General features: G+C 37.8%; 13 protein-coding genes and 1 long non-coding RNA gene across 20 annotated transcripts; 9 read left to right on the forward strand and 5 right to left on the reverse strand.

The window, feature by feature from the left end:
* The first annotated feature begins 1016 nt into the window (after nt 1-1016).
* Nucleotides 1017-5354, forward strand: ctsk (cathepsin K). Its single transcript, XM_079624875.1, has 8 exons — nt 1017-1249; nt 1654-1791; nt 2419-2541; nt 2888-3040; nt 3324-3542; nt 4268-4433; nt 4553-4661; nt 4860-5354. The coding sequence occupies exons 2-8, from the start codon at nt 1660-1662 to the stop codon at nt 4957-4959; spliced, it is 1002 nt and encodes a 333-aa protein (XP_079481001.1). The 5' UTR covers nt 1017-1249; nt 1654-1659; the 3' UTR covers nt 4960-5354.
* A 2241-nt stretch (nt 5355-7595) lies between these two features.
* ctss2.1 (cathepsin S, ortholog2, tandem duplicate 1) lies at nt 7596-12171 on the forward strand. Its single transcript, XM_079624608.1, has 8 exons — nt 7596-7751; nt 8498-8623; nt 8901-9023; nt 9310-9462; nt 10856-11080; nt 11363-11528; nt 11632-11734; nt 11894-12171. Exons 2-8 carry the CDS (start codon nt 8501-8503, stop codon nt 11991-11993), a joined length of 993 nt encoding a protein of 330 aa, XP_079480734.1. The 5' UTR covers nt 7596-7751; nt 8498-8500; the 3' UTR covers nt 11994-12171.
* A 1285-nt stretch (nt 12172-13456) lies between these two features.
* Nucleotides 13457-17713, forward strand: LOC307004952 (cathepsin S-like). Its single transcript, XM_079624609.1, has 8 exons — nt 13457-13693; nt 14679-14804; nt 15463-15585; nt 15930-16082; nt 16318-16542; nt 16748-16913; nt 17267-17369; nt 17448-17713. Exons 2-8 carry the CDS (start codon nt 14682-14684, stop codon nt 17545-17547), a joined length of 993 nt encoding a protein of 330 aa, XP_079480735.1. The 5' UTR covers nt 13457-13693; nt 14679-14681; the 3' UTR covers nt 17548-17713.
* Nucleotides 17714-17766: 53 nt separating this feature from the next.
* Nucleotides 17767-26344, reverse strand: onecutl (one cut domain, family member, like). Its single transcript, XM_079624607.1, has 3 exons — nt 25927-26344; nt 24364-25667; nt 17767-21133 (listed from the first exon to the last, which is right to left on the reverse strand). Exons 2-3 carry the CDS (start codon nt 25409-25411, stop codon nt 20823-20825), a joined length of 1359 nt encoding a protein of 452 aa, XP_079480733.1. The 5' UTR covers nt 25412-25667; nt 25927-26344; the 3' UTR covers nt 17767-20822.
* Nucleotides 26345-41692: 15348 nt separating this feature from the next.
* Nucleotides 41693-46923, reverse strand: hormad1 (HORMA domain containing 1). 4 transcript variants are annotated; one of them, XM_079625144.1, is made up of 15 exons: nt 46200-46375; nt 46004-46072; nt 45689-45833; nt 45544-45604; nt 45349-45385; nt 45208-45228; nt 45039-45065; nt 44820-44887; nt 44493-44644; nt 43137-43294; nt 42934-43026; nt 42777-42828; nt 42602-42666; nt 42438-42518; nt 41693-42134 (listed from the first exon to the last, which is right to left on the reverse strand). In XM_079625144.1, the coding sequence occupies exons 2-15, from the start codon at nt 46034-46036 to the stop codon at nt 42054-42056; spliced, it is 1074 nt and encodes a 357-aa protein (XP_079481270.1). In that variant the 5' UTR covers nt 46037-46072; nt 46200-46375; the 3' UTR covers nt 41693-42053. The 4 variants fall into 4 exon arrangements, with proteins under 4 accessions (XP_079481270.1, XP_079481271.1, XP_079481269.1 ...); XM_079625145.1 differs by lacking the exon at nt 46200-46375 and adding an exon at nt 46809-46887 and having other exon boundaries at nt 41694-42134; XM_079625143.1 differs by having other exon boundaries at nt 41694-42134; nt 46004-46353.
* Nucleotides 46924-47105: 182 nt separating this feature from the next.
* Nucleotides 47106-54006, forward strand: ensab (endosulfine alpha b). Of its 2 annotated transcripts, XR_013799242.1 has the most exons (4): nt 47106-47409; nt 49950-50072; nt 50270-52342; nt 53317-54006. XR_013799242.1 is itself a non-coding variant. In XM_079625160.1 (3 exons), the coding sequence occupies exons 1-3, from the start codon at nt 47356-47358 to the stop codon at nt 50441-50443; spliced, it is 351 nt and encodes a 116-aa protein (XP_079481286.1). In that variant the 5' UTR covers nt 47106-47355; the 3' UTR covers nt 50444-52473. The 2 variants fall into 2 exon arrangements, 1 of the variants encoding a protein (XP_079481286.1); XM_079625160.1 differs by lacking the exon at nt 53317-54006 and having other exon boundaries at nt 50270-52473.
* A 274-nt stretch (nt 54007-54280) lies between these two features.
* Nucleotides 54281-55910, forward strand: mcl1b (MCL1 apoptosis regulator, BCL2 family member b). The gene is made up of 3 exons (XM_079625159.1): nt 54281-55154; nt 55362-55612; nt 55719-55910. The coding sequence occupies exons 1-3, from the start codon at nt 54806-54808 to the stop codon at nt 55833-55835; spliced, it is 717 nt and encodes a 238-aa protein (XP_079481285.1). The 5' UTR covers nt 54281-54805; the 3' UTR covers nt 55836-55910.
* Nucleotides 55911-58826: 2916 nt separating this feature from the next.
* Nucleotides 58827-68765, forward strand: LOC307005237. Its single transcript, XR_013799243.1, has 3 exons — nt 58827-58959; nt 67797-68370; nt 68629-68765. It is a non-coding gene; the product is annotated as an uncharacterized lncRNA (long non-coding RNA).
* Nucleotides 68766-70862: 2097 nt separating this feature from the next.
* vps72b (vacuolar protein sorting 72 homolog b) lies at nt 70863-74366 on the forward strand (the record flags this gene model as incomplete). Its single annotated transcript, XM_079625142.1, has 6 exons — nt 70863-71237; nt 71830-71982; nt 72191-72314; nt 73004-73180; nt 73269-73413; nt 73943-74366. Exons 1-6 carry the CDS (start codon nt 71121-71123, stop codon nt 74364-74366), a joined length of 1140 nt encoding a protein of 379 aa, XP_079481268.1. The 5' UTR covers nt 70863-71120.
* A 45-nt stretch (nt 74367-74411) lies between these two features.
* On the forward strand, nt 74412-86024 carry tmod4 (tropomodulin 4 (muscle)). 3 transcript variants are annotated; one of them, XM_079625148.1, is made up of 12 exons: nt 74412-74517; nt 74781-74878; nt 75025-75111; nt 78672-78834; nt 80018-80174; nt 80434-80556; nt 83059-83151; nt 83307-83437; nt 83651-83758; nt 85149-85292; nt 85384-85528; nt 85655-86024. In XM_079625148.1, exons 4-12 carry the CDS (start codon nt 78727-78729, stop codon nt 85675-85677), a joined length of 1032 nt encoding a protein of 343 aa, XP_079481274.1. In that variant the 5' UTR covers nt 74412-74517; nt 74781-74878; nt 75025-75111; nt 78672-78726; the 3' UTR covers nt 85678-86024. The 3 variants fall into 3 exon arrangements, with proteins under 3 accessions (XP_079481274.1, XP_079481273.1, XP_079481275.1); XM_079625147.1 differs by lacking the exons at nt 74412-74517; nt 74781-74878 and having other exon boundaries at nt 75103-75264; XM_079625149.1 differs by lacking the exons at nt 74412-74517; nt 74781-74878; nt 75025-75111 and adding an exon at nt 75217-76396 and having other exon boundaries at nt 76499-78834.
* Nucleotides 86025-87416: 1392 nt separating this feature from the next.
* On the reverse strand, nt 87417-90561 carry scnm1 (sodium channel modifier 1). The gene is made up of 8 exons (XM_079625150.1): nt 89877-90561; nt 89705-89775; nt 89525-89613; nt 89351-89445; nt 88982-89082; nt 88391-88515; nt 88156-88294; nt 87417-87829 (listed from the first exon to the last, which is right to left on the reverse strand). The coding sequence occupies exons 1-8, from the start codon at nt 89925-89927 to the stop codon at nt 87718-87720; spliced, it is 783 nt and encodes a 260-aa protein (XP_079481276.1). The 5' UTR covers nt 89928-90561; the 3' UTR covers nt 87417-87717.
* A 652-nt stretch (nt 90562-91213) lies between these two features.
* Nucleotides 91214-92978, forward strand: lysmd1 (LysM, putative peptidoglycan-binding, domain containing 1; the record flags this gene model as incomplete). The annotated part of the gene is made up of 3 exons (XM_079625151.1): nt 91214-91393; nt 91506-91816; nt 92123-92978. The coding sequence occupies 3 exons, from the start codon at nt 91214-91216 to the stop codon at nt 92268-92270; spliced, it is 639 nt and encodes a 212-aa protein (XP_079481277.1). The 3' UTR covers nt 92271-92978.
* Nucleotides 92979-93125: 147 nt separating this feature from the next.
* Nucleotides 93126-100789, reverse strand: tnfaip8l2b (tumor necrosis factor, alpha-induced protein 8-like 2b). Its single transcript, XM_079625158.1, has 3 exons — nt 100490-100789; nt 96361-96680; nt 93126-94535 (listed from the first exon to the last, which is right to left on the reverse strand). The coding sequence occupies exons 2-3, from the start codon at nt 96676-96678 to the stop codon at nt 94293-94295; spliced, it is 561 nt and encodes a 186-aa protein (XP_079481284.1). The 5' UTR covers nt 96679-96680; nt 100490-100789; the 3' UTR covers nt 93126-94292.
* Nucleotides 100790-101936: 1147 nt separating this feature from the next.
* Nucleotides 101937-121149, reverse strand: LOC307005238 (soluble guanylate cyclase 88E-like). The gene is given in 20 exon segments (XM_079625161.1): nt 101937-103764; nt 104146-104264; nt 105125-105217; nt 105373-105482; nt 105648-105804; nt 106547-106693; nt 106899-107045; nt 107245-107374; nt 108134-108254; nt 108527-108566; nt 108569-108634; nt 108638-108654; nt 109498-109639; nt 109792-110049; nt 110156-110247; nt 111818-111941; nt 111944-111997; nt 118056-118188; nt 118283-118460; nt 120942-121149. Coding segments are annotated over 19 exon segments (2445 nt in total). The 5' UTR covers nt 118411-118460; nt 120942-121149; the 3' UTR covers nt 101937-103397.
* Between the last annotated feature and the right edge of the window lie 22260 nt (nt 121150-143409).

Here is a 143409-nt window from a genome sequence, read left to right on the forward strand (position 1 = left end):
GAAAAAGGTACAGGAAGAGAGTTGTTACATACAAAAAAGTGTTCAGTTCATAGAAGTGCTGTGCTTTACAGTGCTCAATAAATTTTAATTAGTAGCAACTACACAAACCATTTGTGCAAATTTAACTAATCCAGTCAGTGTTTAAAGTTGAATAAATCTGGCACATGTTTTTTGTTCCCCATATACAAAAGCTGAAATAGTTAGTCTGCTCAGTCTTGTCACCATGTCAGCAGGCTATGATGCTTTTGGCCTGTGATATTTATGGATTTGCTTGTATGTTTGTGAGTAATCTGCACATAGCATGAGCAACTAACACTAAGGGGACTTTCCTCGACATACATTTATATCTTAGTGCTGACCGCATGCCTATAGTACATCATGGGACAATTTTCATGTGGACCTCATACACTGACACAATGTGCAGGGAACTCAGGTTATTGACTAACAAGGGGAAGTGTTCATGAAAAGCAGACAGGGCCACAGGAGAATGATGCTCAGAAAGAGGTGCTATTGATACCATCAAATCAGTTGAGTTTGATGTCATATGTCTTCTTCCAGCTAAAAAACAACCTGACCTACTGGAAATGTGAGATGACTGAAGATGAACTTACTGAAGAAGGTTATGAACGAAGATGAGAAAATGTGCATTACTTCACCACATTTTTACAGGATCCCCAACAGAATAGCTGGATGTGATTGTTTCTTTTGTTAGTAGGCCTATGACTAGCCCGGCAGAACTATAGGCTAAATGCAAATGAAAATCAATGGCAAAAAGAAAAAACTGGCGTCAATATATAGCCTAAGCATTCCCAAAACTTTAGGAAACGCTGCACCAAATTTTATATGTAAAACTTCTTATCTGTGTAAAATTATGGATCTATCTATCTGGCAAATGTAAGGTTTAGTTAACAATTAAGGGATCTCTAAAATATGATCTTGTTGTTGTTAGTGGTGGTGGTGTTGTTAGAAATTAATTTAAATTTCATATAGAAATCTCTTTTTCACGACCTTGGTAGGAGGATACACTATTCCCAACTTCCCACTTTTCCAAAAACTGTAACTCGACACCTGACATCATCGTTCTTGGCTGCGTTTTAGCGATTCCAGATGCAGCGGGACTTCTCCCCTTCCCGGCAACAAGAGTAACTTCCTCAAAACTCCAGCATATAAAAAGGTAGTCGTCTCGTCGACTAACCAGTTTTAAACCAGCATCGTGGTCGTTTGTTCTGAACTTCTGGAAATCATCCAGGTAACCGTCCTCATCGTCACTCTGTAGTTTATATTTCTATCATCGTAAATAGAGTTAACATTGTTAATTTGTTTTAACATTCGTAAAATAGGCTATTAAAAATCGACACATTTGAAGTGTGCAGCTTTGTTGCTATACTTTCGCTTTCTTTTTGTTGTTCACGAAACTTTTAAAATTAAAACCTTTTAATGCAATTTTGGAATGTAGACAGTAATTTTCTTCTTCCTCGCTTTGGATATAGCCTAACCACTCAATCCTTACTTCTCTAAACTGACCAATAGGTTGCAGTGGGGGTTTCGTTTTTGCATGTTGTGGTTTACGGTTAACACGCACGTAAATTGCACGAGCATTTATAGTATAGGCTACAGTGGGTTCACACCTCTGGCTGTATGTCTGTTTTTCAGGGCATTATGTATACATTTGGTGGAATTCCTATTCTCGTGGTGGTGTGGTGTGGACTAGCTCACACTCTGGACAATCTCTCACTGGATGAAGCATGGGAGAGCTGGAAAATCACCCATAGGAGGGAGTACAATGGCCTGGTGAGTAGCATCCTAAAAAGACTAACAAAATAGTAAAATTCTGTTTCCTCGGGGTGATAAAATAGCTAAAGTCCCCCGTAGTCAATAATTGTATCCCTTAAAACTCATCTTTGATCACCAAAATTATATATTTAAATGTTTTTTCCTTAAAAAATATATATATTCATGCCTTAAAATAGCTTGAATGTAACTACACCCTTGCCTCATTTAGTATAAGAGGTTCTATGAATATGCAAATTAGTCCCGCCTCCACTCACTCACACCAGCTGTTTGTGACGTCAGAAACACCAACGATTTCAAAATGTGTTTTTGAGATTTTCTTTTGTTCAATGCAGTTTTAAGGAGAAAATACTCAGCAATTATTTTGACTTATTTTGACTGGCATTTGTACATGGTTTTCCTAAAGCATATTACTGTAAAAACACCACATAGTCATATAAACAACATAAAAAGCTTGATTTTCACCACAGGGGGACTTGAATTTGGTTGGTGAGCTAGTTTGTATCGTTTTTGTTTTAAGTCCCTTTCTAATGGGGCTTTGTTTTTACATGCTCTACAGCAATAATTTTATTCGGTATTACTCACTGTTTGTGTCAAGTATTTACATGTGTGTTTCATGGTGGGCAGGATGAAGAGTCTATTCGACGGACGATTTGGGAGAAGAACATGCTGCTTATTGAGTCCCATAACAAAGAGTATGAACTGGGGATTCATACCTATAATCTGGGCATGAACCATTTTGGAGATATGGTAAGTATACCGGTATACTATTTGACCGCTGCGAAACGCATATATATATGTGTGTTTGTGTGTGTGTATGTTTGTCTGTGTGTGTGTGTGTGTGTGTGTGTGTGTGTGTGTGTGTGTGTGTGTGTGTGTGTGTGAGAGAGAGAAACTGCCCAGTTTAAGGTATCAAAATTCTTACTTGCTAAACCTGTTTGCAGATAAGTAAGATTATGACAACATGAATGTTCCATCAACAAAATATGTATTTTAAAAGCCTGTTTACTGAAACTAGGTCTAACTTGTTAACGTTTTGGAGGATTGGTCAGCAATTAAGCGAGATCCTTTTTTTCCAATTCTTATCTGTCTGCAGACATTAGAAGAAGTGGCAGAGAATGTGATGGGACTTCAAATGCCCATGTACCGGGACTCAACTAACACATTCGTGCCTGGTGAAACAACGGAGAAGTTGCCCAAATCAATTGACTACCGTAAACTGGGATACGTCACTTCTGTCAAGAACCAAGTGAGGAAATAACAAAATATTCCAGGAATGTTTCTTCATTCTGAGAATCTCTCACATGATTAAACTTTTCAACATCCTCACATTAACTCCAGGTTGTAAGAAATGTGCTTTCAAACTATTTTCCACAGAATGAGGGTTATCATTATAACCATTTCAAGCCAACTACAGTTATCATTGTACTTGGGCGCCATCTAGTGGTTAAAACGATTAAGCTTATATTTTTAAATCAGTCGAGTTTAGTCTGCTTCTTAGTAAAGTGCTCTTTTTCTCTTGCTCTCCTCAGGGTTCGTGCGGCTCATGCTGGGCCTTTAGCTCTGTTGGGGCCTTGGAAGGTCAGCTGAAGAAGACCAAAGGTCAACTGGTAGACCTCAGTCCTCAGAACCTGGTGGACTGTGTGACTGACAATGACGGCTGTGGTGGAGGATACATGACAAAAGCTTTCAAATACGTCGCAGACAACCAAGGAATTGATTCAGAGGACAGCTACCCCTATGCTGGAACGGTATTAGTCAGCCTTAAAGACACCATGAAATCAAAATTGACAAATCGGATTTTTTTTTACGGTATATTGCAGTAGAAATAATTTATCTGTGCACATCATTATTTATTTAAATCCATTTGATAATTTTTTATCAAAATAACTTCCCCTCTTTATGTTTCACATTTAATGGATATGGATATTTAATGGATATTTTCAGTTTATGAGATTTTTAATTAATAAAATTTAATTAAAATTAAGAATTAAAATGAAATGAAATTATTACAACTAAATCCATAAAATGATCCAAAGATGGGAACCCCTGAAAAGTTCTATGAAGTGTCTAAAAGAACCCTTTAAGGTTCTGTAGAACCTTTTCTTCTAAAAATGTAGTGACACTGTTCACACACTTTAAACCAAGCAGCTTTCTGTTGGTCAGCACAGCAAATTCACGTAACCAACTTGAGCGTAATTTGCATAGGGAATTTTTTCGCTCTCATGCGGAACTTCCAATCGTGTTGATTCCTATTTTAATGACTGGATTTCTCCTGCAAAATTTCGCAGAGTCACGGTAAATGTGACCACATCTTTATGCTAACTGAGAAGACAAATAATTTTTTCGTGTCGCTAAGCAAATCAAATACTTTTTTTTAATGATTCATTTAAATTATTGGATTAAGGTCACAGCCAACAAATGATTTACCTGTTGACAGTCATCATTTTGTACATCTCACTACTGCCCCCTGCAGGATCAGCAATGTGCCTACAACAGTTCAGCGAGAGCAGCCAGCTGTAAAGGGTATAAAGAGATTCCTGAGGGTAATGAGAGGGCACTGACTGCTGCTGTGGCAATGGTGGGACCTGTGTCAGTGGGTATAGATGCCATGCAGTCCACCTTCCTGTACTACAAAAGCGGTACTTAACATCTACATCTATATTGTCTGATTTGTGTTGTTTTGCTGAAATCTTTCAAATAAAGGTTACTAATAAGACTAAAAGCTTGACATTTACTATGTCCCAAAACCCATTTCTAGGTGTGTACTATGATCGCAACTGCAACAAGGATGATGTCAACCATGCAGTGCTAGCTGTTGGTTACGGAGTCACACCGAAAGGCAAAAAGTACTGGATTGTGAAGAACAGGTGAGGAAAATCTGTTCTTCAAGAGAGCAGATTTGTTTAAAATAATAAATAAATAATTTAATTACAATTATTCCATTTAAAATAAAGAAAAGATGTAATTTATATTTAAATTAAGGAAGTTTTAAGTTAATATAAAAATAAATAAATGTGCATTTAGTGTCTTCTCCTAATCAATCTGTTGTTTTTCTGCTTCTGAAGTTGGGGTGAAGACTGGGGAAAGAAGGGGTACGTCCTGATGGCTCGTAACCGTAACAATGCATGTGGTATTGCCAGCCTGGCCAGTTATCCAGTCATGTGAGAGCTGGAAGCAGGGAGCTCACAAGGGACCAAACTTGTCTGCTACTGACCAATAACAAAAGGGACTCATTATCACTATCATTGTGCTCCAACATAAAATAATGATTGGGAAAACACTCTCTAAAAGAAGGAATTCATTTTAATACCACAATGTATTTTTTATTTTCTTGTGTCTTAGATGTCTTGTTTTTTAATCCTATGCAGTCAAAACTGTTTTGTGCAATATTTGAAATTCAAAAGGGAAGTTTTGATATTGTGTATATACAGTCTGCTAAGTTTTTTTTTTTCTTACTCCCCTGGTGGGATCTGAGATCTCAGTTTTATATTTTGATTATATAAATTACCAAGGGCTTTTTATTACCATATTAAATAAAACTGTTAATTTTGAGTACATCATACTTGGGTCAAGGTATCTTACTGTTTACCTCAAAATGATAACTTTCTAATGTAAAATTCTAATGTAAAAAAGGTCACACTATTAATGTTTTAATAAATACAAGTCAATACCACACCTCTGTACAGAAACATTATGTAAAATAAAATTCAGAGAATAAAACATCAGTGCCAACCCCTTTATTTTGAATTGTGAGAACGTTTCTATAAACCATGGTAACCGTAAGACGTTCCTGTGTTTATGAAGACTTAGTTTTAGTTTTGCTGAGGGAAGAGAAAGCATCAGATAATTTATTTGGGGAAGTCGAAGCAAGAGAAGCCAAGAAAAGAAATCAAAGACAGCACATATAGTAGAATTAAGAGCTAAACTATCCTATGCTGTTTAAACAAAAGCGATGACAGATATGTTCTGTAGTAAGAAATCATATGACCATAACCGAACCACTTCCTCATCAGATGAATGACCCAGCGTTCCCCTTTTGTGTTCACATTTAGTATTTTAACTTAAAATATTTGAACTTTGACTTTATTTAAAAACTCAAACTGAAAACAAAGAATACAACATCAGAACTTCAATACATTCATACATATACATAGTAATACATGCCACTATTAGTGCTAAAGAGGGATCAATAATATTTTAATTTTTTATTTTATTTCACATTTGCTAAAAGTGAATCAATGTTCAGTTTGTCTATAGATACAATTTTATGTGCAGTGCCATATTTTCAAGTGTCAGGCCTCTGTAGGATCCTTAGCCCGAGGTCTTTGTCTGTCAGAGGCAGTCATGGATATTTTTTTTCATTTAATAATTTATTTCAGGAAGTTTTGCATGGCATGAAATTAAAAAGGGTGAATGGATGCACTCCACAATGCTGCAAACTAAGCCTAGCCTACTTTTTGGATGACTGAAATCTTCAGTAATTATTGTTCAAAGAAAATTTCACGATGTTCAATAAAGCTTTTGTTCTAAAATATAACCACAGACCACATATAAATGTGACCTGAGCTGATATATTCTGAAAACACCATATAACAATATACTATTTTTTCTTTTCTGAGAGACAAATACTAATTATCTCTCAGCTTGGATTGTAAGTTCAATTAATATTAAAGAAGATGTACCCAGCAACACACATTTAATCATTTTAAATGTGATTATTTTCATTCCATTGAAATCAGCACCAGTTCAGCACAAATATTTGTCAAATCATGATGATGACTCATTTAGTAAGTGATCAGCAGATGCATCAAGAAAGGAAAAAAAAATAAGTCTCATTGTTCCTGTACCCAATAGTGGTTATGGGGCTTTTTGGCATTTGGGCAATGGTAATAAAATGTTCTTCTAGAACCTAATAGTCTGAAACAAGCCAGACAGGTGTTTATGTCATGCTTGTGTGCTCAAATGATGGCGTTTTTAACCACATGATTTCCTCTGGCTGTCTTCCTGTTTCCAGTGTACTTTCATATCATGTAATACATGATAATTATGGCTTTAGGCCTCAACTACCACGTTGACGTTGTTATCAAGTGTTCTATATCTTGTCTGAAACAAAAAATAGCTACTCTGCATCAAGTGTGAAGACACTCGAGTAGATCTTCTTCCGGTGTTTAATACTAATTTCGCTAGATGGCGACACAAACACGACATGAGAAAACAGAATAAAAAACTTCTTGTTTTCAAAGCGTGGGAAGCTAGAACCAAGTGAGCTGCCTACCTAGATAACATTTTGATACCTACGGCGGCGTGTATAGGCTATTTCAACTACTCAACGTAGTGGATTACACCTATCTTAGCAGCTCAGCTGTAAACTGCTGGTATTTCCTTAACAGTTTCAGAGTAAAAGGTGTTCGCTGTTGGAAAACCCCTATCAAACTATAATTAAACAAAGCACATCGGACACATTTTTAGGTTAGCCTTCTGCATAAGACACCTTTAATCTATATCTAATTAGTCTAATTGTATATAATTAGTTTAATATTTATTGAAAGTAGCCTGTTTAATTTTATTTTTTATATATTTCGCTTAAATAAGGATGAATAAATAGCCTAATTCATTTTTTTTATTTAAAAATAAATATTTTTTTCAAATAAGGTAGGCTATAGTTGTTTTAACTATAAGCGTTGTATTAATCCAACGTTTATAACCGATGTTTATTTATTAATAAAACAAATTCCATTAAATTATCATTTTTTTCTACATGTAACATCTAACATGTAACAGGGCGAAGCAAAAAGTAAACTAGACAACTGTGCCATATGACAATAAGCAAGCATAGATTAGCACGTGATGGAACTAAACAAAATAAAAGCAAAAGAACCAGGAAATTGATACAGACGCTCATCGCCTCCTCGACGACAAACGAGTAACGACAAGTGTAGCTTAACGAGAGTGCACAGGTGAGACGAGACACATCTGAGTTCATTTTTTTGTTCACTTTCACGTCTTATCTTTTTGATAAAAGTCGCTTTTGTCGGCGGTTTCTCTCAGAATGTTTCTCTTTCGGTTTTAATGAAGGTGGTGGTGACTGGTTTTATGATCCGCTTTTCCTCAAATATTTGAATTGTTGTCAGTGTTTTATTAGTCGTCTGTGATAACTGCGTTTAAAGTTAACACAAAAAAATGCCTATAAATTAGAGTTAAATATGTTGTTGAATGAAGGAGCAGAAGAAGTCGATCAAACCCCCATCTCAGTTTAATTTCCGTTTCTTCCTCATACACACACCGTGTTCACTTGTTCCTTTTATGTGGTTAACTTGTAAAATTTTATTTTTTACCTCCCTAATCTAACTGGTTAAAACGTCTTTTAGTATTATTATCCATTGATTTACTTAGATTTTTTATTTATTTCACTTTTTAAAGTGAAGTTAAATTTCACTTTAACTTCCTTTCTGGTCTACTTCTGCTACTTCATGTGTTTCCTTCCTTCCTAAAATCAGGATTACAGCATTTCTTTTAGATATGAACATTTGAAAACAAACAAGACTTTCAGAAGTCTGCTTCACTGAACTGATCACTTCTGACTGTGGTTGATGTAACATTTAGGCCATGTGTCAACATGATTCAATGAGAGTAACAGGAAAAATATAGATTTTTTTTTTTAATGCATGCCAGTAACTTTCATGGACCGTTTTGCTCTTGTCAGGCCATGATGTTCGGGAGCTTGCTGTTTGCCGTGTTTTGTAGTGCAGCACTGGCCCATTTCAACTCGAATCTAGACCAGCACTGGGAGTTGTGGAAGAAGACACATGACAAGTTTTACTCCACCGAGGTGAGAACATGAGTTTCATAAGCATCTATCTGATGACCCCTCAGCTGATATTTCATTTACAATACTTGCAGCTTCATTTTAATAATGGTGTTCTTGTGAGGCTCATCATTTCACGATTGGCTTAAAATGATGGAGATGGTATCCATATATTGATGTAAATGTATTGAAATATTGATGATTTTAAAATGGTATTAACAATAGATATCTGTAATAAATGCAGTGACGGTAGTCTCACACAAACGTATCACACGTGTGATCCCTGTAATATGTGTTGCAGGTCGAGGAACTGGGCAGGAGGGAGTTGTGGGAGAAAAACCTTGAAATTATCACCCTTCATAACCTGGAGGCCTCCATGGGCATGCATTCATATGACCTGGCCATGAACCACATGGGTGACATGGTGTGTGTGAGAGAGAGAGAGAGAGAGAGAGAGAGAGCACGTGTGCACACTTATGTCTTTTTTCATTTGTGATTTATCTACTTGCCGCCTTTCAGTTTTCACAAGAGAAAAAAAAAAATCCACTTGCATGTGATACTGCTTTATTTATCTAGCATGAAGCTAATGAGAGATTTAAGATTTGTTCACAATCAACTTTTTTCTTCTTCTGTTTTCCTTACTCGATTGTACAGCTATATTGTAACTACTTCCTGTTCAAATATTTCTATTTTGTGTCATTGATTCACAGACAACAGAGGAGATCCTCCAAACATTGGCCACGACTCGTGTCCCTCCTGGCTTTAAGAGGCAAACAGCGACATTCGTGGGTTCTTCTGGGGCTCCTGTCCCAGACTCTCTTGACTGGAGAGAGAAGGGATATGTCTCCAGTGTGAAAATGCAGGTATTAATGTACTAGATATTTGATTGTATGATCTCTGCTCAATTTGATTAGCTTTTGTTTTGCTATTCATCTATAGAAATTTATTATGTATAATGTAGACAAGTTTATATGCTGAACAATGCTGTCATGTTTACAACTGTGACAATGAGCTCAGTTGTCAGGCTCAACTGAATGCTGGATTTTCAAAAGTATGTGAAGTTCGTGGCCCTATTGTTGCAGTAAACTTGCACAACGTTTATGAATTATTAATTTATTAGATGTACGCCGGTCTGTTATTGTAGGGACATCGACTTCACATTTTAACACTAAACATGACGCTGAATAAAACTAACTGTGATTGGTTGCGTTACATGTCAGTCAGTCCTTGGCTGATATTGTTTTTATTCTTCAATGCATGTAAGTGAATTAATGTGTTTTGTCATTTAAGAAACCTTTTATAATGATCATGATTCATGTTAGTTAATCTGTAACGCACGATTGGCGCCATGTTAGTGGCAGTTCAAAGAATTGCATCTGTCAGATTTACAACACATCAATTCATCCACTTCTCCCGAAATGCATGAAAGTGGCCAGTGAAGTGTGAGAAGAATAGAGTAAATTTGAGTTACCTACACAATGTGTTTCTAAACGTGTCATCAATTTATAATGGAAAGGATTGTTTCATAGACTTCAGTGTGTAGTTTACAAACTATAAAATGTGTTTTGCTAGTACTTGTGTATTTAAATGTCTGAAACCTAAAATAAATCTTATGTGGTTGAAGACACTGAACAGTTGTGATTTATAGGACAGCGCTGAGTGCCAGCCAGTGTGTGAAAGCACATTTGAATTTAATAGTTGATGATCACGTGATCTGAACGTTCTAATCACAGCGGTGTGATCGATCGTACGCTCAAAGTATTAACTAGTGATCACATGCGGTGATGATGCTTCTTGCGTCCATTTCGGAGAACCAGAGGGCAAATATTTCAATCGACCGCTCAGATATTTAAGTGGCACCAACTATTTGTTTTTGGGTACCGGTTCCATATTGGCACCGGGTTTTGGTACACAACCCTGGGAAAATGGCTGAGACATAGATTGTGGTTTCGCTATTGCTCTCATGATGTCAAATGAATTGGCCCCATTCTCTGTCAGAAACTGTCACATACATAAAAAATAAAATAAAAAAAAGTTTCACTTCCTTTGTTTTTCTTATTTTCCTGTCAGTGTCTGAGGGAATTTATTTCCCCTTTTTTGTAACTTCCCCTATAATGAGTTGGAAATTCAAAAATCAGCAACTTAAAAACCGCATTGTCAGAACGATGTTTCTGCTGCCTCATAAGCCTTTGTAATCCAAAAGTTTGTGTGTTTCCGGTTTTAGTCGTTTTATCATGCTTTTCTCTCTGTTGTCAGGGTGCATGTGGCTCTTGTTGGGCGTTCAGCTCTGTTGGGGCTCTTGAAGGTCAGCTGATGAAGACCACAGGGAAGCTGGTCGACCTCAGTCCTCAGAACCTGGTGGACTGTTCCTCCAGATATGGAAACAAGGGCTGCGGTGGTGGTTTTATGAGTGCTGCTTTCCAGTACGTCATTGATAATGGCGGAATAGACTCAGATTCATCGTACCCTTATGAAGGAGTGGTAAGTTGTTTGTGTGGGTCCAAGTGAAGAAACATTTACATCTATTATTACATTAAAAGAAACGTTAACGTTAAGCACACAAATGTTTGGTTGCATTATTTGAATTGATCAGGCCTGTTACTGCAGATTCTGATCCATACATTTACAGACATTGCTGGACTTACATTTGTCAGAGTTTGGCGCATGATTTTAAATAAAACATTTATGAAAAAATCTGCAATATTGTAATCCATTGTCATTATAGGTCTAATGTGTAATGTAACAAATAAATGTGTCCTACAGCAAAGACAGTGCAGATACAATCCATCCCAGCATGCAGCAAACTGCACAAAGTACTATTTTGTGAGTCAGGGAGATGAAGAGGCCTTGAAGGAGACTTTGGCCAGTGTCGGACCTATTTCAGTGGCCATTGATGCCACCCGTCCTCAGTTTATACTGTACCGCAGTGGTAAGTACTACTTTCTCTTTTTTTTTTTTTTTTTTTTTTTTTTTTTTTTAAATCAGATCAAATTCTTGTTTTGGTTGTGACGTTATCTCACATCTGTCCACAGGAGTTTACAATGACCCAACCTGTACCAAAAAAGTAAACCATGCAGTGCTGGCTGTTGGATATGGTTCGATTGCTGGGAAAGACTATTGGCTGGTCAAAAACAGGTACAATAAGAATTTTTGTGAAGTTTTGTGATCATAAATGGTCTGGTTCTGGAAATGTACCCACTCATGAGAAAGACATTTTTGTTAAAGCAGACTGTCTCTGTCAAAACATTGAAATGAATAAATGCAGATGCTGATTGTTTTCTTTTGCTTTAACAGTTGGGGTACCACATTTGGAGATGGTGGCTACATCCGTATAGCCAGAAACCAGAACAATATGTGTGGCATCGCCTCATACGCCTGCTACCCGGTTATCTAACTGAAACCCTGTTGAAATGCGTGAACGTATTTTTAGTCTAATTTCTTTTATAGTCTAATTTCTTGAATGTAAATGTGTTCTGTTTTTTTGTTTGTTATTTTTAAATACTTTTCCATTTTTTTAAAGGTACAAATGTATTATATTTTATCAAAATAAAATTGAATTTTTAATGTGTAAAGCTTTATAAGGAAATGCTTTCACTCAATTCAGCATGTTTACAAATGTGTCAGTTGAATATCACAACAATTTTACATGAGGTATTAAAGGGTTTCTCTGAAGCTCCACGCCGTGATGTGGTTAGGACGACGCACGTCATGTGTCATTCTGCACTCGTGTGCAAAACGTTGACTACTACTTGGAGGATAATTTTTACTTCACAAATAAAGTGGCTTTGAGAAATTTGCTGTTTGTAGTGGAAAAAAGCTTAATGACAATATTTTATGTAAGATGGATATTATGCATTATTTAAGATAACAATCCACAGATAAACTTGTCTGTAAAAATGTCTGATTTGGGACAATTAATTTAATGGAAAACCATGTGACATGGAAGACGACCCCCTTATGTCATCCTATAAGTTGCTTCATGAGCAAGAAAAAATCTAGGGTGTGGCTTGAATTTATTCATTGGACTTGACTGTATTATTGTGGTTTGTTATTGCGGTGATCTCATGAGTGACAGGTTGTCACACTCTCGCACCAGTAAACGTGTCATTGCATTGGTGAAGAGATGTCGCTGCAAGAGGGAGGGAGGGGATGTTTTGATTAAAGTCTATGAGGGTCCACATGAATAATAAAAAAGACAAGCATAGATAAGTCATTGATAAATACTTAAATATTGCATAAACTAAAATTTTCCATTTTGATTTCATGGTGACTTTAAAGAGATGTGTAAGTAGTACACTTTGATCCAGACAGAGATTTTTTGCTGATAATTGTTTAAAACGTCTAAATCATAAGATTAAAATGTGCAACTTACCCATTAGCCTGTCTCATTAAAGTCACCATGAAATCAAAGTGTACAATTGTTTTACTGTAAAAGTATATGTTTGGAATATTTTGATTTGATTTGTTGATGCTAATACTGAGTTCACCGTTAGATGGGGGTATTTCACCTACATTTTGTGGCTGTTCAGACCGCTTCAAAAAGGATAAGAACTGTCGTGTCTATAGGCTGTATTGTTATATAAGTCGATTTTACTAGCGATGTTATTAGTTTACATCACTAATTGATGTGTAATTTCCGATGTTATTCAGAAACAAATATGCAAGACCATTTATCTATACATTTATAAAAATTAAATGGCCGAAGTCAAATCAAAGAAAAGCTCGAGTTTACCTGGCATCAGTTAATGAGATTTTAGATGAGTTAAAAAAACTATCTTTTCATTTGGCTAATCTGAACCATTAATAAGTGGATCTCAAGAAGCCGACAATATATGTAGCAGCCTGGTTTTCCAGGGAGAGAGAGCGAATTCTGCTAGCCTATGAGGTGATGCAACAATAATAATTTATTCCTTTTAATTAAATCGTTTTTTACTCATGTAACAGGGCTAAGCAAAAAGTAAGACTGTGCCATATGACAATGGGCAGAAATTAGCACGTGATGGAACAAAATAAAAGCAAAGTAACCAGGAACTCCGATTCATTATCACTTCCTCTACAGACGACGAAGAAGTGTAGCTTAACGAGAGTGCACAGGTGAGACGAGACAATTTCTGAGTTAATTTCTTATTCACTTTCATGTATCTTTTAAATATGTATGTTTCTTCTTTTTATCATGTATCTTTGATGATTTCCTCCCCCCTTAAAAGGTTTCTCTTTCAGTTTTAAGGTATTGACTGGTTTTATAAGAGAGTTAAAATGACGGTGTCTGGATTTGATTCCTTTGGAAAAATCAGGATTGCGGTGTGTTTCACTCCATAGATATGTGTATAGATATGTATATAACTATATACTACCGTTCAAAAGTTTGGGAACAATAAGTTTTGTTCATGTTTTAAAAGGAAACTGATATGATCACAAATACTGCATTTATGTGATAAAAAAAAGACTGATTTTTTTTTAATATTGGGAAATATTATTACAATTTAAGACTTTTCTATTGTACTATGTTTTAAAATGTAATTTATTCCTGTGATGCAAAGCTGAATTTTCAGCAGTCATTACTCACGTTACTTCAGTGTCACATGATCCTTTACAAATCATTCTAATATGCTGATTTGCTGCTCAATAAATATTTATTTTTATTCATATATTTATATATAGATAAGAGACTATTTCATGAAAGAGACTTCTCCAAATTTCTCCAAATAAATTAAATACACATATATGTAGGCTTAATATGTTTATGGATTCTGTCTCTTGTCAATATAATGGACCATGGACCAATTCAAATAGAGACAGAAGAAGTAAATAAATAATAAAAAGGAGATATACAATAATGTATCTGTCATATGATACAAATTACGAACAACATTCCACGTGAAATAAAAATAAAGGGGAGGAAAAAAATTAACTAATAGCAGAAGTATATATGTATAAACTAGATTATATCAGAAGTCTCCTTCATGAAATAATCTCTTCATACTATGGTTGATGTGTGAACATGTACAGTATTAACAGATCAAATATTGATGTTTTAATGCATGCCAGTAACTTTCATGGACCGTTTTGCTCTTGTCAGGCCATGATGTTCGGGAGCTTGCTGTTTGCCGTGTGTTGTTGTGCAGCACTGGCCCATTTCAACTCTAATTTCGACCAGCACTGGGAGTTGTGGAAGAAGACACATGACAAGTTTTACTCCACTGAGGTGACAATATTTTTCAGATGATCCCAAAGCTGATATTTGACCCACTGCTAGAATCATATTTTGTTTATCACGTTCTATGAGGAATACAAACTCTTCCTTGATACTCATCAAACTAGTAAAGCTTGTTTGATGGGCTTATTTGTGACCCTGAATCACAAAACCAGTCACAAGTAGCACGGGTATATTTGTGGCAATAGCCAACAATACATTGTATGGGTCCAAATTAGATTTTCCTTTTTATGCCAAAAATCATTAGGATATTAAGTAAAGATCATATTCCATGAAGATATTTTGTACATTTCCTACCGCAAATATATAAAACATTTATTTTTGTGAATGAATGCAACACAATCCGAACATTAATGGACAACTTTAAAGGCGATTTTCTCAATGTTTCGATTTTTTTGCAGCCTGAGAATCCAGATTTTTTAAATAGTTGTATTTCGGCCAAACATGGTCAAATCCTAACAATGAAAAACTTATTTATTCAGCTTTCATGTGATGTACAAATCTGATTTAAAAAAAAATTACCCATGTGACCAGGTTCACATTTGCTGAATAATTCATTTTTTATTCATGTGAGACTTAAATAGTTTGACCAGTGATGTTTCATGTCTTTCTTTACATTTTTTTACTTGCCTTTTGTTTATGGTGGCAGGTCGAGGAACTGGGCAGGAGGGAGTTGTGGGAGAAAAACCTTCAACTTATCACCCTTCATAACCTGGAGGCCTCCATGGGCATGCATTCATATGACCTGGCCATGAACCACATGGGTGACATGGTGAGAACACAAGTCCAATGTCCCTTTTTGCCTTTCCTCTGTGTTTATTTGTCCATGATTTTTGTCAGAAATAAAACTCCTAGATTATACAGACATAAAGTTAGGCAATATAACAAAAATAGTTTGTTACATTTATATGACGCTTTTCTGGATACCCAAAGTGGGGAATCTCCTCAACCACCACCAATGTGCACCTGGGTGATGCAATGGCAGCCATATTGCGCCAGAACGCCCACCAGGCTACAGGGTGATAGCTGCATAGGTTATATTAGATGCCCTGCAAAGCAAGCGACAATTTAATAATCTGAAACTCACATTTCTCTGTTTGTCATGTTGAATCACAGACAATGGAGGAAATCCTGCAAACGTTAGCCACGACTAGTGTCCCTCCTGGCTTTAAGAGGCAAATGGCAGAATCTGTGGGCTCTTCTGAGGCTCCTATCCCAGACTCTCTTGACTGGAGAGAGAAGGGATATGTCTCCAGTGTGAAGAACCAGGTATTATACCGTACATTTTGAGAGAATACTATCTGATATTTGGTCATTTAGATTTGTGTCTTTCTGCATAGCTTTTTATTTGGTTGGACAGCTATTTTTTTTGTCTCTTTTGAAGCTATTTAAAAAAATGTCTTCACATTATAGTATTTCCTAAAAATCCAACCTAGAATGGATTATATGTAGCATGGAAACAAACCATGCTGTAATTTTGTCATGCTTTTCTCTCTACTGTCAGGGTGGATGTGGTGCTTGTTGGGCATTCAACTCTGTTGGGGCTCTTGAAGGTCAGCTGATGAAGACCACAGGGAAGCTGGTCGACCTCAGTCCTCAGAACCTGGTGGACTGTTCCTCCAAATATGGCAACAAGGGCTGCGGTGGCGGTTTTATGGACCATGCCTTCCAGTACGTCATTGATAATGGCGGAATAGACTCAGAATCATCTTACCCTTATGAAGCAGTGGTAAGTTGTTTGTGTGGGTCCAAGTGAAGAAGAAACAAGTGATCATTTCAGAAACAAGGAAGAATCTTTCCATAGTAGAAGTGACAGGACCGTTACCACTATGTTTGGCCTCAATGGCTGGATTTGTCAGTGTTTGTCATATTTTTTAGAAGCTGCTATCCATTATCATTATGAGTATAATCTAATAAATGAATGTGTCCTACAGCAAGGGCAGTGCAGATACAATCCATCCCAGCGTGCAGCAAACTGCACCAAGTACTATTTTGTCAGTGAGGGAGATGAAGAGGCCTTGAAGGAGGCTGTTGCCAACATCGGGCCTATTTCAGTGGCCATTGATGCCACCCACCCTAAGTTTATACTGTACCGCAGTGGTGAGTACTTCTTCTCTACACATTTCAATCAGACCGATTGCCAGATTAAAGGACAATTCCGGCGCAAAATGAACCTAGGGTGTTAATAACACATGGGTACCGAGTCGACCTTTCTTATAACGCCCTACTGTATATTAGCGTTATAAGCTAATCAGTGGTTCGAGCTAAAACTGGGTACATTCGATTAGCATGAAAACACATCCCAGAGAACTAACAGTCGACTCTGTACCCGTGTTATTAACCCCTAGGTTCATTTTGCGCCGGAATTGTCCTTTAAGGTTTTCAGGTTGTAAACTGAAGGTCAAAATAACTGTTATTTTTCTTGGCAACTAGTATAATGTTATCTCACACAGGAGTTTACAATGATCCATCCTGCACCCAACATATAAACCATGGAGTGCTGGTTGTGGGATACGGTGTGGTTGCTGGACAAGACTATTGGCTGGTCAAAAACAGGTTACATCAAACATCTGTTTTAAACAAACCATGATATGAAAAAATGCAGATATTGATTGTTTTCTTTTGCTCTAACAGTTGGGGTACCACATTTGGAGATGGTGGCTACATCCGTATGGCCAGAAACCAGAACAACATGTGTGGCATCGCCTCATATCCTTGTTATCCAGTCATGTAACTAAAACGCTATTAAAATGTATGAAAATATCAAAATAAGAAATGTACTATTTTATAATCTAATTTCTCAACAGTAAATGTGTTATATATATGTAATTTTCTTTTAAACTCAATTTCAAATGTATCTTCTGAATATTTTACTAAATAAATATCGAATTTTAAATGTTTTCTTTGGCTATTTCTTAAGCTCTAAAGGAAATATGCTTTCACTCTATTCATTATGTTTACAAATGACTTGGTTTTATTCAGTGCAACATCACAACGAACAGTTTCACATGAGGTATTAAAGGATTTTTCAAGATCAGCACACAATGTCCAGTTATGATTGACATTTAGATTGCTGTGATTTTTACACCTTTGGTTGATTAGCCACATTCATAAGGTAACACAAGGGAGAGAATGGCATAAAATGACACAGATGTTCACACCAGCAGAAAGAGATTTCAGATGAGTGATAGGTAAATGAAAAAAGAAAACACTTGCTACCTTTTCAGTCTGCTTATCTGAACCGTCAATAAGTGGATCTCCAGATGCAAAAAAAGAAGAAGAAAAAGCATTGAGAGTGAATTCTGTCAGCCTATGTTGTGATCCAATCAGGTTTGCTAAAATTATATATTTTTTTTGGGTGATTCATATGATACAGCTAGAACATAATTGCATCATATTTGTAGAGACAAACATATTTAACATTTATTTTGGTCTCTATCCTCACTTTTACATGGTAACACTTTGGTTATCTTTTTTCTTTTTGGAGGGATAAGCAATCATAAGATCAGCAAGATCCCCTTTCTTGCTCCGATTGTCATTCCCATTTGGTCTTTAAATTGATAAATGTTCTTCAATCGCTCTCGCTCTCTCTCTCTCTCTCTCTCTCTCTCTCTCTCTCTCTCTCTCTCTCTCTCTCTCTCTCTCTCTCTCTCTCCTCTCTCTCTCACACACACACACACACACACACACACGCACGCGCGCGCTCAACACACAAACAAGGTTCTCTCTGCCTGCAGGTAGGGCTGTGATTTAGTTGTGTTCACGGATTGATTCCAGCACATTTGGCTATAAAAACTTAGTAACGCACAGACGCTCCCTGAATGGATGGGATCTTTGGTACAGTTACATCTCAGCTACACGACACATCATCACACACAGTTGAGGTAGATGAAATTAGAGCTGTCGGGTAGAACAAAAAGGGCCAAACGGGTTCCCCTCGGTGGGATAGCGGAATGGAACTATCACTTCAGATTTACACGCTGTAGTAACTCTTCCAAATATATCTGAAGAGGTTAAAAACTACGAGAATATGCTGCGATTTATGTGTGCCCCTCTTCATTGACAATAAGTCTGTGTGAACAATGTGTCCACCAGGAGGCGCCAAACACTCACGTACGTCAACCATCATCTGCTAAACGTGATCTTCGGGAGGCTACAGGTCATCGAGTGATCTCTAACCATCTACCGATGTAATTTTGCAAATTATAATAACCTAAATCCTTACATCTCTACGAAAAGATTAGCCCACCCAGTTAACTACTAGTGCTGCAACAGGGTGACCTGGAGAGTTGAGACACACAAGCTGACACCCTTTGCCCTGCGCGCAGCACGCTTACAATTGTCGCTCATTAAACTTTAATTCGCATCCCCAAACTCCCATTCACCACCCCTTCCCTTCCTCTGATCTGCCACCCCTCCTGGTGAACGCCCTAAGCCCATGGGCCTGGCCGAGCGCCGGCCCCAGCCACCGAGAGGACACAGATAAAAAGGGCCTCTTTGAAGTCGGCAAAAGTCGATGGCCTCTTTCATGGGCCCTCTTTCAAGTGCGTGCTGCGAAGGGGCCTCACTACATGCCCTGCAAAGGTTAAACACAGGGGAACGAGAAAGAGCATTGAAAAGGGGACGATCTCTCCCTCGACTGCCCACCCCGAGAGACTTCGGCGCAGCATGTATGATCGTCGTACAGTAAATGTGGACTGCAGTGAGGAGATCACAGTTCAACACAGCCTAAATATAGAAGCATCTCGACTTCATAGCCACTTGTGTGCCGCTGTACGATCACGCTGAGTCTCGATCTGTTCAGTCAGGCTGTGGCCTAAAGGGTCTAAACATGCAGCATGTGAATGAAGAACATGGATGGGTACGCTAGTCTGTCTATCGAGATACTAACACAGCGGTCAGGAGACGAGAAACGCTGGACATTCAGGGAGGACAAATATTCATCTTTGGTATTGGGACTCCTATCAGAGACAGGGTCGTTTTTCACATACAAACAACAAATAAATACTGACGGTAACTAGCAAATAAATAAAATAAATAGCTAGAAGATTAGAAATAAATACATAAATAATTATAAATACACAAAGTGGTTCTCATTTCATATTCAATTCAAGCTTTTTGTAAGTATTTTTCATCAGGATCATTGAGATTTTGAGCTTTTTCCGGTACGAACAGCCATCGGCCAGATTGTGTGCTTGAAATTTGTACAAAATACAAACAAAAACCAGATTTCTCCATCTCCATATCTAAGAAATCTTGTTTTGAAGATTTTGAAAGAGAAGAGAGCGTTCTGGATTCTTTTTGCAGCCATTCTGTCAGCAGAAACTCACCAACAAGTTGAAAGTCTGTTGCAAAAAGTGTCACGGCTGCACTTTCCCCACCACCTTGTTTTGAGTTCTTCCTAATGTTGTCTGGATGCGACACCATCCTGTGCATTTTGTAACGAAGGAGTATAAAAAGAAAACAAGCTCTCGAAAAATGTTCATATTTTGGTTTCAGCTTCTTTGTCCAGTAGTTTTCCCCTTTAAAGGAATCTCTGAAATATTCGCTTGCATCCTTCTTGGTTTCTTTGGTCATTAATTGTCCATTTGTTGCAAAATTATCTCACTCTCGAGAACCCTAAAAATATAATTTTGCCACTTTCCGTCTGTCACGATCAACAAAGAAAAACCAGAAACATTTGGACCTTGCACTGATTTTAGACGCTGTAACAAATTACAAAATAAACCGTTTCAATATCTATTCATAACCCTCAATATGTTGATTTGTGAATGATTTCATAAGCCCTAAAGTGTTGGGCTCGTCCTTCACGATTAAAGCTAAAATAACCAACGCTAAAACTACAATCAATGCCTGTCTCATCTAGACATTGCGGACATCACCCTCTTAAAGACTTCATCTTTGGTTTCATATGCTGTTGATTTGTATTCAAAAACACCCTTGATTAAAAACTCTAGGAGCTACAGGTAAACCTGTGCTGTGCAGAGCGGAAAACGGCTCGTTTTCCCATCATGCCGTGGAGCAGGTCACAGCTGGAGATGCAGTGCTGGACCCCGACGAGCCGGTGGAGGATGGACGGCCCTCTTCGGTCCAGCGGTTGACGTTTCTGCGGCGAGCGTTCATGAAGAAGTTGCTTACGGTGGAAAGCTCAAGGCCCAGCTGCTGAGAGATGGTGATCTGCAGGTCTTTGGTCGGTCGGTGGTTCTCTCTAAAAATGGCCAAGAGAGTGCGACGCTGCAGGTCTGTGAAGACTAGCCGGGTGCGTTTGGGCCCCTGGTTGCGCTCCAGCTTGGACTGCTCCTGCTCCTTGCGCTTACAAGCTGGAAAAAAAAGAGACAGAGAAAGAAAAACATTAGTCTACAAAAAAAAAAAGGACCTGGGAATATAAATAGGCTACGTCTTTTCATTGCGGCTTATCTTTGTTATCTAATCTCTAGACTTTCTTAATTGCAGAGAAAATAAAGCGCCTGTTTCAGTGTAGATTTTTTAACAAGTGGCTTTTGTCTTTAACAATAACAAATAATTTCAAACTGGGAAAAAAGATGAGCAAGTAATGGCTGACAGTTTCAGGAAGTGAAAATATAGTCAAAAGATGGAAAAAAAATCTCACATTTTAAAGATCTCAACTTTGGAAAATGTTAAACATTGCAACCAAATTGAGAGATGACGATTAAGTTCTAAAATATGCAAACAAAATCAGGGAATTACAGTCAAAGGCTAAAAAAGGTCTCAAAATCGTTAAAATAGAAAACATTGCATGTAAAATGAAACTGAATAGTCCTGCACACTCAAAAAAGATGCAAAAGATCAGTTAGAGCTAATGTTGTCAATACTCCGCATTTTTACGTTATATAATGATCATATACAGCTATTATTGTTATAAAATACACAGCTTAATTAAATACCGCACTGGGTGTTGACCAGACTATTGCCTGAAAACCAGAGAGAGTCTCTATCAGACAACTGCCAACTTGATAGATAGATAAATGTACTTTATTGATCCCTGAGTGGAAATTCAGGATAAGGGAGATTAAGTGATATGAAGAAAGACTGTAAACGTGCTGAACAATAACCATCTAAATCAAATAGATGGCGAACAAACCAGAAGAGAGTCTGTTGTTCTCAAAATGCACATTTTAATGTTTCAATTCAGCATTTTACCCCTCTCTCCCATTCAAGCGACTCCCGGTCCTCTCGATCGGCCCAACCTGCTTTCGGCAGTACAACGGCGACCATTAACTAAATGCTTCCTGATGTTGTAATCATGTGTAAAAGGTAGGAATTACCATGCTATAAATCCACCACACTCTGAGACATAAACCTCCCCCCATAGAGTTCTTATGATCGTGGGAGCAGGCCCTAATCATGATGTATACCACTTGTCTCATGTAGCTGAAACGTGATCGAAAGCCTTTTTCATAAACCACCCCCACCCCCCCCCCCCCCCCCAATTGCCTATCACCCCTCTCTCCCCCCGAAGCCGTACTCCCTGCCTACTCCACCCCCTGCTGATTTTTTTTCGGCCACAGGCTGATAGAAATTATTGATTAAATCTGTGCTGCTCAGACTCCCCGACCTATAGAGGAGCTTTAACCCCTTTAGTGCTGGATGAAAGGGGAGCTTCTGCGTGCCAAACAACATTTGTTGTCAATCTCAGCAGGACGGCAGAGATCTAAAAGTAACTATGCAATTTTATATACAAATAGTTTGGGGCTAAAAATGTAAAAGTAACGATATCAGTAAAAGAGCCTCTGCTATTTAAGCCGATTATTTCTCTGTGATTCCTTAAGACAAGAGCTTTAGGCTTCAGTGCTTGTGTTTGAAATCCCAATGCTGTCCGAACACCGAGCTTTAGAGTAATGATCTCTACCCTGCCCTGCGACTGAATTTCTCTCTGTTCATCTCTCTCCCAATCAAAGCTCAGCCAGTTTGCGAAAACACACAGGCACAACAAACAGAACACATCCACACAAAAGACCTGAGGAAAAACTGAGTGAGAGAAAGAGAAAATAGATTTGTGATATCTAGAAAAACCAAGATATATTGTAGGTCAATAAATCGTGCTTATAAAATATTGAAAGATGCATTTATTTTACAACAAATGCAGTGTGATCCCAGGCCTTGTTTGCAATATGCACGAAAGCTTGTAAAAAAAAAAAGTAATAATTTTAGCCTCCCAATAACAAGTATCTGAAAAGTGCTGATGGATTTGAAAAGGATGGGTATTTGTTGTGTAAATACTGGTTAAAAATCACTGCATTAAGCTGAATCATCATTAAATGTGTCGGTAAGTTGAACTCCTGCTGCCTCTGAGAGAGGAGGCGTGTAGCCGCATGCATTCTAATGTTTGCTCATGCCGTCTTATTCACAGGAGGTGTGTGCAGGAGCCTTCTGCGTTGCTTTCCCAAGGAAATCAATACCAGCTAGTAATTAAACAAAGGGCATGGTGAGAAAAGTCAACACTCATGGAAAGTGGGTTATATAGGGAAATACAGAGGTGTCCACTTATGCTTTTGTGCACAGAAGCTGTGAAAAAAGCCTCAAGAAAAAAATCCATCCAATAGTAATTGGCCAACAGAAAATTCAGAGTCAATATCAATTCACATTTAGGAAAAATGATCAACCCAAGCCTGAATTATGCATGAAAATAAAACCAAAAACTCAACTAAAAAAGAAAAGAACAAAACACCGTTTACATTCATCATCCTGCATGAACATCTATTGCCAATCACGAAGATTTCCACAATGGCATGTTTAGCGACTACCACAAAAAAAACAACAACAGCAGGACATGGTACCACTCAGGCCAACAGGGCATTGATTGATTCCATGTATTTCGTTGCATGGAACAACCCTACGACTGAGGACACAGTGGTCACCAATCAATATCTGTAGTGGTAATGCAAGCAGAATAATTCATTCTGAAGCGTATTTCATGCTTAGGTGATTGATCGCTTGGGATTCGGAAAGATTTCGGGAGAATCTGCGTGTCTGTGTTTGTCTCCCACCCCACAATCCTCAGTGGCTGCTGCAGCACGCCAGCCGACATTTTGAAAACCGCCCCATCCCTGCATCGCCAAACGCACCGCCTCCCCCCCCCCCCCCCCCCCACACACCATCGTCCATTCTCATGTTACTGTTTTTCTCTAGATCTCTTTGTGTGCTTTGGACAACAGTTAAAGTTTCAGCCTCTTCAATGTCAAAACATTGTAACACGGCAAGATGCACTGGGTTTGAGGTGAAATCTCTCAACAATGTCTCTCAAAAATGTTTATTTAGCCTTATTGCAACAAATTGATATGCTCATTTTAACTGTACTTTGATCAAATGTTGGTCAAAAATACTGTTGTGTCTGTGTACTTTTCATGTATTGTGACTGAATAATTGTAATGGAAAATTTTACTTTGTTTGTGGTTGATTATCATACATGTACCAATTGTCATTGTCTTAAACAATACTCGCCCTGATTTAATTGTTAATTTTGGCCATTTGTTCTGTTTCACAACAACAATACATTTAAACTACAATTCAACTGAACAAGCTCTTTTACCTTCCAGACGTAAGGAGGCCATCCTCTGAAACTCTGGCTCCTGTAGCCAGCGGGACATCCTCTTGAAGGTTTCGCGGCCAGACTTGAGTTTCCCCCAAGGTTTGGGGTTCCTGAGCAGGTCTGACAGAGTGCCCTGAGACCTGCACAGAACCCGCTCTGCAAAAATGGCCTGTGGGATGCTGTACCTCTTCAGTTCAGTGATGATTCTCTGAGCCACGTCTTTAGTGTTGATCTCCTCCCCTCCGCCGCCATTCTGTGAGCCAGCCAGCATGCCCTCTCTTCCCAGGCTGGAGCCGGAGGAGGAAGGGGAAGAAGAAGGGAGCTCCCCAAGCTTGGAGGCCTGTTGGCTGGAGAGGTGGTGCTGATAACTCTGGTTGTATAAATGGGGGTGGTAGGTGGGAGTGTGCTGATGGGCATCCATTTTGTTTAGCTGGTGGCTGACCCCATGCTCGCCCCCCAAAGAGGGTGGTGACATCTCCCTCACAAAGTCTGCCGCTGTTCGACAGATGTTCCCCCCGTTGCTGCCCATATGGACCTCATGGCCACCTGGAAGCATCTGGCTACTGTGTCCGTTCTGACTTCCCAGGCTACCATAGCCATGCATGGCGGTCTCCAGGCCCGCACTGCCCAGAGGCGGAGACAGACCTTGTCCCAAACCAAAGTCTTTTCCATACGACGTGTAGTAGTTTCCTCCTAGACCTCGATCTTCTCGCATGAGAGTGAAGCTGCCGATGACGTTGCTGACGGGCAGGCAGGGATGGTGGTGGTGATGATGGTGGAATTTGTCATCAAAGGGTTGTAGGGGTGTCAGTGTGGTGTAGGTGCTACCACAGCTGGTTGGTGCATCCCTACCATACCCCAGAGTTGCCATGCTGTGGTCGTACGCGGAGCTCTGGTGGTCAGACTCCAGGCCCATGGTGGGGCCTCCCAGAGAGGGACGAGGGAAAGCAGCCGCGAGATCGCGAGAGTGCAGCATGGCTCGGCTGTCCTGACTGTGCGCCAGTTCTACGTGGCTGTGCACGGACATCTCACCCATATTACCATCCATGTCGTATACCTTCCTCACTCCGCTTCTTCCTTAAATTCCAGCTGATGTGTTTTTCTAAAAGTCTAATGTGTGGTTACTGTAATATAATATAAAAGCAGTCCCTGATGCTGTTTATATCTCAAAATCTGATTTCAGTGTACTCTCAGAGACATTTCATCACAGTGGCACCATCTTGGGTCATGCAAGCAAATTCTGTGTTCCATAAATGCATCTGTATTTATCCATCTGAGTCTTGCTTTTGCCTTGGCGACCAATGCTGAAAAAGAGACAGGACCATGGTCACTGATTTGTTATTGATCATTTATTTAGCTGTATTGATTCGTCACAAATATTAAAATAGCTACTTGAACCACCCTGATGATTAATTCTGTTATTGTGTAATAACTTTTTTGTCTATTAATATCATATTTATTTATTATAGCTTATCTATTTAATAAAATTATTTCAGTTCAAAAGCAACTTCAACGATCATATCGATGTTTTAAAAAAAGGTGGAAAAGAATTAAGTTGCTTACCTCACAACGCTGCTTATCCGACCAGATGGAGAGAAGCGAATCAGCCTCTCCAAAACGCAACCAAAAGCCGATAATGGGATGGGATATTCTATACACCTGCAGAAATTCCGAATTTACAATCACACCGCAATCGGTTTTGTGTAACAGCGACTTTTGTGTGTCATCGGCACATTTCAGTGTTAAAAAAAGAAAAAAGAAGAAGAAGCAAAGGCTCGGTCCTGTCCGTCACCGTTATCCGCTAGATTCTCGCTGGACCACAACTGTCGAGGATGCAACACAAATGATGCGTAAGGCCGTAAGATTTCGTCGGATGTCCGGACTTCGCTATGCTGCAATCGTGTCAAAAATAAGCGCCGATCTATGTCTAAGCATCGCGCTCAGTCGCTGTCATTATCTCTGTGGTTTTGCCCTTCTGTATCCTCATCGATCTCGGCCCCAACTCTTTCTCTCCTCTCTCTCTCTTCCCCCAGCCCCCCTCCTCTGTACGTCACACTCTTAAAATCTGACAGATGTGGGGTGAATTTACAACCCTCGTTAACTCCTTCCCTCCTGCGGACCTCAAGAAGCCATTGTCTTAGCTCGTGACAGTGTACGAATTATACAGTTATATAGAGTTAGTTGACTTAAAAAATATTTTAATAAGAACATTTTATGGCGCAATCTGCTGAGTTTCTCGAGTAACCCAAAAGACCTAAAGTCTTTTGCCATATATTTGTAATGTATTTAATAAACTGATGGATATCTATGTTTTCTAGTTTTACTTCAATTTTCTACTGTTGCTATGGTTACCCCTAAAATCAACGCGATTTTGCATTTGCTAGTTGCTATTGAAAATTGGCACAACAATATCTTGAAGCCAAATATTCAATTTGATATTATCATAACATTTTGTATTTTGTTCTACTACCTAACGTTAACTGTTTAAGAATTTATCAGGTTAATTTTTTTGTTGATTGCCTAATACATTTAAAATTGTTTAAATAAACAGGAAAATATGCTACATCGAACACAGTTTAATCCAATTAAAAGGCCAAACCGTTTATGTACTATTAACTACTTTTTTATTTTCCCAAGCGGAAGGCAATTAACTGAAGCAACAAAGCGCATGGACAGAGAGCGGTTCTTATCAGCTGTCAGCTTACAGTGTAGTGGACAATTAAAATAAGAGTTTGCTCCTCAATCACAGAAGTGCTAAACAAGATCAATGCACTTGATCTATCCAATGCGCACCTATGACCCTCTTTCTGAGAGTACACGCGACCTTTCCTAAAACACGCGACCTAATAGGCCTACAACAAAATTACACTTCTGTCATATTTCCATTAAAAAAAAGGCATTTAATACGCTGTGAGTTTGTGTGTGTGTCAGGCAGAGAGAGCGATGGGAGTTGATGCGAGTAGATGTTTGAAACTTGGAATATTAATCATATCTGTCTGTCAGTTTAATTTTTAGAGATGAGCAATTCTAGCGCTTGAAAAAATTTCCAGTGCGATGTGGGACCGCTGTCTTCCCGCAGCAGATGCTGCACTATCGATCCGCGCCGAGCAGGGCTGAGGGAGGGAGGGAGGGGTGTGTGTGTGTGTGTGCGTACGGAGAGTGTGTGGCTGGAGGTAAAATGGTCAGCTCTTACCGCAAAAAAGGTCTGTTTGAGGGTCGAGGTGAAAGTTCACTCACTGCGGCTGGAGAGCTTGATTGAAGATAGAACACTCGAATGAAAACAACCTGATCCAGAGTGCACTGATAACCCTTTACACCCTTCATAATTTGTAATTTTGATAATAGAAACATAAACAATTTTCCTTAAACCTTTTAATAATGATGTTGTGCATTTTTGGGCATCTAGAAAAAGCAGCACAGCGTTAGGGTTAAATTGGAAAATTAAATTGTGTCAATACTGTAGCCTACACTCGCGATATAAATCATATTAAATAATAATGATATATGCTAAACAATAGTCAATGATAATCAGTAGTATCCTCATCATTGTGTTACAGTGACATTTCCTCTATACATTTTTTTTTTACCCCGGGGCATCAAGAAGGTTTATTATTAGTAGGCTAATGTTATTTTAATATAGGCCTAATTTAATATAGCCTACTCTTAAGATTTTGCATGAATTAGAAAGAGCTTATCTGAGAGCAACATGTACGCATTGCAGATTATTATTCACCTATTCTTTCCCTCTCTCTGTCTGGGACGCGTATCAATGATCAAACATTGTTCAAAACAAACCGTGGAAATCAAAACAGCGGCCAGCGAGTTGGTAAATTATTTATACCTGTCTATTGAGTTCTTTGAGCCTTTGGTCGAGCCACGTCCTCCTCCCGAGTGGTGTATCAAGAGGCCTGCAGGTTAACACGTACATGAGGCTAAACGTACAGAGCTAAGCAGACGGATACTAACAGTGTGTGTTCTTAGAAAGTTATTGCCGAGTTTAACCCCTTCACATCATAATGTTAGGCCTACTATCTCGTCTTTCAGACGCCGTAGAAACGATGTTAATTAGCTCATATCACTCAGTATAACATCAGTAACATTTTATTTTATATACTATTTTATGTAGTGGCCTAAATGAATAAAACTGAATAGACATAATGATGAACATGCGACAGAACCACAATTGTTGCAGAAAAAATAAACACGAACACACGTAGCCTATGTAAAAATATTTGTATTGTTTCTACGGAATCATTTTACAATTTAATGCAACACACAAAATGTAATCTGCATTACGAGGTTGCCTTTAGGCAGATCCGTTTGCATGCTTGGGATTTTCGGCCTCCTGATAAATCTCATGGAGATAAATGCTATTGATCACATTTGCAAACTGTCTTGTTTGTGTCGTTCTTGAAACCTTTGTGTCAGAATATTATATTTTTTTGTGTTCATTTATTTTGTGAAAAGACATACAATATCTGTTGAAACATGTGGCTTCATATAACATAAGAAATGTATATAAACATTTAATAGACAATTGGAGATTAGTGTTTATAGCCTGATTGCAGATATCATGGAAAAAATTATTTAAATAACATTGTTTAAAAAAAAACACTCTTTACAGGAGTATAATTAGCTAAATCTATAGCTTTTCATCTCCTTCCAAGTTTTTCTGTTTGTCCTCGGAATGCAGCGCTGAGGCACTAATATAAAGCCTGAAAAAATATTACAGGTAATCAAAGCCCTTTTTAAAAACCATAAGCAATCTAACAAATAAAAAACAACTAACACAAATCTGCTAATGCACTGTGATGAATGCGTCGTGCAAAACAATTCATGAAATTGTGCAACAAGCTAAAAAAATAAAAAATATATTTTACTTCTGTTATCCTACAATTATGTCGCTTATTCTTATAACCAATTTCATTGAGAAGTGTTTAAGTATAGGCCACTAACTGTGAGCAACATTATTTACATTTCAGCAATATTTGTTATCAATCTTTTTATCTCGTGTTTTAGTGTTCATGTTTTATATCGATATTAATATTTTGGCTTCGGAAGCAAGGGCCAATAGTACAAGAATAAAGGAAATAAAACGATTCTACAACCTAAAACGTGCATTCAGATGCGAGGGGATAAAGAAATTAATTTCGTCCAAAAATAATAGGACGCATGGTGAATAATAAAAAGAACTCGATCGATAAAAAAAGTCAATAACTCAATTAACATGCTCAACCTCACGGAGAGCAGGCCTTATGAAACAGAAAAAGAAAATCATTTGAAAAATAAAACTGTGTGCGCCTGACTGTAATCGTACACTGTAACTTTACAATTACAAATTTCTAACCGATGATTATTTAAAAAACATTTAAAAAAGTGAAATTATATATCTATCAATATTTTAAATTATTTATTTATTTATTTTGTATATTATTTTATTTTCTGGAAGATAAGATTAGCAAACTGCATCAGAAAAAAAAGTACAGGAATTTATTCATTATTCGTGGTGTCCAATAACCTTAACGTAGGCCTATAGGCTACACTTAACTTTCTTTGCTTGAATTTGCGTTTTAAAGTTTAAACTTAAGTTGAAGTGTAAATCTTTATTTTTAACTGTAAAAAATAAAATAAGAAAATGTAGGCCTATGTACAGTAGTCTACATCTTACATTAAAAATGATCTTGCATCTGAGAGCATATTCATACAATACCGGTGTTTATGTCCACTGATTAGGTTCATATGCCATACCAACCCGATTCTGTATCGCAAGTCAATTAAATTCTTCACTAGAATTCACAATTATAAAGAATAAAAAAAGGTATAGGCCAACCTAGGCCTACATACATGTAGTTAGCCTATTTTATTTATGTAAAGGTATTTATTATAAAGGTTCAATATAAAGAGAACCGTTTTCAGACAAACCCTGAGAGAGATTTATAATTCTCACAAATATGGAGACAAGACTGTATTAGGGGAGTCTGCTGAATTATTATTAAGGTCATGCTCATATTCAGCTTTCAGTAACGTTTCACTAGTCACATTCACAAACTCAGCCACAGTGTTAAAGGATAATCTTTTCTATGATTTTACGATTTAACCTCTGAGCCACAGCAAGTGTTCAGCCGCATTCAAATGGGCGCGCGCCCGTGTATTTGGTTCTGTTTATCGATTGGTAAACGTGGGCGTGCTGCCAACATGCAGGATGGCAATCTATTATTACCATTGTGAATTATTAGCAATCGGAGTATAACAACTGGCCATATATATAATACAGCACGTTTAATATAAATTGTTAAAATATTTTACAAATGTTTACATACTAGCCTACCGCAAAGCGCTTAAATTCAAGTGCACGTATTAAATTATACGCATTAACAAAGTAGCCTATAGCATTTTAGCCCTTAGTTTAGATTTTGACCGCAACACGATGATGCAATCCAGATTAATCAGAGTGGAATAAAAAACATTGATATCATTTTTAAATAATCTAACAACATTTAAATCGAGTTTTATTTTATTTTATATAATTGTAATAATAAAAATAGCGTTAGATTTTAGTCATTAACATAATTTAGGATGCAAGGCCTTCTCCAAATCAGCATTAAATAAAGCAGCAGCCATTTCCAATCTAAAGCAATCCTTAAAAAAATCCCTGCCTCTGCCTCACAACACTGAACATACAAACACTTTAACATGATTCTGCTACATTTCCATTGCACTTTCATTCCAATTGAAGCACAAAATATCAACAGCAACAGCAGAGTACTTCAAACAAGCACCCACATGCATTGCACAATATAAATACACATCTATGCAAACACAATGTTCTGCGTTTCGTCCATGCAGAACAGCCACACATTCTCAGATTGTGAGTGAGGGTCTCACAGCAGTGTTTGTGTGTTTATAAGATGAGTTCTGCACAAGGGTATATCCAGTCTATAGATGCTCGGTGGGTGGGTGGAGGATCTGAAATTGCCTTGCAATCGGTTAGCATCCTTTTCCCTGCCCCTCTGTCTTCCATTTTTCCCCCCTTCCCCTCTGTTTCGCCGTTCCTCTCTGCAGATGCTAGCGTCCATGTTCTCCATCACATCTCCAATTTTATCATGAGACAACGTTCTCCAGACCCCAGAAATCCCCCATTTTGCATGTCCCACTCAGTGTCCATCTATTTCCACACAATTTGTCCTGTATCCATTTTGCTTTCCTGCCCAGCGATGTGGTGTCTTCTCTGTCTCGGTGTGCGTGTGGCTAGATGCGGTTTCTGTTCCTGCTCTTTTTAATCAGCATGTTAATAAGAAAGGTAACTAATCAATACGTTCAATGGCCTGGCGATTGATACCATCTCAGCCTCCCTCCCCTCTCTCTTTGACGTACACACACACACATACACACACTACACAAGCACAGAGGCTATACACAGAAATAAATATAATTACAATGAGAGAATGCTTTCTTTAGTTTTAGTTCAGTCATCTTCCAGTAATTTGTCGGATACTGGTATCTTTAAGGAATCTGAAGAGCAAAGAGAATTGAAATGGGTATTTCATAGGGAATTCAAGAATTTGCTTTATTAAATGTGAGGGATCCGCAAACACAAAGGAATGCTTTTTTTCCTTATATCAAAGCACAAAGTGCTACACTTGAATCCTAACATCAACACCAAGAGTAAAAATATCTCTTGAGTATGTGTGTTCCTCACCCCAGGGTAAGGTCTTCTACTACAAATGGCCAAATCCAACAGGGCGGAAAGAGAAAAATGGCAGAGGATAAAAAGAATTCCTTCACAGAAGAACGTGTTTGGGGGGGAAAACATTAAACACACATGCAAACACTGAATGGCCTTTAAAGCTGACATTCTGCAGACCTGCGGTCTTGCTTTTACTTCATGGTAGTTTCTTTGCAGTGAGTACACAGCAAAGTTCTCTTTTATGTTTGCATTTGGTCGACTTTGACTGTTTGCATGTTGTGCTGCCAGATCAGAGAACATTGTACATTCCTAAAGATAAAGTGTTTTTCATGCATTCCAAGCATGCATTTCTTTTTAGATACAGGATAAAAGGCAACGCTTTTTAAAAAGGAATATTCTATTCAATGCAAGTTAAGCACACACAATCTAAAGCAATGATAAAAAAATCTGCCTCACAACACTGAACATACACTTTGGCATGATCCTGCTTACTTTTACATTGCACAATCATTCCAAATGAAGCACAAAATAACAACAGCAACTGCTGAGTACTTCAAGGTTCTCTTATGTTTGCATTTGGTTGACTTTGACACACACACACACACACACACACACACACACACACACACACACACACACACACACACACACACACACACACACTGAACTCGTCTCTTATTTTATTAATTAATTTATTATTTAAAAGAAGCAAAGCTCAAGGTTATGGGAAAAAACTTACAATATAACTGGAAAGGGTAAATTTTGAGGATTTAAAAGCAGAAATGTGAAGCTTATAATCTTATAAAAGCACTTAAATGAATTATTCTGATAAAACATGTATTTTTCGAGCTGTAAAGTTGTTCTTGCCATTTTTACAGCCATTTTAGGGTATTAGAAATTCTGTCATGGCAAAAAAAAGTTGTAAAAGTGAATATAACTTTAAACTCAAGTTAAGTAACGCATATCATTTTCATATTGTGGCTAAACGTTTGAAACAGTGAGTTGTTTTTAATGTTTATAGATTGGTCCCATTTACTTCCATTGGAGGTGTTTTTCTTCTTTCTTGTTTTAAAGAAAAGGAGGGACAAGTCAAAATATATATTTTCTGGAACCCAGAATATTCCTTTAATGTGATATCTGAGAAATTCTGAAAATGAAAATTCTGTCTTCATTTACTCACCCTCATGTCGCTGTATGACTTTCTTCAGTGGAACACAAAAGAAGATATAAAGGTGAGAAAATATATTTCGAAGCCATGTAAATGATGACAGAATTTTCCTTTTTTTGGGTGAACTATCCCTTTAAGTAAAAGGTACAAGAAACGTTTTCTTATTTCTACATATACAGTATCATGAAGCTTTACCCATCAAATGTGGCTTATTTACATGCTTGGAATTATTCATGACTAATTGAAAAAGCCTAAGTGCCATGTTCCAGAAATCTCTGATATAACAGAAGCCCTATCATATTTCTGGCACTGATGCAAGCTTGTGTTTCAGCTCAAAGCTCTCTCCGAGTTTGGCGTGTGTGTGTGTTTGTGTCCCTAGAGAGGTTTAGAGTGACCACTGCCCCCTGACCCCCCCCCTTTACACTGTCACCCCACAACCCAAACCTCCATCAGAAATGCTCTAGTCACCTAGCAACAGAGGCCTAGTAGTCAGAGGTCAAAGACCAGGGGCTATCGCAGATATTACACGCACTCCAAGAAACGTTAATATAGATCCCCAGAATTACAGTCATCCATTTTAAGAATTATGTCATGGCATCATTTTATACTGTATACATTAAGCCTCCATTTAAGCATTGTAAATGGACTGTCATGCTTGCACATGCACAGGAAATATAATGAGCCTCTCAGCATGAACATAAAAAAATGTTAGGGATGACTAGTGTCCCCGCACACTTTTGACACCAAAATCTTTGTTTTTCACTGAATGACAGCAAAGGGCAACGATGACCATTCCATTTCATCCAATCAAGAAAAGGTCACTGACCTCTGACCCCAACTGACCACGAGGGGAGGATGGGCACGATCCAATCACCTTAAACAGTCCGTGGCAGCACGTCCAGTGTGGAAGGAGGTAATGAAAAGAGGGGGGTGGAGAAAGCGACCAAAGAATGGACGGGTGCAGATGCAGCATTAATCTGTGCTTTGATCGGGGCCTGCAGCACTTTGAATGGAGGGATGAAGAAGAAAAGAAGGATGAAAAACAGATCCACCTAGACTACATCTGTGCTGTATTTTTAATCTGGTGGTGATGTGACGAAATTCATTTACCGCACTTTCACCCTGACATCATTCGAGAGGAGTTTAATTATCATTTTCGATGACACAGAAGGCATCACAATATGAGAATTTATGACCCTGATGACCTAATACGCTTGTTAAGTAGTGACGTAAGGAATACTGTAAGGAGCCCAAGCGCTTGCTCATTTAAATTGAGAATACTATCTCAACAGCAGGTTATGAGCACTATATAGCATGGCATCACAGACATGTTTTAATGAGTCATGAAAGATGAATCACTGATTGGCCATCTGAGATTTTGGTATGGAGATTTTGGTTAGTTTTGGTAGTATTACAGCAAGTGCATACAGTATTAACACCGTTTGTCGTTTTGCTTTTGGACACGGAAATGGTGATGCATAAAAAGAGGAATACTGTCACCTTAGAAGGCCCATTCACACCAACTATAATGATAAAGAGCCTATGTTATTGCTGTATGTTTTTATTATTTTTTATCCAGTTATAATGAAAAATGTAAATGGTGTTTAAACTTGTGTGACAATTTTTAATAAATAAAATTGTTGTTAAAAAAACTATAACGATAACATTTTCAGAATTGTTCTAATTATACAAGACACATTAACGAAACGTTACAAATATATTGTTGGAATCCCTTTCAGAATGACTTTTTCCAGCTGAAATACAGCAAAAATATTGAGACTCAAAGCAGCAGTGTGCACATAATAAACAGAACATTATGGTCTGTTGGTGTGGACCCCAATATAGTTTTTGCTGTAAATGGGGCTTCAAGTTTCCCTCTGAACAATGACACTAGCAATGCTTTATAGACATTTTATGAAGACCAAACAGGCCAGCTGCTCACAAAAATGCTCCGAGATTAGGCAACTGTCACTCCATTCAAAAAGAAAAGGCCGTTCTGTACACACACACACACACACACACACACACACACACACACACACACACACACACACAGATGGTTGGTCAGCACGTGCCCGAAGGAGGGCAGAGCAGTGACCCTCAGCTGGACACTATGGCCAGGTCAGTGACACTCAATCCCTTCTTTCAAGCCAGCTGCTACTAGTTCTGTGCTAATGGCACCTCCCCAAACACACACACGCACACACCCTTAGGCCCCCTCAATCTGCCTACACTGACCAGTGAAAAGGCAGGGAATGGGGTGGGGTGGAGGACAGCTGGACACTCGCCACTCTTTTGCCTCCTCAGGGGGTGTCCTAGTGTGTGTGGGTACATGTGAGCGAGAGAAAAGCTTAATAGCCTGATGTGGATGAGAGCAATTGGAAACAAGAAGAGAGAAAAAAAGAAGCGGGTCTGGCACACATAGACCCCACAGAGAGACAATTAGCAAGTTAGCAATGACTGACTTTGGTTGGCTAGCAGATTTCCTTCTTAGATTTCATTTTCTTGTAAGCACTGTGACAAAATCTATCACCTAATGGCAAACTTAGTATTGCGGCTACTTTGGCTAAAGTACCCTAGCAACCTCAGGTCCAATGATCCACAGCTCCAGGCTGTCCAGTACCATGGACCGGGCTGAGCCAGACAGTCAATAAATCAATAGGTCACTCACTCACGCACACACACACACACACACACACACACACACACACACACACACACGCACACACACACACGCGCGCACGCGCGCACACACACAGGCGTCACTGCAGGGCTGAGAGGCCACATGAAACTACCATTGATTGAAGGGGGTAGGGAGAGCGTTGACGGTCAGAACTGTGCATGTGTGTGAGGTTATGGGACTCACCTCAATTCCTAGCACTGCAATAGGGAGTTCAAAATGGCCTCAGTAATGCTTACACACTTAAATACACACACACAGCAGAGGCGAAAGATCTTGGTGTGCCGGCCCGGTACCCTTCTATCACACAATCCAAGTAAATGGAACCCTTTGAGTCTACTGTATCTCAGACTATATTTATCTAGGGATATCAGTTATAGGTTAATATTAGCATTTCATTATCTGTCATTGATATTATATACTTAGTTGTGCCCTCCCTTAAAATGTGTCTTTAAAAACACTGTCAAAATGTATTCTTTCTTTTTAATATACATTATGATTAGATGCCTAAATTCACTTGTAGCATTTAAAACGATTTTAGTCTGTGAGAGTTTATTTTTAACAGTGCCCTTTATCAGCCATAAAATTAAAATGTTTATCAGCTTATTGGAATTGGTAAACAATACGGATGCATCCTTATTTATAACTCTTTTAAAGATGTATTATAGATTGTATTGATGGTTCTATGAAGAACTTTGAATATCCTTGGAACCTTTCAAATGCACAAAAATATCTTTCTTGTGGAAAATGGTCCTTTAGATTATTAAAATGTTCTTTACACTAAGAAAAATTGGTTCTTTTAACAATTGTTAACTTTGCGAAACTCAAGTTGGTTCTTCTAAGGCGTTGCTGTGAAAACCCCCCTTTTGGAATCTTTATTTTTAATAAAAGTATAGGCAGATTATACCTAGTATCTTACTGTGTATGTTATTTCAAGTCATCATAAAAACTAGATGTTCAATGTTATGACTAGTTAAGCTATTTGACTCCTTGAACGTGACCCATATTCACATAGATTACGTCTAAGAGGATTCTTGTGTTAAGTTGGCTGTCTTCTAGTGTTAAGTTGTCTGCTGATCTGCTCTTTGTTGCAGCGTTTTGCTCACTCATGCGCCCATTGAAAAAAAAAGCCTTAGCCTGTTCTTCTTTGGCTCTCTTTTATGACCTCATCAAGTCAACGGCTGCAGCATTGAACATGTTTACTTGACCTACAAATTGGGGTCAACGCAAAGTAAAGTCCCGTGCAAAGAACAAGGAGAAAAAGTAGCCAATGAGACAAAGATATTGAGCACAACTTCAAAATCCTGTTTTTTATGTGAAGCATATGCAAATTGCATTGACAAAAACAAACTGTAAAATACATCAAATGTTAACCCTTTTTAGATGGGACTACGAGGTGGCAGGGAGTAGGAGACAGGTGTAAATAAACGCTGGGGCTCTGTCCTTGCTCTTGTTAGTTGCCATGGCAACGGCTGATAGAGCATCCTATCGATCGCACTGTCCAGTCTGAATTGTGCAGCCCCTGAACCCACGTTTTTTCCCTCTGTGTGGTGATGGGTGTGGATCAATACCTGATATTGTATGCCTCTTTTGCCTTGCGTCTCTCATGGCCTCCATAATAGTGGTAATGATAGTGAGAGGGAAGGAAAATTAAAGGAAGAAGCAAGATACAATGGTAAAAAGACAGCTGGCTCTATTTCGTTACAAGTGCATAGGGAAAAAAACCCCAGTTCCTTCTAGGTTCGAAAGGCATGCTTTTAAAAAAAAACAACAGAGAGCCATCATGACACTTTGCCTGTATTATTCACAATCGTTGTGCGGCACTCCAGAATTGCCATAAGCTGCGCTGCGTGCGGCCCACACAGAATTCGCTTTCCCCAGCACGGAAAATGTCACATCTGATTTTTCCGCACATCCCCTCTCTCTGCATATGCGAACAGCCGCACGGCATTTACCTAATGTAAGGCCGTTTAGTCCAGCCATTGCTTTGACTGTTATACAAATCAGACTGGCCTGGAAGTCCACACTGCTCCGGTTCAGTAAGAGCTTGTGAAGGAGAGCGAGGCACGGAGGAGGACCTGCGGGAGCTCGTTTAAATCTGGCCTGAGGGATCCCTGCAGCTAGAGGTCACGGTTGGAGCCACCGGCACTGGATTTAAAGGTGGGGCTCCTTAAGGTGCCTCTGTTGCCCCGAGGCACAGTCATCACAATTCCTGCAGTGCTGGAAATGAAAGGCGGTCTAGGACAAAGGCCCTTTCCTTGCTTATGGCCACTGCTCAGAAAAATTACTCAAATGATTGAGATGTCGGTTACATCTTTCTTTTTCCATCTGTCCTTCCCAGTAACACCCTAGTGTGAGTTTAAGAAGAATTATTAGCGGTATGACATTTTGTTTTATAGTACTAGTGTGCAAATACTAATTCCTGAACGTTTAAATGTCTATTCATTTTGTATACAGCCTACATTCAAACCATCAGTACAGTTCTATGTGTTAAAGCAAACATATATTTGCGTTAGTGTATTGACTCACTCCATATGTTTCCTAAGAACATTGTTTACTGATAATGCAAAAATATATATTTTTTTTAAATCCGTCATCCAAGGCTGAGGAGTCCTCGATCTCTAGAGACCTGACTGAAGTCGCTCGAGCTGTTTCTGTGTTTCTATCAGTGCTGCATGGATTTGGCTGTTCGCCTGCAGTACTGAGAACTGTGCAGCAGTACAAATGTAAATCTGTGTTCCGCGGGGAAGGAGTGTGAGGGGGAGCGGAGTGGCTGCCCTCGCATCCCTGCGAGATGAAAACCCATCCACTCGGAGAGGCACAGCGGCTACCGGGGCAGAAGTCAGGCGCGGTGGGGCCGGGCATGTGGGAGAGAGGAGTGATGGAGGGAAAGTTTTCTCTGCCTCCAGCGCTCTGCATATGTTGTGAGAGTAAGAGCCTGCAGTGAACTTGGCAGCACACTTCAAAACTTTATGGAGCAGACGTGCACACTGCATCCTAATACGAGCTGTGTCTTGATGCGTGATTCGGGATTCTTGAGATTTGTCAGACGCGGTGCCTTGAATTTTTTTTTTCTTGAATTTTTGGCTCCACGATATGAGATTTTGCTCGCCTACGTTTTGTTTAAAGAGTGGCTTCTCATTGGGTTTGCTTTGTTCTCAAAGCACACAGATGCATTGCTGAATTAATCATAGTTGATGTTTATCACATTTGGGTACACAGTGTAAATTTAGGTACCAAAGTTTTACCTCAGGCCAAATTACATAACCACTTAGTGGGTTATGTTTAAAATTTAAAGAGATGCAATTTTAAATTTTGGATGAACTATCATTTACTTCCCTTCGACATGTTCCAAACCGGTATGACTTTCTTTCTTCTGTGGAAAAATAAATGTCAATGGAGTCCAATGGTGTTTAAAAAAAAAGTCATACAGGTTTGGAACAACATGGGAACTTTTGTAATCATTTATTATTGTTTTTAATAAATTATCAAATAATTATTTAACTCATCTATATATATTAAACTATTATTAAAAATAAACAAATGTTTTTATAAACACAAGTCATTGACTGATCTACTTGAACATCTACACTAGATGAAATCTCTGATATTTAACATTTCACCTGCCAAAAAAAAAAGAAAGAAGTGAATTATTACTGACCCAAAATCAGTTTTGTATTTTTAATACTGCTTCTAGTCTAATGTAAGACAGATAGCACTGGTCCTGGATCTATGGGTGGGCAGCTCCTGTATTCAATTCGAAGTCCACATTAGCAAACCACTCCGTCCTGTCCAGGAGCTCCATTCACTTCACAGTCAATAGTTATTTATCATCCAACATATTAGCGATTGCAGTGTCGATATGAAGTCCAGCGCTGAAATTAGTCAGTGCCAAGTCTGTAACTACAGCCCAAGGTCAGACACGCACTCCATTGACAGGAGTGATGGTCCACAGCTCACAGGCACATACATCCAGCCCAAGGTCAAGTGTACGGCACTGCTATTTCAGAAGGGACACGCGTGTAAAACACTCTGTCATGTTGAGAGATGCCAAGCATGAATTCAGCTTGGTCTAGATGCATTGTATCTCGTGTTTTGGATACTAATCAATATGGTAAAAGTGGAAGCCACTCTAAAAGATTCAACTATTGCTATGTTTGGTCAGCGATAAAGTTGCAATTTGAAAATATCAGACTGTTTGATGATATATGCATGATTGTACTACAAAAATTGCCTTGATATTTCAATACTCTTTCAGTTACGAACAATGGAAAAGCAAAAACAAAAACACAACTGTGAATATTAAGATGTCCAACTACTTGCTGTATTAATTTGAATCAAACTGAACTATCTTCTGCATTTTTATTAAAATGTGAACTTGTTTAAACGGTTTGTTGGTATCCTCTAAAAAAATTAAATTGCACTAAAAGTTTAGCCAAGCTGCTAAGCTGAAGAATTGCTAATCAGCAGCAAAACATTTTCTACCCTTCTGGCAAGGTCAGGGGATCACAGTCCCCTGCTAAATGTCCAAAGCCCCCTCCTACCAGAAGCCCTGAGGGGAGATATCACCCCCCACACATAGATACACAGCCTGACAGCAGCTAACTTGGTTCGATTGCTGGGTCCAAACTCCAGAATGACTTCCCCTACCCTCCCCCTTCCCCCACAGGTCTCTTTTAACATTGTACATTTTGGGTCCAAACTGCGTTATGTTTGCATCACCAATGTTAGAGCAAACAGGAAGAGGAGATGCTAAACAGACCAAACTCTGATGTCAAAAACCGAAAGCTCTAGTGTGAAAGCAAAAGGGCGAAGGGGCTTCTGCTGTCTCTGTTCAGTGACAAGTCAAGTCCCTAACACAGTGTTTCACAGCCAAGCCTGAAACTGCCGATCTGGAATTGGAGTTTGAGACACTTTTGTCTCTAGCCAACTTCTTAGTCCACTAAGGCAATGAGCCAACAAAAATTCTGGAACTAGATAAAGCGAACACTGTAGTAAACAGGGACTACTGCTTATATATTATTGTTACCATGGCATGGAGATATCTAGAATATGTTTGCAAATAAAAACTTTGCTATATGAGCAAAATATGTGCGTCCAAATTGAGAGGTTTTATATGTTATAGTTGATTTAGCTTAATTTAGCATGTACACAAATACAGCAGTCACTATTCTGTACTTTATATCTTCATCTAACAGGGAACAGTCTTAGAACTTTGGCTAACATTCTGGCAAGGTTCTCTCAAAGTTATGAATAAATGTTCTTCCAGTAACGGTAACAGAATGTTAATTCAAAGTGATCTGGTCTTTAATAATGTTTCCAAAACATTAGCACAAAGCCATTATCTCTACATCAATTATGGAATGTTTTTTTCCCCCATTACATTTTTTTTTTTTTTTATGTTTCAAAACATTCAAAAGTAATATTCCTATAATGTTTGTAAACTAGAATGTTTCCTTAATGTTCGCACAGCCAAGAAAAAACATTTTGAAATTGAGTTTGAGAACATTTGAGAATAACGTTAACTTAATGTTAGCTAAACATTCATATTTTTGTTAGCAGTGTCCTACATATGCTGCTAATAATTTAATTTAAAACAAAAAGTTTATACTTCTTGTATGTAATTTACAAATTGTCACAACAGCGCAAAAAGTATTTTCAGTGTCTGCATGTATAGATTATTTAGTATGTCACTTTGGTTCTGCAAGTCAAAGTAACCTTGTCTGTACCCCTCTAGACATAGCCTATATCCTAAAGTGCATTATTTCTCAAATTATATCACTCGAACATCCGTAAAACTGTCTGCTTCACTACAAAAAAAACGGCATGTTTTTATTGGAATCACTGTTTTGATACAATGTGCATGCTGCCATCTAGTGGACTAACTATGCCATCTAGTGGCTTAAATCAAACAATGCTACTAAAATTGCAATTTATGACTATTCAAATTGATCTCAAAGAATATTAACATATATAACAAAACACACAATTTAGAACTCATCATGTTATCGTATGCCCTTGAACCATAAAACTTGTTTTACAAAGCATTTCTGCTCCTGAATTAATCAAACCAAAATACATTAAACAGCATGCAGCATGGGTCAGTATGTTGCTATGTGATCGTACTGGAAATATTGTGTGTTACAGTCATAGTGTTATTTGGGTACACTGACTTTGCGCCTCTTCGGGGCACATGGCTGGGGATCTTGGCTGAGCGGGAACTGTAACTGAGAGATCTGCAGAGATACAGGAAGTGCATTTAGTTGTGGTACTCTAGTTCATCAGAACATGAACACTTGACTAACCTGTTTTAAAATGGATAAACTCGTCTGTTTACTTAACAATTTTTCCTGACTCTGATTGCATGATAGAGCCGTCAGAATTTGAAATGTTGCATGAAGTTAAACTTTGCATTTAAATTCAACGACTAATAAAAAATACACACAAAGTTCCAGTGATTATACTGGTAAATGTGATAAAAGTCCAACAAACATGACAACACAAACACGGGCCATGGTCATGGACATTGTATTTCCCACCTGAGGCTCAAAGATGCGTCCACTTCTGGTCTTCCTGGCGTCCACCTTAAGTTCGGCAGCTCCCTTTACCAGATTGTCCATCTAAAATAAACATAATTAAACACAACTTCCTCTCATACACAGGCCACTAGAGCAGACTGTGATGGGGAATTGTGTAGCGCTACCTTTGCATTTGTTGTAAGATCCTCCTTGCTGATTCTGTGAGGCTGTTGTGAGTTCTCCTGAGTATCTATAAATGTGACAGACCATGAGTAATGGTTGCTGGGAGTTAGTGGTGATTACCTTGATTAGGTTCATACCAATGTCTTTAAACTGGCAAACATAGAGTGTAACATTCACCTGAGATTTCAATGCCAGCATCAGTGATGACTTTCTCCTTTGTCATAAACTCCTGTGAGCAAATAAGTCCATCATTTGAGACGAATACTCACATTTTGTAAAGTTAAGGCAGAAAAGGAACTGAGGAAATATCTGACAATTATTAAAAGGACCCCACCTGCTGAACTGAAGTTTCAGACATCGTCCCATCCTCAAACATTTTCAAAGACCATTTGGTACTCACGCATACTTCCATATCATCTTCATCGGGCTGTTCACGCACATAAATACATGTGTAATATTGATCACATCTTAACAGGACTGATATTATATTTTCTGCCAGGCATATCATTCAGTAGGCGCCTAGCGTCTTTATCTCACCGGATCAAGTCTCTTCCGCTCAGTGGTGACGTTCATTCTGAGGCTATGAAAAGGTGTGACCACCTCTCCCATGGTCAGATTTACTGGTTCCCTCTCAAATATCAGTGTCCCGTTGTCATCCTCCTTAAAGCCAGGTGGCTGATACTCCTGGGGAGTCACTGAAACACAAATACACGTTTAATAATTAAAACACCAATACTAGAGTTGCCCAAACGATTTACTAGGAAAAGTCAAAAATCAAACTCGACTGGGGGTTAAAAGTAAATTTTGCATTATATTAAAATGTAAATTAAACAACAAAACAAATGAACATATGTTCTCTACATTTCAATGTAAAAATTAAATAAAAAATTTAGAGATGCACCGGTTTAAGTTTTATTTAGGCCGATCTCTATTCTGGACTTGCACACAAAAAACTGCATTGCAATAATTTCCTAAAATGTCATTTGTGTGGAAATATTATAAAGTCTGTAAACAGGACATTAACACAGGCCAGAGATGGAATACACCAAGGACGAACGCAAAGAAAAGCACACAGACGCACACAGCAAGCTCAATGTTCGTGATGCTCGAAATATATATATATATATATTTATAAATTTAAATATTAAATTGGGGTGGGTTGGGGGATTATATGAATGTATGTCTGAAGGGAATGTATCTCTTCAGAAAAGTTTGGATGGCATTTTATTTCCCTATTACCTCCGTATTAAAAAAATGTTAAGCGCAGCATTGCTTTGTGTTCAGGGGTACCTAAAGAAACTGCTGGTGTTCCGTAAGCCCCTCCTACTGTCAGAGAGACAATTTCCATTTTTGTTCAGTCAGCCTGCTGTTTTTGTTTTGTGCAGGTGTGTCTTATGTAGCATAATTTCACAAATCTGAAGTCAGACCATTCTATTTTTGCTTTGAATCTTGAAATGATCTACTTCATGTATCTAATTATCTAAAAATTTCATTCAAATAAAAAACTATTTCTCATGCTACATGTGTGTAGCATCTTTGTTTGGATTGTGATTAAAATGCAATGTTATAGAGCAAATAAACAAAAAATGTTTTTGGTGCTTAAACAAATTGGGCAATTTGCTTGTTTCATTGGGCAATTTGCTTGTAAAAAAAAAAATAGAAATTAGAATCAGCCATGAAAAATCATGATCTATGTCTACATATCTACATCACTACAAAAATGTTAAGTAATGAAACAAAAAGATAAATTAGAAATTAAGAAATGCTTCAAGGATATGATATGGCCAAATCAAAGGTCATCACTGGCCAACCTTGGCCGGCGGGAAATAAAAGACAAACAATGCACTTCATGTGCATGGTACAGTCTGTAGCAGATAGCAAGTGTAGATTTACCCTCATCATAGTAAAAGAGTTTCATGTTGAGACAGACGTCATCAGGCAGTGGGCCGAGATTTTGCATCAGCATGTAAAGTTTACGCACCAGCAGCATACTGGATTTCTGGGTGTTGTCACAGGCCATTTTAGTCAGGCTTTGCCCACTTTTGCTGAAAACACAGATATTTATTTTCACAAGAGGAAACATTAATATGTGGTAGTAAATAATACTGCTTGAAAAATGATATTAGGACAGGCTATGCAAGTAATGTATTTTGGGCAGTAATATTTAGGATTTTGTAATCCATCATCTAGTTTCGTTAACTGCTCAAAAAGATATGCCACCTCTCAAAGTCCATCTGAGGTCCTTTCTCGGTGTATCTGACTTTAAACTGGTAACATTCAGTCACTTTCTGCAAAAAAAGCAAGACGTAAAAATGCACATTCAAAGTCTGAAATGGGACAAAAGGTCGTCATGAAATGATTTAATGAGCATTATATTAAAAAAGAAATTAAGTAACATTGTACGGCATTCAATCAAAAAAGGAGAGAACGTCTGTTCACCTGTGGATTGTCTGGATCACAGTAAATCTACAAGTAAAAAATAGTCACAGTTTTATTTTATTATATATATTATTATAAGCTATATCATATAAACTATTATACTTCTGCATGCAACATATAGTCTTAAATTGATTACTGTTAGTTTTCAAATCAATTAGTTAATACTCACTGATAGAAGAACCATGCGCAGCTGATAAAGCAACACAGATGCAAAAAGTTCAAAGGTTACTATCAGTGTTGATGATCAGTCATATAACTAGTTTAGAAATGTAAAAGAAAATTGCAGAAGTGTATAAAAGCACAGACTTACGTATCTTCTTTGAAGTGCATCAAAGCACCCCTGCAACCTGAAATAGTGAAAGTGAGATATTCTTCATGTAGTTTTGACCAGATGTTCTCTAAACATATTACACTTACAAATGTGTATAGTTTCATTTTTAATGTTTTAATACATTTTTTTCATGAAGGTAATGTGAAAATATTAGTGTGTCAACTGTCAACTTACCACTGAACAATCTGCTGAGCACCAGGGCAGCTATGCTCTCGCAGTATCAGGACTTTCAGCTCTGCGTAAAAGAGAGGAGAAAAAACACTAAATGTATGTTATAGTAATGAAATCATGAAGGATTTGTTACCTGCTCCACTTTTACCTCCAACATATTTTTGTCCATATGCCTTTTCTGGGAAAAGCCCCCTGAGGTAAGTGATGCTTGAGACAGCAATGGCTAGAAGTTTTTTCACAAGCACCAACGACTGCTGTTCGGTGCACACCACATCCGGCAGCATCTGACCGTTCTGTAAAAAAACACATTCAGTAAGCAAGATAACGTTACTGTTAGATTTACAATGGACATGCTAGCAAAAGCCTAGACAAGCTAATGTTAAATTCGTTTTAAAAAGTTGGTGGTAGCCTATTGTGCTGGTTTAGAGAAAACAAATAACTTATGTACGTTACGTTACGTTACCTGAACAGGGCGCAGTTTCTGTTCACATGCCATGATGATTGTAACCAGTCAAAAACCAAAAATAAGATTCTGCAAATATAACGTGCGAGTGCTTCAGTTAACGTTAACGTTACTGGCTTGATGACTTTGGAACATTGCAGCAAAATTTTCTGTTACTCAAAAACACATAACCGTGAAAAGAATATAAGTATCTTACCAAATAAAGTTAATATCAAAGATGACTTTGTCGGACAGTTAAATTGTAAAAAAGAAGAAATATCCTAAAAACGGTTAATAGTGTGATGAACGCTGCGTAACATTTACGCAGGCCTGTCTCTCTTCAACCGACGTTCTAGTTGTCAATCACTCTCGCGCGCACGCGCGCCATCTCCCGCCATAAACTCCAACGTCATGAAATAAATAACAAAAAGCTGTCGAAACCATGTCGAAACATTAGTAGTACTAGGATAACACCAAAATGTGAACTCTCGTATTAATTCCTGTCTAATTATGTCTAAGTACCGTGTAAACAAGCAATCAAATGCTGTTATTTATGCAGAAATATAAAACTTTGCAAATAAGTATAGCAATAAAGCATTATTTCTTCATTTGAAAAACAGCAACGACAATGGTTTTATATAACTTTTTTTTTAAAAATCGCTCTTATACCTTTTTTGAAGTTTTATTTTATTTAAAGTGTAAAGTTTTTGATTTTCTACTTTGAACTGGTGACAATATACATTAACAAAAATACAGTATATTGATAATCAGCGCATTTTTTTAAATAATTAAAATGTATTCCTTATATAAAATATAAAATTCTTACCGCAGTGCAGGGAAAACGCTATAATACATTTAGTGTAATAGGGGATAGCATATTCAAAGGCATTGTAGCTTGATTGGTCATTGGAAATCTAATAAAATGCATTTTTGAAGAATTGTATGAAGTCTACTTAGGCTATAGGCCTTAAAATTATAAGGTCTCTCCTAGATAAAAATATATAGTCGCAGGCATTTTTCTAATCTATTGAGAATTTTTAACATCCCTGTAGATTTTAATATAAATGAACAGTTTCAATTGTCCTATATAATCTTTATTATAGTATGAGCTCACAAAGGCATTGTATCTTACCATTGGTCACTTATTTATTTTGATATGACTATTGGAAATCTATTGGCTGGTTCTCCGGTCTCTCAAACAGCCAACCAGATTTCTATTGGCTTTTTTCCGCTGCGTGACCGTCCCCTAAAGTGACGTCGCTGCAGCGAACGCCATTTTGTTACTGAACACCGTGGGTGGATCGGATCGGGCACGAATAGACAGCACAATTTACACTTCAACACGTTGATTAAGCAGCAAACGCCGAACAGACATGTCAGACAACCAGGACACGGAGACGCAATCGGAGCAGATGGACGAGAATCAGGTGGGGATTATTAGATTGGGGCTGCATAGACGAGATTAGACGAGACATTCGTTGCAGTCTCTTACGGTGACTGTCAATTCATCCACTATAATATCATTAATATATGCCTTAATTCCGTATTATATAGATGACTGTTTATTGTTCACTGACACCTTCAACAGACATGTCTCTGATTGTTTGTTATTTGATTGCTAACCTGTCACCTGCATGAGTTGAAAAAGGTGATAGTCGAACATTTCGCAAGCATGAGCCTCCTTTTGATTGGTTAGTGAGCTCAGACGTCACGAAAATAACAGCGCTTGATTGGTACATTTTCAGTTGTGTTACACCTCCTCTAACCTGATGGTGTCAGTTGGGTTGTATAAACAAAAATAACTGGGGCGCCCATTTTCATATGTTTCCCGCAAAGTTGTCAAGCCATACTTTGAAAGCAGTTGTAGAAAAAACAGATTCTGATATTTTAATTTCTTTGTTGATGTTCAATTTACAACAATTGTTTTGGTTGTCGATAGTGTCGTTGTGCTAAAATGGCATGTACTGTATCGATAAGAAAATGAGATTCAGGCCATCATCACGACTCGAGTCCCAAGTGCATGCAGATTTTAAGAGTATTTTTTTACTGTTGGAACTTAACAGCCTTGTTTGCACTTTTCCCAGGTGGTGCTGAATATAGCAGCTCATAAATTACTTGTTATATATCATAGTGAATCAGCATATACTGGACCTAATCAGAAGAGTCTGTTTCTTCTCCAGGGGCCTGTTGCATAAACAGCCTTTACGTTTAGGCTATGTCTTAAAACCTAGAATGACCAACTAGCAGTTAGCCAAGGGGCAACCGGTACTTTTCTGTATCAAATTATAGATTATATATTTTAAGTAACTGACTCACTCAAAGTTATGAACAGTCTTAAAGAAAAAAAGTCTAGCTTGTAAGACTTGTAAGCTTGTAAGACCATTTCCTGAGTCCTTGTATAGTAGAATAAACTTATTCAGGATTCTGCCTTTGTGTTTTAAAACGCTGTTTTATGAATTATTTGTGACTCACAGAAACTCAAAGGGTGTAGCATTTAAAACATAAACTTAGTCCTGAGGTTTTACCATAGATAAAAAAAAAAAAAATAATTACAAACCTGTTTTTCTACAATCTGGCTTATGCTACAATAAAAAGCAAATGTATCTTTTAGCCAGCGTTATATGCAAGAGTTGCTCCTATTGACTCACTGTCTAGTTATTTGCAAAATGGTCTTAATCTCAAGTCATGCATTCATAATGGAAGCATACTTAAATGTGTATACTGCAGTTTATATCATTATGTGTTTTGTTCTTTTCAATTATCCAAGCCTCAGTCTAAACACACCACCACATGATTCCTCAGCTTAGGGCGAAGCAGAGGATGATTCAAAATGCAACCACACAAATAAGAGAGAAAAATATGTTGGTTCTCAAATATTTCTCTTTTCTGTAACCTACAATATCTTGGTACGTTTTGCTGTGCTATACAATTGCAAGACCTGAAGACAGATTTAGTTGTTTTACTGTTCAAAACAACCCCCTTTTAAACCAAACCAAAATAAAACAGAAACGTGAAGATGTTTACAAATCTCTTTGACTCAGATGTTGTATAGTTTCAGTTATGACAGAATTTTCCAGGTGTTTGTTTATTTTTTAGCTTGCATTCAAATTGTAACCAAAATGTAATTTCCCTATCTAATAGTGAAGTCAGAGAGTTGATATAAACACACCTGAGAATTTAATGACAAACTAAACAGTCTTGTTGTACCTTGCCCTGAAATGTTTGTCACCACACCTTTTGGGAATTACAGGAAGAATGACATGATGAAAGGGGTTTTGTTTTTATTGTTTTGTTATTATATTGTGAGAGTGAGATTTATTACTTTGAGTTTTGAGTGTTGATTATTTGTTTGTTCGTTTGTTTGTATTTGTTTGTTTGTTCCGTCTTCCACGTCCAGTGTTTAATAAGGATTGTTTATATAAACTCATTCAAAACATAAATGAATACATTTCAACAAGGATGCATCAAAAGTGACCGTAAACAGTTTTTACATTATTACAAAAAATACATTTCAAATAAATGCTGTTCTTTTTGCATTTCTTTTTGAAAGAGACCTAAAAACAATGTATCACGGTTTCCACAAAATTAAGCAGCACAACTGTTTTCAAGATTGATCATAGCACCAATAGCTTCTTGAGCACCAAATCAGCATATTAGAATAATTTAGTAATTTGAGTAATGATGCTGAAAATTCTGCTTTGCCACCCATCACAGGAATATATTACATTTTTAAAATGTATTAAAAAAAAAAAACAGTTATTTTAAATTGCAATAATATTTCACTATACTACTGTATTTTTGATTAAATAAATGCAGCCCTGTTGAGCAAAAGATACTTTTTTTCAAAAACATGACAACATCTTTTTGACTTCATTGAATGGTTGTGTACTGTACATATAATAATTCTCACTATGAAATCTTTTAAACTGATGTCTAATAACTTCAGATGGCAATAAATGTTTTTCAGGAATCTCAGGACACAAACTCAAACCCAGTGCGGACAGAGGAGGCCCAATTGAAATTGAAGTATCCCAGTATGGGTCAAAAGCCAGGTGGCTCTGACTTTCTGATGAAGAGACTGCAGAAAGGAGTATGTTTAAAGATTTTAACATACTTTTTTACTTCAATTGTACAACAAAATAAAAACATTTTAAAAGGCATATTCATACAGTTTATGCATGTTGCAGGTGCTTGCTACATAGCCAAGACAAACAATACCCTTTATGTAACTTCTAAAATCTCTATTTTCTAAAATTCATCCAAACTGTGCATTTTTTTTGTCTCCAGCAAAAGTATTTTGACTCAGGAGATTACAACATGGCAAAGGCAAAGATGAAGAACAAACAGTTGCCTGCCGCAGCCGGTCCAGACAAGAACATCGTTACCGGGGATCACATTCCAACCCCACAAGACCTTCCGCAGAGAAAGTCCTCATTGGTTACAAGTAAACTGGCTGGCTAACATCACCCGGAGGTTTTGAATAAACCCTCTTAGCAAACTTCCAAAACCTCCCCAGCCCCACCAGACCAGCTTCATCAGGACTGGTTATCAATTTATTTTGTTTCATTTGTTTTCATTTGGGTGTTGAGTTTTGCTGTCATTTTCGTTTATTTTCAGTAGGTCTAACCAACCCAGCTCTGTTACCCTCTTCAGTGTCCCACATATGGTAGGGAAAAACCAAACCCTCTGTATTCCAGACCCCAGTGGAGCATGATGCACTTTACTCTGTGTACCCTGTACATCAGTGATATTACGATCAAAACCCTGAAGACTTCATAAAATGCAGTTTGATGCTTTTAAAAGTGTCAAATAATTTGAAAATGATTTAAGATTGTTTTAAAAGGCATTGTTTTACATAGATAATACTTGACAGCCATTGGCCCCAGATGTACATTGGCAGCCCTCTAATCATTCGCAATGACAAAAGAATGAATGTTTTATGAGAATTTCTTTGAAAAAGTCAGTGAACAAGTGGTTTGGGCAATAGTGTTAAAGAGTGGCTGGTAGGGTGTATAGCCTTCATCACCTCTCTTACCTCTCGCTCTCTAAGTATGGCTCAGTTTAACCAAATAACAGCTGCTTACGACTGGATTGTTTTACTATTCTCAGCCTTCACCTTCCATGGTAGGATCTGAGCAAGCGGTTCCAATCAGGCTGATTAGATTATTGTAATCGTAGCTTTTGGGTGTAAACAGAGAATGTTGTAATTCACTGATAATAGCCAAGAGCAGAAACGGTCTTTGTATGTGGCATGATAAGGAAAGGGGCTTAAGAAAATGATCTTATCATAGCATACGTTAGGCGTCAAGCGTTTTGGTATGTTTTTAATAAGTAGTGGCTATTTGTGTTCAATCTCACTGGCATCGGGAGTCATTCTGCTTTCATGTACACTATCAGCAGTATGTTTATTAATGGGATTATTTTGTTATATCCAACACATATGTAGTATGATGCACATGACCCTTTTGATCATCTGAGATGCAATCATCTTGTCCGTCTTTACAATATGAGTCTATTTGGTTCTAAATATCTGTGTATTTTAAGGAATGAGGTGTAGAATGAAATTTGCAGAAAGGAGCAGCACCTTTGGTTCAATATTTGTAAAATATGTCAGATCTAAATAGTAAAATGCTCTACTTAAACTTGGACACAGTTACATGTTTAAAGAAGATTTGGAAAATAGTAGGCCTACCCATAGATTGCTTTAACATGCAGCTTATTATTGGGTTTCAAACCAACATCAAACATACAAATGACTGGATATAATATCCTATGACTAATTTTTTTTGTATTATCTGTGGTCTTTAAAGAGATACCGTTTCTCATCGTTTAGCAAAGTGTTCTTCTCCAGAGGACATGAATCGATAAACCTCTGTAGTTTCTTCAAAGTTTGTAAATCATTGGAAACTTTGTAGTGGATCTTAACAGCTCATTTATTCCAGGTTATAAGACTTTGTGCACTCTTTACAGAGTCCTAGTATGATTATAGATAGCCTTACAGGGAAATCTAAACTCTACCTAGGCAGTTTTACAGTCCAGGTGTCTAAGTCAGGATTTGCATAGTCTAATCAAGTTGCCCCTTCTAAAACCACACCTGCCTACACGTGGCCTGGAGATTTAAAAGAAAATGTGTTTAGCCACGTGAAGCTAACAATAACACACGTATATCAATGCATGTTATTCTTGGTAATAAAAAAAATATATTGTACCATCACTATGTAAATTTCACTAAATGGTGAATTACATTTAAGGGATTGAATGTGTTTTTTTCCATATATGGTTGAGGTGCTGGTGGCAGTTGGCAATACATCAGGGAAATATGGTGGTCTTGCACTTAGTATTTGTCACTCAGTGGTATGTGTGGATTAGGGCTGTCACTTTTGAGAAAAATCAAATTCGAACGGATATCAAATACCAGCCTATGTATTCGAATATATTCGAATATCTATTCCCATCCGCCCCCCCCCCCCCCCCCCCGCGCGCGCGCGTGCAAAAAAAAAAAAAAAAACGTCAATCGAAACTTTACTAACAGTTTGACAGTCATAAACAGGACTCCCAAAATTACACTTATTTATAGGACTCATATCTGCAAATAAACCTTGCCTTTACATGTGCATCTGCACGGTGTCGACCGGTTGTGCAGGAAAGTATGCAGTCATACGATGTTGGACGCCTGGCGATGCTCTGGCCGTCTGCTGCGTTTCTGGGGCTGTTTAAACCTGGCCACTTCATGCGTTTTCTCAGATCGGATAGCTATCAAAACGATTCCATTTACACCTGGTCACATAGGCCTAAATGTGGTTTAAACCGGATATAAATCCGATATTCAATTCCCGCGCTATATGCAGATTTAATGGATTTAATGTCACCGAAAGCAACATATGAGCTGCATTTTATTGATCATCAGCTAACATCAAAGACTGCAATACGAGAGAGCGGCAGCCCTGGTAAGATCATTTCGTTTCTTTACTTTTAATGAAGATTATTATTATTATTGTGTGTTAAAGCGTCTGCGACTTACTTTCACTTTGATTTGCGATAGTTTGCACATTGGCTTGACGCTTGATGAATAGATCATCTGCGGTGATGCGTGTTGCAGCGCGCCGTCATATCTGACTATAACATAGCAGCCTGTAACACGCTTTCAAAATAACACCCTTTCAAAATAACACGCTTTTTTAAAATAAAAAGCAAACGGTCTTATCATAGACTGTAAAAAATGCGCTAGACATGGCACTTTAAAAACCGAATAGTTTATTTGAAGTTCGATTACGGTTATTTCACGTCATGTTCGAATGCATATTCGAATATCGAATAAAAAGTGACAGCCCTAGTGTGGATGTACAATGTTTCCTTTGAGGAATGCATTATTGCACAATGCTAGGAGATAATCTTAATTTGTGCTGCAGCCAAATTGTAAATAGTCAAACTGTGCATCTGGTGTCATATTTGTGCAATTTGTCGTGCATTCTGTTTTGGTTGTCTTTACATTTTTTAAATGTTCTTTCCAATATTCACAAATCTTGTTTTATCTTTTTATTTGTTAATATCATGTGTCGGAATATCTCTTTTAATGCAACATGACAAGAATATTATCAAACTAGTGTGAGAAATGTAAATATGGGGGTTAAGGATTCTTGCATTGTAATTAAAGACATCTTCGTAATTGAATGGATTAAATTCAGACAGGTCTGAACTGAAAACCTTCCCATGTGATATTCATGGAACATTAACTGTAAACCCACAATTTAAGGCTTTATCGCCTTATAGATACACAAAAAATATTTTCATGATTTGCATACTATGAAGCATTTGGTGTTTAATTCTATTTTTCATCCCCATATGCATTATTATTTCAGATGTTTTGCTTGAATTAATTTGTGTTTGATAATGGATTTCCAGAGTCATCAGGTTCCTTATAATTATATTTACACGGAATGATGGCTAATAAAGAAGCAAAGATAGATGTTTAAAATCAATATTGGAGCTGTCTGAACTTCAAATAAAGTTTTACATTAATAGCAAAATGAGTGGTACTTTTTTCCTAAAGAAAGGTTTAAACCTCCACGTCTTTACATTGGTTTTATTTGACCGATTTTGATCTTGTTTGTAAATTTCAAAATGAAGCTCTTTGAAAAATACAACCTGAACCGTGAGAAATCTGAACTTTTTAGTTACTTTATTTGGGTGTGCTGCATTTTATAAATTCTAGCAAATTCTACAAATTATGTTCTACAATTATGTCACTAGGGGGAGCGCCGCTCTTTGAAAAGCTGAAACGGGCGGATCTAAGAAAGAACAACAGGGTGCCATTTTTTAAACCCACACATACACATATCTTGTTTTCATAAACATCTCTGGTCATTCATAAACAGAATATGGTCGTTAATAATCCTACCACACTCCTAACGGTGAAACATTTTGACATGACATGAAATTATTTTAAATATCATTCCTGCGAATGTAAATATTCTCAATGTCACAGATTTTGGGGGGTTTAAACGAACGTGGTACGCATTTTACGTGTAGAACCCGCTGTCCTCGACGTTTCGAAAGCGCAGTTTGCGTTCAGTACGTGTGTCGTCAGTGATTGGCCAAGAGACTAAAAACCATAGACAGTATATAAACAGGAAAAAGCTCCGCCCCTTCGGAGATTAAGCATATAAATACCCTTAACAGAAATTTCTAGTTCACCGTTTCCGCCTTTTTCCAAGTACAATGTAGATTCGCTTTGGGTTTAAATTTAAATTTAGAAAGACGACGTTTCCTCTTAAATGCATCGTCGATTTACTGGATTAAAGGCATTGATGTGAAGTTGCAAACATGTTGCCTGGGAGTAAAGTTTCTTCTTGGCCATGCATTGGAATAACAGCTCTTAACGTCAACAGTGGGTTTCGGAATGGCAGCAAGGAACTGGTAATGCCAGAGCTGAAAGCTCAGAACCAGTTTACAGGGAACGGTCTCCAAGGCTCGGTGCCATCCTCGCCTGGGTCGGATTGCGGGGAGATAGATAATTACACGTCCCTTGAAATGGAAACAAGAGAAACTATTGACATTTTCTTAAAAAACTTTACAGGACTCCCTCATTCTAAAATAGGAAAAAAACAAGTTTTGTCAACGATGAAGCGGGTTGTGGAAAGTCTCGTGGTAAAGCACGAAATCGCTTACAAAGGTAATAATTATACAAGTTATTTGATGTAGCGCTCCACTGTTCCCCTTTCGCTTCGTTCATAATGTTTAGTTGTTGATAAGAACAAGTTAAATATTGTTAAAGAGCCTCACCCTCTCGCACCTGGCCTGCAGGTTGCTCCACTTTATGCCACGTATTTTCATATTTATGATTCCGCAGTGGCCTCTAACATTTGACTCTCTCTCTCAGGTATGATTGCACGTCTGAATCTGGAGAATAATGGAGAAGATATGAGTTTCATCACGACTGTGGCAACGGAAATCTTCAGCGATGGCATCACAAACTGGGGCCGTATTGCAAGCTTGCTGACTTTTGGGGCAATGGTGTGTAAGCATCAAAATGAAAGAGGACTTGGCAAGTGTGTGAGTCTGGTGGCGGAAGACATTGCTTCCTATCTTCTCACAGCCCAGGGGGACTGGCTGCTCAAAAACAAAGCATGGGTGAGTTTTAATTCCCTTCACATGACTGCATGTGCATATGTGCTTGTTTTTCTTTTGTTTGTAACCTGTAATCACCTTGTGTATGTATATTATTTGTGTTCCTTAGGATGGCTTTGTGGATTTTTTTCATGTCCCGGATACAGAGGGAGCTGTGAGAAACACACTGATGGCCATTGGTAGTGTGGCTACATTTGGAGCTGCACTTGCTTATTTGATACGGTGAATCAACATGGACTTTGTGACAGATGTTGAAAAACCAGAACTCTAAAGGTGTTTTTTTTTTTTTTTTTGAAAGAGAGAAAGAGAGCGAAAGCAGTTTGAATCCATGTTTTTCTTTTCATGTTTTCACTCTTTCGATTTATTAAAGTTGGTCCAACTAATCTCTTGAAAAAATCTAAAACTATTTTTTTATTAAGTAAAAATATAAAATTATTTTCAGCTGTCAGATATGCATTGCAGGTAACACTTTCAAAGACAGATGATTTTCTGTGTGGAGTTTACACAAGAATCACATTTGAAATTATCACTTCCAAGCAGTGTTTGGTGTACTGAGATGTTCATAAACTTGGCTGAATTGTGAAATTTGCATGTATTAAAGCTCACAAGCTTTTGTTGCAATTGCTAAATAGTTTTGTGTAATAATCCATTGCAGTACAACACCTTCACATTTTCATGGTGTCACTTCCTGTTTCAGAAATATTCTTTTGCAATATAATGCACACATAATATGACATCAGGTGCTGGCTATAGCTGATTTAATAAGCTTTAAAGCTTTTATCTAAAAGCTCATGGTGGTTCTGTTTTGAGTCCTAATTTAGGACTATGACAGCAGTTAAAGGGAGAGTAAACCCAAAATTGTTAATTCTGTCATTTACTCGCCATCAAGTTGTTCCAAACCTATATGAATTTTTTTCTTCTGCTGAAAGCAAAATAATATATTTTGAAGATTGAGTAAAACAGTATAATAGTTGATGGGCCTCATTAATTTGCATTGTATGAAATTGTTTTTTACAGTGGAAGTCAATGGGGCCCAACTGTTTCGGCCCCATTGACATTCTTCAAAATATGTTTTTTGTGTGTTCAGCAGAATAAATTCATACAGACTTGGAACAACTTGAAGGCGTGTAAATGCTGTCAGTATTTTCCTTTTTGGGTGAACTAACTCTTTACCCACAAAGCTGCTAATTGTTTCCTTTACCTGCTGGTTAACCAACACTGAAATGTTTAGAGAAGTTTGAGAACCTATTATGTTCATTGACATTTTTCTGTGAATATACTGTTCTCTAATCTGCAAATTAAAACCAAAAAGCTGATACCTCTATTTTTTTACTTCTTAGGTGATTGAATTGAAACCTTAACCACAAAGAATCTATTAAACCCTTATGGCAAGGAAATGAAGTATATGTGCTTTATCTGGCCCATTTTTATTAGCTTCAAAGATTTTCTAGCTTTTCATCTGTACATTTTATTGCAGCAGAGTTATGTAAATTGCCAAAGACTTTACATTTCCTGTGTAGTCTAGTTTCAGTCTTTAGTATGAAGTTGCGCTGTGCTGCGGAAATGTTTTAGGAGGTTCGTCAGAGTGAAACTCATTGACACAATGAAACTCTTTGATGAATACCAGTATCTTATTTCAAAGAATTCATTGTGTTGCTTAGTCACTTTGTTGAATCACTGTCTATTCAGGGGACCCAAGCATATTAATACTTCATTATAAATATACAGACCCCTTCCCATCCTTCTGTCATCTTGAGTCACTACTGTGACTACTGTAACCAAACCTCTCAGCCAATGTGAAGGACTGTCAGCTAACTGTAATTGGTTTTGGCTCAATTATAATTATAATTTTTGAACCTAGTCTGGCTGAGATTATTATTCGAAACATACATTAGCGCAAATTCCTTCTTGCTTTTTAACTGTAGAAGGTGTTAAAATCATGACTCGGTATTCGTCATCATGTTCTGATCCTTCCTCATACAGAAAAGTTTCTCAATTGATTTCTTAATCTCGTTTGCTGTACTTTTTGGCGCTGGATGTATCCAGTTTGGCTTGCTTTTTTAATGTGGAAGTAATGTTTGTTAACAAATTGACTCAGAACCGTGTGATTTACATGACTGACTTTACACTTCTGTATCCATGAGTCACGTTTTAATGCTGAATGGCCATGGTTTTAAAATCACATGAGGTTTAAAAAAAAACGTCAGCAGGTTACATCGTTCAAAAACATTTCTGGATCAAATCCCTGTGAATGAAATCAGATGTTAGTGGTTTGTATGGGAATATATCAATTTCCTTAATGATTGACTTCCAATGCCTATAAAAAGGGCACAGGAAATGTTTCCATAGCGAAATGGAAATCGTAATATTTTTGCATGTGTGTGTCATATATTCGTGATAAGGAAAGGCCAGTTGGAAAAGTCATGAAACATGAAATGGATCTCCAGTGAGGGTCCAATGAGAGGGAAGATGTTATGACGTCTATGAACATCTGCCAGAGAACATGCTTGGCTTGTATTTCTACAGCAGGGGTGTCCAATCCTGCTTCTAGAAGGTCTGCTTCAGCTTTAACACACCTTTAGTGATCTTGAAAACCTAGATTGTTCAGGTGTGGTTAATTAGGGATACAGCAAAAGTCTGATATATTCTGCTCTGGAAGATATGCATCACACATGGTACCTCAATCCTGTGTTGAAGGGTCGAAATAGTTTGTTTCATTAGCTTTCCCACATTTGACAACTTATGCAAGAGAAGAAAAACAATAAACGAATGCTTTGAAGGGGTAATTCATCCAAAAATGAAAATTCTATAATTTACTAACTGTCATGTTGCTCCAAACAAGTTTGACTTTCTTTCCAATGTGGAACACAAAAGAGAAATAATATGAAAACTATTTACATTTTTGTCCACAATGAAAGTCAATGAGGACCAAAATTAACTTACTGACCCTTTAACTCCTATAACCAGGAATTTCCTTATCAACATAACATATTTTTTTCAAGATCTATGTTAGGATCTAGCCCTATCCGCTTGCAGGATGTAAAACAATTGTCTACTTAAAACTTCTTTAACTCATTTAAAAAAAAGAATCCGCTGACAAAAACACCTGTCCTAAAATGTTTTAGTCCTTCATTAGGAAGTCTGTAGTTGTTTTTTTGGCTAAGTTAAACAATATTTGTGTGAGTGTGCTTATTTGCTCAGATTGGCTTCGTGTCTGGTTACAGGCCACCCGTGGGGTCTAATGAGGACTATGGTAATGACACACACAGGGCCTCACCTGATCCTCCAGTTCACCTGCTGTGGTTACCTGAGCCAGGAGGCACATGGCTGTTAAACTCTGTGGAATACAGGTAAAGCCATGTGACAACACATGTACTAATCTGTCTTGTGCTATAGTAGTCCTGGAATTGTATTTTTTTTTTTTTTAAGTATTACAAAACCGACATCTTTAATGAGCGGTTAAAAGCCACACACAAAAGTTTGGTTCTTTTGAATAACTGAAATACATTGACAAAGTGATATCGAACTGTAAGAGTGAAACTAATAGCTGCGCTGTTATTTGGAAAACATTAGAACGCCCATCAGCCAATCAGTATCAAACATTCTAGAATGCTGTGTTATACAATAGACTTGGTGTGGATAAAAATCCAGTGGAACATAATAATGTACAAATAAATATTGAGTGTCCAAACAATGTGCATATCCGGACTGCATTTATTATTAGAAACTGCTTTGTTAGATGTAGGCCTATTGTCTATTGACTTCAGTGAATGTGGAACAATAGAGGAGCATGCATTGTTGAATAAAGCATGGGTTTTCAAGCAGGGACCTAGGAGGTCCGTAAAAAAGTTTAAAGAAAAGCAGTGTAAAAAAACATTTAAATAAATAAAATAATAAAAAAGATTAAACTAACTATAAACAAATAAAATGTATTAAAATGAAAAGAATATAGATAAATAAAAAAACATTTGATTAAAGTAAATAATATTTGTAAAATATATACATGAAAATTATTTGAATAATACAAATAACAGTTCAACGCAATTTAACACAATCAACACATTTATAATATACAATTTTCCACAGTATTAAAGGGGTGGTAAAATGCCCTTTTTACAAGATGAAAAATAAATCTCTGATGTCCCCAGAGTATGTGTGTTTTAGCACAAAATACCCCCACAGATATTTTTATATAGCATGTTAAAGTTGTCACTTTTTGAGGGTTTGCAAAAACGCACCGTTTTGTGCCTGGCCGTTTAAATGCAAATGAATGTGTGTGTGTGTGTGTGTTTGTGTGCGCGATTACCTCAGGCAAACACACTAAAATGACAAAAACTGTTCTGCCTTTAATGTTAAAACGGAGTCAGACAAAGATGGAGAGACTCAAGAAGAAGAAGTGACAACATGTAGACTGCAACAGGACGTCTCTGAATGGTTAGTTGATGAATTTATGTTGCTGATGTGGAAGTTAACTATCTTCAATTAGAATATTCTTTCATGGTAATCTATAAATCGCTCGTATAGGAACTGTTGTGAGATGCACACAGAGTGACTTTCTATTGCATGTGAAAAGATGGATGCTAAAGTTTGAGCTGACTCACAAATGTAATCTTATAGGCTACAGTACAACAACTTTTCATCTTCTCAACATGGACTGCGTGTTCCCGGGGGCGGGGGTTATGTACATTTTAGGCTTGCTGATGTCACTAACCCAGGAGGAATGTCGTGTAGTCCCTACCAGCCGTTTGTTGTAGTCCTTTTCTTTAAAAGCAAATATCTCCCTTTGCTTTGAACTTTGAGCGTTGTAACTTTGCAAAAAGCAACATTACACACTAACTAATGTTAGACAAGTGAAATCATACTCAACCACCCCTTTAATATAATTGGGTCTTTATACTTCTATATACAATATTTCAATCATGACAACTCTCTGAAGATTTTAGCATGGTAGTGGTTATGACAATATTAATTTATTTGGTCCTGGTGGAATAGATCTGCTACGCTGCTATTGCTGAATTGCTGCTGTTGTCGATTATTGCTGCTGCTGCAGAGCAAGTACAGGAACTTGTTACTGCCAACACATACGCTGATGCGGTGCTGTGATTATGTTAGACATATACTGCTGCTGCACAAATAGCATATATATATATATATATATATATATATATATATATATATATATATATATATATATATATATATATATATATATATATTCCCTCCGTCCTGGATCATTATTTAAATATAAAACCATCCACCTTCCCCAGCTCCACCTAAATAGATCTGCTATGGGTATAAATTACCCATAGCAGATCTATTCAGGTGGAGCTGGGGAAGGTGGATGGTTTTGGAGGAACTCTGAAATGCCAACCAGCCATTTTAATGTTGTGAGCAGCAAGCTCATTGGCTTGCAGATGCCACATTAACCAATCAGCTTGTGCCAAGTAGTTAACGCAGGAAATATAATCAGCTGCGTTAAAGGAGTTCACTTCGAAATGAAAATTACCCCATGATTTACTCACCCTTAAGCCATCCTATAGGTGTATATGACTTCAAGTTATTTCAGTCATTAAATATCATGCATCTTCAAAACCTTGGCCATAAAGTGTTGTCCAAATGATCCCATTACATGTTCTGCAGGGAAGCTAGTGGCCCTGCTTGATCATTTACCCTGCTGTTTAACTTTAAAAAGGTTTTCCTTATATATATTTTTTGTATCAAGTTCCCAGTGTAGCTTTCATGGTATCTTGGTGAAAGAAAAATTCTACTAGTCATGGCAGGTCGTTGCTGGATCATCAGGCTTATGACCTTTCCCCTACCACAGCATGATTCCACGAGGAAAAACACGTCACTTCCACATTATGTCATAAAGATAACTGCTCTAAAATAAAAAAGTGTGTGCCAACCTCTGACCCCTCAGCTGACTATTTTTTAATGTGTAATTTATGTATTTAATAAATATTTCAAATAATTAGACTTCTGGTTAAATGGTGAAACAATTCTCAGTGTAGTCTATATTAGTCAGTGTAGGGGTGGAAAACTGGAAAAAAGATTGTCCTGACTCACTGTTGCCTTTTGAGTCGCCTGACTTGCATCTTGCAATTAGTGTTCCTTGCTGTATACACAAACACATGAGCAAAGATTCATGAGTCACATGTAGAAGGCTGTCGACTAGCATTCCTCATGTAAATACAATCTCCTCATCTGATCTGATTTCCCTCATTCCGGCACCTCTCACGTTTTTTCCTCTTATGGAGGCTTCCGTCCTAGATCATTAATTCCATGCACATGTAAATGCATAATCCAAAAGATGTTACTCTGTTTGGGAGAGTTTAGCTACACCAAATATGGTACAATTGAGAAGAAACTGATTTTGAACATTTGGAACTGTTGCACTTTGTACTTTGTGGTAATGCTGACGTTTCAATAGCTGATGAAATATAAATCAGATACAACTTTAAAAAAAAGCAATCTGTCGTCTTCATGTGTTAGTATTGAGAACTCCAGTGCTAGAGGTTAAAACAACTATTTACAGAAGAGTATTGAGAAATACTGAGTAAGTGTCAGGTATCATGGAAGACCACTTTTTGGATTTAGACACCAGTATGTTTGTGTAGAGATTTTACTCTAAGTCACCATGTTTACAGTCATGAGGATTTATTCAATGACATGTGGTCAACAGGCAGCAGGTCCAGACTAGTTTTAAGTGGCAATGTGGTCTGTTTTGATGTTTAGACTGCAAAATGTATGAGTTGAACAAGGCCAGAGGGTTATTGACCTCTGCCACACATTCATTGTCAAAATAACTTGTTATAACATATGAGACTGACTGTTGTTGTGAAAAGGTTGTGGTCAAAAATTTTGTGCAATCGGTATGATTTTAATTGAGAGCAACTCCAGCTGTATGACATGTTTGTATACCATCAGGTTTGAGAAAAAGTCACTCTATATAGAGCATATTAGCATAGCAATTGTGAAAAAAGGAATTAAAATACTTTTGTTGTTATACCATAAGTGTAATTTCCGTGGAAGTCTTCATTAATTAATAGTTTTTCTATAATAATTCGCCATAACATATTGTGTGATGCCACAATGTCCTTATAATATGGCACTTCATTATTCCATATAGTCTGTATTTTGTATGAGTCTGCTTTTATCCATATTTTATATTCTGTAATTTTTCTTAAAACAATAGTATAGTGTCCAGTCCTCTTTTCTTTTTGAGTTACATGCTCGTATAGGTAAATTCCTTCACCCAAGTAGAAATGTACTGAGTTACTTTCACTTTTCTTTATAGAAGATTCCGGTAAAGGATGATTAACTTCTTGGTACTTTTACCACTGTATAAAACTGCATTACTCTTTGATCAGACCTGCAAATGCTAAAGAAAGGACATAGTCTTGCAGTTTATGAATAAAATGTTACAGGAGTGTATTATATATCATAGTAAATAGGTTTCTGTTTGTGAGAGTATAATTTGTTTATTTTGTTCAAGAATATTCTTTACTTGTGTATTCTTATTTGTTCAAGAATATAAGAATACACAAGAATATTCAAAGAGATCAAAAGGATGACTTGCAGATTAAGATAGGCCTGAAATATTGCTCCTATACGATCGACTAAACGATAAAAAAGATGATTGAATGCCCTAAAACAGAAATAGACATCATAGAGGTGTGACATAGAGGTTAAGAATTGTCCATAGACTGAATGTGGCTTGTACTTTGATCTGTAAGGTGGATCTTTTTAAACTTACTACTCAAACTGTATAATCAGAGTCAAACTGTGTAATGATTTGTTTACAAGTGTGTAAGATAAAGGTTAAATAAAGGTTAATTAATTATTACAAGTCATCAAATCAAAATATTTGGTAAGCATGAAGTACTGGAATTTTTTTGTTTTAAGGGGAAATGGGGTCAGTCCTTTGGAATTTCTCTATCAGTGGAGTTCTGCTTTCTACTGTTTTAAAGGTTGAACATTTCTGGAGTTTTTACCACATGCTGTCATATAAAAATAGAGAAACTTGTTTTTTATTAATTAATTAATCATGTCCAAATGTATGCTGCATAGAAAGATTGTTGATTCTCTTTGCAGCTTGTCACATATCTGTAGCTTTTAGGAGGCTACTAGGAAACAGTCAAAGCCACACACATTTACAAACAGGAAGTTATTTGAAAATGATTTGCAATTATTTTGCATGATGCATCTCTGGTGGAGATAATTATTATTATTATTTTCTTTTGTGTGTCTATACATTTATAATTCTTGCATCGTGAATGTCAAAATACCCACGCATGTCTGTAAATGCAGCCAAAATGCTGTCATGAAAAGTGTCTTGCTGCAGCATGTTTGTTCCAGGGGGTGGACAACTTTGCCTGAGAAGAAATGTAAATGAAGAAACTTTTCACTTTGACTAACTCCTCAGAAGATGGAGGTTTTATGTTGCAGATAATAAAATGTAAACACATGCACAACACAGTATAAAGGGATAGTTTGTTCACCTGTCAGCTGTTTTGCATGCTGCATACACTTGTAAATAGGCCAAAGGTTCTGTGCAACTCGCAGGTGTCTTAGTTTAATTTTTTTACTCATCCATATATCAATATACAACATTGGATTGAACATTTCTGTTGCAAAAACACTGCCATCAAATAGGGGTTTTGTACATTCCAAAAACTTCAGGTATACCTACGCAAATTCCAACAATGTTCTCAGATGACTGCTGTCAGCACTGAATATTCTTGTGAACATATAATATGAACATATTCAAACAGTTGTTTTTTCTTGATCCCCTTATCAACGTGAATGGAGGAGTGTCAGATAACATTAGAGTCTCAGGCACTGTTGGCAAATCAGATTAAAGAGGTTTAAATGTTCATAATATGATCTCATTATGATTTATGTTATAGGTGTGGTAAAAAAATCGAGATCTATGCTGTACATTTATCTGCCTGTTGCATTGTTTTATATCATTGAGGAATGGTTATAGGTTTAGGATAGGGTTAGGCTTAGGGGCTCAAACATATTAATATAATATTTAAAATATAACTACAGATGTATTACACTATAATGAAAAGACCTCAGAGGGATTATGTAATATTGTTGCAGTGTGCAACTTGCACAAATTAATATTTTGTACATCGTACTGGACTTTTTTTCTTAGCAGAAACTAGTTAGCATGAACTGGACATTGCAACCAACTTCAGTATTCTGACATATTTCAAAGTGAAACAAAATATTGAATAAAGGGCGGGGCTTGATTTTAGTACACCTCCTTTCCATCTCTAGCTCACTGAAGGTCAACCAGGGGATTGGTTATACGATGTTCTACCCAGTCCATAAAAATGAAATATTCAGACAAGGAATGCCATTTCCGAAAGAAAGGTAATTTTCAGATTTTGACAAAAAAAAAAAAAAAAAAAAAAAATCTGGATGAACAGAGACTATATGTGCACTAACTAAGTAAATGTCTAGTATTTATAAATTTGTCGATGTATACAACAATTTATGTGTTAACGCATGATTTAAGACATTTCTTTGCAGAGTTCTTGCCCTCAAATGCATAGGAAAAAAAGATGGATTCTCAAATGGTCATGGTTTAAACACTTCTTGTAATAATGGCCAAATAACATTGAGTACAAGCTATTTATACTCTGATAGGACATTGACCTTGACCTTGACAGCGAACTTGACAGTAACTATAAACACGTGAGAACTTGTCACTGTTCTGTTCCCACGGCCGACTCTTATTTCAGTTGATCTCTCTGAACTCTTTTTCCCATGCAGGGCTCAGTTACTTAGAAACACATTTCCAGCAGGCAGGGCTTTGTTGTCATTTTCACCTTAAACATCTCAATATCTTTTAAAGTTTCAAATGCTCCTCTCTCCTGAAATGTACAATGTACACAGCGCAGTCACATGCTGTAGCTATGGCTGTTATGTCACCCACATGCAGCATGACACAGCTTGTCCTGTTTGGTTTTTGAACATACCATGGCATAGTCTGATCTGTTGGCAGCAATGCCTGATGTTTTGATGTCATCATGTTCTGGCATTCATTGATATTTTTCCCACATCTTCTGGGAAATAAAAGCTAGCTGCCAAACAATAACTTGGCAGTGACATGCTAAAACTACAAGAAATCTCAAAAGTCAAACTTTTGCTTTTCGTTTTTGTTTCATTGCTTAAGTTTCTAGCATAGATTTTTTTAAATCAAAAGAAGTAGGGTTTACTTCCTCGGTCTTTTGTCTTGTTGTTCGTCATCATCATTGTCAAACACATCTTGCTAAATAGCTGGTCAGATTCTTCGGTGTAAAGCTTTTTGTAGAATGCTATTTTATTATATTCAATTAATGAATCATTTAGACACTATTCATGTCGAAAGAACAAATGGCAATCACAAAGTTTTAAAGTATTATCAGAATTTGTTTATATCAAAATGTGATAAACACCACATGATTGATAAGTGCATGCATAGGCATGCATAATGATGATCTTGTTACTGCCTTTCATAGTTTCGTTAGGTGATGAAAGATACGTGGGAGTTGAGTTTTGGTACCTGCCTCATTAATCTCATAAGGCTCGAGTATGATTGGTATGCGGTGCACCCTTTTACCGATAATGTGGATTTGTTACATGCCTGAAGGTGTATACATTTTGACTTCTTTCTATTAGAGGACCAAGCGCATTAAACCGAAGTAAACATTAAACTCATATCTTAATACAAACGAGTCAATTTATCCCTTTGGTGCATTGTGAAGACATTTAAAATGTTGCACTGTTGGTTTAACTATATGTTCACACAATCAACTGCAACACGTATGGCAGGTTGTGTATTTAAGAACATAAAGTGCTTTAGTACATGCTGTTGTCAGTACGGGGTGTGTGTATATCAACGTATGTTTGTTTGAGGTAGGTCTTGTCATTTTAACTGCCCACCTTTTAGTCACATGTGGTGGTGTTTATTTATCCTGGACACTTTTAAACTGATTTATGGCATAGCTTCACACGTTGGGATATAATTTAATGAAGATTTATGCAAGCAAAGTGATGCTATGTTGGTAAATGAGTTTGCTTTGCTGGTTCAAATGTTTGCAGTGATGTGTTTTTTTTCCTTTTTTCTCAGAGATGTTATTAAGTGTGCAAATATTTTTGGCCTCTATATCTTGGTCACATAACCATTTGATTAATGATTAGTATGCCACTGCCATTTATGAACTGTGTCCCGCAGGATGCATTAAATTAATCAAAAGTGACAGTAAAGACTTATTTCAGATAATTTCTGTTCTTTTGAAGTTTCTATTTATTCATCAAAGAATCCTGAGAAAATTAATTACAGTTTCCACCAAAATATTAAGCATCACAACATTTTCAACATTGATAGAAATTAGAAATGTTTCTTGAGCACCAAATCAGAATATTGGAAAGATTATGTGACACTGAAGACTGGAGTCATTAGATTATACATTTTTAAATATTTAAATAAAAAACTTTTATTTTAAAGTGTAATAATATTTCACAATAGCCTACTGTTCTTACTGTATTTTTGAGGAAATAAAAGCCACCTTGGTGAGCATAAGAGAGTTCTTTAAAAAACATTTGAAAAACTGACCACAAACCTGAATGCTAGAGTAAGTTTATTAATAACTGTACAAACCAACTATAGCTCCAATTGAGTGACAGTTTAATTTTAGACAAAATTTGCCACCCTGTTTTTTTTGTTGTCTATTTTAGTTTGCTGTTTTTATTGCTGGAAAATATCTATTAAAAAACAACGTACATACTGGGTTTTAAACTGTATTTATGTCCCAAATTGGTAAAAAATGGCAAATCTCACATAATATTTTAGTTAGTTTAAGCACCTGAGGTTAAGAATCAACATTCTCTGAATGTTAAATGCGCTTCCTTTCACCATTTGTTAAACAGACAACATTTTTTTCTATCTTTGAAAAATTCTACATATTTCATACATGTATGATTCACTTCACTGATGCGTCTCGATCTGAATCTCAAAAATTTTAGATTTAGAATTTTAGTTTTTTTTAGAATAGTAGTGAACAAAGTTCCAGGTCAGACACTTAACATTCTGTAGAAACAGTACATTCCAGAGGGACTTGTATAACATATTCAAACAGTTGTTTTTTCTTGATCCCCTTATCAAAAGGCCTACTCTTCTCTCTGTTTCTAGCAAAAAGAGGTCATGATGTGAGCGGTGGGCTGGACGTCTGAGACCTTACGTCACCATGGATTCAGACAAGAACATTCTGTTCTGAGGTCAAAACATCAGCCCTCAAACATGCCCAAACAGAACCCATGGCCTTATGTAATGTCACGATGTAATGCTTTTGACATGGACACTGATGCAGAATGGAATGACAGGTCAAACAAAGACTGAACCTAATTTATACTCAACCCAAATACCTCATAACATACGTGTCCCATTGAGATCTACTGATACTAATTGGGTCAAACAACTAGTCTAACTGGACTAATTTTTTGCACATAATTCTTCTCTACTCACTGATTAACGCTGGACACTATGAAAGGAAAGAGTTTTTTACCCACTATTTCTATCTGATGTTCATTTGATTCATCATTTCCTCTGACCAACTCTTGCCTCTTATTTTAGTGGCGTGTGGTCTGCATTCCAGATGCCTGTCGAGAGGAGGGAGGAGGAGGAGGGGGGCGGGGGGGATATGGGATATGTAACACCCCCACAAACCTCGCTTCCCAGCAGCGGCGTGTTTTCACATTCCTAAATTGTGAGATCATTTTCCACCGAAGCCCTCAAAATAATGTCTGTATTCAGTGGCCCTAACAACAACATCCTTCATATGATACCAATCACACAGCCTACGATAGAGCCTTTGAGCTCTGTACCGCACAACAACAACAACAACAAACAGACTCCAGTCTGTAAACGCACTAATGGCAATGCAATATTGTCAGGGGCCGCTTTGATTTCTTCTGTGAATGAGCGTGTCCCTTCTCAGTTTCACGAATGTTTTTGTATTCTACAGAGACTCCGGGAGGGAGAGAGGGAGAGAGAAACAGGGAACACTAAAGCCAGACATCAAAGAAAAAAAAGAAACCAAACACCATTCTGAGCACAAAGCTCTCATTGATGGCATCTGCATTCTTTCTTAAAAGCCGAAACCTGTTCATTCTCAACACAGAAATTCTAGAATCAGCTGTTTTATGACTTTTTGTAACAGATCCCGTAATTACCATCTTCCTTATTCCTTATGGCTGAAACAATGCTAGCACACCTCTATGTCAATTACCTTCAGCGTGGGAGGAATTGAATGCATGCCACCATCAAAACAAATACTTGCTTTATGGTTTAACACACCAAGTGTTTAAATTGAAAGCGTTTAAAGAACGTAAACTTTGTTGGGTGTGCATGCCTTATACCTTTGCTTTTCAAATGAATGTAAATGGGTTGAGAAGGAATGACATTGAATGTTTGCTCAGCTCACACTGCAGCTTTGTTCCAAGGACAATTGTGTTCTGTCAGTGCTGTATTCATTACGTTCCCAGAAACGACTAGCAAATGTGTATTGTCTATGTTCAATTCAGAGATTAAAAACTACCATTTTGGTAGATTACGTACTTTAAATATAGGCCTATTCTGTTAAAGTCCCTGCATATTGGCCATCAAAGGAAATTTGGATATAGGAATTTGTTTGTGTGTGTGTGTTTTGGATGAAAGAGAGAGAGATCTGCATGGGTGGCCTTTCCCACACCAGGAAAGGGAAAACAAGTACAGGACCATGGCATTCACATAATCTTGACCTCTTGGGAATTCTTCCTGCAACCTGAAAGTTTGCCAAGATCCCATTAGTTATGGTATTTTAACTTTCCAGCCCTGTAATGAGTAGCCTACCTCTTATCTCATTTAAATGTAGGCAGTTTGACAAAGTGTTGTTGTTTTGTATACAGAGTTTCCCATTATGGTGATGAGTTTCCTTTCTCTGTTTTTCCCCATGGACTTTTACAAAAAATGTAAATCGTTAAATTGGTTCGGCCTTGGTATTTCCCCCTCAACTCCTCAAAGGTAAAGTCCCCAGACATTGTATTGATGATTTTCATGTTTGATTTGATTAAAATATTTTGCCTTTAAAATTTCTATATGAAATATCGTTGTTTAGCAGCAATTCCGTATCACGCATTAAAAAAATAACCAGAGCATTTTGGCTAATCTGAAGTATGTCCCATTTATCCTACAGTGGTATACAAACATACAGGATCGATTAGTGAGCGACACAGTTCTGCAAAACTTAGAATCAGTCTCTTTCAGTGTAACTTGCATTGCTATTCTATACCTGGGTCTGGGCGGAAAAAAAAAGATTATGTGGCATTTTTGAAACATCTTGAGGTTTTAAAAACTGATTCATGACATATCGAAAGGAAAAATAAAAATGTTAGAATGCTGTTTTCGTTTGTGTTTATATACAGCAGAAATATTTGACATTTTTTATCTGGTTTCATTGAGATTTTTTCTTTTGAAGCGCTACTGTACAAATGAGTGAGCAAATGACATGGGCAATCATAAAAATTACCAAATTATTGATGCATACATATATGAGTTATGAGGTTCACAACATTTGACAAAGTGCACTAAACAGTTTTCAGAGTAAAAAAAATATCTTATTTAACATACATTTTTTTAATGCTCAACAACCTTCGTCAAGCAACATATCCACTTTGTCACATAAATAGACAGATACAATAGTGTTTATTTATTTTATTTTTACAACTATTTATGGAAACATATTGCTGACCCTTGAATGCTAATGATCCATGAACACAACTTTAATAACAAGGAGAACAGCAACCACCCTATCACACCTTTTCACAAATTATTCATTTTTATCAGTTTTAGTGAATATATGTTTCAGGTTATGCCCGACATTTAAATATATAATTTGGTAAATGCTGCTTTTTGTGAGTGCAGATATAAAATATAACATTATTTACTCTTTATCCAGTTGGCTATAGCTACATAACATGGCAAATCATTGGTGAAAATGTGTAGGAAAACTACATAACTATATATTTCATAGAATATACTTTCCTGATGTCATTTGACTAGGATGTGTGACATCTGGTGTCACAAAGTTTCTGAAAATGAACCAACACGAGGGCACTTTAGTTCAGACGTCCTCACTCCACCTCTGTCTCCACCTGGAGGCCGTGGGATGAATCTCATCAGTTCTATTAGTTTGGTCTGGAAATAGATCGATTACTCTTAATGCCACATTAGACTAGTGAGTCTAACGTTTATTCTGTCATGCTGGCATGATCTGATAATAATTTGAAAACCTTCAATTTATTAACCTGATGATACAGTAATATTTAATTTGCTCCACAGATTTGAGTCCTATCCTGAAATCTGGTCTCAATTTAACCCTGCTCTATTTGAACTTGTCATGTCGTTCATTTTATTATAAATGCGTATCTTATTGACTTTACATATCTGATTGATAGTGAAATATATTTTGGTGTCAGGATGAGTTTAGCTTTCAGCAGGGCTCCTCGAAAGACGGCGGGAAACCGCATGTCCAGACTGCTGGATGCAGAAGAGGAGGATGAGTTCTACAAGACCACCTATGGAGGATTTCACGACGTGAGTGATGAAACATCACCTGTGCGGCTTGTCGTTGGCTTGTGTTGACAAATGTAATACATTTATACTTGTATGACTTGTTTCTGTGAGAATGTGCCCTGTCACCCTGATTTATTGTCTTGACTTACAGGAGATCATTATCCCATGACTCTCTGGAGTCATTGTCCTTTTATTTATTCCGCCTATATGGTAAAAAGTTTAACTTATAACACACAGTTTATAATACTTATATGTATTTTTCTATATGTATTTTTCTATATAATTTGTGCGCATTTAGAATATTTCGCCTTATTTTTTTGTCAATGTATTGTATGGAGATTTTTACAATATATATTCTCTCATATTTATTGTTTAGAGCTTTTCATAACATACTATAAAGCAGCTTTTAAAAATGAACGCAATAATTGGGCTGACATAACCCTCATTCGAGGGTGATCAGATGCTTATATTGACGGTTAATTCATTTAATACAAATTTATTAGTCTAATAAATTAGATATTTAATTGAACGTTATCTATGCAGTAATATGTAGTCATTTGCACCTGTCTAGTCTCATCTTTGACTTTGAGTCCTCAAAACTTGATTTGCACAGGAATCAGGTGATGAAGAGTATAAGGGTGACCTGTCTGAAACGGAAGATGAGGTGGACAGTGACTTTGACATTGATGAAGGGGATGAACCTGACAGCGAGCAGGAGGAGGACGGGCCACGTCGGAAGAGCAGAGTGGTGACCAAAGCCTATAAGGTATACAGTATGAGAGTTATTCAGATGACTGGGAATATAATGCACGTGTGTGTTGTATGGACTAGTTTTATGCTTTTTTGGCATCTTTTTTTGAAGCTAGAAATTGTATGGAAAAGAGTGACCAGTACATTCTGTACCTAAAGTAAATAATGACAAAATGTTAATTTTTTTACACCCTTTTTAATCCCAGATCCTTGTGTTTGTGTAGGAGCCCGTTAAAGTGGTGCGGCCGAAACCAAAACAACGGAAACTGGCTGAACTGCCCAGGAGGACAGACAAGACAAAGATCGACAAATACAACCCCCCTGAACTACAGGAGGACATCAGCAAGAGTGAGAGTCTTTCACTTTGATCACGCATGCACAAGACATAACCGAACATACATAGCCAACCTTTTTAATGATCAGTGTAAGTATATTCTATAATGTTTTTTATTTGCTCTTCCCTTTAACTGAAAGAAGTCACTTCAGTTCATTGCTCAAAAAATGTGTGGAACTAAATCAATTAATCAGATTGACAAGTTTTGTTGCATTGTGCAAACTGTTGAAAGTGATTTTGAATGCTTGAAATTTGACAATTTTTATTTATTTATTTTTATGCAGTGATATACAAACACATTTACCCTCCCTCCTTCTTAAGAAGTGACTGCCATAAAAAAAGTTTCCGTAAAGAAAGTAAACATTATCATAACAACATTATTCAACAGGAAGTGAGTTGCTGTTAATGATAACAGATGTTTTCAAAAATAATGAAATAACTGATTGCATATTTAATCGAAACTCATAAAACACAAACAAAACAGCATCAATGTAGTCATTGTTTTGTTGCAATAAAAGTTTTTAGTGCTACTAAAGATAAAAAAAATCAATAAGTTGTCAATGAGTCAATTTTACATCCCTCCCCGGAAAGCCAACAAATTACACACGTGTCGACCACATCATAAACTGTTGGAGATAATAGACAAGAGTGAATGTTAGTAAACATATCCAAATCAATATCTGAGGAATTGTTTTTGTCTTAGACAGGAAGTCTGTACGTCAGTCCACGACCGAACACACGCGGCTAACGTACCTGAGGCTACAGGAGAGGCAGGTCGCTCCACGTCGAAGGAAGGGTACTAGACATGAGCGACCTTTGACCCAGGCTGAACTTTTGGCGGAAGCCAAGGTCACAGCAGAGATTAACCTTCGATCACTGGGTGAGGAATTGATAACTGATACTTTTGCAGATTGTTCTGTCTGTAAAACTTGAATGCTAATAGCTGTTTGTGATTTTTTTGTGTGCAGAAAACTATGAGCGTTTGGAGGCAGACAAGAAAAAACAGGTTCATATGAAGCGTCAGTGTGTGGGTTCTGTTATCCGATATCACTCGGTGCTCATGCCCCTGGTGTCGGACGTCACTCTTAAAGAGGAAAACGTGGATGTAGAGGGGTACTTCTACTGGTTTCTCATCTCTTTCTGAATGTCTCCATGCATATTTCTTTTGCTTTTGCTTTTGACTCTTGCTTTTTAGACTTAGACTTTCATTATCTTAGGTGGGGCGTACATTTGATCTAAGATCTATCTAATCTTTATATTGCCTGGCACTTAATACTGGGCAGATAAAGTATGAGTGCTCTTTTGTTTACAAATACTTTCATTCATCATTTGACCTAAAAATACCTTTATTTTTATTTAGACGTTTTATTTTTTTCTGCATCTAATGTGTACATACATTATTTTAAACATTTTTCAAAAGTACTGTTGAGTTCTACATGTGTAAATCTTTTTTATATTTAAACAAACATGTTAAACATGATTAAAGTAGAATACAAATAGAATAAACAATCAAAAAACAACTTTTATAAAGGTATGTACTGTATCATACATCATTCTATCAGAAATAGAAATCAGAAATCAGCACCTTTTTATCTTTATATCTCTTATGTCTTTTTCTTTTTTATCGTTACCTCATTAACAGTTTGGACCAAGATGCCCTGCAGAATCCAGGACCTCACCTTCCACAAGCTCTTTCCCAGTCAGTATCAACCCTTACTGCCCCACCTAGTGTCCTATCCACTAACACAGCTGCTGTAAACCCTGCCAAATGCTCCCGCACCTACATCACATTCAGTGATGATGAATCTTTCCTGCGTTTCTTTCCCCAGTCCCCTGCTCCTCGAATTCCTGTCCAGGAGGTCTGCCCTGTTACCCATAAGCCTGCGCTTTACAGAGACCCCATCACGGACATTCCATACGCTAATGTACAAGCCTTTAGGATAATCCGGGAGGCCTATAAAAAGTACGTGGCTGCCCACGGCCTGCCCTGCACGGGCACAGCGACCCCAGCCGACACCACTGCAAAGAATCTGCGGCAGAAGATCATTATTAAACAAGGGATGTAGAAAAATACAGAAGATTGACAAGTAGGAGGAGAGAGAGAGAAGAGAGGATCCTCCATCCATCCATCCATCCATCCATCCATCCATCCATCCATCCATCCATCCATCCATCCATCCATCCCGTGTTCTTTGGTGACATACGGCCAGAGTATTTGTAAGTGCAATAAGCTTCATTGTTGTATGGAATGTGTAGTTTTTCTTTGCATAATGGTTTTATGCTTTATTAATTTTTTTAAATGCACTTTTTAATGTAATTATGTGGTGATATGTATTTATAATGTATTCATATTAGTAAAAACAGCAGTAATGATTGCTGTCCTGTAGCCTATTGAATGTCATTGTTATTTTTTATAATAAAAAAAATTGATCCATCTATAAAATTAGCTTATGTTGGAGAGAACCGACTTCTCATTACAGCCAGTGTATAAACTTCGAAAAGATTGTCAACAGACAGAGATGGCTGATCTTCAAATTCGTGTCTCTCTTACTTGCAATACCGCGTCTATACACTAGAGGTCAGTCCTATCTACGAAAATGTAACACTTTTAATGAGTAAACCTGAGTTAATGAAACAGATGACTACATGATCTCTCTCTCTCTCTCTCTCTCTCTCTCTCTCTCTCTCTCTCTCTCTCTCTCTCTCTCTCTCTCTCTTTCATAGTCACTAATCTCTCAAAGCCAAAATAATGAAATGCTGACCTCATGAAGAGTAACCCGTATCCCTGTCTCGGCTCCACCCAGAGAGCAGGCGAGTTATCGGGGGACAGACACCGAAGAAGGGAGGGCTTAAGGGGGGGGGAAAGACTACCGGTGAGGGAGGGGGAGAGCGAGGGGCTATTCTCTGATTTCAAACATACAGTGTCTGTACAGAAGATCCCAGCAGCTCTGAGTCCTAGTGAGGGTAGGTAATCTGTGTCTGTGTGTCTCTTCTAGCAACAGAACCACATATTTATAAGCTTTTATTTTTATGTCTATCAGTGTACAAAAAACGCATTGTTGCATTTAGCTTCTAATTGCATGAATTATTATTTGTGTTGTGTTGAAGCAATCCGTTAATGGATATGGGCCCCAGTGAGTGGTTCTTGGTGGATTATTATCAGAGTAGTTAGAGACTAGATCTAGTTAGATTAGTTGGGTTAATTTTTATTTTTATGTTAGTGTAAGGCTTTGTGTTTTACAGGGTCTCCCTGCATGCACCTGTTGATTTGAGGTTTTATCCAAACAATCTTTCTTTTATTGAAAATGTCAATCTTGTTTAATGCCTGCTGATTGTCATCCTTCTGTAATACAATTTTCTTAGATATATTTTTGTTTTTAAAACAGCCATTATTTTCCCAGCTGGCAGTGCTACTGCACACTGTAGCTTTGCAAGCGGAGAGGATTTATGCAGCTGGAAGAAGCTAAAATTAATCTGAGGTTGATTTGGAATTTTACACTTGGGTGGTTAGACTTCAACCTACAAATAGTGTGAAGTCTTATGAGCTGTGTGTCAGCTGGAAAATTCTCCCAATAAAAGAGTCTATGAATAAACTATATGAATCTGAATAAGAAGGTTGTTTGCTGCTTTGTCAGAAGAGTTCTGGACACTTTTTCTGATGATCTGATGTGTCAGTGCCCGATATTTTGTTCTGCGTCCTTTTGAAGTACCAGAGGGGGAATTGGGTTTCTGAGACCGAACCAAAGTTTTTGTCATATGGACGATAATAACTTGGTGGCCTCTGGAAGGAGAGCAGTCAAAAGAGTCAGGTTGCTTTTGGAGATGCCTTTAGTCCGTTTGAAGGACAGATTTAAAGTTATTTGCCATATTGTACAAGAAAAAAAATTAGAAACAAGAACTAAAAATAATAAAGGTTCCAAAAGGCGGGTTTCACAATTCCCAAAGATCCTTTCAGTGAACAGTTTTTAAAATAACCATTTTATTTATTTATTATTTCTTGGTGTGAAGATTTTAACCTTTTTCAACCTTTTGTGCAATGGAAAGTTTCCATGGATGTTAAAGCTTCTCCATGGAACCAGGGATGCTAATAAAGAAAGTTCTGGAAGTTTGGAAGTTCTGCCTACATTACTAAAAACAAAGGAACGTTTGAACGTCCATGAACGTTTAACATCCACAGAACCTTTCCATTGCATAAAAGGTTCTATAGATTTTTTAAAATGTTCTTCTCACTATAGGAAAAAATGGTCAGTTTAAGAATTGTTCACTGAAATGTTCTTCTATGGCATCGCTGCAAAAAAACAACAACAGTTCAACAGTTCAATAAACAAAAAAACATGCATTTTTTGTTTAATTTGCAGTTTAATCATTATAATAGTTATAATTTGAACACTATATTACAACAACTTTAAAATTATATCTGTTACACGGATATCAAGTCAGCAGAACAGTTACTTTACCAACTAAAAGTAAAAATTGAATTAAATATTTTCTCCATTTGGAAATGTCAAACGTTAGCTGCTGCCTTGCAACAGTGAAATAACAAGGATTCCATGTTGAAGGACTAATTTAAAAGACCCTCTTCACAACCAGCGAGCCTGAACAGGTGAAACTCCGCTAATATAATTTAGGCTTGAGTTGTTGTCACTCAAGAGTTGAGAGAACAGGTGTGTGGAACAGGCAGACGGACGCTTATTTTTCTTGCACAACACAAAAAAGATGACACCTGGTCAACAGAAGGCATGCTTTTGGCCTGTATGTTTATTGTAAGACTGAAGAGACAATAGTTAATAGCTATTTATAATCCCTGAGCTGTCAGTCTTGTAGACTGACAGGTCCCTGACAGACTGGTGTCAGACGCATTGTCCATTTCTGAGGGCAAGGTCATTTAGAAGATAGTTCATGTCATTAACCTTTGTTTAAAACTGAGATTGTATTAAACTTAAGTTAGTTCGATATATTAATTCACAGAAATGCATCTGCTGTAAAGTGCTTTGGTAGAATAGGTACAATTTAATATCTTCAGTACTAGCGCATGAGTCTACTGTTAGTCCAGCTAAAGACAAGTAAATGAGTTATATAATTAATTTAGACAAGTAACTAAATCTGAAAAACAATTCTGCTAATGATTAATAAAATGGGGTGAGGACTGAGTTTTGTGATGTAATGATTAGTAAACTTGTACCACATGATTCAGTAAACTTGTATGGTGGATTGATTGATGTCTACAATATTTTGTTTTTATTTTCTGTTTTTAGCTCTCTGATCCTGTGTTTGTGTCTCTGGCTTTACAAATTAGAGCCATTCCACTCTGGTCTAACACCTCTGATAGACAAACAACCACAAATACACACCCAAAACACAAACACAAAAACACATCTGTTTTTTTAGATTCTTTCCATAATATAACATTAGCCATCACTAACTAATCTGCTCATTACTTTACTATATTTATTTCATTATGTAGCAAGTATCACTATCAGAAGTGTTCATGAAAGTGTGGAACATAACAGATCTGTGTGATTCATTGTGTGGAATTTAGCAGTAATGTTCATTAGCATTTATTTAGATCATGACCTCGTTGGTCTCCAAATGGTTTTACTACATGATTGTAATCATTGATCGCCGATCTTAAAAAAAGTAATTTGATTAGAAATATTTACATATCAAAAGCATTTGAAAGATTACAATCAAACCTTTTAAGACAAATAAATTGTATCTGTAGATACAGATGGGTGACTTTAGGTCTGTTACACAACATGTTAGTCTGTATTGTCTGTAGTTTGTGTTGCAGATCTAGTTTGGGTGTGGTGGTCTGAAACTGTTGACTAGCCCATGACTCTATCAGCCTGTTTAACAGACGGCCACCTTCACATGAGTGTGAGCCAATGATAACTCCTCACAGTTCTAACCTTCTCCTCCTTACTGTAACCCAAAACCCAAGCGTTACTGTTGAGAGACTAAAAATAGACAAGATTCTCTCTGTCTCTGTGCCTTGGAATAAAAAAGATCTTAGATGGTGTTGTCAGAAAGGCATATATCTCTTCCCAAGTACACTGTACCCTCAGACCCCCGAAAGCTCTTCATGTACACAAATGCTAGCCTTGTCCTTTTTTAATTCAGCTGGGCTTTGTGGCATTTAACAATGTAAGCGGTTCCCAATCGTGGACTTTCAGTGTCTGGCTCTTTTGGCCAGGCCGAAAGTGACTTGGACTGGAAATCAGGTTTTCCCATTAATTCTCAACTTCTACAGAAAGCTTTGAGGGACTGAATAAAGCAAGCAGCCATTATTGTGCCTTATTTGCAAGCCAAATATATTAAAACTAGTTGTTTTTTGTGCAAGTTTCTGGCTTAAACTTTTATCTCTCTCTCAGGGCCCGCTGTCTCTGGGCGAGCTGTGTGAATTGAGAGTACCAACAAGCATCAAGCATGTCTAAGAGCGATCCCCGAGACATTGACGAGGATGCCATCCTCAAGGGCCTCAGCGCAGAGGAGCTGGAGAAGCTGGAGTATGAACTACAGGAGATGGACCCTGAGGTACTATGCCATGCAACTCTTTAAATCATGGCTAGCTAGGTATCGTTTGAGTACATTACGGACCTTTTGTATAAGCAATTAAAAGGTTTTGCCACATGCAACTGTTTGCAAGGTGACATCAGTTGTAGATGAGATGAGAAAATATATGACCAAAGAGATAACCCCCACTGTTTTTCAACAACTCGGTATTGCCATGTGCATGGACTCTTGCAAATAAAGGGTTTTAATGGCATCGATGGTTCCATGAAGAACCTAAAACATCCATGGAATCTTTCGATTGCACAAAAGGTTCTTTATAGTGGAGAAAGGTTCTTTGGGGTACCAAAAATGGTCCTTATATGGCTTTGCTGCAAAAAAAATTGCATTTTTAAGTGGGTTACATATTTGAGTTCAGCCCAAAAACAAATTTAAATCAATAAATAAACGAATGAATGAATAAATTAACAAACAAAAAAGCAAGCGAGGGGGTGAATGAACCAACTAAACAAACAAATAAATAAGAAAGAGGTAATGTCCGGTTAGTCGGACGTTTTCGCAAAATAAACCCAGACAAGGTGACCTCGAGACACAAGATTGCACCAGTTGCTTTGCATAAAACAATTAGAAAAAAGAGCCCGCAGTGTGATACGAGAGACATGAAACTAGCACTGTTTCAGCGGAAGGGTCTGATATAAAGCGATTTAACAGCGAGTATTAGGAAATATGTGACCACTGAATACAGTGTTTGACCAATCAGAGTCAAGTATTCCAGAGATCAGCATAATAAATAAGCATAATTGCTGCTGAATTTGACAATGATCACCATGCATTTTTGTTTTAACTAAAAAAGAGCAGCTTTGACATTTTGAAAATACATTTTGTGTCCCATTGAAAAAAAAGACATATAATGACATAGGGGTGAGTAGATGATGACAGAATTTTCTGTTTAAAACAAATGATTCTGTAAAGATTCACCGATCAAATTCAGATATGTGAATAGGTGATTTCTGGTTGCAGAAATCATTTTAAACTTTTTACATACACAAAGGGTTAAATTTAATTATTAAACATACTTTTTATTGAAGTTAAAATCTACTTATCTCAAAATTCTACAGGCGCACACTTCATTTGTATACAGCACACTCAAGCAGGAGAGTGTAGCAATGATGGTTTTAAAATTCACACACTTCTCTGGACCTTTCAGAATGCCATGCTCCCAGCCGGTTACCGCCAGCGTGACCAGACCAAGAAAACTTCCACAGGCCCCTTTGATCGCTTCGCCCTGATGGATTACCTGGAGAAGGAGGCCATTGAACACAAGGACAGAGATGATCTGGTACCCTTTACAGGGGAGAAGAGAGGTACCACCACCATTGGACTGATAGTAACATAACAGCCAACATAACATAACTTAGTAAACACACATGCTTTGAGCTACTCAACTGACACGTGCATAGAGAATAAAGGCATAGAGAAACATTTATTCATTTTAAATTATTATTTATTATAAGTTTGTGTCATTTTCAAATTGTAATTGCATTATTAATTTGTTTACGTTGATTCTTATTTTATCTGTAAATTAGTATAGTGAGCATTTCTCTTTCTCTCTGTTGTCTGTAGGTAAAGCCTTTGTCGCTAAACCAGGGTCAGGACAAATCCCTGCGGATGAACAGATCACTCTGGAACCTGAGCTGGAGGAAGCATTGAGGAATGCAACAGATGCTGAAATGTGTGACATTGCAGGTGGGCATCACATTTCTGCTCTGTTCCTGTTGTTTCTATTCACATGACATAAAACAACTTATGATATCCGGTCCAGAGTGCTCTAAAGATGTGCATTACAACTCTTCTAAAATGAATCACTCACTTTATAACCTGTAATGTCCTGTTATCCAAATTTGGATCCTTGACTAAAGACTAGTCTTCTATTTGTAAACAGCTGAACATATACCCATTACATTTGTCAATCAAACCCTTTCTAATTTCATCTGCTCTATTTGCACAATCAGTGTCTCATATGACAATTTGTTTTTGAATATATATAAAAGAACCAGCCTAGCTGACTTGTATGTGGAACTATGAATGTAGTAGGTCATGCACAGAATTATACCACGCAGTATCTATTTTCCCAAGCTCAGCAGCTGACCAAAATAAAATGACCAACTAGTCAACATGTGCAGAGATGGAGTCAAAATGTTTAGCTGCAAGTCCTCTGTAGGCTAGAAACACTCTGTGACAGTGTGTTGGCAGTATTTAACCAAACATAAATATCAGATATATGAAAAGTGCAACATAACATTCTTCTTGATGTAACGTACTAAAGTGATGGAAACCGCTCAATAGTCTAATGTCCTTGTGCTGGGATGTGAGCACATAATAATAAGCCTTTGCCCTTAAGGGCATTTAAAGCTGTGGACGTTGCACACATGAGTTTTGGAGCGTGTCACTGGGTGCAGATTATCCAGCAGAGCCCCTCATTCAGAACGCAGTTTTAACTCTGGAACACGTCCAGTTCAGGATTAAACTGTCAATAGAGGTTTGCCTTTGGTGATTTTGCTGAGATGCAACTAACTAGAGATTGTACAGACACAGATAGCTGTAATATTCCATTTCTTAAGGGGTCATGAATTGAGAAATCAAATTTTCCTTGATCTTTTGACATATAAGAAGTCATTATACTATAAAAATATCCTTGAAGTTTCATACTCAAAAATTCCAAAAACAGCTTTTACTAAAACCAAGCTCCCTAAACGACTTGTTTCGGATTTTGTCTCAGTATGGCGTAAGATTGCCTCTGAAGAAAATCAACATCATTGCCTCTTTAACCCCGCCCACCGATTTGCATATGTCATGTAGTAGTAAATACGAGAGAGACACAAACATAGGATTACTCCAGCAACAAAACCATAGAGATGACAGGATTACAAGACATTTGCAGTGCCAAGTTGTGGAAAAACAGTCTTTGCATTGCCTTTCTTGTGATTCTAAGCGTGGATTAACTTTATTTTTTAACAAAGTTCCAGATTGTGTCAGTAAAACACTATTTGTTAGTTCACTTAATTTTACTGCGGATTAATTTTTTAACAAAGCACAGTTCGCCGCAGGCTTTTCAGAGAGACTGAAAATAAAAGATGATGCATGCTGACTATATTGAATCCGACAGCAATCTGCGAGTCGCAATTGCTGTCGGAATCTCGCAACACTCAAGTGTGAGTAACAATGTTTTTACCATGTGTCACTATTGCTTTGTCTGTTACAGATTGTTTAATATCTCTCTTTACTTTCATTTGACTGAAAATGATGAACGATGCATAACAACAGTGCGATAAAGAATTAGTTTACACTAAACACTGCATGTAGTGGTTAAAATTTTTAAAGCATACAGTATGTAATACGCATAAATGTGTAATGTAATGAGATAAACACATTTCTGTAGCATATTTGTTGTAGGTTTGTGGATTTTCTTCTTATTCTGGATCAGACTCTGGCTCAAACATGAATGGTGAACATCAAAAGTTGAAGCACGACCCATCAAAACGGAGTGTTTAAAAAGAGAGGGTAAAAAAAAGGGATAGAAAATAGCCTATTACTTCTGAATTAGGATGTTTTCGATGTAAAAATCGTACTAACCTTATGGGCGGACCTCAAAGAACATTATATAACGCACTTTTTGACCCCTTTAATTGTGCTGGTGGTTTTAATCTGGCTATTGTATCTAAAAATGGCATTCAGAGCTGTAGTACAAAGGTGAGGTCTGGTCTATCACCCAATCTCAATTTTCATCTGCTATTGCCCCACTGTTTTTGTTGACTAGTCCAGCCAGTCTGCTAGTTGAAACATGGAGAGGGAGTTTTAAATGGTGGGTTTACTGGTTATTACTGGTTAGTCAGCACCACCTGCTGTTCAACACAGTTATCTGCAGTGCAGTTTAAATGATTTGTGCCAGTGTTTCTCACAAGCTATTCCACGAACAGATTAGTAATTTATTAAAACAATAGTAATGTATTATTTAGTTTTTTAAATAATATCAATTAAAATAATTATTAAAATGAAATGATTAAAATAAATTAATAATTATAATTACTATTTATACATTTATGATTAAATAAAATATAAATTATTTATATATATATATTTTAATATTTATAATTTCTTAACTAATAATTGTTAATTATTAATTATTACGTACTCTGAGAGTATTGTATATTTAAATAATCTACTAATGAGATGGTCATATCTTCACAGCCATCCTGGGGATGTACACACTCATGAGCAACAAGCAATATTATGATGCCCTGAACACCACTGGCAAGATTGCAAACACAGAAGGCATCAACAGTATGTATACATACAACACATTTAACACTAAACTATTTAATATCAACTGAAAGTTTTATACTTTATTGTGAGTTTTTTTTAAATTCACTGAATGCCACTGATATATTCACAGTAGGAACTTCCGTATCATAAGCTGGTTGTCAATTCTCTTTTAGGTGTGGTGAAACCAGATGTGTATAAGATCTATCCTGACGAGCCTCCGAATGACACAGATGTGGAGGACACTCTCCGATGCATCCAGAAAAACGACAGCAGCCTGGAGGAGGTCAACCTCAACAACATCCCGGTAAACATGCTAACAGTACACCTCAATAAGCATAATTATAATCACATTACAGGCTAGACATAACATTCATATTATAAACAGATTGCTCACTTACACTTTAAGTATTTGTTTTCTTGAAAACTTCTGTTTAATTACCTAAATTAATCATGAGAATTGATGCATTTCTCTGCTTGAGCGGAATGATGATATTAATGAGTGTTTATGTTGATGTAGGACATTCCCATCCCAACCCTGAAAGAGATTTTTGAGGCTATGAAGGGCAACACACATGTGCAAAGCCTCAGCATCGCTGGGACACGCAGTAATGACCCTGTGGCCTTTGTAAGTCCTGAAGCCTGCAATTCTGATGTTGTATCATTCACTGATTCCTTTGCTTCAATCTCATATTATTCGTCCACATACAAGTCTGAAAATCTATTTCCAAATATTTTAAGTGTGTCTTGATCAAATAAATTCTTAGTCTGTGTAAAGTTTTGTAGTTTTAAAATGCTGTGAAAAGAAGTAAAAACTTTTTGAATGTATCCTAACTAATCAGTTTAGTCATGCACTATACCGTTCAAAAGGGTCAGGATTTTGTTGTTGTTGAAAAAAATAATACTTTTTTCCAACAAGGATGCATTAAATTGATCAGAAGTGACAGAAAATGCATTTATAATGTTATAAAATATTTGTATTTCAAATAAATGCTGTTTTTTTTAACTTTCTTATCATCAGTTAATCCTCAAAACATGTATCACTATTTCCACAAAAATATTAAGCAGCACAACTGTTTTTAACATTGATAATAATCAATAAGCAACAAATCAGCATATTAAAATGATTTCTGAAGGGTCATGTGACACTGAAGACTTGAGTAATGATGCTGAAAATTCAGCTTTGACATCAACGGAATAAATAACATTTATATGAAATAAATGAAAATAGAATAAATTAAAAAATATATATATTTCACAATATTACTCATTTTACTGTATTTTTTTAATTCAAGCCTTGGTGAGCACTCTAAAAAAATGCTGGTTTGTTTCAACCCAATTTTGGGTCAAATATGGACAAACCCAAACGTTGGGTTAAAAATTTAATTAAAAATGTAACCCAACAGCTGGGTTTGTCCATATTTGACCCAAAATTGGGTTGAAACAAAGTCAAACCAGCATTTTTTTAAAGGTTCTCTAAGCGATCCTGGGTGACGTCACTTCTTGTTGACGTTCAAACTATTGTCAAACAAAACGGAGGCTAGCTAGACCCTCCCTCCTCCTCATCCGCGCAATAACCCCCCAAACCCCACCCCCACATCATTCTTGTCGGTTATTGGCTGGAACAGTTTGTTATGTTTCGTGGTGCGGGTTAGTCCAGTTTGTATTTGTTGCTGTTTGTGGAGCCTGGGGTGTCTACAGAGACCACGTTTTTTTTAGTGTGTTCAGGAGACAGACAGCTAGCGGATAGTGAGGAGATATTTGCTGTATGTGACAAAAAAAATGTTGGCCTAAAAAATGCGTGACATCGCTTAGAGCACCTTTAAGTGTAAGAGACAAAAACATAAAAAAATCTTATCGACCACAAACTTTTGTAGTGTATATTTCTTGACTAATGAATAGTACATTTTAATATTCTTCATAAAATCATTGCTCAGTTCTGTCTTCATCTCTATGTATTATGGAAATGATGGTCAGTCGACATCAGTTGTTTCTCTTGATCTGTTCTTGCGAGTCAGGCTGTAGCTGAGATGTTACAGTCCAACACCACCCTGCAGAGCCTCAACATCGAGTCCAACTTCATTACTGCACAAGGCATGATGGCCGTCGCCAAGGCACTGAGAGAGAACACCACCCTGACTGAGATTAAGATTGACAACCAAGTAAGAGGCTAAAAGACTCCTGCCAAAAACATCTGATGGCATGTTTGTTGTTTAAATCATAAAACTAAATTTTTCATGCGCACTCCTACAGAGACAGAAACTGGGCGACTCAGTTGAGATGGAGATTGCATCCATGTTGGAGAATAACCCCAGCATCATAAAGATTGGCTATCACTTCACTCAGCAGGGCCCGCGTGCAAGAGCCGCCATAGCCATCACCAGAAACAATGACATCCGTGAGTGCGGCCTCATATTATTTTCTGAAATATTGCTGTTTGTACTTGTCTGCAGCTGAAACAGGAACATTGTTTTATTCATTATTGTTTCTACATTGAACTTTTTTGTATTCACCCCATATCCAGTTCGTCAGCAGAGAGTAAGATGAGAAGAAGATGGAGTTTAGTTCATCTAGGAGGTATCAAAGTTCTCCATGTGCACTCTTGGAGTCCTACAGACACTTCAGCTACAACAGCCACGACAACAGATGACCCTGACACGCTTTTAACATTCACCATCAGCCATTGTGGATATCATTATCGCCAGCTTGATAAGACTTCATTGCTTTTTGTGGATTTTATCAAATCAAAAGCCCTGATCTAATAAAATTGACCTGGTCTTTAATACCTCAGTTTGCAAACTTGAAAAGACACTAGTTACTCAGTTCATTTTCTGCTAATACGGTGCTCCCGGCAAAGTTTTTTGTAAATATTTCAAATAAAATATTACAATCTATATTGTCTAATCAGACTTTTATTAAATTACAAAAGCATAATTTAATTCAGGTTTGTTCTATCAAAGCACTGACATACACTATGGTTCAAAAGTTTGGGGTCAGTAGTATTTTTTGTTAAAGAAAATATTATATTCAGCAAGGATGCATTAAACTGTTCACAAGTGAGAGTGAAGACATTTTTACACGTTACAGACATTTTTTATTGCAAATAAATGCTGTTGTTTTGAACTTTCTAATCAAAGAATTCTGAAAAAATATCAGCATGCATTAAATTGATCAAAAGTGACAGCAAAGGCATTTAAAATGTTACAAAAGGTTTCTATTTAAATGCTGTTTGTTTGAACTTTCTAATTATCAGTTAATCCTCAAAACATGTATCAATGTTTCCACAAAAATATTAAGCAGCACAACTGTTTTCAACGTTGATAATAAGAAGAAATGTTTGAGTACCAAATCAGCATATTAAAATGATTTCTGAAGGATCATGTGCCACTGAAGACTAGAGCAATTATGTGAACATTTAACTTTGCCATCACAGGAATACATTGGATTTTAAAATATTAAGATATATTTTTTAATTGTAATATTTCTAAATTTTCCATTTTTTTAATCAAATAAAGGCAGCCTTGGTGAGATTTCTTTAAAAAAAATTGGGAAGTGTAAACACGTGCATTCTCAAAGCAGATGCTCTCAAAAGACTCACTGTAAAAAACAGCTTCATTAACATTTGAAGATCTGGACTCTGTTACAATATAGATTCGATTTAGATTACCGGTATGCATTATTAAATTAATAGAGGATTGAGATAAAAGGATGCACGAGTAATTTCATAACTTTTATATGATTAACCTGTGCAAATGATGACCCAAACCCAGAGGCACAAAACAAATGATTTCAACATTTATTCAATATCCCACGGCCGTGCTTCCTGCCCCCCCTCCACTAACCTATTTATACACGTAGAGCACCCAGTCATGAAACCCTGGCTGATGGCTTTGAGTTACAAAGCTCCAAATATATACCGCCTTCCTCAAGGAGATTTATGCTCCCCTTTGGAACAGCTGCTATCCTGCTATGAAGATTCCCAAGCGTCACCAATTGACAAGTACAGTTTTTAAAGAATTTATAAAAAGGTACAGCAAGGTACAACAGTGAATTTTCGCTTTCTGTGGGTGACTAAACTTCCCAGGTCTACTGCAGAATGTGCTCCCACTCTGCCAAGATCACTCGGATGGCATTTGGCAAAGGAACCACAGTACGAAGCAGTCGTTCCACATTCTGCTCTCGATTTGGAACAGGTTTGGACTTATTCAATCATGCAACCAACATTCACACATGGAAAGTAAAATGATAATGATATTTGTAAACATATACCGTGAGATTGAACAGACTGAGGAGTTCATAACTTTATTTATTTTCTAAAACATCCTCTATTGAGTCAGAATCAGAAAATTGTTTAAACCACATGGCAAGTACACAGTACTAATACAATTTGCTAAATGCAAAAGCACAAACTCTTTTCCAGAAAGAAAGTCTTACATTTTCAACCTTATTGAATATAAAGTGGGTCACACTTAAAGATGTCATATGAGAGCTGACTATCGAGAACATTGTCGTCATCTCACACACAGTTGTAGCCTGAAGCCTTTTAAGCAGTTGCTGAACTTAATGGAGCTGTTTCAGCAGAGTCTGCTATGAAGATTCACTGCAAGGAGGAAACAGAGCCGGTTCTTCTTCATCAGAGTCAAACTCGACATTCTCATCTCTTACCCATTTACCACTTCGGTCCTGCAGCCACCCTGAACTGGAATAGTAGAGTGGGGAAACAGAGAGCGGTCACCAAATATTGATAAATGAGAAGCATACATTTATTGAATAATCTCACTTTGATCTTAAGATTGATTTTGAATACCTACTTGTATGCTAACATAATTTGCATAAAATGCTTGGACTAGTCTTACAAGTTAGTCATCATTTTATTTTCTTCAAACTTTACGAATGTTCATAACTTTAAGTCGGTTACATAAGCGAATTGGGACACATCTACAGTCGTAACACTTTGGCTGTTTATGCAACTGGCCCCACTTCTATAGTCAGTAATGTGAGCCATTGTGTGGAGTGTTGCCATACCTCTTTAATTTGAGGTAGTGGTCCAGTTCTCTACGTCTCTGCTCTGTTAGAGGTTCACAATCAGTGGAGGTCACAATGCTGGACCCCTTCTTTCTCTTCTTTGTGTCTCCTTTCCCTTCAGTCTGGCCTACATGATGAACTACAGATGACAATAAACACAATGCATATGGAAAATGAAAATGAATTATAAGCACAAAATGTATCTTGCCTTAACATAAACAGACTTTTGCTGTACCTGTTGTTGTGCCAATTATTGACATGGAGTCAATACTCCCCGTGCTCATAGACGTGTGAGGGTTGATATTGTTGACTTGATCATTTCCATCTTCTTGGTCACATCCTGACGATTCCGTTCGTTCACTTTATTAATGTAGAAAATGAAAAAAATGAAAGTGCAAAATGAAGATAAACTTGTTACGTCACTTTTATTTATATAGGGCTTTATACAATACAGATTGTTTAAAGCAGCTTCACTGTAATAAACAGGAACATTATGATTTCATTAAAGATGAGACAAATTATGCTGTAAAGCAGCTCTACAGAAGACAATAGTGTCTTTATTAGCTCAAGTCAATTCAATGTTGATTCAGTTCAGTTCAATAACTTTGTAAAGTTCATCAATAAAAAAAAAAGTTCAATTCAGCTATAAGAAGCTACTGAAGACAATAGTATCGTTATTAAGCTCAAGTCAGTTTATTGTTGTCGATGTTGCAAAATTCATCAGATATGATGCGTGGTTGAGGTCAAAGAGACTAGAAAGACACAAACAGCCAAGAAAAATCTATAACATGACATGACAGCAGAAGGTTCAGCTCACAGACATTACCTGGCTTTTCTGTGGCAGCTACTGTATGGAGCAGTTCTGAGTAAGGCATGATGGGTAATTTTGCGTGTTTGGCTCAGTAGAGGAGCTGAACTGGAGGGTTCCTGAGGACAAGAAATAATGTACAGAGTAACTAACCTTGTTATATCTACATATGTACTGTAGGGTCTGAAAGTCTGGGACTACACTGAAAATCTGGGAATTAAAAAATAAAACCTGGAAATAAAAATTTACAAAATTAAATCATTCTGCACACTATTTTTAGGTCATTAATCACTGACAAAAGTGTATTATATTGGCAAAATACAAGACAGAAGGATAGACTTTTGGATACCACTGTATAAACTGATTGAAAAAAATGCATTCAGACACCTGTCGATCATCTTCTGCTTTGACATAGTCTTGATGCCTTCTTTTATCAATTTCACGTTGCAGTTTATTCTTTTTGCCGTAGAACCATTTCATTCCTATAAATGAATAGACAAAGATGACTTGAATCCTGAATGCCAGTTTATACAGAGGCTGAGTAAATGCGTAGAATTTTACCTTCAAGATGTCGCTTTCCCTTCCTGTGCACCATGAGCATATCAACAGTGTCAAATACAGGACGGTGAGAACACACAACGCAGCTGTATCTACAATGAGGAAAGCATTACTTAGTGAATGGGATCAATTCAGTCACAGACTTCTTGGTGCAACTCAAACAACCAGCAATACAATAATCACCTCCCGTTTTTCATCAGAACAGCTTCATCATCTGAGATAAAGTTTGACAGAAGATCTGCAACGCGTCGTTTCTTGTATGAGAAAGATAGACAGAGAAAGACATTGAGAAAAAGAAAAGGGGCTGGTGCAAATATCACATCTTTGTCTGTTTGCTGTTTTTGTTAACTTATACCTTCAGTACATTTAGCTGACTTTGATCATCACCCTCCCGTTTGAAAGACATGTTTGGTGACCTGTAGTCTTATACTTCTAGGAATTAGGTGCTATAAGTAATTTATTATTTTCGTATTTCTCTACAACCACCGACAGACAGTCTAACTAAAAACCATGGACAGTATATAAGAGCTAAAAACCTCTTATATACCGTACTGTCTATGCTAAAAACAACCCTTACTTCCTGTTTTTGTCTGTGGAATTGTGGGTAGTGATATGTCCGATGCATGAACGAATCGTTCCTTTGAGTCAGTTCTTAAAGGGATAGTTCACCCACAAAGGAATATTCTGTCTGTTATCGTTTACTCACCCCAAAGTTGTTCCAAACATATATGAATTTCGTTATTATGTGGAACATAAAATAATATATTTTGTAGAATGTTTGTAACCAAATAGTTGTATTTTCCCCTCCATATGGATGTCAATGGTGCTCCACAACTGTTTGGTTACCCATATTCTAAATATCTTCCTTTGTGTTCAGCAAAATAAATACATACATGTTTCATTGTTTGTAACGACTTGAGGGTGAGTAAATTATGACAGAATTTTGATTTGGGTGAACTATCCATCCCTTTTTGGCCTTAACATACGGTTAAATTCGGAAAGCACCGATCAGAGCTGATTCAGTTTTTGTCATGTCCGAAATTAGAACTGATGAATCATTAACCGATTTATTGTCCGAAAGAACCGATTCGCCGAAATGAGGAGATGAGTGCAACAAGGGCGGATCTTACATTAGCCGACGCCATGGCAACAGAAGCTAAGCTAATCTGCTAAGGGCTTGTAACAAATAAGTTTTTTGAGTGTCTAAACGCGACCGTATATGTCTCTTTAGGTTATGGTTTATGTATTACTTAATGTTTGTATTGATCATTTTGGGGGCACCGCTGTTATTTAATCGAAACACGTTAAAACTGTTCAAACTTATCTGGGACTAACTTAAGTTACGCAGGACAGTCTGAATCATTATTTCTCACAGTGTGATGTATCTACTGGTTAAAAAATGCCGTTACATTATTTAACGTTATATCGGTTCGTAATGTCGCTCGTTGTCAAGTTTATTCCAAGTGCGTGACAAGTAAGTTAACGTTAAGTCAAGTCAGGCATTGTTTAACGTATATTAGCTAACAGTTAACGTTAACTGCTGCAGACTTTATTTCTCCCCTATAATTTGACTAACAACAGAAGCTGTAATGAATCCTGCCGTCTTGCGTTCAGCAGCCACCGCAGATGGTCAGCTGAAGTTCATCTTAAGTGATTATTAGCTAAACTCTTGATCCCGCTGGAGCTCTGGTCATGTCCGCGGATCACTCAGCGACACAGACCGGGACACACGGCCTCCTCCGCGGCCAACGCACCCGGTCCTACGGCAGCCTGGTGTCCTCTTCATTATCACCCGTGAGACAAAGACGAATTGAGCACAAAGTTCAGCCCGGGGAAACTTTGCAAGGACTATCACTGAAGTATGGCGTGTCTGTAAGTAGGCTAATCAGAAAGCAGGTATTTGAGGAATTAGGTCTTTACTTTTTAAACGTTTAGTTTTTTGATAATTACATACTTATCAATATAACTTCTTATTGCTATACAGATGGAGCAAATCAAAAGGGCAAACAGACTGTACACAAATGATTCAATATTCCTGAAGGAGTCCCTCTTCATCCCTGTACTGCTGACAGAGTCTGTGTCTTTCACTAATGGAGTGGAATTGACCGAGGAGGAGACAAGTCCTGCACAAACACACACACAGATTTTTAATGAGACCCCCGAAAGCCAAACAGACTCCTGCAGATGTGAAGCGAATGCTGATCTGTCACCGGTGGAGTACCTGAAAAAAATAGACAGCTTGATCAGTCAGTCAAAACAAGCAGCCGTGAAGACCTGCCAGGAGGGAGAGCAACAGTAAGTTGTCAAAATTAAATTATGACCGCTGACATTATTGTTAGGGTATTACAGAGTTCAGTTATTGCAAACGTTTTGTTTGCTGTCAAACAAGTCATTCAGCAAGTTTCAATTCAGTGGAAGAACCAGGAGTCATCTGACTCGGGAGGGGTTACAATGAACATCAGCTGATTCATTAAACTGGTTACACTTATATAGAAAGCCATTATCCACCAATAAGGAATCAGTTCAGATTTTTTTTCATACGTAAAGCATAACTTTTCCAGTAATGAAATCACCAACAAATTAAACTTTTGCATTTTAAAGGATCTCTACTATGGAGCAACTCCGTCACAGCAATATGAAGTCCGACACCGTATCCTCCCAGCAGGCCGCATTGGGAGCTGTTCCCATTACCATCACCAGACGGACCAGGAATTTGAGGGATCGGGAGGATGAATTCTTCCAGCTCTGATGTAGGCTTTTATTCTGTTGTAGGACTCTCTCTTTCTTTCTTTTTTTGTGTATAAATGGACTGTTTTAGAGGGCTCCCCCTTCTGGTTTCATGCCTTTAAAATGTGATGGAGATTGCTGGAGTGATTTGCAATAGTCCTGTTTTTTATAAAAAGGCTATCAGCTTTAGACATGCACACATATTAGCTCTGTAAAAACACAAGCCTAATGCCTAAAGGTAATAATGTAAATTATAATTCTGCTGTAACCTAAGTAATGGTGGACAGTTTTAGGCGTGATGTGGATGACTGCATTTGAGGAAAAGAAATCATGAATGTAGCTTAAAAAAATTGTTAATTTGCTAATTGATATTTAATACTACCTCACAAATAATTGATAGAAGTACTAGTTTTAGGAATGTTGAACAAGTATTTGGGAATGTGCCATTGGACATCTGCATCTTTCAATGCATAGTTTTGCACTGCAGTGCTTAATTTTCAGTTTTTTTTTTTCTGTTATTTTCCTGGACCAGTTCGTTATTTGCATTGGTGATTTGTGAACACACCACACCACAGGAAATTAATGTAATATAAAACAGATTAAATGCCATAAACACAAACTGATCTTGGTCTTTTAACTTAGTCTTTGAAATCTTGGTACGTTCACATGACAACAATGTACTAAAAATGGAAACGTTTTTTTCCTTTACGTATCTTTTTTAAAAACGTGCACTTTAAAACCTGTTTTTAAAAGTTTGCTTTTTCAGATCCCCAAAATGTTGATGTTGTGTAAATGCCAAAAATGCATTAAAAAAATCCAGTTTTTAGTTGAAAACGTGAAACGTGTCGTGAAAACGGCCCCTAAGTTGTAACGGAACTAAAGCATACATTGTGTTTATTCAGTTAATGTAACAACTGAATTGCAACATTCCATTAATCATGTGCGTTTCTAACCCGAAACACTTTTGGACATTAATTGCATGTTCATATTAGGGTGTGAATTATGAATATGAATGTTTTCCAAACAACAAAATGTAGTCATACATTTACAAACACATTTACAATACAAATACATTACAGTAGCTTACAGTTAAAATTGTGTAAATGATTACAATAAAAAAAAAAAAAATAACATTTCTATTTTAGTATTCTATTGTTCTGACTTTGTGTTCAAGGAAACTGTGATACATTTTTCCAGGATTCTTTGATGAACAGAAAGTTTAAAAAAAAGAACAGCATTTATTAAAAATAGAAATATTATTTTACTAAAATAATTTGTAGCATTATAAATGTCTCAACTGTCATTTTGATCAATTTGATGCGTCCTTGCTGAAACCATAAAACCATAAAACTGACCATAAAACTTTGAATGGTAGTGTATTGCAACACTTAATGCAAATTACATAAGCAATGAGTGAAGGCTGTAAGTAAGTATTTATTTAGTGGCTGTTCCATTTTAGAACACATCAGATCCCCCTCAGAGATGTTCATGTCAAAATATAGTTTCTGACTGTGTAGTGCCAAGCTTAGATTTGTATATCATAGCCATAACCACAGAGTAACACTAGATGGCAGTGTGAAGAGACTAAAACGTGTTAGTGAGTTCTGTTTTTTGTTTTTTTGTTGTCCTAGGAGGTAAATATTCAGCTAAAAAAATGTTATCAGTATTGAACAATACAATGTGCTCTAATTTACAGCAGCGTGGCAGAACCCCAGTGGTTTATACATCATTATTAAAAAATAAGTAGTCTAGAAAACCTCCATCCAACGCAGCTGGAGTCTCAGAGCTTAAAAAAATTGTTCATATATTTTTTACATTTGATCTGAGCTCGCTCAGGCAGTGGTTGTGGCTGTGTTAACACTATCAGGCCACTGAATGATCTAATATTCATTAAAGGCACAGCAACACTGATTCAAAGGTTGAACTGAAGTCTGATGCCGTCAGTCAGTCACTTTCTGCCTTTTCGGTTGCATTTAATGCAGTTCGAGATCACGGGTGGCCCTCCATGCCAATCCTGTTTAAGTCTGTCAGTGCATCACCGTCCTCATAACGTCCCGTTTTCCAGCAGTTTGTTAAGCCCGTTGCAGATTTTAGTGAGGTGGGGTTTGAGGGGCCCGGCTGGGTTGTAAAGCTGGGTGAGGAGCTCATGGTCAGCGTAATGGTTGAAGACGTGATTGATGCGTCCGTGGGATTTTGTTGTGAGGTGAGTATTTACAAGCTTCAGAAGCATGTCCCTACTTTCTTTCAGGATCTCTGACATAACCGCCTTGTCAAATGTGAAATCTACCTGAAAAGGGAAAGAAGAGACGTTAGTGAGCATAACGTACAAAACTGGTTACATATATGGCGTTGTTTAGGACTGCACCACTTGATTTGTTAGAAAAGCTGGAAGCAATTTTCTGCCACTTAATGATCAATTGACAAATAAATAATTAACAAATCAATTGATTCTTTAATTTCTATAAAAGAAAAATATTATCTCATATCATATCACATCATATCAATCTTATCCTGTCCCCACTATGCCAGAAGGTAGCACCCAAAACATAATCATATCATTTCCCAGATGTTACATGAGTTGTCAATGGTCAAAATTGTCAAATGGTCTAGAAATGGCTTGTTTGTTCTATTCTATTCTATTCTATTCTATTCTATTCTATTCTATTCTATTCTATTCTATTCTATGCAGTGTTCCAGGTGGCACCCAAAAAGTAATCATATAATGTCCCAGATGTTAGTTGTCAATGGTTAATGTATGTTCAATTTCTGGAGAGTCTAAACTTTAGATTGTTTATTTAATTGTTTTACCACCTTATTCAGTGGCAATATATATACAGGGGTTGGACAATGAAACTTAAACATCTGGTTTTAGACCACATCATTTATTAGTATGGTGTAGGGCATACTTTTGCGGCCAGTACAGCATCACTTTGTCTTGGGAATGACAGATATAAGTCCTGCACAGTGGCCAGAGGGATTTTAAACCATTTCTCTTCCAGAACAGAGGCCAGGTCACGATGTGATGCTGGTGGAGGAAAACGTTTTCTGACTGGCTCCTCCAAAACACCTCAAAGTGGCTAAAAAATATTTAGATGTGATGACTGTGCAGACCATGGGAGATGTTCAACTTCATTTCATGTTTATCAAATCATTATGTCACACGTCTTGCTGTGTGTATTGGTGCCTTATCATGCTAATACACGACACACCCTTTAGGGTACAATGTCTGAACCATTAGGTGCACATGGTCCTCCAGAATGGTTCGGTAGTCCTTGGCAGTGACGTGCGCATCAAGCACAGTATAGGATCCACCCCTGTGTTTCACTCTGGGCAGCAACAGTCCGGGCGTTAAGCCGCTTTGGGGCTTCTCCACACTGTGATGTGGAAAAGACAGTGAAGGTGGACTGATCAGAGAACAATACATGTCTCACATTGTCCACAGCCCAAGATTTGCACTGTTGGCACTAATGAAACCGACATTTGACATTGGCACGAGTGACCAAAGGTTTGGCTATAGCAGCCCGACTATGAATATTGATGAATACAGTTCCCGACGAACAGTTTTGGTGGAAGCAGGAGAGTCAAGATGCACATTTAATCCTTCAGTGAGTCGGGCAGCTGTGGTTTTATGTTTTAATGGATACAATCCTGGTTAGTACCTGGACATCCTTTTCAGACATTTTCCTCTTGCGTCGACAGTTACTACCTTGGATACCGTTGCAATCGATACACAACAAAGACTTGCTGTCCTGGTCACAGATGAGCCAGCGAGACGCACACAAACAATTTGTCCTCTTTTGAACTCTATGTAGTTTGGAAAATTGCAATATTTGATGTACAGCTGTGCTATTGCTCTGCTAATTCAACTTTCACACTCTGCTCTTACTGATGAAATGTAAAATCAGTGAAGATTGGCACATATAGAGGCGTGAAACCTCCAACACTATATCGGCAAGCCTTTCAGTATATACAAACATACAGGGTTTGTACAATGAAACTGAAACACTTGCCAATAATGTTGGAGGTTTCATGCCTAGGCTATATACTGTTGAATTAATTTAATGGAACATAAATTCAGAAAATACTGCTCAAAGATGGTAGATGTTGTGTACCTCGTGGAAACTGATGGCTGTCATGGCTCCTTGGCGCAATTTCTTTTGGAAATTCTGGGCAAGCTTTAGCTCCTCATCACTGAATCGATTGTGCCTGAAAAGTACCGCTATCTTCACCACCACCTTAATGAGGTCTTTCACCACTTTCTGGGCCTCTGAGCGGTTCCCACTGTACTCTTTTGACACCCGGTAAAGCTCATCTAGAATCTCACTGCTGGTGTCGTCGATAAACATCTGTACCACAGACTTGTTGGCCATTTGGCTCAGGATCTTTTTCTGGGCCTTGAGAGCCATGTCCTTGGAGTTGAATGCCTCCATATCTTAAAAAAAGAAAAGGAGAGATTAATAGTTAAGCAAGAGACTAGCATAACAACAATGTCATGTAAAATGGCATATGCATGTGACTTATCACATGGTGATATTTCTGAAATATCCTTATGATTAATTGTGAATTTTCCGTTGAATTTTATTTCTGTTTGTGTATTGGTAGTGTCAGCCCTGGGAGAACTCCCACCATGGGGAAGTCCCCTTACAGTCTAACTTTCTTTTCTTCAGGGGAAAGCTCATGCCATATAGGACCTCATCATTGCCCACACATCTCATAAACAACACTAATTGTTCTCAAGACTCTCATGACGTGTCATCATATCCAGCACTCGACTCTCAGTGCTGCTCAATATCATCCAAACATCTGTGATCAGCGTGACTATAGCATTCAGTATTTCATCATGTTTAAATGTACATAATGTTGTTGTGCAGTATAATTAAATGCAATTAACTGAACTTTATAAAGTTGCATTTTGGCTGATGTAGAACACAGCATAGCTTAGGATTGCTTCACAGATTGTATAGTCAGGAGAACGTGCAAAGACATGTATGCAAAAAACCCTCATTGCATAGTACTAACAAGTTCCTGCACGAGTCTTCAGAATGCGTCATGATACAGGCATCTATGTGCTTTAATGTGTTCTTCGGTGTATTAATGCAATTTTGAGGTCTTACATATTTGCTATAGAGCTCTTGTCATTGTTGTTTATCTTTTTCTACAGCATTTATTACAAATTCTTAGCTAAATAGATTACGGATATATACAAATGCAATAACTGCAAAGTATATTAACATGCAAATGACATGCACTGTGGTCTTTTAAATGAATCACGACATGCCAAAAGTGATGTCATATTTCAAAGCCGCATTAGCTCTGTTTTGCTTTTTAAATCCAATTCTGTTTATGGCGAAGTTGACAAACCAACCTGATTACATTTTAATGCAGTTAGAGTTTCATTTCCTAATGAACTCTATTCAATTAGAGTGCATTAGAACAGCCATTACGTTCTGTGACATGGAACATCAAAACAACTACATAAATACCGATTTGAACAAATCAACATGCTGTACACTTGAACTGTGAAAGCAGCATAATCCTAGGGTTTAACACTCACTACTTCTCATTTACTCGAATTAGAGCAAAACTGATCTGATGTCCAGTGTTTGACGATGTCTACTTATTTTATTGTATTTTTTAATAAAATATATAAAGTTGGTTCTGCTCTGGACTTCAAACTGTTCCTAAACTCATATGTTAGTTTAAATCAGATAAGGTATTTAAATCATAAATCAGATCAGGCTTATACTGGGCTTGATGTCCTTTTTTGAAGGTTTCCTTTGCATTTTTTTTACTCTAGATTACCTCACTACATAGTGCATACTAAAATTTAATATGCATATACTATTTATAACATAATTTTAAATAAGAAATCACAGTTTGTGTGTGAAAAGTCAATCATGTGCGTCAGGCAAGAGTTAATATCATTTGTTATAAAATATACTTTTTAAAAATACAAGTAATTAAATAATAATTGTAACATTCTTCATATTTGTAAAATATTTTTTAACCTTAAAATTATTTGATAAAATACATTATTTAACAAAATAACATTTATTCATGAATAATAATTAGTTCATAATTGAATATGAATATGATTTGATAAAATGTATTATTTAATACAATTTATTAAATAATATTATTCAGTAAATACTGTATATGTATTCAATCTTTTTAAGATATTTTTTAGGGCCCACACCAAGCTCATTCGTTCCTGACAAGATGAGATATAAGCAACTTTACCTTAATTTGATTAAGATTGACTTTTAATCCAAGACTCTTAGCTAAAAAATCTAAGGTCAAGCAAATTCATTAATTTTATACCTGCTCAGTTACAATCAGCTGAAATTGCATCTGTATCCTATCTCCTGATTTAAAGGTTTGTCACAGACAAGGTAGCCTAAATATTTAGCATTCCTCAGATGACTTTAGCGCATAGCCTGAAGCTCTCTCTCTCTCTCTCTCTCTCTCTCTCTCTCTCTCTCTCTCTCTCTCTCTCTCTCTCTCTCTCTCTCTCTCTCTCTCTCTCTCTCTCTCTCTCTTTGTGTGTGTGTGTGTGTGTGTGTGTTCACGTGTGTAAAGCCCAGGGGATTAACAGGATGTGAGGAATCGTGTTGTTCTTCCAACCTAAAGACCACAGTAGTCACCCTGTTATTACAAAGCAGCAAGCCACAGCACACGCTCCAGTGACAGCACAGAAGAGACGGGTCAAAACCTGCATCTGAGATCCACAGCCTACTCTTTGGGGGTTTTTTTTAATTCCGAGGGGTCAAACGTGACGTTTACAATAAATGTATAAAAATGATAGTGTGGAAAGTCCAGTTTTAAGTGTGTGAGTGGGATCACTTTGTTTCTGAATGGCTCTAGGGTAATTTAAAATGATTTAAAAAGACAGCCCTGCTGAAAAAAAAACCTCCTGCCTAATCCAGCCTATGGTGTACTGATCTTAAACTTAAATTTTTTTTAGATAGGCTAAGCTGGTCTTCAGCTGGCCTACCTCTGAAACCAGCACACAGACCAGCCTGGGCGTCCAGGTATGACCAGTAAAACAGCATATTCTGATGGTAATTTTAGCAGAGAGAACCCTATCCTAAACCAGCATGGATTTAAACTGGTTTATAATGATGTTCTTCATTAACAAAAAGACAATCTACATGGTCTTTCTGATTCGGCTGGTTGACTGAGGTACCCCAGCTGGTTTAGCTAGTTAAGTTGCCTGGTCAGCATACCAGAACCCCATGGGCCAGCATCCAAAACACAACATATGTGGGTCTTTTCAACCTATTCTCTAATAACAGGCTTATACTTATTATTCTGAGGAAATTATTTAATGTATGCCTTAATGTGTATGCCCTTTTCTATACCCATCTTCAGTAACATACGTGTAATACTGGACTTTGCTTGTTCTTGTGCCATGTGTTTCCCCCTCAGTATTTCCCCACAGCACATGAATGATTTGAGTACCGGTATGTGATTCTGTCACATATTGTGAAATTCTTTCCCTTATTACCCAATACAGCCCGTATTTTTTTTAAATAGCATTTTTATTCTATGCATGGGGTAAAGGTCCAGTGTTGTTTTTCTTTGTAAAGTTAGCACTCATATGTATGTGTGAGACTCTCACTCAGCCTGAGAAGTTGTTTTTCCAATATGATCAAACAATGTTCAAACCTGATCATAAGGGAAGTGAAACTCTGGGCTGTTTGGCACAACTTTCCCCCCAGATTTTTTCAGTTAAACCCACAACAGCTTATTTCTCTTGACACATGCTGCTACAAAAAAAGCTCACAATCTATCCATAGCCTGAGTTCACCAAGGTTAGGACACTGCTGACCCTGAATATGAGGCATCACACTCTTTATTTCACTACGAGGTGTTTTCTTCAGATTATAACAGAGACTGGACATTGTTATAACAGGTCCAGCGGATGGAACATCAACTATTCCAATGTGTTTTACTTGTTTAACATGGGAGTGGTTGAACAGAAAAACAAGTTTCAACTTGACATTATTGTCGACAAACCTCCAAATGTTTAAAGCAGACACTTTTAACCAAAGCAACTCTGTAAAACGAAAGCCTCTCTTGCTGTTAAAACAGAACGCTGACATCTTTTTATCTTAACAACTTCTGGAAGAGTGCACCATGCCTTTAATCCATTGAAGTAACAACATCTCGTGTACATAATCACGGAGCTCTCTAAGATGATGGAGGAGAGGGCAGAGGTCAAGACCAAGACAAACTCACCTGGCTTTTCTCTCGTTCACTCTCCCTCTTCTCTTTGAACTCTCTGTCCTCCCTGTGCGCTCAGATCAGGTGTTTGAAATCCAGCATGTGAGTGATGAAATAATCTCCTCAGACGGGTGAAATCAAAGAAAACTCCTCTACAAACTCTTTTCTGCTGTAACAAGCCCACTGTAACAAGATAATTTGACTTGTACTTCCTTGAGGAACTAAATGTATAAGACACACCCATGAGTGTGCTTCTCTCTCTCTCTCTCTCTCCCTCCACCCTGTCAGTGTGTTAGCTGCTGACATGGTGTGTCTGCTTGCCCTGACAAGTGCAACCCTTGTAAAGAATTCAGCAGTAATCCTGGATGCGGCCCAGTGAAAGGAGAGGTTTTAGTCTCTTTGTGATCAGTATTACTGGTATGCAGCCACAGTCATCACAAACACTGATATGTTTCTCAATAAAATGTCCGTTAACATTATTATTGGATTCAAATTGTGATATTTCATTTATTACATTCTATATTACGGTAAGTTATATTTTCTGGTCTGGAATGTCGCTAGCAAACAATGAGTGAAATTGCCAGTACTCTGTATAGCAGCACTCTTGGGAATGTGGCCAATCAGATTTGAGGACTGGACACTAAATTAACATTAACATTATTTATATATAATTTTTCAAGAGAACTGGGTTGTGTTTTCCATCAGACGTCTGTTGTTTGCTTATTGATCAGTGTCTTGATCTTTTGCGGCTACAAAACCATGACATTATTGCACCGAATAACACTCACTTTGCATGACCAGGACAGTTATTTGTTTATACACTAAAAAAACAACAACAGAATTTTCATTGATTTTATGGAAATTGGATGAGGCTCAGTTCATGGACCTTTTCTTTTTACGTTTATGTGCCAGCAAGGTTCATCTTTATTTATTTATTTTATGAAGTTACTCATTTTTTTTCAGTGCCATCATAATTTGTTTTACTACTTTTAAAAAACCTTTATGTTATAGTTTTAATTCTTTGACATTACATCTTAATCAGAAAAATATTACATTTTAAAACTTTGATAATACAAAAGGGAAATGCTTAATTTCCCACGCTGGCTTTGCATGGTCGAAGCATTAAATAATGTTTTGCTCCTAATAACGTTTTTTTTTTTTTTTTGCATAGTTAAAAATCAAAGAATTCTCCAGTGACGCATGTATATAATCACATAATATAGGCAAATTAAAAGTAAAAAAAAAAATATATATATATATATATATATATCCACAAGGTTAAAATGCTCACAACGCAGATACATCCTTATACACAAACCTTTAAAACTGAACATATTATGTTCTAAAATCAGCTTATTATTTTATATATTCCATTTCCTTTTAGAGGCCTAACAACCAATTACTACACACACAGAGACTGGTGGGAGAGCTGGGTGATAACATTACTTTATTTGCCCTTTTCTTATGCAAACTTCATTGTTTATTCACAAACATTAGAAATTGCTGTACAATTAATTGGTCCTGTGTCATAGCGAGACTCCCTCAGGGCTAATGTCTGTGCATTGGTAATGTCCATACTAAAACTGGCTGCTTATCTGCCTGCTATCTGAATGGAAACCATCTGGAATTAAGCCCTAATGCATATAATAATGGACTAAAATGAATCGATGCATATGGCTCGACTCTTAAAATAAAAGTGTTGTTTACAATCTGTAGTATAGGTCTGTCAACTGAATTCTTAAGTTACAAAAGCTTTCTCTTCCAGTTGTGAGATTGAGGCTGAAAACATGACATCTGTGTTTTTCTGCAAAGCTAAGAGCGTTCGGCTAAAGTAAGAATTAAGCTCGTCTCCAAGGCAACAGACAGGAAGTGTCGCTTAAGTGGTTTCCTGATGGCTTCCTCTTTATCGCTGAATGATATCTGACATGTTGTGTGTGTGTGTGTGTGTGCGAATGTGTAATGTGTTTCAGAGATAAAGCAATGAGTATCCAGTACAGTTTGATGAATTTAACTTACTTTGTGATAATGTAAATGTCATGACCATCTTAATCTGATAAAAAAGACAAAAAACGTTTGATCAGGATCAACACATTTTCAGATTTCTGTTACATTTTCTTATATCATTTGTGTTCTTCCTTTTTTGAGTCTAAGCAGACTTACTTGACAGTAACAATGAACTTATGGCAAAGGAAATGCCTCACGTTCTTAGTATGATGCTAGTGTTAGTTTCCTTGTTTATCTGCTATCTCCTTTTGTTTACGTGTGTGTGTGTGTGTGTGTTTAGGCCTGTCTGAACGTAGGTGTATGTCTTCGGGTGAATGTGTTAACATGCTTTATTTAGGTCACTTGAGACTATCTGATATGTCTGCTCTCTAAGCAAAGTATGCGTTTCATGGCAATTTTACAGTGCTCATCAAACAATGAATTCAAACGTAAACTGAAAACAATTACATTTAACATTTTAGATATACAACAAACTCACTGTTAGAACTGTAGTGAACCTCTCTAAAGTTTAACATAAATGTTGTAACTGTACATGCAAATGTTCTTATATACTCAATAGATTGATTTTAATATATCACATCTGTTACTTTAAATAAAACATTCAAATACAGTTATTCAAACTTTTTAAAGAGGAAGTAGCAGCCAAACTACACTATGGACATCCTCTCTTATTTTCGATTTACTGTCAAATTGTGATCCAGATACATCATGGCATAGTTACCAGTATTTTGTTTTGACACTAAGAAATAACTTATCTTGACATTAAGAAGATATCTAAGAAGTCTGCATGAAAAATAAGATTTATGTACCACAGTCAGCATTATTCACCAGATTTATTCCCCAAATTTGCTTTTAAAATTCAACCAGGAAAGATTCACTAAAATAATAAGTACTATTTTATAAATCTCCCCCTGGATATTTACAGCAAATTGCAGGCTGTGCTTCGCATGGGGAGGTTCGCTGGTAATCGTGAGTACTGGCTTCTGAAACGGTGCTTTTTGTTGTGAAGCTCTGTAGCTGCATTCTCCTGGCCACCAGCAGGCGGAGTGTTATCCTGCGCATTACCCAAAGCATTTTCTACCTTCTCTTTTTTGTTATTCTTTGTCTTTTTAACATGTTCTTTGTCCTGCTGGGACTCATTGGTGAATGTGTTTGGGTCTGGAGCGCCCTCTAGTGCTGGTAGGGCGTCAGGGGGCATGTCAGTGGGAGTGGGCTTGCCCTCAGCCTGCTCCTCATTGGGGGTGTTCAGGTTTGATGGGGAATGTTTGCTGTTGGTGCAAGTGGACCTGAACGAAATTACATTTAAGATGGAAGACAGAAACACAACTGTTAAGCATTCTGTCAGGATATTTTTCTGGAAGATGGAAAAACATGATGAATTGAAAGGCCTATGACAGGTAAATCATATAATCATGTTTGAGGCATCAACATGATTCATTATAAACGGCAGAGAATATGAAGTGAAAGACATTCGCTTACCAGCAAAACCAGCTACCTGCATTATGTTTTGTGTTTGCTGGTATGCTAGTGTCCCCTCTAATCCTTGGTCAGCCATGATGCTTTTCAACCAGTTTCACCAGCTAAGTTGTGTAAACCTACTAGAATTCTGGTCTTTTTTCAGCAGTGTAGAAGTTGTTGTGCTTTGACTTGTGTTTTTCCAAACTCACCCATTTGAGCTTCTGTCCTCTGAGTCCTTCTGCTGATTGCTGTATCTGAGCTCTGCTGGAGTCTTAAATGACAGATCTCGCTTTCCCTTCAGCCAGTATGTCTTCATATAACCTTTACCCTGAATCAAGAGGGATTACAGTTGATTTCACACCACTTTATTTGCTTGTGGTATAAGAATTATAATGTCATACTCCAAAAAAGTGCGACTCTTGAGGCTAGGGAAGTGAGGTTTACTCGCACAGCTCTTTACGCCTCCGTTACACTTACAGTCATGTACACTTACATGATATTAAGCCATTTAAATAGGCTAATACATGTTTTACTACACAATGGATAGGGTTGAGCATTTATATTGTTGAATGCAACTGTTTTTGGGCAAGACTTTGGTCTATGGAAGTCTTGGATTAAACTGTGGCTCTAATATACATTTTTAGACCCGGACTATGTTATGCTATGTTATGTTTGTGAACCCTAATATATACCATTGAAAATTTAGGGTCATTAAGATTTTTGTTTAAAAGTATTGAATACTTTTATTCAGAAAGGATGCATTGAACTGATCAAAAGTGACTGTCCTGTTCTTTTGATCAAAGAATCTTGACTTTTTTTTTTGTATCACGATTTCTAAAAACATATTAAGCAGCACAACTGTTTTCAACAATCGTAATAATAAGTGATGTTACTTGAGCACCAGATCAGCATATTAGAATGATTTCTGAAGGATCACGTGACACCAAAAATTCAGCTTTGCCATCAAAGGAATAAATTACATTTAATATAAATATATTAAAATAGAAAACAGTTATTTAAAATTATTATAATATTTCACAATAATTATATTTACTGTATTTTTGCTCAAATAAATGCAGTCTCGGTGACCATAAAAAAACAAATGTTTTATTGGTGTACATAGTTTTGAAAGTTTTAACATGCATAACATTGTTGATAATGAAGATGTTGGTGATGATAATTATGTACTGTAGTACCTTCAATCTTTCCACGTTCCTCAATGATGTACGGCTCATGCTCCAGATGGTCTTTGGTGGTTTGACTGATGTGGATTTGCATGCCCTTAGCATAAGAGAGAGTAAAATTAGCTTTTTAATTAACTGTATTCCCTGTAAAATATCATTAAAAATCACTCATTATTTATTTCATGATAAGACAGTTTAGTTATTTGAGGCTGTTCATCTTTAGTCTCAGCACAGCATAAGAAAGTGGCCCACCACGCCATTTGACTCCATCCGAGAAGCCGTGTTCACAGTGTCTCCAAACAGACAATACCTGGGCATTTTCAGACCCACCACCCCTGCCACCACCATTCCAGAGTGAATGCCTGTGTGAAGACCAACACAAAAGCCTTTAGCTGGAGCATGAAGAGTTTAAAATGTGTAAATCATGTTCTTACATTGTGTGGCACGCATATAAATTATGAATACATCAGATGAAAGGGTTGTTTTTTGTTATGCATGGGACACTGCGTGAGTCCGGGTGCACCTACCAACACGGATCTGGATGTTGTCCCCGGTGGAGGGGTCTTTTAGGTGATCAATTGAGCTCAACATATCTAGAGCCATGTCACAGATGTGGTGGGCATGAAATGTGGTTTTATTGGGCACACCTGCCACCACCATGTAGGCATCCCTAATGGTCTCCACCTGAGTGAGCAAAAGCATTAGCTGGAGTTTCATTACACACTCAATTTGAAGGGCTTTAATAATGACAATAAAGATGAAAGGTACCGTACTTAATTAGAAATGAGAACGTTTTAGTAAAAAATAGGGATGCATAGATATATAAAAATTCTGGCAGAGACCACCAAGCTAGCTGATATGTTCTGGTATTTACCAATATTTACATCAAACATTATTTTTAGGCCATGGTTGATATTAAAGCTATTCATTTTTTTTTATGTACAGTCGAATAAATTGTTATTCATTTTGAGATTTGCCAAATATTATAAATACTTCTATTCAAAAGTTTGGGGTCAGTACGATAAACAAAAAAGAAGCAAATAATTTTTTTCATTCAGCAAGGATACATTAAATTGATACATATAATGATACAACATATTTTAAATAAACGTTGTTCTTTTGGAATTTTGAAAAATATAAGAAATGTTTCTTTAGCAAATCAGTAGAATGATTACTGATCATGTGACACTGAAGACTGGAGTATGATGACTTCCATTTTTAAATTTTACATATTAAAATAGAAATAGCTATTGCCAATATTAGATTATAAAAATCCTAAATCTTATTTAGGGCGATAACCGATATTGTAGTGAAATATATCGTGCCTCCCTTGTAAAAAAAAAATGGAGGATTGTTTTGAAGGTCTTTTATGTCAAAACACATGTCAGTGGAAAAGTTGCCTTTTTTTTGGAGTTCCTTATGTTACCTTATAAACATTGTGCTTCTCGCTGAGTGTGTCAAAAACGATGTAGATCTCGTTTAGCATGTCCACCACCTGCATGGGGCTGATGTGAATACAGATCTCATTAAACTTCACCACATCGCTGAACAGGATGGTCACGTCTGGGAACACCTGGAGAGAGATAACAGATCAAGAACTGCGCTTTCAATAACAGCAGGACAGCACTAGAGGAAAAAATAAAGTGCTTTTCATCGTATTTCATTAACCCTCTTGAGATTTTGATCTCAATGGTCAGTCTATACTAAGTGAAATAAATTCATTTAAATTTTGTTGTATTGTGTTTAGAAGTGTGTTTAATGGTTGGGTTTGTGTGTACCTGACATGTCTCCAGGGCTGTGATTCCCTTGCGCAGTCGGTCCGCCACTGCTTTGGGTATCATGGCGTACAGCAGGGAGTCTCCTCTCTTCTTCTCCTCGTCCAGCTTTTTAATGATCTCCTGCAGCTGTGCATATTTCTGCTGCTCCTGTAGGAGGCACAGTCAGAGATCGGCCTGTCATTTCTAGATGCATTAACGACAGACTCAGTTTAATAATTGGCTTAATAGACTTGAGTCAGTCCATAATGGAAATTCTGCTACATACTGTAACTCCTGCATTTTAAATAAAAATGTGTCTCTTTAAGGATGGGATTTTGGGCTCGTGGCATCAGTGTGACATTTATACCTGGTCAAGTGCCAGTTGCAGCTCGGCTGATTGCTGTGTTCCAGCCAGGATGAGCTCCCTGCTCGAGTCGTGCAGGTTTAAATCATTGACGTAAACACCCATTTTTATCATATCCTCCACTGTCTCAATACTGTACAAAGGAGAATATGTTTTAATAAAGACTACAACATATGTAACTGTAATCTTTTTAGAAAAACAGCTTTTTTTCTGCAGTTAACTGTTTCTACAGACAGATCTGACAATTGTAGACTTATTCCCACACATTTTAAAGGGCTCATGGAAAACTAAAGATTGGTACATTTACATTTAGTCATTTAGCAGACGCTTTTATCCAAAGCGACTTACAACTGAGGACTGTAACAGCAAGCGAGTCATCGTGAAGAGGCAAAAATAACGCAAGAAGTGCTCAAAATACAAAGTTCAGGCATTGCTCAGAGTAGCATAAGCCAAACAAGTGAGGATTAAAGGATTTTTTTTTTCAAGAAAGTACTACCCAATTGGTAGGTCTGTTCTGATCGGGACATGGGCAGCGGGGGGAAATAACCTATATAATTGTGCATTGTCAAGATAGTAAAATAAATGGGCTTAGCAAATTTAAAGTAATTTAGTAACTTTTTATTTACAATAAGCTTGTTTTTAAGTATGTTTGTTGCTTTTGTATTCAATGTAAAAACTGGATCCTGAAAAACCCCCCAGTTTAGAACCTGTTTAATTCTCAGAGGTCAGAGAGAGAATGGAAAATGGTCATTTCAAACTAAATAATGACTAAAAAAAGCTACGATAATATAGTATATAGTCCGTTGTCAGTTTTATGCGGCAATAACCGAACTAATGTTTTCCATTAGCTCAGACTACAATGTTGTAAATGTGTGAGAATATGAAAGCTTACATGGGAGTTCCTAGAAAGATGAGGGAGTCCCACTGAGGGACGTACTTCATCTGGCCCTTGAGGTGGAGAGGCTTTTTAGGGGGCTCCCGCATGTCTTCAAATATGGTTTCACTGCACTTACCTGAACAAGAGAGAAGTTGAATTTTTCACTGCATAGTCAGAAGATTTGGATTCCATTGGATGATCAAGACTAGAGGCACTTTCTGAGGTTCCCAAAACACGTTGAAAATGCTTTTAATCTCATTGACTATATAATTTCTCATTGTTGTCTTGGATCAGAGTTATGCCACAGAAGTGTTCTTTTCTTGAATATTTTCCAAAAGCATAAAACTATGTCTAGAAAGATGCCAGTGGAGCTCATTCAGAGCATCACTTTTCTGTAATGTGTCTAACCGGTGACAGTCTGAAAAGCCAGCAGCTCGATGTCCTCTCTCTTCCAGAATTAGCCGAGGTGTTGTACTGAGTCAGAGTGCCGCTGTATTCCTGATCTATCCCATTAATTTACTCCATCCCTTTAATGCCTGAGAGAACAGCAGAGGGACAGGGACAGAAGTCAGAATGAGATGGTTTAGGACATTATCTGCTTTAATCCGTGTAGAGGCTAGATGGTTCGATGCATTACATCCACCAGCTGGAGTGCCCTTGATTTCCACTAGAGGGCACTCCTCCCGTCTCCTTGGCTTTCCCATCATGAACTACACTTCCCATAACCCATTGCCTGGACTCATTATTGTTTGATCACCTGTATGTCATTACCCTTGTTAACTCAGTCTATATAAACCCTGTTTATTCAGTCACTCATTGTGAAGTCTTGTATGTTGTCACACTGCATTTGTTACAAGTTATTTCTGGTTTTGAACTTATTGTCTCCCCGGTTTTCCCTGTGTCTTGGTAAAGGACAAATCTTTAAAAAAAATCTAGTTTAAAACACATGCCAAGTTTTAGAAATGTACTCAACGTGTTCATGTTTGCTTCATATGATTTAGAAACTTCTTTATACCATTTTCAAGAAAAGTTTCAATTTAATGGTTCTAAAAATGTGAGTGTCACTTATAAATATTGAAAATGATTAATTTAGGCAAAAGCCAATACATTTCTTCAAAAATAATCTATTGTAAAAATAGATACTGTAACTTTTGATCGATTTAATCGAATGAACAATAAAGCATTCATTTCTCTAAAATATCTATTTCTTGCTGACCTTTGCTTGACTGTATAGCGTCACTCACTCCAATTATTTTTATTTAACGTGATAACTTATGTTACGTATTTGACCCTAATATAATCTATTCTGCAGATTTCCACAGATTTTTACCTCACAGTGAGTGTAATTTTTTTAAACTAAAACAGAATAAGCACTGTACCTCGCTCTTCTTTTTTAGGTTTTTCACTCTCCTCTTTCTCCTCTGGTTCTTCTTTGTTGAGTTTAGGGATGTTGACCTTCTGTTTGCTCTCCACCACAGCCTTAGACACCAGTTCAAACACATTGTTGAGGTGGGTGTAGATCTGAAAGAGCACACACCAACAAAGCACATTTTCTGGACACAAATGCCAAGAGCATGAAAAGAAAGCATAAACCTTTTTTTTAAACGCCTCAGTTGTTGGTTGTTACTTTTATGCTGCTTTGGATCTATTCTCCAACCCTCCAGTTCACTCACATTATCCCAGCTGAATTCCAGCATGGGTCGCACCAGGGTAAACTCTTCATTGACCTTTTTACCCTGCAGATCAGAAAACACCTCTTTCAAACCGTCTCCGATCCGATACATGGTCATGTCCCTACGGAATATCACGCTGAAGGGGAACATGTCAAAAAAGATTCCTCTCTTCATGGGCAGTTTCTCATAGCCTGGAGCTGTTTTCTGCTGGGGCATGCGGTGCTTAAACGCAGCGTTGTCAAAATTCATCTTGTACACCTTCAGAGACAGAGTGAGAAGATCAGAAATGTGAGAAATAAAGAATAACTGAGCTGGGTTTGTGTATACAGAGGAAAGTAAATGTCTCGTCTGTTTGGACTCTTACCACATATGTCATTTTCTCTGTTTCCTCTTTGGACAGAATCTCCACCTCAATGTCTGTGTTGTAAAACTGTCGACCCACTTGAGAGAGCTGCCCTACAGAGGAGCCAACAGACTTTTTATTTATTTTAACACTTTGGCTGACCAGCTTTTATTGTGTAAGATCTAGTCAAACATTATTTTACCACATCTCAATTATCGAAACTTCACTTTGAGATCATTATTTAATAATAATGTTGCGCATCTCTCAAGAATTTTAATATGCAGGATTGCAGTTTCAGAAAGCCCGCATGCAGAGGTCACCATTATGCTCATCCTGTTAATATGGTAACTTTTAATTCAGTAAATGATGTATAAAACAGATGCCCCTTTCACACAGCGCGTTGATCCCGGGAAATTGCCGCGAAATTGTCAGAGTGCCTTCTGTGTGAACGCAAACACGTCCCGGGATTGATGCCGGGATCGATCCCGTGTTGGGGACCTAGTAACATTGCCGGTGTTGTGCCGAATTTTGACCCCCTGCCAAATTATTACCCCTCGTTGAAGTCAGTTACCTGATTGCCTAATCCTAACCCCACCCCTAATCCTAACCCCTCCCCCACAACTAATCCTAAACCTACCAATGCTAGGGGGGTAATAATTTGGCACAACACTGGGATCAGTCCCGGAACGCGCCCTGTGTGAGCCAGGGCCAAAAGGCAGCCAAAAAAGACAGCCAAAAGCCAGAATCAATGCCATAAGGGGTGTGTCGTAGTGATGACGCACATGCCATCGCGCAACTCTTTTGCTTTTAGAAGAAAGTTTGTGTTCGTCATCAACAAAGAAAGAACGAAAACATTTCTGCAAACTGGAACGAAGCAGAGACCAGGGAGCTCCATACTATCCGCGCTGAAGCTGAGATCGTTCGCCAGTTTTGTGGAACGGTATGCGATGCGTTAGTGTACATGTTTTCAATGCGTACGTTACACGTCTCATCCTGACGTCACATGTCTTTACGGGATCTTACCGGGATGTGTGTGAACACACTCACAGATCCCGGGAAAATCACTGGTAGTGTGAATGAACCAAAATCAAACAATCCTGGGACAAATTATCCGTGTATTTTCTGGAATCTCTGTGTGAAAGGGGCTAGAGATTTATTAAGCAAATGTAAGGAGGCTCAGTAGGAAACAATTTGTCTCAGATGTACAGTTTTTGGATGTAAATTATATTAGTTGTTACTTAGTGTAATCAGGCTGAAATCTTAATACTTGGCCTGTACTTCATATTATTGTAAAAAGTTAATTCTGTGCCTTGACTTTGCATTACTGGTGACTCATTCTTCAGGTTACATTGTTACGCCAGTAGGTGGCAACAGGCTACTAAACCAATTGGTTCTGATTTATTTCATTTAGGAATGAAACAAGCAACTTATATGTGAATCATATGATATAATCATTCTTCCAAGCGATTCGTTCAGGAGCGAAACATCACTTTCTGTTGCCCAATATTTAAATCTGCTTTGTTTTTTTTTGTTTTTTTTATGAAGTAACTGCCAATACTGTGTCTGAGTGTATGATATTGATTTGTTGTTTATTGAACTGTTGTTTAAAATCAATGTCACACTTGCAGTCGTGCTGCTGGTCTGAATACAATATACGCTCTACACTTACAGTTGCACTAATACCTTTGACAAACTGTGTGAATCCTTTCCTTGTTGAACGGTAGTGCAGGGTAAGACTTGTCTCACATTCTTCCTCTACACAGAAACTGGGAGGCTGGACTTTTGGGAAGGAGAAACGGAAGTACTCGTCTCATGCAGGTTATCCAGCTCATTGATGAAATCTCGTACATTGCGCCCAAGTACCTGAGACAAAGACATTTAAAAGAGATTTTAAAGCTATGTAAAATGTGTACAATTATACAATTGTCCATTGAGAAAAGCCCAGTAAAGAGAAATAGAAGAACAATGTCATAAACTATCATTAAAAAAAGTTTGAGGTTGGTGAGATTTTGCTTTTTTTAATGATATTACAATAAATCTTATTAGAAAAATAAGATGGTCGCGAGTGAGCGCTGTGTTTGTGTTTGAAGCTCCGTCGACTTGATTCATAAATCGTTGATTTTGTTCTTTACACTAATTTAGAAACGAGCATTTTCTATTTTTCCAGCGTGTGAACATATCTCCGATACTACTCTCTATAAAAAACAATCGGATTGCTTTGATATCGCTAGTTATATCCAACTTTCCGAACTTCCGTTACTATCTCTAACGATAACTTAGCCCGCTAGCATTGCTCGCGTGGCCTCGCCTATCGACCGTCTTATTTACACTCGAATCACTGAAATCGCTCTGTTTGTGTTGGAGTTTGTGTTTGTGCTTGTGCTTCGAATCGCTTGTTGTGTTTGAAGTTTGTGTTGTGCTTGTGCTTCGAATCGCTTGTTGTGTTTGAAGTTTGTGTTTGTGCTTCGAATCGCTTGTTGTGTTTGAAGTTTGTGCTTGTGCTTCGAATCGCTTGTTGTGTTTGAAGTTTGTGCTTGTGCTTCGAATCGCTTGTTGTGTTTGAAGTTTGTGTTTGTGCTTGTGCTTCGAATCGCTTGTTTGTGTTTGAAGTTTGTGTCTGTGGTCGAACCGCTTTGGTTGTGTTTGGAGTTTGTTCGAATCGCTTAACTGTTAACGTTAGTTTGTGAGCGTGTGAACATATCTCCGATACTACTCTCTATAAAAAACAATCGGATTGCTTTGATATCGCTAGTTATATCCAACTTTCCGAACTTCCGTTACTATCTCTAACGATAGCCCGCTAGCATTGCACGCGTGGCCTCGCCTATCGACCGTATTATTTACACTCGAATCACTGAAATCGCTCTGTTTGTGTTTGAAGTTTGTGTCTGTGTTCGAACCGCTTTGGTTGTGTTTGGAGTTTGTGTTTCGAATCGCTTAACTGTTAGTTTGTGAGCATGTGAACATATCTCCGATACTAACGTTACTCTCTATAAAAAAACAATCGGATTGCTTTGATATCGCTGGTTATATCCAACTTTCCGAACTTCCGTTACTATCTCTAACGTTAAGTTAGCCCGCTAGCATTTGCACGCGTGGTCTCGCCTATCGACCGTCTTATTTACACTCGAATCACTGGAAGGATACGGGTTCTATCCATGATTTCAGTCCTAAATTAGTAGTGATATTGGTAGCATCACTGCTAATTTATTGTTCATCTGTCATAATGGCGAATATATCGGATGTGTGTCTACCTCTGAGTGCAGGTGAGGACACGTTTGAGCTGCATTCGGTGCGGTTGGAGCTGGAGTCCGTGGAGAAGCAGATCCGTGATCTGCTGGGGAGGCAGGCCGAGCTGCGAGACCGACGATCAGCGCTTGAAGCATCACGCGCCGATGCTCACAAGTCAGTGGTTGGTAACTTTTCGACTCCGGCCTCCTCTACTCCGTGTATTTCTCTGCACAGGACCCGAGCACCCCTGGTTTCGTTTACCCCGACACCGACACAGCACCATGGACCCTGGATGATGCCACAGCGGAAGACACGAGCCAGGACCAGAGCAAGGACCTCTCCGCCCCTCCCGGTCTTCGAGATCTCCACCCGGAACCGCTTCTCCCCTCTTCGCGAGACGGAACGCGACGACGCTGTGATCATCGGCAGTTCCATGGTCCGGCATGTCCGCGCTACCTCAGGTAAAGGTATGGTGCGCACTCACTGCTTTCCTGGTGCTCGTGTTCTCGATGTCGCTGCGCAGGTCCCCGAGATCCTGAACGGTGACGAGCGCGTCGGAGCTGTCGTGCTGCACGTGGGGGTGAACGACATCAGGCTGCGGCAGACGGAGGTTCTGAAGAGGGACTACAGGAGCCTGATCGAGACGGTACGCAGAACATCGCCTGAAGCAAAGATCGTCGTGTCTGGACCGCTTCCCACGTACCGACAAGGACAAGAAAGGTTCAGTAGATTGTTTGCACTAAATGAATGGTTGATGTCATGGTGTAATGAACAGAGACTGCTCTTTGTAAATAATTGGAATCTGTTTTGGGAGCGACCTAGGCTCTACCGTGCTGATGGCCTGCACCCCAGCAGAATCGGAGCGGCTGTTCTGTCGGACAACATCTCCAAGACGTTACACACCATATGACTAGTAAGTCAAAGTCCAAATCACATTCTTTGCTGTCCCAAATTAATTGATATAAGTACCAGTGTAGAACACTATATAGAAACTGTGTCTATTCCTCGTTTAGTGAGGCCAAACAATAAATCTACTGCAGGATCTAAGAAAAATCTAATTGTGATTAAACCAGAAAATCTCAATATTAGTGAACAAAAACAATTTCTAAAGCTAGGTCTTCTAAACATTAGATCGCTTACACCTAAGGCGGTTATTGTAAATGAAATGGTCACTGATAATAGCTTTGATGTACTCTGCCTTACTGAAACCTGGCTTAAACCAAATGATTATTTCGGTCTTAATGAGTCCACTCCACCAGGATACGGTTATAAGCATGAGCCCCGTCTGATTGGTCGTGGCGGCGGTGTTGCAACAATCTATAGAGATATTCTTAATGTTACTCAGAAAACAGGCCACAGGTTTAATTCGTTTGAAGTACTTGTTCTAAATGTTACGCTCCTAGATGTAAGAAAGAAATCCCTATTATCTCTAGCCTTGGCTACCGTATATAGACCGCCAGGGCCTTACGCTGATTTCCTAAAAGAGTTTGCAGATTTTCTCTCAGATCTATTGGTCAATGCCGATAAGGCAATAATTGTTGGAGATTTCAACATACACGTTGATAACACAAATGATGCGTTAGGAGCTGCGTTTACAGATTTATTAAACTCCTTTGGGGTCAAGCAAAACGTTAGTGGTCCCACTCATCGTCTTAATCATACTCTAGATTTAATTATATCATATGGAACCGATCCAACCGATATAGATATTATACCGCAAAGTGATGATGTCACTGATCATTACATGGTAACTTGCATACTACGTACGGCTGAAATGTGTCATGTTGCGCCACGTTATCGACCAGGCAGAACAATCCTTCCAACCACTATAGATAGATTCTTGAATAGCTTACCTGATCTATCTCCGCTCCTCAGTGAACCCAAACAAACAGAGGAACTAGAGGAAATGACTAGCAGTATGAGCACCATTTTCTCTAGTACATTAGAAACTGTTGCACCAATTAGATTAAAAAAGGTTAGAGAGAAAACTAAAGCACCATGGTACAACAGTGCTACGCATGTTATCAAGAGAGAAACTCGTAACTTAGAGCGCAAATGGAAACAAACTAATTTAGAGGTCTTTAGAATCGCGTGGAAAGACAGTATGTCACGTTATAAAAAGGCTCTAAAAGCAGCCAGGTCTGAGCATCTCCGCAAACTAATAGAAAATAACCAAAACAATCCAAGGTTTTTATTTAACACCGTGGCTAGATTAACAAATAAACAGACATCACCTGAACAAAATATTCCGTTACATTTTAATAGTAATGATTTCATGAATTTCTTCACTGAGAAAATAGAAAGCATCAGAAACACAATTGTAAATGTACAATCTTTGACAGCGTCTTATGATTCAGCCTCAATTATCGCCCCTCAAGAACAACTACAGCGCTTTACAACTATAGGACAGGAAGAGCTAAATAAACTTATCACTGCATCTAAACCAACAACATGTTTATTAGATCCAATACCCACTAAACTACTGAAAGAAGTGTTACCTGTAGTGGAAGAGCCTCTTCTCAATATTATTAACTCGTCTCTATCTTTAGGACATGTTCCAAAAACATTCAAGCTGGCAGTTATAAAACCTCTTATTAAGAAACCACAATTAGATCCAAATAACCTAGCAAATTACAGACCCATTTCAAATCTTCCATTTATGTCTAAAATACTAGAAAAAGTTGTGTCCGCTCAATTGTGCTCTTTCTTGCAAGAAAACGATATCTATGAAAAGTTTCAGTCAGGATTCAGGCCACATCATAGCACAGAAACTGCGCTGGTTAAAATTACAAATGATTTACTTTTAGCTTCTGACCAAGGCTGTATCTCAATACTAGTTTTACTCGATCTTAGTGCTGCGTTTGACACTATAGATCATAAAATACTCTTAGATCGACTTCAAAATTACACTGGTGTTCAGGGACAGGCATTAAGCTGGTTTAGATCGTACCTATCAGACCGTTACCATTTTGTCCATTTAAATGGGGAAAAATCAAAGATAACGTCAGTAAATTATGGAGTGCCGCAGGGATCTGTATTAGGCCCCCTGCTATTCTCAATTTATATGCTGCCACTTGGTAATATTATAAGAAAACATGGAATAAGTTTCCACTGTTATGCTGATGACACTCAATTATATATTTCATCTAGACCAGATGATAACACTAAATTATCTAAAATGACAGAGTGTGTTAAAGATATAAAATATTGGATGACGTGTAATTTTCTTCTATTAAATTCAGATAAAACGGAGGTACTACTGATTGGTCCAAAAAACTGCCCACAAAACCTCTTACAATACAACCTTAATCTAGATGGACGTCCTGTTACTTTATCCTCTACAGTAAAAGACCTGGGTGTTATACTAGACCGCAACTTGTCTTTTGAAAATCATATTTCAAATGTCACAAGAACAGCCTTTTTCCACCTTAGAAACATTGCTAAGCTACGTAATATGCTATCAGTTTCTGATGCAGAAAAGTTAGTTCATGCATTCATGACCTCGAGACTAGATTACTGTAATGCTCTATTAGCTGGTTGTCCTGCATCCTCAGTAAACAAGCTACAGTTAGTCCAAAATGCAGCTGCTAGAGTTCTTACTAGGTCAAGAAAATATGATCATATAACACCAATTTTATCATCTCTACACTGGTTACCTATTAAGTTCCGTATCAATTACAAAGTATTGTTACTGACCTATAAAGCCCTAAATGGTTTAGCTCCTGTGTATTTAAGAGATCTTCTATCGCCATATATTCCATCGCGCTCTTTAAGATCGCTAAATTCGAGGCTTCTGGTCGTACCTAGGATATCTAAGTCCACTAAAGGAGGGAGGGCGTTTTCACATCTAGCTCCTAAACTCTGGAATAGCCTTCCTGATACTGTCCGAGGCTCAGACTCGCTCTCCCAGTTTAAAACTAGATTAAAGACGCATCTCTTTAGCCAAGCATTCACATGATGCATCTCATACCTTTTATACTACAGTTAAATCAGATCAAATACATTCATATTAAGAACAGCAGCTACGCTAATTATTTCCCATCTGCCTTTTTTGTTGTTATCTCGGGACGCCTGTCCCGAGATAACTCAAATAGAGTTTGTCAGCTCCAGTTATGTATCCAGCCTCTCATGGAGACTTCAGATGCCCCGACGCCTGTGAAGAGACGACCCAACGCCGGCGATATGTTATGCCCTAAATTTCATGATTAACTAACTGTATTTTTGTATGTATATTTTTGAAATGCATTTTCTGTAAAGCTGCTTTGAAACAATGTGTATTGTGAAAAGCGCTATACAAATAAACTTGAATTGAATTGAATTGAATAAATCATAATTCTTTTTAAATATAGGCTAAGACGTTTTTTTATTTTTTTTATTTATTTATTTAAAATAGTTTTATTTTACTATTAAAACCTCTTATGCTCATCAAAGCTGAATTTATTTGATCAAAAATACAGTAAAATCGGTAATATTGTGAAATATTATAAACATTTTAAATGACTCTTTTCTATTTTAATATATTGTAAAATGTAATTTATTCTTGTAATGGTGAAGCCGAATTCTCAGCATCATTCCTCCAGTCTTCAGTTTCAATGAAAATCATTTTAATATGCTGATGGTGCTTAAGCAAAATTTCTTATTGTCAATGTTGAAAAAAGTTGGGTCAGAGTCTACCATCCTTGAAAATCACCTTTAAGATCCTCTCATAGCCATAGTTTCCTATCCGCTTGACCATGTAGACCCCGAAAGCGTACATCAGCTCATCGTGAGTTTTTCCTAAAATCTCACCAGCTGCCTTTGCCAATCTTAGGATCAGATTATCGCTGGAATAATAAACACAAGCATTGTTAAATTAGCCAGATGCAATCTATGACACTTAATTAATTAGATATGTGACTCTGCAATTTCAGGACTTACTTGTACATCTGGAGGCGAACAAATTTGAGGTGCGGGATCTCCGCTCTGGCCTCGATTAGCCTCCATACGTCCTCTCCATATGATTCATTAATGTAGTCATTCACCGCTTCCAAATACAGGCCATACATCTTCAGGGGGGTTGGAACCTCCAGTATGTTGCCCCAGAAATAAGATCAGTCTGCAGAGAGCCCAACCAGGATCAGAGATGCTTCATGGGCATCAAGGCTTTTAGTCCAGCTTTTAGTTAAGCTTTTATATGGCAAAAATCAATGAGATGCATTAACAAGCAGAGATTTCTAGGACTCGAAGAAGTCCTATAAAAAGTCCTTTATACAAATAGATGTTCACTAAGTATTAAATTGTTGCTGACAGTTTTATGTAATCTATGAGAGTCTGAGAGCCCCTGTGTTTATTCATGCTCTTTTTTTTTGTCTGTACGTGTAAAATGCTATTTTGTTTGGTCGATGAGTTGTGCGGTTATAAAATCTCCACTGTGATGGAGCCTATTTAATGTACAACATCCTCTATAACATCTATATTCACATTAGAATTGTAACAAATAATACAATCTATAATGACCACCAAATTCGATTGATCTAATAGATCAATATATGATTGAAAAGTAAGAGTAAATGTATGTGGCTTACCTGCAGACCTCAGTCCTGTGTAATGAGTAGATGAGTCTGAATTTGGCTAAAGCGCTCTCTCTCTCTCTCTCTCTCTCTCTCTCTCTCTCTCTCTCTCTCTCTCTCTCTCTCTCTCTCTCTCTCTCTCTCTCTCTCTCTCTCTCTCTCTCTCTCTCTCTCTCTCTCTCTCTCTCTCTCTCTCTCTCTCTCTCTCTCTCTCTCTCTCTCACTCACTCACTCACTCACTCACTATCTTTAAACACCTGTTTTTGGCACCTGAAGCACTTCTTACTTATTTAGTCAGTACAATGGCCACATGGACTAAAACAAGAGAACGGGGTATGTTTGTGGCAGGCGCTAAACAACATGCTACCCTAACCCTAAAGTTTTGCCATTTTTATGTGTGAAATTAGATATTTTTAGTCTCTTATTTAATAAACCTGCTTTCGAACAACTCTCTCTCTCTCTCTCTCTCTCTCTCTCTCTGTCTCTCTCTGTCTCTCTCTCTCTCTCTCTCTCTCTCTCTCTCTCACACACACACACACACACACACACACACACACACACACACACACACACACACACACACACACACACACACACACACACACACACACACACACAGACACACAGACACACACACACAGACACACACAGACAGACTTGCTATGACTTCTATTGTTTATACTGAGCTAATAATCAGCTAACCATTGTAAAAACCTATAGAGTTTCCTTAAGACACGATTTATTATGCTTATTAAGCTGCTATTTAGGTGCTTGTTTATGACTTGTTTAATAGTGCTTTAAAAGAAAAACTGTGATTATCCTTGTATAACTAAATTATAGTTATGGTGGATAAATTAGGGGGATAAATTGTTCCATTGTTCATTCGCGGATCTTAAATAACTTTAAAGTAAATAAAAGATTTCATTAAAAACTTACAAATGATTAACCCTTCTCTCGTCAAAATACGACTGTCTCTTTGTGGATTACTCTCAGTATCCGCTAGGGGCCACTGTTGACACAGCGTCGACTCAACGCTGAAAGCAGCAAAATGACTAGGCTGTTGTCCTTTACTTTCAAACGACTTATTGTCATTGCTTTGCAACAAAAATAAATGGTTTACATCATATGTATATCCTATATATGTCTCTCTCACACACACACACACACACACACACACACACACACACACACACACACACACACACACACACACACACACACACACACACACACACAGTTTTTCATTTCTATGCTTGTGAGGACATTCCATAGGCATAATGGTTTTTATACTGTACAAACTGTATATTCTATCCCCTTACACTGCCCCTATCCCTAAACCTACCCATCACAGGAGACATTCTGCATTTTTACATTTTCAAAAATATATAATTTAGTATGTTTATTAACCCATTCCCCTCATGGGGACCGCTGGCTGGTCCCCACAATGGAGGTGATCTCAGGTTTTACTATCCTTGTGGGGACATTCGGTTCCCACAATGTATAATAAACCAAGCCACACACACACACACACACACACACACACACACACACACACACACACACACACACACACACACACACACACACACACACACACACACACACACACACACACCAGTGGTGTGGAGGCAAAGTCCTCTCATTTTTTTGTATAGCCTATATAAAATTTAAATTTATGTCCCTGTTATACTTAATTTTCCTGGTTAAATAAACATTAGGCTACATAAAAAAATACTATTTTGTTTTACATATATTTATTCAAGTTAGTGGTTATACGCATGTTTACATTTATTCCAAAATAACTAAAGGCAGTAACAATTTAAACAATATTATTTGTGAACTAATGTTTAGCTTTTCATTTTAATGGTCAACATATTTTCAGCAGTCATCAAGGTCACATGCAGACACACGATGTAGGGTAATTTACCTTTAATTTTCCCCAAGCTGATTGATCACTAAACCCCCACCCCACACACTTTGACGTGACATAAAGCGGTGATATCTAAATGGATGAGTTGTTTACTTACTTTTTAATTAATGCTCTCATTAACGTCTTCATTTAGGCCGACTCACGCGCATGAAAACAAGAGGCGGGATTTAGCGTAGCAACGAACCAATTTAGTCATAACCGATCATATCCAATCATAGCGCGATGGAGGCATTCCTATATATAAATATAAACTGAGAACGTGAATTGTGTTCCTGTAGTTTCATCACAAGCCAATAATTAGCACGTCTTTGTTTCCAGTCACCCAAGAAAAACCTCTCAGCTCATATCAGCCTCTATCTCTCACATAGTCTCTGTAGTCTATTTAAAAAGGGGGTCATATCCATAAAGTCCTCAAGGTCTCTCATTCTTGTTTATTTACTGTAGCCTACTTCATTCGCTCTATGCATGAGTGTATGTTACAGTAGGACACAATGCCTATGATAAACATGACTGATATCAGGGGTATCACAAGGGCTAGGCCTATATCACAGTGACCGTTAGATGTTGGTTTTAAACATCTTGTTCAAAACTCTTTTCATTGTAGGCTATCAACCTATTTTTGTTGTTGTTGCTGCTGTAGCCCTATCTGTTGAGTACACAAGAAAACACAAGAAAACTTCACTGACAAACATTTGTATCCATTGTGACAGCTTGCCCCGATGTAAAAAATCAACGGTTTGATTAATTGTGTCTTTTTCTGTGTAATAACAATTTTAATTAATTATTTGCCAAGCAAATTCTACAAACAAGAGTAGGCTACTTGTTATATAAAGAAAATATATAGTATATATAGAGAAAAAAGAACATTGTACATTTAGATAATTAATTGAAAATATATTTTCAATTCAGTTTTAATGTCAATTTTAAATTGTTCAAATGGTAGCCTATTCTTCAATTCCATTTAAATTATGAGTATAATAACCCGCTATTATTATAATAGCAGTGGTTAGTTACGACTAGCCACGACTTTTAGGGATGTCTATATTGAAATTAAAATGCAAACATAAACCTACCCTGCAGTGCAAAATATTAAGTAAAATATGTGACAACTAGCCCTGACCTCGCCTATATGCACAGTTATATTCAAATTAATACTTTAGAGAGATTGTCTCCAGAACCTTCCCTCTTTTTCATCTGAGTTACTTTTACTCTTGCCTCTGAGGATAATGCATAACAAATACCTCGATCATTTGTTTGCATTAGCATTTCAGCTTCATGCTAAAATCTTTCGAAAATCCCATGTCAGTCTATCTGTGAGGCAAATCAGGAGCTCTCAGAGGAGCTATGATGATGATGATGATGTGTGTGCGTGTGTGTGTGTGTGTGTGTGTGTGTGTGTGTGTGTGTGTGTGTGTGTGTGTGTGTGTGTTGAATGCAGCATATGTGAATGCGTGTTCATGGATGTGTGGGAGGACGACATGCTTATATGGTTCCAAAGCCAATGCTCTGAAAACCTCTGCAGAATTGCTTTTTTATTCTTATGGCAGGTTAAAGAATTACATAAGATGTTTTATCGATTTGTTGTTTCGTAAGTAATAAAATAAGAAAGATGGAATAATTTAAAGATGCACAACTCCTTCAAACATCTCCAGCTGGTACTGTGAACTTGTGTGCTTGTACAATGACATGCTTTTATGTTTGTCGGCCTGCAATGTCTGCTGCTGCTCCACTGCTGAATGATGGATGAATCGTGTTTACAATACAGTCAAAAATATTACTAATGCATGTACATGGCGGCACATCCTGTGGTCTGACACTGATGGATTTTATGCATAATAAGGCCAGATACTTTCAGGACCAGTCTGTGGTGAAGAATGCAAATACCATCATCATATCTAAAATGTATTCACTCATAAATGTTAATTCAATGAGTGTGCGTATTTACCACCAGAATGAGTTCACGGAAATATTGCCACATTTTCAAATATGAACTCACTATTTGGCAAATCATTTGTGTGGTCCCAGTAGATAGGATTGAGTCTGCAGCTTATTTAATAGGAACGTGACCATACAAAGGCAATGTGGATAATTCACACGTTGTGGAAATGGAAATTTCTTGGCAGACAAGCCCGAAGCCATTATGCCCCATAGCTGAATTCTGAATACCCGTCTGCGTCTGCTTCCTTTTTCTCCTCTTTCTTTCCCCCCTCTCAATCCACAATTCTCACAGAGACCTTAACGTTCTTGTCTATCAATAGCATAATTTTATTCGGCCACGAGGGTTCATGTCTAACCACACAAGCAGTTAAAACGTCTATGATCACTTCACTTCTAGCTCTGAAGCCAAATGCCTGTTTCATATTCATGGATTGATCTTCCAGTAATGTTGAGCTGTAGGAGTGCACTATTTTTCCATTTAGGGATGCAACTGCAAAGGCCCAGTGAAGCACAGACGATTCATCTTGTGCTTTTAATGAAATTATTGATATTGATTCAGAGAGGTTGGTGTGACCTTGACATTTGCTTTGCAAGCTTTTAGAAGGATGTAAAACAGACATTGTTTTGATTTATATCGCCATAACATATCAAGTCAGTTATAGGGTTGATGGATATCAGATTGATGACATGGACATGTAGCAGACAGCTTCTAATAAAATCACTTTACTAATATGCCATATGGTCTGTGCTTTCAAATGCACTTTCAATTATAGGAGAGAAAATTTCTATATTAGTTGAAGATTGATATATAAAGATCAACTTTGTCATTTTTTATTATTGTTTTCAAATTTTAGTAAAAGGCTCAGTGTTATTTTAGACTTGTTTACAATTTTAAAGTTCAGATTGTGCAATGACTTCTTCGGTTAAGTTGTGTATACCCGTATTAGAGGATATTTCTGTAGATATTTTAGAAGTAAACGATTGAATTACATCATTCATTACCTCAAAGATTGATAAATAATTTGGGAAGCCTATTACAGTTGCATTGGAACACCAAATTCTATATTTTATTATTGTTAGGCCCCTCAAATCTGAATGAATGTACAAAAAGCTCTGACTCCAGGCTCTCATTTAATTATTTAGGGCCTACTGGTATTTCTCAAATTAAAAATCAAAGCTCATCATAAACATGTTGTTTGGGTAACCTAACTCTCTGTGAAATCAAATTTGATGTAAGAAGTTTTAACAAATCGAATATTAGATCTAATTAGTTTCAGGAACTCTATCACTTTTGCTGAGCCAGCCCTTGATTTCTGTTGCTACGAAGGAGGGTATGTTGATACCAGGGTTCATTACCTGCTCTGGGGCAGGTTATGTTCTAGATCACAGATCTCAAACAAACATGAGCCAATCAGCTGTGAGTGTGAACAGAGTGATGAATCTTTTTATGCACTGAAGTTATTCGCCCTGTATCTCTCCCTCCAACCTAAAATGCACTTCACGGGGAAAGGCTTTTCGTAAATCCACATAATCAGCTTACCATAATAATTATTTGAGAAATATAGATTTTCAGGGGAGAGAGTCTCATACCTTTGTCAGCATTTTGAGCTGCACATTAAAAATGTATCGGTTTGTATCTCTTTGCAAGTGGCGTATATTAGGTGATGCTGCATGAGAGCCTCAGAAAAATATTTTTTTTTGTAGTTCTGATTGTAAGGTGTAGAACTTTAGTGGTGGCGATTTTTTTCTTCCAGTGATTCTTGGTTGCACGCCAGTAGGTGGCAACAAGTGACTGAATCATTAAATGATTAATTTAACCGATCAATAAAAAAGTAATTGAATTAATGACTCATAAAGATCGAGACATTTGAATTACCAACGTTTAATTCATTCTAAGTAAACTTTACTACTGAGTGTTGCTCGGATAGGCTAGCCAACTACTCACAGAAATATTTCCTTTGGTGGAGCAAAAATAGTAAGTAACTGGGAATATTATTTATAAAATCTAAGTTACATTCCTCCTAGCATTACCCTGGCTCCCTTGACAAAACCTTATTTCTACCAGAAAGACTCGGGAGAATAAATACTGTGACAATTAAACATTTATTAACAGCCCAGCCAGCAATAAAGTTATTTGGCGTATAGGCCTCGTCCGTTGCTTGCAATCCGAGGGTCCGGACTCTGCATATCCTGCCTGAAGACGTAGGCAAGGGCGTAGCCGACCCCCTGCGAGGTATGGGAAGGGACCATCCTAGTGGTGGTGGGGTGGATGGAGGGAAGAGACCATCCTGGTGGTGTTGGGGAGGATGGAGGGAAAGACCCGTCTTGGCGGTGGTGGGGAGGATGGAGGTGAATGGAAGCGGCAGCATCTGCGAACTCAGACGTGTGTAAGTACCAATCTTTTATACCACAAGTATAAGAATATCATTGGATAGATGAGAAGGTAATAAGTGCTTATGCAAGTGAACTTATGCTAAAGCTTTAATTTTCTGCAATAACCAAAAAAACAATGGAAAATTCTTCATTGGTTTTTGGAGTATTGCAGAAAATAAGATCTGTGACTAACAAAAGTTGATGAATCTTACACAGTTTGTTCAACAAGAAAAGTCTTCACAAATGAATACAACTATCAATCGCCAGAAGTAAAAAAAGAAAAAGAAAAAAAGAGGCTATTAACAAACTTCATCGTCACCATAAAACATTAAACATCTGACAATTCTTTCAGTCTTTATTTAAAAACATTCTACCTGAAAGTTTGAGTTAGAATAGTTTGCAAGAGTGTGATCATAAACACAACAAGGATGTAAAAGTGGACTAAGTAGATGAGTTTACATGTTCGGTGTGATGATGTTAGTAACCACCTTTTTCAAGACACGTAAAAGCTTTCAAATATTACAAGAGGTTATTACTGATGTATTTTATATCATGAATGTAAAAATATCTTAAGCTTACATCCCAGACCTAATTCAATTTTTCCTAAAAACCCATTGACTTCGAAGGAACCGGAACTGCTAAAATTCTTATTACTTTCCAGGTTTTGGCCTACAAAAATACATCACCCCTGCAGCACTCTATTGATTCATTTTGGGACTGTTGACTCAGAAGTGACACATTTCACCTTGAAAGAACCAAAAGTATTTAGAGTAGCAGTTTTACTCTCTGTGAGAGTCAGATGACACATTATCAATACACTGGAAGACATTTCAGGTCCTTGGCAATGAGCAACATTAATATTGGCATTTTAATTTATTTGTTTGGAAGTGATTTGTAAAACCTGGACTTTCCAGCAGGGAGGCAGCTGAGAATACATGATGCTTGCAAAGCTAGGCCTTAAACGCCAAGGAGAAACTCATAAGTCCTCAGCCTAACCAAAAGCCATTACTACAGTGTTGGCTAGCACCTCCCTTCGGGCCTGCTATACAGCAGATCTCACAGCTCTGAGCCATAGGCAGGAACACAATAAGATTACAGTGTCTGAATGACAGCTAGCACAATGCAGGAAGGATAAGGAGTGAAAAGAAAGAAATACAGACAAAGACAGACAGAAGGAGAGAGAGAGAGAGAGAGAGAGAGAGAGAGAGAGAGAGAGAGAGAGAGAGAGAGAGAGAGAGAGAGAGAGAGAGAGAGAGAGAGAAGGAGGCAATCAGTGCATGAATATTCCATTTACTGCACTGGAGCACCATAGCAGTGCCTTTATACCTTCAGCCACCTGATCTGGAAATGAAATTACTACAGCCGATGCTCTTTTCTTCAATTTCTCACTCTTCCCTTTACTGTCCTTCGTCTTATCAAGGCTGACACTAATCCGATTTCAGCCCTGCTGGGGCCACAGCTTGCTCAGTTATGTATACTGATGCCTCCGCCGGTGCGCACACACACACACACACACACACACACACACACACACACACACACACACACACACACACACACACACACACACACACACACACACACACACACACACACACACACACACACACACACACGCGCGCGCTCATATGCACCTTTGTGTTATCTGGATGCAACAGCTGCTCTGTAATTGCATTAGTGAAGTTCATTTGGCCGCAGCTGTTGTGGACAGGATGAGCAAGGTGGGCTTTATACACATACCGATTCAAGCACATCTGCCTTTAAAATGCATGTGGACACACACTCGCATACTCAACCCCCAAACACATGTAATCAGCCTCTCATTTTTAATGGACATTTTTAATTACTTTAAATCTGAAGCAAACTGCCATGTGAAAACACAATCCCCCACATAATCACCTGTGGCAGTGCTGGCAGCAGGGATTAATCAATCATAAGAGCCTGTTTTTTCTGTTGTGCAAGCAATATGGTCTAATTTTTCTGCAGCTTCACTGCACTAGTGTTCACTGCATACTCGCTGAGCAAAGGATGAAGTAGCTACACTTCATTTGACAAATTTAGGTTATTTAGAATGTCCTGAAATGTCATCCCTCCCTTACAGTCACTCACGTTCGACGTAGTCGTACCCCGTCCGGTAACCAATCCCTGTGGGCCCCTCACTCCTCTATCACACCGCAGCCGGTAGAGCCCCCCGTTGAGCGTTCTGGTCCCTTTGTAATGGACCGACCAGCCGTTTCATTCGGGGCCCCTCCAGAGGACAGGATGCCGATTGCAGCATCGGAGGGTGAGCTGACTTCTGGAGATGATGACTCGAGATCATCTACCTCTGGAAGTGTAATGTTGCCCGAGCCAGATCCAGAGATGTCAGCTATGCTGAAACGGGCCGTCGAGGCTGTCAGGCTCGAGTGGAATCCTCCACCATGTCCCGAACTGTCTTAGTTGGATGATTGATTTCTCTAGGCGGGGCGGGCCATGCTGGTTCTCAGCCTGTCGCCCCAGTGCCTTTCTTTCCCGAAGTGCATGGAGAGCTTACCAGGCCAAGACACTCATGGACATACACAAGGGTAGTCCAGACCGTCCGCTCATAGGTGAGCTCCACACCGCAACCGACCTCGCCCTCAGGGCTAAGAGCGTTGCGGTTTGCGCGATCGGTTTGGCGATGTCCACTTAATGGTCCAGGAGCACCATCTCTGGCTCAACCTGGCTGATATGGGGGATGCGGACAAGGTTCGGTTCCTGGACTCCCCTATATACCAACCTGGGAAATAGGAGTCCAGCGGTACCCGAATTGTCAAAAGAGCAAATTCCTCCGTTCCTGGGTCCCAAGAGGCTGGGTGCGGTTCGAGGACCCGGTCAAACGCCTTCTCACGCACCCCCCCTGTCAAAATGGCGCTGTTCGGCAAGCATGTACTGGTCCATACGGACAACACTACGACCGTTGCGTACATTAACCATCAAGATGGATTGAATTTGGAGCGAGGGCTGTCTCCCTCCACCCTCAAAGTGTATGTTGCCTCTATTGCCGCACATCACGATGAACTGGATGGGAGGTCCGTGGGAAAGCATGACCTGATCGGCAGGTCTCCGCAAGGAGACTGAATCCGTCTCGCGCCCCCTCTTATCTCTGGTGCTGACCACACTGCAGAGTCCTCCCTTTGAGCCACTGCAGGCAGCTGAGATAAAAATTCTGTCTTTAAAAACAGTTCTGCCAGCCCTGGTTTTTCTCTGTCCCGTCCACGCTCTGCGCCTGTACGTGGACAGAACGCAAAGCCTCAGGACATCAGACCAGCTCTTCGTCTGTTATGGAGGCCAGCAGAAGGGAAAGACTGTCTCCAAGCAGAGCTTAGCCCACTGGATAGTGGATGTCATCGTCTTGGCATATCAATCCCAAGACGCACCATGCCCCGCTCTGCCGCTCTACCGTTCTGCCCCGTTCTGCCGTCGCTGACTGGTGCGTCTCCCCCTGTTGGAGCCACCTCAGTGACATTCCATATGTTTTACTGCCCGGTAAAACGCCCAGTCCAAATGTGTATCCTCCACAAGTTACCCCCCTTCGGGCAGGATGTGGCTTCCGCAGTGTCTTCCTTTCCACCGAAAGGGCACGCTTTCCCAGTGTTATCCAAGTCTGTGTAAACATGATGGTTATTGTTGTTCTAAATGTGAGTGTGCATTTACTCATCTCACTTGCACAAAAAAAGATTCAATATTCCTCAAAATGAATAAAATCAGTGAAATGCTGAATCAGACTATGCAAACCTCCAATAACTGAATATGTTAAATAAAACATCTCACTTTATTGACTAATGCACTTGCTTCTGACCTTCGATGATTCAGTTAAACCATAAGCAAAAATTTGTATTGTTTTTTATTTGTTTTTATTGGTAAAGTAAGTGTTAAACTTTTTTCTCCTGCATCCTATTCCTCCGTTATCCAGAACAGCAGCAGCTGAAAGGTTTGTTTGAGCCTCTACTGGACACACGTGAATTCCTTCAGCCTGAGGCTTATTATTTCACTTTTGGTGTGAAAGGGTCTTTAAATTTGCCAAAAAACATAACTTTTTTGGTGGATGAAGGTTAACTAATTAGTAACTAACAAGAACAGGTGCAGACAAGACAGAACATAATTATGACAATGATACATATACAGACATATATTTGATCGTAACTGTTAACACAGGCATTGTAAATATTTGAAAGATTGGTGGAAATACAAATGTTTGTTAAAGGTAAGGCACAAAGGTACAGCTCCTATCTACTTGAATGGGTAATGTACAAGTGGTTTCTGAAATGACTGACTGCACTGTCAGAATTCCTCTGTCAGTTCATCAGGTAAAGCTGTTGAATATGTTTGCAATGTATAAAATGTAACATCTGAAATGCCCTTGACCAGACTTGGTAAATGGAGGGAGGTGAAATCTTCCCCCCCTCAAAAACAGCTCTTTAAATCCATTGCTCTGTGGAGCAATCATTGCACCCCTATTATTCCTCCTGCTGTCACCAACAACAGATAGTGTGTCTGAGTGTGTATGTGTGTGAGTGCTGAGTAATGGTAGGTGTAGGAAGGTCAGCCAGTCCTTGCAGAGCGACTCCAGGGAGTATGAACAGGGATTTTAGATTATCCACACATGCAAATCACAGGCTAAAACAAAGATCAACCTGCAGATTCCAATCACAGCAGCAACAGGCTCACAGTAGAGCTGTTGTGAACGTGTTTGGGTGATTCTCTATTAAAATGCACCCTATAAGGAATAGTCTGGGTTGAGTACAAGTACAAGTAGAGTACACTAAATGTACGGTAGGCAATTTCTGAGCGGCTAGCAATAGCAAGCTACAGTAGCTTTGAAAGCAATAGATGCCATACTCCTTCAAAACACATGAACAAGTAGCCGGAGCAGTTTCAACAAAGCGGCATAAGTGACGTGTGATGTCTGCGTGAGCAGGATGCACGGAGGCATGGGGCGAATTGCAAATGGCTCTTTTTAAATCAAATTTTAAATCTAGATATGGTGGGAGAGTTGGAGTTAACACATAAACAGAATATTTTATGCTTTGTTTTTAATGCTTAACTTATACTGAACAAAATTATAAACGCAACACTTTGGGTTTTTGCCCCCATTTTTAATGAGTTGAACTCAAAGATCTAAGACTTTTTCTATGTACACAAAAGGCATATTTCTCTCAAATATAGTTCACAAATCTGTCTAAATCTGTGTTAGTGAGCACTGGAGATAATCCATCTACCTCACAGGTGTGGCATATCAAGATGCTGATTAGACAGCATGATTATTGCACAGGTGTGCCTTAGGCTGGCCACAATAAAAGGCCACTCTAAAATGTGCAGCTTTATCACACAGCACAATGCCACAGATGCCGCAAGTTTTGAGGGAGCGTGCAATTGGCATGCTGACTGCAGGAATGTCCACCAGAGCTGTTGCCGGTGAATTGAATGTTCATTTCTCTAACATAAGCCATCTCCAAAGGCATTTGGCAGTATACCGGCCTCACAACCGCGTGTAACCACACCAGCCCAGGACCTCCACATCCAGCATCTTCACTTCCAAGATCGTCTGAGACCAGCCTACCGGACAGCTGCTGCAACAATTGTTTGCATAATCAAAGAATTTCTGCACAAACTGTCAGAAACCGTATGGAGTCGTGTGGGTGAGCGGTTTTCTGATATCAACGTTGTGGATCGAGTGACCTATGGAGGCCTTGGGGTTATGGTATGGGCAGGCGTATGTTATGGACAATGAACACAGGTGCATTTTAATGATGGCATTTTGAATGCACAGAGATACCGTGACGAGATCCTGAGGCCCATTGTTGTGCCATTCATCCACGACCATCACCTCATTGCATGGCCAGCATACTTATCGGACATGTCACCCATTGAGCATGTTTAGGATTCTCTGGGTCGGCTTGTACGACAGCGTGTTCCAGGTCCTGCCAATATCCAGCAAGTTCGCACAGCCATCGAAGTGGAGTGGACCAACATTCCACAAGCCACAATCAACAACCTGATCAACTCTATGCGAAGATGTGTTGCACTGCGTGAGACAAATGGTGGTCACACCAGATACTGACTGGTTTTCGGTCATGAGTTTAGCTCATGAAAAATGGGGGCAAAAGCAAAAGTGTTGTGTTTACAATTTAGTTCAGTGTACTTCATTATTAATTTTACTTCAAATTGATGTGTATCATATTAACATCAATAGATATTCCTGTTGGTGCTGCCTAGCTTTGTCGTGATAACATTCCATGTGAAGCTAATGAGGAAATGATGTGGTCTTTCACTGCTCCCTTCGCCAAGTGCTTTCCAAATGGCTTCATTATGGCACACATGTGTCCTCCGCCTTCCTCTGCCCTTCTTAGTGAGTAGGGCATAGGGATGCTCACTTCCAATTGGAATTTGCCCATGGAAATACATACGCTAACAGCAACCTGGTCTCAACAGGCAGGTAGGACATTGTATCATTGCATTCTTTGAATGCATTCAGTTTTGGATGAACATTTTTACGGTCCTGAGGCTTCCACAGAAGATATACAGTAGTCAACATTTGAAGTGGATCAAAAAGGTTAATCAAAGTTGTCCTAAGACAAGAACGGGTATTGTTCAAATTTCATGTATAACTTATAGGTTTTGATTCACTTCAAATGTTCACTGCTGTATGTACATTTTTTAAACATTTAGACAAATATAGCAGACCCATACAACACTTACAAGCACGTTTGTTCTACTTGTTACAGAATGGTCACTCCCACTCTCACTCCCATCAACAGCTAATCAGCCGATATTAAAGCTTTTGAGCTTTTAGCGCTGTCTAAGAGTTAGCTGCTCTTAAAACTATGCATTCATATTTACCTCCTGTAAATCCCTATTGGGTAGAGCACCCTAAGCTTCTTTATATAAATGTATAAATTTAGCACTGCGATAAAAAGCTGAGTTTGACACCGAACTCCTGAGATGAAGGGCTCACTTGTGTCTGTGTGTGTCAGTGTGCAAGAGTGTGGGATTGCTTACTTCGGAAATGAAGGGCTCCCAAGAGTGTTTGCTTAGGTAGACTTTTATAGTATAACGGAAAAAATGGGCTGCGCTGTCATCTTTTACCCCTCAGGCACAGAGAGAGGGAGAGAGAGAGAGAGAGAGAGAGAGAGAGAGAGAGAGAGAGAGAGAGAGAGAGAGAGAGAGAGAGAGGGAGAGAAGGAATTGTCCCCCTGCTAAGCTGCAACTGCCTCGGCAATACAAATGTAAACTGAAACTGTGAGTGAGAGAAATTTTCACTTTCAACACTTTTATAACATACATCAAAGACTCCGCTGTAGTTATTCAGAGTAGTTTATTATTCAGTGTACCAGGAGTTTGTAACTGCATTTAATCGGCGGAATGGCCATCAGTGAAATAGAAAATGAATTACTATGCACTGTCTGGCAGAATAGTTTGCAGGGTGTAACGCTCATGAATGTGTGAATTCATTTACATATATTCTACCCTGTGTCATCATGATCACGTCTGCCCTCATTTGGCAAAAGCCTTCTGATTGGGTCACTCTGGGACTTGTGGTGTGTCTTATGTTATTAAGGTAAATTCATCCTAATCTCACAATTTTGATTATAGTTAATTTTGTTTATAGTTAGTTGAATTTGAAATAGTTAATAATAAGAAGAAATCCTGTTGTTAATAACAATTTTTTTTCGTTTTTTTTTTACTTTCTTTTTTATTAAGTTTAAAATGCTGTGTTTCTGACTTGTCAAGTAACATTTCTTTAACACTTTATACAATACAGACCATTTCAATGCAGCTTCACAACTAATAAACATGATAATAACAGTGTTAAAGTTGAAATGTCATCAGTTATGAATCAACTTAAGTTTCAGTTGAAAAGCAGCTCTACAAGTCTGAATGTTAAAGTGTTGAGTAATTATGCAAGTAACTTTTCTGAATGTTTGTAAAGTGTTGAGTAATTATGCAAACTATGTTTCCTGTTGAATGCATTGTGGTTTATACTGGCATTGGAGACTTTAAGGAACAGCTGATGATGGAACAGCGTTCTAGTGTTCTATTGCACATACACGAGTTTAACTGCTACTTTGTGACTATTCTAACCGTCTACCACGGGATAAAAGCTTATTTGCCATAGTCATTACTACGTGACAGATTACCGTAGTTAAGTTCATTTTAAGCCTTGTCCCAGACTATGCATGTTAGGCCTGTATTAACTGAAAGCAACTTGCACTGATATTAAACGTCAGTGCCCTTGTTTTGTCTCAAGATGCACACCAGAAATGCTTTTTTTCTAAGGCACGTTTATAAAAGCGACTAATGTCCTAATTTAACTAAGGCCTACTCCTGGCTTAAACTAAGACTGACTGTGAAAGCAGGGGAATGTTTCAAAAGTAAAACATTTTCATGTAAAACACCTGTTTTGTATAGCATCCTGCTCACTGTGGCTGATTTTGAAAGGAAAATTCCTGGCCATTTGCATTTTCATCGCATTGCTCACTCTGACAATAGGTCTTTATGACTGGTCATGTGTGACGATTCATGATCGAGTCTTTGGTTAAAGGGCTCAATCTCTGGTCTTCCGCCCACCAACCAAAATCACCAATGTTTGGATACGCATGTCTGCTTTTTCACCAGAAGCTTGCAGTGCTCCGGGGAGGGAGGAACCAGAGACAGACTGATGATCTCTCCTGCACCTCCCGTCTGTGGTGCGGGTTCCTACCGTTGCTTCGCCTGCAGGCCTGTGTGATGTAGTGTAGAAGAGCGGGGCCTGTGAAACGCTGTCTGCTGTGAACTAATGTGCTTGTATTCTTCCTGCAGCAACGTCTCCCTTTCTCTCTCTTCCTCTCTTTCCACAGCCATTTGCCTCATCTTCTTCTGTGAGTTTGCCACCCAATAGATCTCCTGCCTTTATTCCCCTGCTCAAAGAAAGCATCCCAGAGAGAAAGACATAATGAAGTGGAAAGATAAAGAGTGAGATGAAGAAAGATAAAGGTCAAAGTGGGAAACAGAAAGAGAAAAGGGTGGCTAGAGAAAGAGATGGGAATATTTGGAGGGTGTCATCAAAGCTGGATCTTTCTTCATCAGTGCATTTTGGTTGCATGGTAAAAGCTCTGGTCCTCGGCCAAGCACGCTGAGTCAATGATGCTCCTAATCTGGATTCAGGCACACATTACTGCGGTCCTGGAGGAATCTGGACCCCACTCATCCATTGAGGGGCTCTTCTCGGCTGATCTCTCCTCCTGGCAAGGAGCATTAATGTGATGTGGAGGCTTCTAATTTCTCTGCTTCCAGCAGGCCTACACTTCACCCTTTGTCTGGCTGAATTCAGCTGCTGAATGAGTACAACGAGCACCTGATTACTTTTGTAAATAAATAAATGTGGAGGCTGTTTGGTGAATAGACTGTTGTACAAACTGGCCTTAAACCAGGATTATACAATTTTACTGTCAGCTCTATAAAAACAGCAACATTTCAATGCTTTCCCCCCACACATTGTCACACGTATTAAGTTCTGTTTGTAATTAGTTTCTGTTTTCATGGACTTTTGGTTTATTTTCATTCACATGTGTTTCTTTGTCTTTTTCCGCCAGTTTCCCGCCAGTCATCAGTTGTCATGGACAAGCTCATCACACCTGTTCGTTATCATCTTATCATTGTGTATTTAAAGCGATACTTCACCTCTGGAAAGATGAATGTGTATTTAAAATGGGTCATTTATGTAGCAGAAATGTGAAATTATTTTTGAATTTGGAGCCTTCTAAACTGAGAAAAGCCAGAACATTTATTTTTGGCTCATGTGGATGAAAGACAACAACTCCCAGAATGCACTTGCTTCGCTGCCCTACTAGGCCAATCCCAAGCCACGCCTATCAGTAAGAGCGCAGTTAAACAACTAGGCTAGGCTACTAGTTGACTCGAAACTTAAAAGATGCCGTTTTATTGTGAGTCTCCATGACAAGGCGGCCCGAGATTGTCCGGAATTGGCCCAAAATGTCCAGGATTCGCTTTTGCGTTCTACAGTCGTCATTCATTATGTTTACTGTGGCGAGCAGGACAAGGCTGAGGGCCGCGGGAGAACGACGCGAGGACGCACCGTGGACGAGGACGATCTGTGAGACGCACCGTTCTCGTAGGCTATCACTCAGGGAGGAGCGGGAATTTTCTTAGCAATGCTAAAACGCACATCGACTGATCACTTATTTAGCGTTCATGTAAACACTACATTCAGATTCACCAATTGGAATGAATTCAGTTAGATTGAAACAAAAGGTGTGCATGTATGAATGGCAACTGTAGAAAGCAAAAGACAAATCCCGGACATTTTGGACGATCTCGACGGCCGGACGTGTCCGGGAAAAAGGATGTGTGGTAACCACCCATCCCGCCCTCTATGGGCGGGTTGAAAACATGCGGAACTAGCTACTACTACTGGCTGTAGTCTCTAGCCTCTGGCCAAAAAATCCTCCTAATTTTTTGCAGACAAAAACACATAAATCTCTCATCTCAGGGGGACATGAGGGAGGGAAGCATGGTAATTTGAAAATACTACAGGTTTTCTACTGATACAAAGCTTAATGCTAAATGCTGAAGTATCCCTTTAAGTTGCTCTGTTTCACCCTTCAGTTGTCGGTCGATGTTTGCGTATTGTTTGTGTCTACCTCTGTTTCACACACGCACTGTTAAACCTTCTGTCTGTTCCTGTGTTTGTTTTGTTAAAATCACTTTGTATTGGATCTTGTGTACCTTCGTCGTCTTCCGTCTTAATCTGTGACACGTTTACTCCAAAAAGTTATTTCTTATAGTCAACTGACATGTTTTTTCTTGTTTTAAGCATAAACTCACATAAACAAGAGTTATTTGTTATGATACACCGTGATGTCAAGATATCTTATGTCTTTTTGCTTCTAAATGCATCTTGATTTAGGAAGTTGTGTACTGGAAAATGACAAAAATGCAGAGTAAGAGACATGTAATGTATAATCCCTTCATTGCAAAAATAAAATAAAATAAATCTTAATCAGTATTTTTTTCCCTATAAAAATATCTAAAAATCCATAAAACAAGATATGTTTGCCTTAGAACCAAAATTGCACAATATACAACGTTCCCTGGTGCTATTTTGCAGTTTGAGAAAACAATTCTGCCACAGACCAGGAAAAACCTAGTCTAAAGTCAGCGCATTATTCAGATGCTATTTTAAAGGGGTGGTAAAGTATGATTTTTTGCAAACCCTCAAAAAGTGACAACTTTAACATGCTATATAAAAATATCTGGGGGTATTTTGTGCTAAACCTTCACACACTCACTCTGGAGACATCAAAGATTTATTTTACATCTTGTGAAAATGGCATTTTACCACACCTTTACCAAACCAGGGCGCATGCCTGGCCATAATGTAGTGTGTGCACAATACACTTTGCTTCTCTTACCTACACAGACGCAGCAGTTCATATTTTTGCAAACCATACATAATTATAAGGAAAAATATTACCACACGAGGGAAATCATTGTGGTGTCCATGAAGATGTGAAAAAATAGGCATAAATATATGAATATATTTAGGCCTATATAAATAAAGCTTACCCAAATTATTCAGGCTAATTGTAGTAATGATGGATAAAACCTGTTTGATCAATAGTGGCAAGACACATAGGTATAAGGACATCTGACAAAGTGGGTTGTCCATCAAGACCCAGGAAACAAAATTCTGAAGACTACGAAATCACCTTTACCATTATGTAAGTTGCGTGCGCCTGGTAAATCTGCCGTTATAATAGCAATCCGCCATGGAACAAGCGCACCTGCTCTTAAAGGGAATGTGAGATGACGCTCTAATTGGTTTATTGCATGTTACGCCCAAACCACACCTATGAGTAATGTAGCTATACCAACCCATTTTAGATTTTCGTCGGGCGCAAGAGTCATTTATCCGAGAGCCGCCCACAAAGTTACTTGCGTTTCACATTTGATACTTGCGTTTCAGATCGTTAAAATAGGGCCCTTACTATTTTATGCAAATTTGCTTCTGAAGTCTTTGAAGGATTGAACAATGCTTTGATTTTTACAAATTAAATAACACAAATACTGATCAAGAAAGATGTCTAGTTATGAAGTCTAGTTATGATAATTGCAATTCCAGATTTAGATGTCAATTGATGTGTACGATTTATGATGTGAGCTTATGGTGTTAAATCAAACTGTTCTGATTATATATTTAGGAAGAGATCACAGTATGTTCCTGGAAGCAGCCATGTGTGAAAGCACCCTAATGTTCTTGCGGATATTGATTCTTCAGAAACCAAACTCAAATGAAAATTGAATGAGCAGATGATGAGCAGAAGTGTTAACTCTGCACTACTTTTTAAATCATACAGTCTTAATGTTATTTTATGACAGACAGAAATGTTACACCATCTATAATATTGTGTGAAATATTCCAATTGACAAGTTACACCTTATTCCAGACATGCATAAACATTATTCTTTCTTTGAATTGTCCAACTTTCTTCATTGGAGTTTTTTGCCAACGATATTTCGTTGAAAATGCAGTTATTCTTCACTCCATAAATATGAAAGTGTCCCAGTGATAGCCCTCTGGGGACTGAATCCTGCTGCGCATAGTGTGATCAGAGAGCTTCAGTCACTGGTAAATGTGTTTGTGACAATCCCTGGCAATAAGCGGAACCATTTCTCAGTCATTCGCAAGACAAGAGTGACACTCATTTACTTTGCAAAGATCCTGTTCGCTTTGTCACTGCCCCACAAATCTGTGTAATTCTGTCACACTTGGATTAAGACTAGCTCAAAATCTCCTTCAACAGGGAAACAGGACGCACACGTTGTGGCGTTTGGGGGTCTTTGTCTTCTGAAACACTGTGGTGTGATAAATCCTGCTTGACTGCTGCATGTTCGACTGTGCTTGTTTGTGCCAGTAGATCTAGTTGTGCCAGTCCAAATGTGGGCATATGCCCTCTTCCTCTAGCTTGTGCCAGGACTCTGACACCATCTGTCTGGATGTCACACTCCCATTTTCCAGCCCATTTCTTTCCACTGTAGGACGCTGTCAAGGTGTTTAACGTTTGTGAGGTTGAAAAGGAAGGGAAACCATTTCCTTCATTGCTGAGCTCTTTTATGGCACATTATTCTGGGCCAAACACTCAGTCATTCAAAGCGGGAAAAGGGGATCAAATCTAATTCCCTTCAGCTGGATATGCGGGGAAACCAATCAGTTTATGATACTGCTAGGCTGTGTAGGAAAGCGAACATTAAAAGAGAGATTTACAGCTCTTTCTGAATCACTGGCACGGCCTGTGACGGAGTTTACACTGTACAGTGGCCACAAAAATATTTGGATGCTTATGCCACACTGAATGCCTTTGCAGTAGATAACATGATATCATGGCAAGTGGGTTATGCAAACAAAATATGCTAGACCCTTTCTCATACATATTTTTCAAATAATTTTTTTAGTACATAATGTTGTCAGTTACCCTTCAAATCCACTGGTGGAGTTCATCACGTTAAATATTAACATGATTCACTAATGCTTGACAATCAGAAAGTGTACAAATACGTTTTCCCTTTAGAAAACAAAAATAAAAAAAAACCAGCATAAAATGTTTTGTTGGTCTTAACTGGTTTGACGTGGTCAAGTAAAATACACCAATACACTGGCTTAGGCTGGATTAAGATGGTTTTTCAGCAGGTATAATGATTTTTTTTTATTTTATTTATTAATTTAAAACCTTGAAAACCCATTTTTTTCTGAAATGTTTTTATTGAAAAATATGATATTTTATATTAAAATAGATGCTACCCGGTATTTTATGATTAATATAATGACATTTATATATTTTCAGTGTCATTTTTAATGCTTTGTCACTTATTGTAACTGTCTAATTATGTTTTCGGGCAACATTATTAACGTGTTAACGTGAATGTATATATCTATATGTATGCATACACAGAAATACAAATACATTAGTGACCAAAAGTGATGTCTCGACGGTATATTTGTTTTTAATGACCCTACAAGTTTGAGTAAGCCATGACAATATGAGGTTGCTATTATATATATATATATATATATATATATATATATATATATATATATATATATATATATATATATATATATATATATATATATATATATATATATATATATATATATATATATATATATATATATATATATATATATATTAATATTTTAAATATGAGGAAAGAACAAAAAACACTAAACTTGGACAAGGTATTTATCTGACAAAATTATTTGTCAAAAAGGCAAACTACAACTATATGTTTTATTTGACTAAACATGCAGAGAAAAACAAAAAGCTCACTGGAAAAAGCATTGACTACAACAAAATGAGTTGATTAACATTTCATTGGTTCTCTCTCATTTTTGTTTGTGTTCATAATTCCTTTGTATGACAGCCAGGCTAAAAATTATGTCTGCACAATTTGGCATGTTTCATTGCGTTATCACAAATAAAACAATTGACTCCAAGCCCAACTACGCAATATGCTTACCAAATCTGCAACATTTTTTTTAAATAATATTTGAACAAAGGGTGAAGATGTCAATTTTCCTAGGCCAGAGGAAAAGTAACTTTTGGCCACTACTGTGTATGTATGTGCATATGAGTGTGTCTCTGTATGATAATTAGGCTATGATGATGCATAAATGTCAAGCTTCTAAATCTCAATCTCCATCATGGATAAATGAATGAAACATCTCTGAGACGTTAGATGAGCCAGTCGGCATTATCATACATTGTAATTCCTATACCATTGCAAATGTCATGCATAATTATATGCATAATATATTTTTCTCATTTTCAACAATCAAGTTTTTGCTCAAGATTTCAGGATTATTACTTACCAGTAATAAGTTCCAATTGAATTGTAATCATAGCTAGCAAGTGTTCAAAAAGCAATCTTACAATGTGAGAGGAATAATTAAGTTCTGCTTTATTGTAATTCTGATACAGATTAGATATTCTCTCTTTGTCTTTATGTAAATACAGATACAAAACCGCTTTCTTTTATTAAAGATGAGCTGCCCAAGGGGGAAACATATTAAATATTTCATCCGCAGATATGGGGCTCATTACACAAGACTGTTTTGACATTATTTAATGCTTGGGGCCAGCCCAGCTTAAAGAACAAAACACACACACACATGCACACAAAAAAAACATTTCCCTTGATGGCATTTTAATCACAGGGAATGCTGGATATGTACAAAACCTTTTGACACTAATATTATTTACACAATATGAAAAAGAAACAATGTTCACCTCTACCACTCAAATCGAATTTCCAAGGCTCTGAATAATTCAGAAAAAATGCTCGCAGCGACACGCATTTTGAACCAGTTGCTGTAATATAACTCAGTTGTTTTATGTTTTGTTCTGGCGAATTCCTGAGTAACCCAATATATTGCTATTCTTGATTGTGGAGATATTGAAGCCGTGTCACCTGGCCTCATTTCATGCAAAGAAAAGATGAAAATACCAAAAATACTGTTGTCATTTATTAACCCTTCAGTTCAACACCCACACCATAAAACCTGCACTATTTTATTTCAGAGCATATTTATTGTATCATGGATAGAGCACTTTTATGATGGGTTTATTAGGGTTAGGTCACAATATTGATTTTTTATTGATACCGATAAACACTGTATTTACAGTAATTAGAGAGAGAGAGAGAGAGAGAGAGAGAGAGAGAGAGAGAGAGAGAGAGAGAGAGAGAGAGACCCAAATTTCCCAAAGTAACCATTATAAAATACAGTCAGATAAAGATCTTTGGGTTTATGATATTTCAGAGCTTGTGGTGCTCCAGTTCTCATATGTTGTAACTGCATAAAAAATGTTTTGTATTCCATTGAAGAAATGTTACACTAACCCTATGGAAAACATTTGTTTTATTTATATATTAATATTAATATTAATAATAATAATAACTAACTGTACTGACTAAAGGGCTAGGGTTTGGTTGCATGTAATTACGCATAATTTATAGTTATTACAGTAACTATATGTAACGTGTAACATCGACACTGTAAAATAAAGTGTTATAGAAGAAGGTTTGGAACCACATGGGGGCGAGTAAATGATAACAGACTTTTCATTTTTGGGTGAATAATCCCTTTAAGGCACAATCCATGTCTTTCATGCTCACATTGGCATCAAGAGAGATAAATGCAGTATAAATGGTCTTTCACTGTGTTTCTCTGTCTCTTGTTCCATCATTTCCTCGCCTCAGTGCGACCCCAGATCTCTCACAAGGTTAAACTGTAAAGGCATTGATTCTGTAGTAAACAGAGCAAGCTCTTTTCCATCTTAACTGGTAGGCTATATTAATATACCGTGTGTGTCTCCTGTGGGAGCTCACAGACGCTTTGCCAACTGAGCTCCAACATGCTGCAAATGACCGGCTGCATCCCACTTATCATCTCAGGGGTCCGTCTGAGAGTCCTTCTCTTTGCTCCTACACAGCCTTCTTTTAGATAGGCTTTATCCTGTGAGAGCGCTGACGTCTGAGCGTATGTGTATTTGTGTGTGTTGGGGCCTTCTTTTTAAGCTCTGTCATTGGTTGTCCTTGAGCTGTTATCTCCCCTGGTTTAACGGTCATTGGCCACACACCACTATAAACCATCTCCGAATGCGGCATCTCCCAGCTGACGGGACATATTGAAAAAATGAATACAGCACATTCCCTAGACCATGCATTGTAGCACATTGTAGCACATAAGGCTGTGTGCCATTCAGGATTGAATCGACAAAGTCCTTTTAAATTCCAGTTGACAAATAATCTTTTATGGACCAGTGTGGAAGAACACTTCATGTTGCAGAATGCTTTTCCTTGTTGAATTTCTTTGAATTGACTTGCAGTTCAGTACATTAATCTTATTTTATTTTTCTATTCCAATTAAAATTCCAGTTCCTGTGGGCTGTGGCCAATTTAATTCAAATTCAAACTGATGCTTCTTCAATTCTGAATTTTGCCCTACCATGGTTTGTGGAGCCAATCAGATTGTAGTTGCATCAGACAAGTCCGTGAGAGGTTTGCGGTCGAAGACTGAGACTGTGAATGTCCTTCTTAATGACCTCTATCTTTGTGTGAACACTTGACTTGATCACAGAGTAGGCCCTATTTTGTACAGACTGCATGTTTCCTATACAGAGTTGAATGTTTAATCCTGAATTGATCCTTATCAGTAGCGTATGATCTGTAAATCCATGATATTGATGTCTCCTTGCTCTTACATCTGGATTGCACAAGAATGAAGGAGGGAAGAGAGTGAGGTGGATGAAAAGGGCAAATTCTTTCTCCAATTTAAACCCCGAGGGGCATGTGCAATGACCTCTTTGTCTGGCTCCTGGAAGAATGTGGGAATTTGCCAACGTTTACCTACCCACAATCCATTATTTAGTGCTGGAGAAAGGCTGGCGGGATGGGACTGGGCTTCTCTCTTCCTTTTGCTCATGTTATAAGAAAGCCCTGAATTGGTATTGCATTTATTCTAAGGTTATATTTGACTGGATCTTATGCATCATTCAGCTGTTTTCAATGTGCAGAGGGGAGAGGAGGAAGCAGGCGGCCATCTTAGCGCCAGAATGGCTTTACATGGGATTTATTTTTCAGAGATACAGCCCTTCAAGTTTTACTAAGGGAATGATAATCCTCATTTTTGTTTATTCAGTTTTTTTAAAAGGATGAAATAAGATATTTTATAACAACATTTGTTAAGCATGTTATACTTGGCCCTTTCCTCACTTAGCGAGAAAAAAATCATATGCGAATGGAAATCATAATGTATCATATTCACTCTGAGCACCATATTGTTATATGATACTTTATAAACACAACGTGCACGGGCTCCCCGTGGCTTACTTTGGCTGAGAGAGCTCTGCAAATTGACATATTAAACTGCATTGGGCAACAACAGGGGTTTTATTTGTACCATTTTCTATTTTGAATCTTGCATGTGGCAGGGATACTCTACATTCAGCTTTAATGGCCATTGGTGCAGCGTCTTTTCAGCAGTAAATCAGTATGCCTTTTTTACACTTATGTGGCACATTTCCTCTTCATTGGTTTCAGCTCTAAAATATACGGTCGTTGATTAAAGGTTTCAAAAGATTCACTGTCAGCTTTAAATGCAAGTGTAGCAACTGTCCATTGAGAGAGATTTTGGTAACGCTTTAGATTACAGCCCGGAAAGTACTGCGTGATTA

This window comes from Phoxinus phoxinus (assembly GCF_949152265.1).
Source record: "Phoxinus phoxinus genome assembly, chromosome: 10".
NCBI classification, from domain to species: Eukaryota; Metazoa; Chordata; class Actinopteri; order Cypriniformes; family Leuciscidae; genus Phoxinus; species Phoxinus phoxinus.

Bases quoted from the DNA above. Each gene is read 5' to 3' on its own strand.
- tnfaip8l2b (XM_079625158.1), bottom strand. From the start codon at position 96,678: ATGGAGGCATTCAACTCCAAGGACATGGCTCTCAAGGCCCAGAAAAAG. The intron at 94,536-96,360 runs GTACACAACATC...TTCCCTTTTCAG, and splicing joins CAGCCATCAGTTTCCACGAG to GTAGATTTCACATTTGACAA.
- onecutl (XM_079624607.1), bottom strand. From the start codon at position 25,411: ATGGATGGTAATATGGGTGAGATGTCCGTGCACAGCCACGTAGAACTG. The intron at 21,134-24,363 runs GTAAAAGAGCTT...TTTTTTTTCCAG, and splicing joins GGCCTCCTTACGTCTGGAAG to CTTGTAAGCGCAAGGAGCAG.
- ctss2.1 (XM_079624608.1), top strand. From the start codon at position 8,501: ATGATGTTCGGGAGCTTGCTGTTTGCCGTGTTTTGTAGTGCAGCACTG. The intron at 9,463-10,855 runs GTATTAATGTAC...CTCTGTTGTCAG, and splicing joins TCTCCAGTGTGAAAATGCAG to GGTGCATGTGGCTCTTGTTG. The intron at 11,081-11,362 runs GTAAGTTGTTTG...TGTGTCCTACAG, and splicing joins CGTACCCTTATGAAGGAGTG to CAAAGACAGTGCAGATACAA.
- ctsk (XM_079624875.1), top strand. From the start codon at position 1,660: ATGTATACATTTGGTGGAATTCCTATTCTCGTGGTGGTGTGGTGTGGA. The intron at 3,543-4,267 runs GTATTAGTCAGC...TGCCCCCTGCAG, and splicing joins GCTACCCCTATGCTGGAACG to GATCAGCAATGTGCCTACAA. The intron at 4,434-4,552 runs GTACTTAACATC...ACCCATTTCTAG, and splicing joins CTTCCTGTACTACAAAAGCG to GTGTGTACTATGATCGCAAC.
- tmod4 (XM_079625148.1), top strand. From the start codon at position 78,727: ATGTCTAAGAGCGATCCCCGAGACATTGACGAGGATGCCATCCTCAAG. The intron at 85,293-85,383 runs GTAAGAGGCTAA...GCACTCCTACAG, and splicing joins AGATTAAGATTGACAACCAA to AGACAGAAACTGGGCGACTC. The intron at 85,529-85,654 runs GTGAGTGCGGCC...CCCCATATCCAG, and splicing joins CACCAGAAACAATGACATCC to TTCGTCAGCAGAGAGTAAGA.
- LOC307004952 (XM_079624609.1), top strand. From the start codon at position 14,682: ATGATGTTCGGGAGCTTGCTGTTTGCCGTGTGTTGTTGTGCAGCACTG. The intron at 14,805-15,462 runs GTGACAATATTT...TTATGGTGGCAG, and splicing joins ACAAGTTTTACTCCACTGAG to GTCGAGGAACTGGGCAGGAG. The intron at 17,370-17,447 runs GTTACATCAAAC...TTGCTCTAACAG, and splicing joins TATTGGCTGGTCAAAAACAG to TTGGGGTACCACATTTGGAG.
- hormad1 (XM_079625144.1), bottom strand. From the start codon at position 46,036: ATGGCATGTGAACAGAAACTGCGCCCTGTTCAG. The intron at 45,229-45,348 runs GTAAGTCTGTGC...TTGCTTTATCAG, and splicing joins ATGCACTTCAAAGAAGATAC to CTGCGCATGGTTCTTCTATC. The intron at 43,295-44,492 runs GTAAATCTACAC...TTTGTGTTTCAG, and splicing joins ACTCTTTTACTATGATGAGG to TGACTCCCCAGGAGTATCAG.
- scnm1 (XM_079625150.1), bottom strand. From the start codon at position 89,927: ATGTCTTTCAAACGGGAGGGTGATGATCAAAGTCAGCTAAATGTACTG. The intron at 89,446-89,524 runs GTAAAATTCTAC...ATTCATTTATAG, and splicing joins GGGAAAGCGACATCTTGAAG to GAATGAAATGGTTCTACGGC. The intron at 88,516-88,981 runs GTAATGTCTGTG...ACATTAATAAAG, and splicing joins AGCTGCCACAGAAAAGCCAG to TGAACGAACGGAATCGTCAG.
- ensab (XM_079625160.1), top strand. From the start codon at position 47,356: ATGTCAGACAACCAGGACACGGAGACGCAATCGGAGCAGATGGACGAG. The intron at 47,410-49,949 runs GTGGGGATTATT...AATGTTTTTCAG, and splicing joins AGCAGATGGACGAGAATCAG to GAATCTCAGGACACAAACTC. The intron at 50,073-50,269 runs GTATGTTTAAAG...TTTTGTCTCCAG, and splicing joins TGAAGAGACTGCAGAAAGGA to CAAAAGTATTTTGACTCAGG.
- mcl1b (XM_079625159.1), top strand. From the start codon at position 54,806: ATGTTGCCTGGGAGTAAAGTTTCTTCTTGGCCATGCATTGGAATAACA. The intron at 55,155-55,361 runs GTAATAATTATA...TCTCTCTCTCAG, and splicing joins GCACGAAATCGCTTACAAAG to GTATGATTGCACGTCTGAAT. The intron at 55,613-55,718 runs GTGAGTTTTAAT...TGTGTTCCTTAG, and splicing joins TGCTCAAAAACAAAGCATGG to GATGGCTTTGTGGATTTTTT.